The 144,179-nt window shown below is 42.8% G+C and overlaps 2 protein-coding genes across 5 annotated transcripts in view; one reads left to right on the top strand and one right to left on the bottom strand.

The window, feature by feature from the left end:
• Window positions 1–25,421: 25,421 nt before the first annotated feature.
• On the top strand, window positions 25,422–102,015 carry CHFR (checkpoint with forkhead and ring finger domains). Of its 4 annotated transcripts, none has more exons than XM_056532899.1 (18): window positions 25,422–25,618; window positions 43,990–44,122; window positions 50,922–51,021; window positions 57,726–57,835; window positions 59,242–59,301; window positions 59,980–60,147; window positions 60,356–60,487; window positions 64,739–64,889; window positions 68,515–68,669; window positions 68,764–68,926; window positions 70,750–70,889; window positions 71,144–71,263; window positions 71,486–71,569; window positions 73,369–73,439; window positions 80,977–81,064; window positions 84,070–84,177; window positions 97,596–97,668; window positions 101,160–102,015. In XM_056532899.1, exons 2-18 carry the CDS (start codon window positions 44,002–44,004, stop codon window positions 101,200–101,202), a joined length of 1,887 nt encoding a protein of 628 aa, XP_056388874.1. In that variant the 5' UTR covers window positions 25,422–25,618; window positions 43,990–44,001; the 3' UTR covers window positions 101,203–102,015. The 4 variants fall into 4 exon arrangements, with proteins under 4 accessions (XP_056388874.1, XP_056388883.1, XP_056388864.1 ...); XM_056532908.1 differs by having other exon boundaries at window positions 25,609–25,746; XM_056532889.1 differs by lacking the exon at window positions 25,422–25,618 and adding an exon at window positions 25,627–25,862.
• Window positions 102,016–123,733: 21,718 nt separating this feature from the next.
• The window catches only part of LOC130283407 (uncharacterized), a 151,220-nt gene continuing 130,774 nt past the window's right edge, over window positions 123,734–144,179 (bottom strand). Inside the window, exons 7-8 of the mRNA XM_056532854.1 lie at window positions 131,521–131,754; window positions 123,734–124,505 (exon numbers count right to left, since the gene is read on the bottom strand). Coding sequence (XP_056388829.1) covers window positions 123,813–124,505; window positions 131,521–131,754 — 927 coding nt within the window. The 3' untranslated portion in view covers window positions 123,734–123,812. The remainder of the gene's footprint in view (window positions 124,506–131,520; window positions 131,755–144,179) is intronic.

Below are 144,179 nucleotides of genomic sequence, written 5' to 3'. Positions count from 1 at the left end.
CAAGTAAGGAAATACCTCATATGGGGATGTAAAGTGTTCGGCGGGTGCAATAAAGGGCTCAGAAGGGAAGGAGCGACAATGGGATTTAGGAGAGTGAATTTTGCTGAAATGGTTTTTGGGGGGCATGTCACATTTAGGAAGCCCCTATGGTGTCAGAACAGCAGAGAACCCCCACATGGCATACCATTTTGGAAACTACACCCCTCAAGGCACGTAACAAGGGGTCCAGTGAGCCTTAACAACCCACAAGTGTTCAACGATTTTTCGTCAAAGTCGGATGTGTAAATGATAAAATGTTTTATTTCACTAAAGTGCAGATTTATCCCCAAATGTATCATTTTTACAAAGGGTAATGGGAGGAAATGCCCCCCAAAATTTGTAACCCCATCTCTTCTGAGTATATAAATACCCCATGTTAGGACGTAAAATGCTCTGCGAGCGAACTACAATGCTCAGAAGAGAAGGAGTCACATTTAGCTTTTGGAAAGCAAATTTTGCTGAAATGACGTTTGGGGGGCATGTCGCATTTAGGAAGCCCCTAGGGTGCCAGAACAGCAAAACAAAACACATGGCATACTATTTTGGAAACTACACCCATTAAGGAACGTAACAGGGGGTACAGGGAGCCATAAAACCTCACAGGTATTTCACGACTTTTTTTGAAAGTTGGATGTGTAAATGAAAAAAAAATTTTTTTCACTAAAATGCAGTTTTTTCTCCCAAATTTTACATTTTTACAAGAGGTAATAGGAGAATATGACCATCAAAATTTGTAACCCCATTTCTTTTGAGTATGGAAATACCCCATGTGTGGACGTCATGGGCTCTGCTGGCGAACTACAATGCTCAAAAGAGCGCCATTGAGCTTTTTGAAAGAGAATTTGTTTGGAATGGAAGTCGGGGGCCATGTGCGTTTACAAAGCCCCCCGTGGTGCCAGAACAGTGGACCCCCCCCCACATGTGATGCCATTTTGGAAACTACACCCCTCACAGAATTTAATAAGTGGTGCAGTGAGTATTTACACCCCACTGGCGTTTGACAGATCTTTGGAACATTGGGTTGTGCAAATTAAAAATAAAAATTTTCATTTTCACGGACCACTGTTCCAAAAATCTGTCAGACACCTGTGGGGCATAAATGCTTATTACATTACATGAGGGGTGTAGTTTCCAAAATGGGGTCACATGTTGGGGGGGGTCCATTGTTCTGGCGCTATGGGGGCTTTGAAAACACATGTGGCCTTCAATTCCGGACAAATTTTCTCTTCAAAATCCCAATGGCGCTCCTTCTCTTCTGAGCATTATAGTTCACCTGCAGAGCACTTTACATCCACATATGGGGTATTTATATACTCAGAAGAATTGGGGTTACAAATTTTGGGGGGCTTTTTTTCCTATTTTCCCTATTTTTTTTCCAACTTTAATGAAAATTTGTCAAACACCTGTGAGGAGTTAAGGCTCACTATACCCCTTGTTATGTTTCGTAAGGGGCGTAGTTTCCAAAATGGGGTTACATGTGGGTATTTATTTTTTGCGTTTATGTCAGAACCGCTGTAAAATCAGCCACCCCTGTGCAAATCACCTATTTAGACCTCAAATGTACATAGTGCGCTCTCACTCCTGAGCCTTGTTGTGCGTCCGCAGAGCATTTTATACCCACATATGGGGTATTTCCGTACTCAGGAGAAATTGTGTTACAAATTTGGAGGTCTTTTTTTGCTTTTACCACTTGTGAAAATAAAAAGTATGGGGCAACACCAGCGTGTTAGTGTAAAAAAGAAAAAAAAATTTACACTAACAGGCTGGTGTAGACCCCAACTTTTCCTTTTCATAAGGGGTAAAAGGAGAAAAAGCCCCCCATATTTGTAGTGCAATTTCTCCCGAGTACGGAAATACCCCATATGTGACCCTAAACTGTTTCCTTGAAATACGACAGGGCTCCACAGTGAGAGAGCACCATGCGCATTTGAGGACTTCATAGGGATTGAAAAGGGGTGGACATAGGGGTATTCTATGCCAGTGATTCCCAAACAGGGTGCCTCCAGCTGTTGCTAAACTCTCCCAGCATGCCTGGACAGTCAGTGGCCGTCTGGAAATGCTAGGAGTTGTTGTATTGCAACAGCTGGAGGCTCGATTTTGGAAACACTGCCGTACGATACATTTTTCATTTTTTATTGGGGGGAGGGGGGACAGTGTAAGGGGGTGTATATGTAGTGTTTTACCCTTTATTTTGTGTTAGTGTAGTGTAGTGTTTTTAGGGTACATTCGCACTGGCGGGTTACGGTGAGTTTACCGCTAGGAGTTTGTGCTGCGGCGAAAAATTTGCAGCAGCCCAAACTTGAAGCAGAAAACGAACTGTAAACCTGCCCATGTGAATGTACCCTGTACGTTCACCTTGGGCAGCAAACCTTCAGCTGTTTCAAAACTACAACTCCCAGCATGTACTGACAGACCGTGCATGCTGGGAGTTGTACTTTTGCAACAGCTGGAGGCACACTGGTTGGAAAACCTTCAGTTACCTAACTCAGTATTTTCCAACCAGTGTGCCTCCAGCTGTTGCATAACTTCAACTCCAAGCATGTGCTGATCACCGAAGGGCATGCTGGGAGATGTAGTTATGCAACAGCTGGAGGTATGCAACTACAACTCCCAGCATGCCGAGACAGCTGTTTGGGCATGCTGGGATTTGCAGTTTTGCAACATCTGGAGAGCTATAGTTTAGAGACCACTGCACATTGATCTCCAAACTGTGGTCCTCCAGATGTTGCAAAACTCCAAATCCCAGCATGCCCAGGCAGCAAACTGCTGTGTGGGCATGCTAGGAGTTGTAGTTTTGCAAGATCTGGAGTTCTACAGTATAGAGATCACTGTGCAGTGGTCTAAAACTTAAGCCCTCCAGCTGTTGCAAAACTACAAATCCCAGCATGCCTAAACAGCTTTCTGGGAATGCTGGGAGTTGTAGTTTTGCAACATCTGGAGGGCTACAGTTTAGAGACCACTATAGTGGTCTCAGACTGTAGCCCTCCAGATGTTGCTAAGTAACTCACTGGCTTCCGTAGGATCCAGGGAGCTGCATCGCTGTCCTCTTCTTCCACCTATCGTCCCCCCGCAGCCGCCGTCGATCGTCGCCCGCTGCCTTCGCCGATGGGTGAGTGGACTTCGCCCCCGGTCCTCCGTTGTTTCCCCATCCTGCCCCGCCTATTGTAGGTGGGCAGAACGGGGAAAGCGAAAGTAAAGCCCCCCCCGCCCCGATCTGCTATTGGTGGTCGCGTCTAGACCACCAATAGCAGGGATAGGAGGGGTGGCACCTCTGCCACCTCACCCCTATCCCTTCAGGGGGATCGTGGGTGTCATGGACAACCACGATCCCCTTCTATTCCGGGTCAAAGGGTCACCATAGACCCGTTTGACCCGGAATCGGCGCAAATCTAAAGTGTAAATTCACTTGCGATTTGCACCGCTCGCCAACGTGGGGGGGGGGGGGGGGTCTAATGACCCCCCTAGGCATTTGCACGGGGTGCCTGCTGATCGATACCAGGGACCGAAGGCGTACCTGTACGCCCTGGGTCCCTATGTGGTTAAAGGAGTATTCCCGGATTTTTTTTTTATTTTACTATGCTACAGGGGCTGTAAAGTTAGTGTAGTTCATAATATAGTGTCTTTACCTGTGTGTGATGGTTTTCTCACAATTCTTATGTGATTTTCTCCCCAATATTTATTTTTAACAGCATACAAAATGACTGCTGTTTCGGATTTTTCCCAGCTTGCAATGCGGTCAAGACCTGACTCACTAGTCAGCTGATGACAGGGAGCCTGTCTGCTTCAATGGGTGGAGAGAGCAATCTGCAAGTAATGCAACAGCTGAAGGCGCTCTGAGTGAAAACCACAGGTCTGCAGCTCATTTATGTTTCAAGGGGTGGGGTGGCTGATGTGTGGGAAGGAGGAAAATTGAATCATGGGATTTGTAGGCAAACAAGAAAACTGAAAACAGGAAATACAAGTTCACAAAAAGCTAGCCACAGTGTTATGGTAATCTCACAGCATAGCCATTTAGCCCAAGACAAGCGCAGATCCTTCCTAAGCATGTCCATTATTGTCTGCCAGGTACGTACTAAAATCACCTGTGCTGGATAACCCCTTTAATACATAACACATATAACACTATACATTAGATATATTACTATGGGGGAGACACTGCAGAAGGGCCCCTAGGACACAGAGGTACTCAACCTTACAGGGCCTAAGTACTGTACGGGACTATATCCCGTACTGGGACATCGCATCACCATATAGGCATTCTTCACAACACAAGTGTATACAATTCTTCACAACAGAGAAATAAATGCCCCAATTAGCGATACCATCCATTGGTGACAAAATAAAGATTTGAATGATGGCATAATGAAATATAAAAACAGTAAGTATAATCTGAGAACAATGATCCCAAAGGTCTTCATGAATATAATGGTGTCAAACATTTTAACAAGAGACGTAGTACAAGAATTTATGGTCCTATATAGACCACTAGATTCCATTCAAATTGAACAACCAGCATTAAACATCAACAAAAGGAGGGAGACTTGTGTTCAGGATGTGCCTAAAACTTAACTTTTACTAGATATAGCTAAAACACAAAAATAAAACTCGAGGTCAGATGCCTCTATCTCCCTGCTTCCCGTCAGTGAGCCGGCTATCTCCGGCTCCCTGCTCCATGCAGGTCTTACCTCCTGGACTCTTTGCCGACCTGCAGAACCGTGGATGTGAATATGACCGTCATCTGCATATTAAGTTGTGATCATTTGGGGTTGTGTCTTTCTCCCATAGGACTCAATCATTATGCAATCTGTGTCTTTCCTAGTCTATGTATCTATGGCTTAAGAGACAAAATTTGTTTGCAGGTCCTCATCGTCACACATACGTTATGCTACCATAATTGCGGCAAAAGGTCTTACCTTTATTGCTATGTGCCTCCCTGATGACGCCATCATAATATATGGTGGTAGAAACGCGTTGGTGGTACTTTTTGTGTGATTTAAGAGTCATAGACAACTTGACATTATTTGTTTGGCACCGCTAGGTTGGCTGGACCCTGCAGAACCCGGTTTGATTGCCATTATTGGCAAGACCTAAATTATACTCACCCATCACTGCAACACGAGTGTTATTTTTATTTTTTAGCTATATCTAGTAAAAGTTAAAGGGAACCAATCATCAGATTTTACCCTATATAATGCTTGGCAAAGCGTTAAATAGGGTAAAATTGTTGTCCTCACCATCCCCGGGGGACGCTCCTGCCCCCAGGGATGGTGAAGATATGAAGTTATAAACTAGTCACCGCCGCCGCCGTAAGTAGTCACCTGGGTGGGGAGCTTTTCTCACCTACTCCCGTTCTTCGGCCAGGAGCGACGCCCCCCTACGCTTGATTGATGGGCAGCGTCATCGCTCTGCTCCATCTGTTCAGTGAGCGGAACAATGACGCTGCCCATCAATCAAGCGGAGGGGGCGTCGCTGCCGGCCGAAGAACGGGAGTAGGTGAGAAGGGCTCCCCGCCCAGGTGACTACTTACGGCGGCGGCGGTGACTAGTTTATAACTTCATATCTTCACCATCCCTGGGTGCAGGAGCATCCCCGGGAATGGTGAAAATAAAGATTTTACCCTATATAACGCTTTGCCAAGCGTTATATCGGGTAAAATCTGATGATTGGTTCCCTTTAAGTTTTAGGCATATCGTGAGCACGTGTCTGCCTCCTTTTGTTTGTCATACATTTTACAATATAAACCAAGAGGACTACAGATTAATACACATATTCATATAGTTTTTATACGGTATACTGATGCAGTAATTTGTGCCTAAATCTAGGACACCATTGTCCAACAACTGCACAATCACTTGTAGTCCATCAGGATTATTATAATAGTTACATTTCATAACTGTGGTCCTTTACAATAGTGCTCAATAGCCTGATTGTATCTGTGGTCCTTTACAATAGTGCTCAATAGCCTGATTGTAGGTCAATACTCATGAATTAGAAAACTAACTCCTCAGTTCAGTCTCTGGGACTAAATACAATTCTCCACCATACAATTACTAGTAATATTGATCTGTTGTTACATATTTAGGTATGGAACTGGTAATACAACTCAGTTATATAAATGCTGTGTACGTAAACCCTTCATCTAACCCATGGGGGTTAGAGTTTTTAATTGAAAAATCAATTTCGACTCCTGCCTAAGGAGGATGCTATCCAAGTTGCCACCCCTTGAACTAAGTTTGATATGCCTCAAACCCCAGAATTTCAGATTGTTTAGGTCACCCCCATGCATTTCCCTTATATGTAGGGCAATTGGTGTATCTGCACCCATCCAGAAGCCACTCAGATGTTTGGGAATGCGTCGCCAAAATTCTTGCTGGGTTTTCCCTACATACAACTTCGGGCATGTGCATGCACAAGCATACACTATACCTGCACTCTTCCAATTGACAGTCATATAGTTTGTACACTCTACCAACTCTTTTCAGCGTGGTACAATTGGGTGGAAAAAAACATTGGCCACATGGCATGTGCCCACATTTGGATTCCTCAGCCAGGTGTCCCCTCTACTGGCTTTAAAATGACTATGGACTATCAGGTCTCTTTGATTAGGGCCTCTCCGATATGTGATATTGGGATACGTATGTAATACTGTTTTGACATCCTTATCAGCTCTCAGTATTGGCCAATATCTCCTCATCTTTTGATCTGATTTATTATCATAGTCATATCCCCTCCCGATCCTTTCTTGCAGTAGGTCAGTTCTAGATGTGTTCCTTGCCCTCTGAAGGGCTTTCTGGTGGCAGTTCTTCGGATAGCCTCTATCCTTGAACCGTTTCAATAATTTTTGTGACTCATGCTCAAAGGTACTATCCTGAGAGCAATTCTGCCTCGCCCTCAAGAACTGGCCTACTTGTATTCGCCGCTGTATCTTTGCAGAACATCGATGTTTGAATGCAGCCACCATAGTCTATCTTAATAGCTATATCTACAATGATTAACAAGAATGCTGCAGTGCTGAGTCTGTATTCTCTGCATAAAGTCTATATTGCTTATTAGACCGACCAATCACAGGCACTATTAAGATAGATGATAGCGGCTGCATTAAAACATTGATGTTCCGCAAAGATACAGCAGTAAATAGTCTTTTACAATGGAACAGCTGCCACCCGGCACCCCATAAGCGGGGAATACCAGTAGGCCAGTTCTTGAGGGCGAGGCAGAATTGCTCTCAGGATAGTACCTTTGAGCATGAGTCACGAAAATTATTGAAAAGGTTCAAGGAGAGAGCCTATCCGAAGAACTGTCGCCAGAAAGTAATTCAGAGGGCAAGGGACACATCTAGAACCGACCTACTGCAAGATAGGACAAGATCAGTAGGGGATACGATATGATAATAAATCAGATCGAGTGATGAGGAGATATTGGCCAATACTGAGAGCTGACAAGGATCTCAAAACATTATTACTAGTGATGTCTCGAATAGTTTGATGGCGAATAGTTCCCAGCGAACATAGCTTGTTCGCGTTCGCTGCGGCGGGCGAACATATGCAATGTTCGGTCCGCCCCCTATTCATCATCATTGAGTAAACTTTGACCCTGTTTTTCACAGTCAGCAGACACATTCCAGCCAATCAGCAGCAGACACTCCCTCCCAGACCCTCCCACCTCCTGGACAGCATCCATTTTAGATTCATTCTGAAGCTGCATTCTTAGTGAGAGGAGGGACAGTGTAGCTGCTGCTGATTTAATAGGGAAATCGATAGCTAGGCTAGTGTATTCAGTGTCCGCTACAGTCCTGAAGCACTCATCTGATCTCTGCTGTAAGGACAGCACCCCAAAAAGCCCTTTTTAGGGCTAGAACATCAGTCTGCTTTTTTTCTTCCCTGTGTAATCTACCGAATTTATTGGGGTATACCACGCACTGGCCTATAACACGCACCCTCATTTTACCAAGGATATTTGGGTAAAAAAAGTTTTTTACCCAAATATCCTTGCTAAAATGAGGGTGCGTGTGTGTGCATGTGTATACCCCGATACACTGTTTCTGACCCCACAGAAGCCCCCAGGAAAGGCAGGGGGAGAGAGGCCGTCACTGCCTCCGCTTCTCTCCCCCTGCTATCGGCCAGGGGGAGAGAAGGCGCCGCTGCCCCATTGCCTCCCCCATCCCTGGTTGTATAATTACCTGCTGCCGGGGTCGGGTCCGCGCTGCTTCAGGCCTCCGGTGTGCGTCCCCTGCATCGTTGCTATGCGCAGCGCAATGACGAGGGACGTCACTCGTCATTGCGTCTCGAGGGGAGAGAAGGGGCAGCGGTGCCGATAGCAGGGGGAGAGAAGCCGGCAGCGATGGCAGGTCTCTGCACCTGCAAAAGCCGCTGCAGTTCATTGATTTAAAGCGCCCGCTCCGTATAACACGCATATAGACATTAGGCTAAAAATTTTAGCCTAAAAAATGCGTGTTATACACCGATAAATACGGTAATTGCAGTTGCCTGCCTGCCAGCGTGTGTGTCAGGCTCACAGCGTATACTGTGCCCCTTTGCCCAGTGCCACCACTCATATCTGGTGTCACAATAGCTTGCATTAAAAAAATATATATATATACTTTTTTGACTGTAATATAATAGCAGTAAGTTTCCTTCATAGGTGTGTTTTGCAACAGCTGGAGGCACCCTGGTTGGGAACCACTGGTTTAAATGGTACTCTGGTGGAAAACTTTTTTTCTTTCAATCAACTATAGTATTCAGTATCCACTACAGACTACTTGACTTTAATATACTTGACTTTAATATAATAGCATATAATACCAGTCAGTTTCCTTCACATGTGTGCGTTTCAGGGCCTGCCAGGGTACAGTGTCACACCAGTGCAACTCATATCTGGTGTAACAGTACTGTACATTTAAAAAAAACAACACTTTTTTGACTGTGAAATAATAGCAGTCTGTTTCCTTCACACATGTGCGTTTCAGGGTCTTCCAGGGCACAGTGTCACACAAGTGCAACTCATATCTGGTGTAACAGCAGTGTACATAAAAAAAAAAACAAAAAACTTTTTTGACTGTGAAATAATAGCAGTCAGTTTCCTTCACACGTGTGCGTTTCAGGGCCTGCCAGGGCACAGTGCCACACCAGTGCAACTCATATCTGGTGTAACAGTAGTGTACATAAAAAAATTTTTTTTTGACTGTAATAGATTGAATAGCAGTTAGTTGTCTGCAAGCGTGTGTGTCAGGCCTACAGCGTCTACTCTGAAAACTTCTGCCAGTGCACAGTGCCACTCATATCTGTTGTCAAAGTAGCTTGCACCCATAGTACCACTAATCGAAAAAAAAATGATAGGCAGAGGCAGGCCACCGCGCAGGGGCCGTCGTGGTCATGGTGCTGTGATTCCCTTTGGCCCTAGAATAATGGCCAGTGTTCAGATGACACGTACCCTGAACTTGAAAAGTTCTGAGGACATAGTTGACTGGCTAACACAGGAAACCCAATCTTCTACAGCTTCCGCTCGGAACCTTGACGCACCATCCTCCTCCAGCTTCGGACACGTCTCAAGTTACCACTCGCCCACCTGCTGCTACCACCAACACTAGCACCACAGCCGCTTCACTTGATCTGTAAGAGGAGTTATTTACACATCAGTTGGAAGAAATGAGTGATGCGCAACCATTATTGCCAGAGGATGTAGATAACAGGGATATATCTCAGTCAGGCAGCATTACACACATGGACATACGGTGTGATGATGATGTTGGTGTAGCCGCTGCTGCTTCCTTTGCTGAGTTGTCAGATACAAGTGAAGCGGTTGGTGATGACGATGCGCCCGTGGATGTCACGTGGGTGCCCGCTAGAAGAGAAGAACAGGGGGAAAGTTCAAATGGGGAGACAGAGAGGAGGAGGAGACGAGGTGGAAGCAGGGGGAGGTCAACGCAAGGAGCTAGTGGCACAGTCAGAAAGCATGCATTGGCACCCGGGATCAGCCAGACAGCACGCCAATAAACGTATGCTGTTGCCACCACCAGAATGCCGTCATTGAAGAGCTCAGCAGTGTGGCATTTTTTTTGCGTGTCTGCCTCTGACAACAGCGATGCCATTTGCGACCTGTGCCAAAAGAAACTGAGTCGTCGGAAGTCCAACACCCACCTAGGTACAACTGCTTCGTGAAGGCACATGATCGCACATCACAAACGCCTATGGGATCAACACATGAGTACTAGCAGCACACAAACTCAAAGCCGCCATCCTCCTCCTGGTCCAGCATCTTCAGCCACGTCAACCACTGCTGTCCTCCTTGCCCGCTCTCAACCATCCGCCACTCCGTCTCTCGCCTTCAGCAGTTACTGCTCATCTGCCCAGAGTCTGGTGTCTGTCAAGGACATGTTTGAGCATAAGAAGCCAATGTCACAATGTCACCCCATTGCCCGGCATCTGACAGCTGGCTTGTCTGAACTCTTAGCCCGCCAGCTTTTACCATACAAGCTGGTGGAGTCTGAGGCGTTCAAAAAATTTGTAGCTATTGGGACACCGCAGTGGAAGGTACTCGGCCGAAATTTCTTTGCACAAAAGGCAATGCCCAACCTGTACTCAATTGTGCAAAAGGAAGTAATGGCATGTCTGGCACAAAGTGTTGGGGCAAGGGTCCATCTGACCACTGATACCTGGTCTGGAAAGCATGGTCAGGGCAGGTATATCACCTACACTGCGCATTGGGTAAACCTGCTGACGGCTGCCAAGAATGGAATGCGTGGCTCTGCAGAGACCTGCTGCCAACTCCTCTACTCCTCCTACTCCATCCTCTTCCATAACCTCCTCGGCTGAGTCCTCTTCTGCTGCTGCGTCTTGCTCCACATCAAAGGCACCCCCCCCCCAGGTATTATTCCATATCCGGGATACGGCAGTATCACGCTGTCTTGGGGTTGACTTGCCTGAAAGCAGAGAGTCACACCCCACCAGCACTCCTGTCCGCCCTGAATGCACAGGTGGATCAGTGGCTGACTGGAGATCGGCAAAGTGGTTTGTGACAACGTAAGAAATTTGTTGGCGGCATTGAATTTGGGCCAAGCTTTATTTTCCATTCAGTCATTACAAGTCATACGATAAATTACAATCACACAAAGCATGACAGTACAATACACAGCAAAGGTTCCCTAAGCTATACATAACACATCATGTTACTCTAACACTCCACTCAATCCTGTAATAGAAAAGCATATGAAATCAAAAAGCAAAACTATACAATCTGTGATCGGGGTAAGGGCGTAGGCTATGAGGCGGGGCTGGGGCGACTATGTGGGGGTAGGGAGGGGGCGGATCACAGGGCCAAACTGTTGGGCTGTATCTTCAAGGAGATGGGGGAAGGAGAGGGGTCTTCACTCCTTTTCTTCTTCGACGGCCGGGCTGTCCAAGATGGAATAGTCTTTGAGCAGGCTCCTGATGAACCTGCGGCAGTCCCAGATGGACATGTTCTCCCTGTTGATCTCGAGGCGGTTCCTGGCAAGCCACACAGCGTCATTAAAACAGTTCATAAGGCGCCAGGCCTCCTGGATGGCCTCCACGTCGTGGGTCCCAGGGAACAGACCGTAAAGCACCGAATGGTATGATAGGCAGTTCCTGGGTATAGAGTCTCTGAGTTCATGTTCCAGGGCGTCCAACAGACCCTGAGCAAAGGGGCACTGCCAAAACACATGCAAAGATGTTTCCTCCACATAGGGGCACCGGGGGCAGTACCGGGTTCTGCACAGGTCGCGGCCATGCATGAATGACCTGAGAGACAACCCTCCCTTGATGGCCATCCATGACAAGTCCTTATGTCCATTGGTAAGCTGCTTTGAGGCCACATTAGTCCAAACTGTCTCTGCAGTGGCTGCAGGGAGCCCCGGAACCAGCTCCATCAAGTCCTTAACTCGGATGAGCTTGTAGATAGTCTTTGGCTTCCACAGGTCGGGCTTCAGACCCTCAAGCTGATGCTTCCTCACAAACCGAACAACATCCCCATAGAACCAGGGAGTGTTCCAGTTGTAAGGGATGGAGCTGTCCCACTTGTCCCAGCCCAGCTGTCTCCAGAGGGGCATGAGAAACAAGCGAGACATGGACCTGCCCGCTGAGCCAGTCTTTTGAACAAGAGTTCACTGCACGCTGACACATGCAGGGCACGGGGGGCAGGGGTGGGACGGGACGGGCAGGGGGGGCAGGACGGAAAGGGAGGGGCAGGGCGGGATGGGGCAGGGGTGGTGGCTTTCGCCTTCTTGCCCTCCTTGGTCGGCTTGGCCTTCTGTGCTGCTGGTTACGGAGCTGGGGCTGGCTTCTGTGCGTTCGCTGCCACAGATGCCCATGTTCTCTCCCTCTGGGGGCAGTCCTTGTAGCTGTGGGCCTCCAGTCCACAGAGGTTGCAGGTCTTGCTCTTGGGGCAATCCTTGGTAGTGTGATCTGTCACTCGGCAAAACCTGCAGGCATCTTCCTTACAGTCCTTGCCCTCGTGGCCCATCTTGCTACATCTCCTGCAGGTCTGCGGCATGTCTGGGTAGAAGATAAGTCCTGTGGAGTTGCCCAAGGAGAATGTCAGTGGCAGGTGCTGTAGTCCATCTGGAGAGGCAGGGTTCTTGTTAAGTCTGATGACCACAGACCACTTGCAGGTCCAGTATCCAAGAGAGTTCAGGATATGGGTGGGTTCCCTCACCACAGTGCAGAAGCGCTTCAGGAATGTCGAGATGTCCTTGCCTGGGGTGTGTGGGTTATGCATTGAGACCGTCACCCGCCTCTCCTCTCTTTGAATAGGGCAGTTGCCCACAATGTGAGAGAAAGGGGATTCGGGACTCGCCGCTTTTACCGCCTCCCAGTATCTTCTACAGGTGCTGATGGTAGTGAAGGTAATGTAGAAAATCCCGGACATGAAGGTCTGAATGCCGAGGGTGTCCGCAGAGGAGAAGCCTTGATCTGCCAGCATCTTCTTGCAGAACACGTCGTGGGACATGTCCGGCACCCTTTCATCCACTGGCTTCAGCTTCAAAGCAACAGTCTGCTTCATCCAGGGCTCCAGAGTTGAAGCTTCTTGCTTGGTGGTTCTGCTGCCCTTCTGCCTTGCTGTGCTGGAGGTTGAAGGTTGCTGTGGTTGGGGCTGGACCTCCAGGCCTTGCCTTGCAGCTTCCTGGGTTGACTTGCTGGTTGAGGCCATGGCTTCTTCCAGCAGGCTCTCTCCTCTTCCTTTCCTGCTTATGGAGAGCCTTCGCAAAGTCTTCTTTCTCTGAGAAGATTCTGCACCACTTTCGTCTTCGCCGAAGTTCCGGAATTCACCACCGATTCCCTTCTTCCAAGTTCTTTGTCGGCTTCTTTCGGAGCTGCAGTCTTCAAGATCTTCTCCTTCCTCAGATGTTCCGAGGCAGTTTCAGGAGATGATCTTCAGGTGGTATGCTCTCGAGAATTGCGGTTCTAATAAGAATGAAGAGTACTGCAATCGTACTACACAAAATCTCTACCACAATGCTGGGAGTTCTTCAGACCTTGGTGATCATGGTATCTCCCCTGCCAGGTAAGTATCGCTTGCTGGACCTGCGGCAAAACTGGAAGAGGATTGTGAGGAAGAGGAGTCAGAGGAGGAATGTGGCTTAGAGGAAGACCAACCACAACAGGCATCCCAGGGTGCTCGTTGTCTCTTATCTGGTATCCATGGTGTTGTACATGGCTGGGGGGAAGAACATACCTTCAGTGAGGACGAGGAACGGGACATGAGTAGCTCGGCATCCAACCTTGTGCAAATGGGGTCTTTCATGCTGTCGTGCCTGTCGGGGGACCCTCGTATAAAAAGGCTGAAGGAGAATGACCTGTACTGGGTGTCCACGCCACTAGACCCCCGGTATAAGCAGAAAGTGCCTGAAATGTTACCGAATTACCGCAAGTCGGAAAGGATGCAGCAGTTCCTAAATAAATTAAAAACTATGCTTTACACAGCGTATAAGGGTGATGTCACAGCACAACGGGAATCTAACAGGGGAACAGGTGAAAGTAATCCTCCTACTCCCACAATGGCAAGGACAGGACGCTTTACAGACGTGTTGTTGATGGAGGACATGCAGAGCTTTTTAAGTCCTACACATTGCCACAGCCCTTCGGGATCCACCCTCAGAGAACGACTCGCCCGACAGGTAACAGACTACCTCGCCTTAACTGCAAATATCGACACTCTGAGGAGCGATGAACCCCTTGACTACTGGGTGTGTAGGCTTGACCTGTGGCCTGAGCTATCCCAATTTGCGATAGAACTTCTGGCCTGCCCCGCTTCAAGTGTCCTATCAGAAAGGACCTTCGGTGCAGAAGGAGGTATTGTCACTGAGAAGAGAAGTCACCTAGGTCAAAAAAGTCTAGATTACCTCACCTTTATTAAGATGAATGAGGGTTGGATCCCGAAGGGACTGACAGTGGGCAATACATTCGACTAAAAAAGGCCTGATGAGATGAGCTGCCTTGGGCTAAAAATGGTCCACATGCTGCTGTATTTTATCTCTGAATGCTGGATGACTTGCGTGACTTATCCGCCACCAACTACGGTTCAAGCCGCAATGTTTTAGGGCACTTTTTGCCTGGGAAACAAACATACATTTTTTTGGCCGCTGCTACAGCAGCGGCTGCAACAAAACCACATTTTTCTGGCATGTGTACATGCCTAATTTTTATGGCCTCTGGTGCTGCACTGTGGCTTCAAAAACCAAACCAAAAAAAAGGCACATAACAGGGATTAAACTGATTGGTGTGTTAAGTAGTACTATTCCTATCTGGTGGCACATTAGATTGCACACGCAGTGCCCCAAATTTGAAGTAGGAGGACCAACCAAGCATCTTTTTCCATCTCCTGGTTCCTAAAATTGATGCCATATACACGTCCCCTGATAGGGGACGTAACAGGGATTAAACTGATAAGAATAGTACTACTTAACACACTTTATAATAACGCAGAGAGAGGTGTCTGAAGAAGAGGAGCCAGAGAGGAAGGTGGCTTTGAGGAAGTGGAAGACCAGATACAGCAGGCGTCCCAGGGGGCTCGTTGTCACCTTTCGGGGACCCTTGGTGTTGTACGTGGCTGGGTGGAGGAAGAGACCTTCAATGACATTAGTGAGGACAAGGAATGGGACATGGCTAGCTTGGTATCCAACCTTGTGCAAATGGGGAGTTTGCGGTTGTGCAAATGGACTGTTTGCGGTTGTTTGCGGTGCGTTAAATGGGGAGTTTGGTCTTTCACTGCGAAGCGGCCGTAACCCTTACACTACCTGATCGATACAACATCATACCTGATGTTTTAAAGCACGTTATTCCAAACAATTTAGAAATGTTAAGTGATTTATGCCCTTTATGGATTAAAACCAGACTCTGCATCAACTATGTAAGTTTACATGGGAGTTTTGCCATGGATCCCCCTCCGGCATGCCACAGTCCAGGTGTTTGTCCCCTTGAAACCACTTTTCCATCACTATTGTGGCCAGAAAGAGTCCCTGTGGGTTTTAAAAGTCTATGGCGGTTCGCCCGTTCGCGAACATTTGCGGAAATTCGCCTTCGCCGTTCGCGAATGGAAGATTTTATGTTCGCGGCATCAATAATTATTACATACTTATCCCAATATCACATATCTGAGAGGCCCTAATCAAAGAGACCTGATAGTCCAAAGTAGAGGGGACACATGGATGTGGAATACAAATGTGGGCACATGCCGGTGTGGTCAATGTTCTTTTTGCCCATTTGTACCACACCGAAAAGAGTTCACTAATCCGGTGGATGGTCTAGTGTACAAACTATACGACTTTGTCAATTATAAGAGTGCAGGTATAGTGTATGCTTGTGCATGCACATGCCCGAAGTTGTATGTAGGGAAAACCCTGCAAGAATTTTGGTGACGCATTCCCAAACATCTGAGTGGCTTCTGGATGGGTGCACATACACAGAGTGCCCTACATATAAGGGAAATACATGGGGGTGACCTGAATAATCTGAAATTCTGGGGTTTGAGGCAGATCAAACTTGGTCCAAGAGGTGGCAACTAGGATAGCATCCTCCATAGGGAGGAGTCGAAATGGATTTTTCGATTATAAACTCTAAACCCCCATGGGTTAAATGAAGGGTTTATGTACAGAGCATTGATATAACTGAGTTGTATTACCAGTTCCATACCTAAATATATAACAGCAGATCAATATTACTAGTAATTTTATGGTACAGAATTTTTGTGTCAGTGTATTTAGTCCCAGAGATTGAACTGAGGAGCTAGTTTGCTAATTCATGAGTATTGACCTACAATCAGGCTATTGAGCACTATTGTAAAGGACCACAGTTATGAAATGAAACTAATTATTATATTAATTCTGATGGACTACAAGTGATTGTGCAGTTGTTAAACAATGGTGTCCTGGTTTTAGGCACAAACTACTGCATCAGTATACCGTATAAAAACTATATGAATATGTCTATTAATCTGTAGTCCTCTAGGTTTATATTGTAAAATGTATGACACCATTATATTCATCATCATGAAGACCTTTGGGATCATTGTCCTCAGATTATACTTACCGTTTTTATATTTCATTACGCCATCATGCAAATCTTTGTTTTGTCACCTATGGTTGGTATCGCTAATTGGGGCATATATTTCTCTGTTGTGAAGAATTGTATAGACTTGTGTTGTGAAGAGTGCCTATATGGTAATTAGTACCAAAATTATATGATGAGCGATTGCCAGAATAGATGTTTAAGGATTATGGGTTCATTAACAGCAAGTGATAAACAGGTTATATAGATTTAATAGCTCTGGAGAAGACACGGACACAGCACATGTGCAGTAAGACCCAAGACTCTGGTATTAGTAGTTCGCATTGTGCGCGTGCGCACAGCTACGCAGCCATTCAGCACTCTGCGCGAGCACACAGTGATTCAGCGCTCGGATGCGATCGTGGAGTAGAGAGTCATGTGAGCCAGACCCATCACATGATCCAGGCAGAGCATCTGACACGAGGTGAGTATAGTCAGTGCATGCCTGGTATGACGTCCACAGATGTTTACATCGTCCTAGCAGGGCATTGGCTTATGAATGGATAATTTATCTTTGCGGTGAGGTAAGGAGGATCGCCGTAGGCGGGTGACATCACTGTACATTACAATTATAGATTGGATTATAGAGGGAGGTCTATGGTTGGCTACGAACGGGTCGGTAATGAGGTGCAATTGGTTGTATACTGGATGGTCTTCTATTGATTTAGCCTGATGATGAGGTCACTGTAGTCTATATATATATATATACATGCTTGATAAAGGCTATTGTTGCCGAAACGTTGTATTTTTGGGGTAAATAAAGAAACCAGCTTATGAAGATCCTAGACCTATTGGTGCTGTGATTCCTGGACTTTGCATGCATATATATATATATATATATATATATATATATATATATATATATATAATATACTCGAGTATAAGCCGACCCGGATATGAGCCGAGGCCCCTAATTTTACTCCAAAAACCCAGGAAAAGTTATTGACTCGACTATAAGCCTAGGTTGGGAAATACATCATCCCCCCATGACCCCCCCCATCTTCCAGACCCCCGTCATCATCCAGACCCCCTTCATCATCACCCCGTCAATCCCTTCATCAGTGGTCATCAACCTGCGGACCTCCAGATGTTGCAAAACTACAACTCCCAGCATGCCATTGGCTGTCCGGGCTTGCTGGGAGCTGTAATTTTGCAACATCTGGAGGTCCACAAGTTGAAGACCACTGATGAAGGGATTGACAGACGGAGCTCACTCGAGTATAAGCAGAGGGGGGCATTTTCAGCACAAAAAACGTGCTGAAAATGCCCCCCTCGGCATTTGCTGAAAAACTTGGCTTATACTCAAGTATATACGGTATATAAAACTCAATGTGTGTGTGTGTGTATGTATGTTCCACAATCACGTCCAAACGGCTAATGGTCTTAACATGAAACTTGGCACACGTTATTTATATGTCAACAAGAAACATAAGATAGGTAATTTAACCCTCACTCACCCCCCATTTGTCAGGGTCTGGGTTTTTGTTTAAAGTCCCATACAAGTCTATGGGAAATATAGGTTACTGCATAAATTCCAAACGGCTGGAGATATTTCGATAATACTTGGTCACATGTTACTTATATGTCCACTTAAAATGTAGGATAGTTAATGTAACCCTTAACTACCCCAATTTGTGAGGGTCAGGGTTTTTGTTTAAAATCCCATGCAAATCAATGGGAAATGCATGTTCCAACATAACTTATGTACGGCTGGAGATATTTCAAAGTCGAGATATGAGGACGGGAAAGGAGAACGGGATAGGAGGTCGGGATAGGAGCTCGAGATAGGAGGACAGGATAAGAGGACGAGATAGGGGGTTGGGATAGGAGGTCGAGATAGGAGGACGGGATAGGAGGACGGGATAGGAGGACGGGATAGGAGGTTGGGATATGGGGTTGGGATATGACAACAATATATGAAGACGGGATATGAAGTCAAAAGCTTCCTCCTTTGTTTATTTTCTTCCCCAACAAGGATTAGGAAGGAAAAACCGGGCAACGCCAAGTACTCAGCTAGTTACATATAAAAGGGGATCATAAGTAACTGACACTCAATGGTGTCAGTCATTCTCCTTGATAAAGCCATGCTGAGTGGCAAAACATGTCGGGGTGTGACAGTTATATCTTTTAAATGGCTGTCCCATGGCATCTAAAATAATATAGTTTACACATTATGTGTCTCTAACAATTTTATGAAGGAATAAAGAAAAAAAGCGGAACCTTGTCTAGGCGCTGTTCACAGATCCAAGATATTGAAACGCAAATGTGTATGGAAAGAAAGTGCCCGGAGGCACTATGTTTATTAAAAGAACTTCCAATGACTGGTTTCGGAGGGTATTTCCTCCTTCCTCAGGTTGCCAATTTGAGGAAGGAGGAAATACCCTCCGAAACTCGTCATTGGAAGTTCTTTTAATAAACATAGTGCCTCCGGGCATTTTCTTTCCATACACATTTGTGTTTCATTATCTTGGATCTGTGAACAGCGCCTAGACAAGGTTCCGCTTTTTTTCTTTATTCCTTCTTGATTGTACGGGAGAAGATTTCGTCCTCTCCTGTTGGACTCTGGGCCATGCAGTTCGCTTCCACATGCTGAGTAACCTTGAGGGGTAATATGCTTGTTTCTACATATATCTGGTGAGCAGCCATTTTATAGATACGCTGCTCCCCTAGTCCCTGATTGGGACATTGATACCCTGGATAATACACGAGGCACAGCCCTCTCCCTTTTTTTCTTTTTCCATAGGTTTAACAATTTTATGGCGGGATAGCCATATGAATATTGGTCCATACCTGCGGTGCACAGAGGGGAGTGGCCATTCATAAGGGATACAGAGTTTAATACTGAATAGCCTAAGGGTCCTATCACTTAGCAGATTCATTTTCAGTAGTGGTCTGCAGATTCATCCAGATACTGCAGTATATACCCTGCCACTAGTGGTATGAATAAACAGATAGGTGAGCGAATAGCATTGAGGGTGAATGAATATCCCTAATATATTTGCCTCATTCAATATCCACTGTGGCAGTAATCGAGAAGTTATTATAACCATCTTCACGAAGTGTGTGTACATAAGCACACTACGGCCGTGCAACATAAGCACACTAGGGCCGAGTAATAACTGGCGGGGCAGGCGTTAGGGCGGGGCATACTAGGCAGTTGCCACTGAAAAGCTTTAGGGCATTACTAACAATACTCCATTTTGCGCAAAATCGCTGCGTTTTTTGCCGCGATTTTACCGCAAATTTGTGCAAAATTTAGTATTCAGGGCCCAAGGCACTAACACTCCTCCCCCTGTCCTGAGCATTCTGGAGGAGCCCTGCTTGCGCTCCACTTATCAGACGTCACCATGCTCGGAGAAACACGGCAGGCAGCGCTCCACTAGTAAATCCCCCTCACATCCTGCTTGCGCTCCACTGCTTGGGGGCCCGGGCGATCGCTGCCAGCACTTCTTTTTATTTTACTTCTACTATGTGCGGCCCTGCAGCCAACCCGATCTCCAGCAATCATCTCCTGGGGGTAAGGAGAGGCTTTGGCTTGGTGATGTGTATTGTATATGTATGTGTATGATTTTGTATGATGTGTGTATATGTATTATGTGTGCATGATAGATTTAGGTGTATGTATGATGTGTGTATGTGTGTTAGATATGTATCTATGATGTGTGTATGAGGTTTGTTACAGTGTGTCACCCCAGTAGCAAGGACATTACATGAGGAGGAGGTTTGTTACAGTGTGTCACCCCAGTAGTAAGGAGATTACATTAGGAGGAGGTTTGTTACAGTGTGTTACCCCAGTGGTAAGGAGATTACATGAGGGGGAGGTTTGATACAGTGTGTCACCCCAGTAGCTGGGAGATTACATGAGGAGGAGGTTTTTTACAGTGTGTCACCCCATTAGTATGCTAATTACATGTGAAGGGGGCTTGTTACAGTGTGTCACCACAGTAGTAAGGTGGGAGTGAAGGACGAAGCGAAGGGGTGGCAAAATTAGCTTTTGCCTGGGGTTGCAAAAAAGGGGGGGCAAAAAGAATTGCTTGCCCAGGGTCCAATCAAAATTAAAGATGTAAGTACAGTATCAGTGGCAGATCCCGGAGGGAGGGGGGAGAGGGGCCGCAACGGGGCCACAATTGCCCCCCCCCCCCAGATTAATTTCCCCCATCACTATTAAGGACATCCCTATGTCCCGAAAGATCTTTTCGGGACACAAGGTGGCTCTCATTAACTGTCTGCGGCCCTGCATTAACTTTAAAAAACGCAGGGGCTGCCGGGAGATAGCGCACACCGGGACGTCACTGACATCCCGTGCGTGCGCCCATAGGAACAGAGGCGAGGAGCATCGAGCAGGAGGACGCCCGCTGGCCAGCATGGAAAGTTACCAGCGGCACGTCATCTTCATCTTCACTCCGGAGGAGCAGTGGTCGGAGCACTGAAGCAGGGCAATACATAGACATACAGCCTCCAGCCATACACATGTATATGTATATATATGTATATGGTTGTAGGCTGTATGTCTGTGGGGGAATATACTGCCAGCCTAATGTGGGGGAACATACTGCCAGCCTAATGTGGGGGAACATACTGCCAGCCTAATGTGGGGGAACTATACTGCCTACCTAATCTGGTGAACATACTGCTAACCTAATGTGGGGGAACATACTGTCAGCCTAATTTGGGGGAACTATTCTGCCAACCTAATGTGGGGGGACTAAACTGCCAACCTAATGTGGGGGACTATACTGTCAACCTAATGTGGGGGAACATACTGCCAACCTAATGAAAGGGAACTATACTGCCAACCTAAGGTGGGGGAACTATACTGCCAACCTAATGTGGGGGGACTATACTGTCAACTTAATGTGGGGGAATATGCTGCCAAGCTAATGTGGGGGAACTATACTGCCAACCTAATGTGGGGGGAACTATACTGCCAAACCTAATGTGGGGGAACTATACTGCCAAACTAATGTGGGGGAACTATACTGCCAAACTAATGTGGGGGAAATATACTGCCAACCTAATGTAGGGGAACTATACTGCCAACCTAATGTGGGGGAACTATACTGCCAACCTTATGTAGGGGGAACTATACTGCCAAACTAATGTGGGGGGAACTATACTGCCAAACTAATGTGGGGGGAACTATGCTGCCAAACTAATGTGGGGGAACTATACTGCCAAACTAATGTGGGGGGGGGGGACTATACTGCCAAACTAATGTGGGGGGGAAACTATACTGCCAACCTAATGTGGGGGTGGGGGGACTGTGCTGCCAACTTAATATGGGGGGGAGGGGACTGTGCTGCGTACTTAAAGAGGTAGTCCACTGCCCCAGCGTTTGGAACATTTTCAGCAGGCCAGGGGTGGGTGAGGCAGGGGAAGGGGGGTGGCAACAGCTGGAGGCACAAAATGGGTCGGGTCACCGGCGGATCCACAGATGTTTCTGGCACGCAAATTCCATTTTCTGTGTCCGCACAGAATGCATGGCTGTCTATGAGACGCTGCATTCCTGTGCAGTCCTAGTGGCGGCATATTATGTTGGTGTCCTCCAGTTTGCGGAATATCTGCACAGAGATTCTCCATGTGGACATTCTGTCTGTGAACTTAGCCTTATAGTATATGTGGGCGCTATTACTGATAGGCAGCACTGAGAAGATCACTGTTTATCTGTGTGCAGCGACTATAACTGTATAAAGAACAAGGTTACAATATAAGGTTAGGGCTACATGGCAAAAATGGGTCACACAGTCAAAGATCGCCATTTTATTCTCCTTGAATGATGCTGGATCTCAACTAATGTAAGTAAATGTGGTCTCACGTAGAGAAATCCAGTGCATATCAGTTCTTGCTCTTTAGGTGGTTTATTAAAAACCACCTTAAACCTTAAAACAGCATCATAAAATGTATGGCTTTCTGTGACCCTGTGTTTTCCTGTGACCATACATTTTATGATGTCGTTTTGTGCTGGATTTCTCTACGTGTGTCCTTACAAGTTGCTATTGCTCCACAGGTGTCCGTGCACTTCCGACTTGCAAAGGGGGGAGCTGAGCTGATCTGCACTAAATGAGGTCACATTGCGACCCCCAAATTACCACAGCCACAAATTCATCCTGGATGAAATTATTACATTTCTCATGTTGTAGTCACAGCCATTTGTGGTTTGCAGCGCAGTCTCATTTACTTGCATTAGCCGAGATGCAGCACAATTCAGGGGACGCAACATAGTGATCTTTGGTCACGCAATCTACGGGCCCCATTTTTCATATTTGCCCAGGGCCACACTTAGTCTAAAACCGGCCCTGACTGGTTGACCAGTGTGTGAGCCTTGGTTACCTGAGAGTGATACTTCATAGTTGGTCACTACAGGGTGCAACTGGGATAGTGATTTTAATTGTGTGTTTTCTCACCTTTTATATAATTTGTAATAAAAGTTATATTTTTTTTTTACAGCACATGTTTATATAGAGTTTATTTTATTTTTTTTTTTACCCCTTGGGGTTATAGTGTTGGTTAAGTCAGGAGCCTGCCCCATAAACCTTGAGCTCTGCCGTGCTTGTCGGGGGCTTTCAGATCCGGCCCTGCTTACCCGATACATGGCTAAAGGCCTGAAAATTCACCTGCCCGGCACCCAGAACTATATGTCCCGGGTCAAAAAAACCTCTTTATAAACATGTGTTGTAATAAAATATAACTTTTATTACAAATTATATAAAAGGTGAGAAAACACACAATTAAAATCAGGATTTCCACATCCCTGCAGGAGCGACTGTCGCTGCGAGGCGCAGGAGCGATTGTCGCTGCAATAATAGCCGACCGCAGGACCTAAAGCCAGAGATTATATGTAGCTAGTTTGTTCCTAAAGGTAATCGGGACCACTACCTTGCATGACGGTCAGAGGGTCCCTACCTGCCTCCGTGCTGTCCGATATTCTCTGCGTTGCTCTAGCCTGCTTAGGCAGGCTAGGGAAACAGAGCGCAGCATTGAACAGTGTCAGGAATCGAAAGATGTGGACCTAAAAAGTTGTAAAAAATAATAAATGTTTTCCAATTTTACAAATAATATCATGTAAAATATAACTAAAGCAAACCAAAATAAATTATAATTGATGGTAAGGAAACTTATCGTGTAACTATATATGTGGCACAATACCCCTTCAAAATAATATAGATAATAACAAAAGGTAAAACCTAGACTTCCTCTACGCGTTTCCCCCCCATGTTAGATGTTATTTGGGTTCTTCAGGAGGGAGTGAAATAGATATAAAATTAGACACTATGAGAGAACATGATAGAAAAACTGATGTAACAAAATCTCTCCATAGTTGAGGTGCACATAGATGCCGTGCGTCCCTGAAGGGACGGGGGGAAACGCGTAGAGAAAGTCTAGGTTTTACCTTTTGTTATTATCTATATTATTTTGAGCACATTATTGCACTGTATTTTATCTTTAGTCTGTAAGTGGTGATGCATCATCATTAGGGATCCTATCATTGTATAGGGTTACTTAGGGCCATATAGCGGACAGTCAAAGGTTGAAGTGGGGGCTCATCCTCCACTGTCAGGTAGGGCAATTGTAGGATTGTATCCTAGGGATAGTAACTGTTATGTGGTTTATACCTTTATACCATCATTCCAACAGAATACACCCTTCAATCTTCGTAAGTGGACCAGTCTGTCCTGCTATCGTTGGCGGAAAACTGTAAGGGATTTTTCGACCATATATAGCTTTGCTGTATATATAACTATACATGACATTTATATATTATGGTACTCTTACGCAGGTCATAGGAATACTACGTATCATTCTATATAGGTTTCACATATTGATTTGGTACATCTTGACTTGTTTCAGTGATATATCTTGTATCTATTACCTATATGCCCTGATATGCACCATACAGACAAGATTAATGGTCTCATTTGGTCGTATTTTATTGTCTAAGGATTTAAATAAAAGTTACATTTTAAAGGGGTATTGTGCCTCATTTAAAATATAACTAACCCTAAAGTAAATACATATCAAAGTCCAGAATTGCGCATTTGTGGTAACATCATATAGCAGGAAAAACATTTTTTATAAAAAAAATTATCAAAGTCCAATGAAAAAAAAAAAAAGGACCAGTTAAAGACTACACATCGTGGCACAAAAAAATAGCCCTCATACAGCCCCATATCCGAAAAATATAAAAGTTATAGGAGTCAGAAGAGGACAATTTTAAGAATACTAGTTAAATGAAAATAAAAACCCAATATGAATATGAAAAAGATAACGTGTCATTTTACAGAAAAGTACACTGCGTAGAAACTAAAACCTCTAATATTTGTATTTCTTTTTCAATTTCACCCCAAAAATATTTTTTTTTTTGGGCTTCACCATACATTTCGTGGTAAAATGAGTCTTGTCATTTCAAAATAAAATTAGTCCCCTAAACATAAAGCCCTATAAATAGAAAATTGGAAGAGTTATAGCTTTTAAAAAGGCGAGGAGGAAAAAATGAAAACACAAAAAATGAGAAATTGCTGCGTCATTATGGGGTAAACATGAGAATATCCCTTCATGGCTGTTTTTGCCTTATAGCTCATCTGTTAAATGTACAAAACATGACAGAACAGAATAGTGCTAAAGCCCAGTATCCATTATAGAGGAGATATAAAAACGTTCGCTACTGACCCCAGGTCAGGCTCACAGCAAGTTTCTGAGGTAAGAGGAAAGCGAAAGCGCCACTGATAACAACCAATCACATGACAGCTTTCGTTTTACTACTGCTCGTATTACACAGTCGCTCATTGGCTGCCTTTGTATTTTGCCACTGTATTTTCGGTTATGAATCAGAGTTTTGCCCAAAATAAAAATGGCTGTTTTGGGTGCCACCCAGCCGCACCCATTCTGTTGTTGGGATAGGGGTGGCTTGTATAGCAGACGCCACGTTCCCTGCAGACTCCACCCTCTGATCAGCTGACGCTGCTGGCTTGTGTTGTGACAGGGAGGCGGCCGCGGATGAGACGGCGGAGACAGGAGACTCGGTAATCCTCCTGGGGACGGGGTGTGAGGGGCCACGGCCGGCTGGGGGGGCTCCGGCTGATCATGGCTGGCATGCTGCTATAAGAACTAATTGCAGAGCGAGAAGGGAAAGCGTTGGCAGGCCGGAACGGTGAGCACACCCTCCTATCACAGCACAGCCTGCAGCCATCCTAGTCCTCGGTGTGCCCTGCCTACAGGCAGCCTCATGTGTGCTGCACCTCACCTACTGGAATGGGGCGCTGCCAGGTAGGACATGGGCAGAGATGACCCGGCTCAGTACACAAAAATTACAGCTAAGACTATGTTCACATAGGGAATTACCATAGGGGGGCATGCTGGGACATGTAGTTTTGAAACAGCTGAGGGTCCACAGCACACAGTAAGGGAGAGTGGGGGCAGTTGCCCATAGCAACCAATCACATTGCTTTTTAACTGTGAACTGCAGTGTGCTTTGCCCAGTTTCTAAGCAGGTCATACACACCAAAAACCTGTGTAAACATAGCCTTATGGTAATTAGACTCCAGAGAAGGTTTGTTAACCCCTTAAGGACTCAGCCCATTTTGGCCTTAAGGACTCAGACAATTTTTAATTTTTACGTTTTCATTTTTTCCTCCTCGCCTTCTAAAAATCATAACTCTTTTATATTTTCATCCACAGACTAGTATGAGGGCTTGTTTTTTGTGCGACCAGTTGTCCTTTGTAATGACATAACTCATTATATCATAAAATGTATGGCGCAACCAAAAAACACTATTTTTGTGGGGAAATTAAAACGAAAAACGCAATTTTGCTAATTTTGGAAGGTTTTGTTTTCACGCCGTACAATTTATGGTAAAAGTGACATGTGTTCTTTATTCTGAGGGTCAATACGATTAAAATGATACCCATTATTATATACTTTTATATTATTGTTGCGCTTAAAAAAAATCACAAACTTTTTAACCAAATTAGTACGTTTATAATCCCTTTATTTTGATGACCTCTAACTTTTTTATTTTTTGGTATAAGCGGCGGTATGGGGGCTCATTTTTTGCGCCATGATCTGTACTTTTTTTTTATACCACATTTGCATATAAAAAACTTTTAATACATTTTTTATTTTTATTTTTTAATAAAATGTATTAAAAAAGTAGGAATTTTGGACTTTTTTTATTTTTTTTCGTTCACGCCGTTCACCGTACGGGATCATTAACATTTTATTTTAATGGTTCGGACATTTACGCACGCGGCGATACCAAATATGTCTATAAAAAATGTTTTTTACGCTTTTTGGGGGTAAAATAGGAAAAAACGGACGTTTTACTTTTTTATTGGGGGAGGGGATTTTTCACTTTTTTTTTACTTTTACTTTTACATTTTTTTACATTTTTTTTTACACTTGAATAGTCCCCATAGGGGACTATTCATAGCAATACCATGATTGCTAATACTGATCTGTTCTATGTATAGGACATAGAACAGATCAGTGTTTTCGGTCATCTTCTGCTCTGGTCTGCTCGATCACAGACCAGAGCAGGAGATGCCGGGAGCCGCACGGAGGAAGGAGAGGGGACCTCCGTGCGGCGTTATGAATGATCGGATCCCCGCAGCAGCGCTGCGGGCGATCCGATCGTTCATTTAAATCGCGAACCGCCGCAGATGCCGGGATCTGTATTGATCCCGGCAGCTGAGGGGTTAATGGCGGACGCCCGCGAGATCGCGGGCGTCGGCCATTGCCGGCGGGTCCCTGGCTGCGATTAGCTGCGATCGCTCCGATGCCCGCGGTTATGCTTAGGACGCAAATGTACGTCCTGGTGCGTTAAGTACCACCTCACCAGGACGTACATTTACGTCCTGCGTCCTTAAGGGGTTAAAGGGGTATTCCAGGCAAAACCTTATATATATATATATATATATATATATATATATATATATATATATATCTCAACTGGCTCCGGAAAGTTAAACAGATTTCTAAATTGCTTCTATTAAAAAATCTTAATCCTTCCAATAGTTATTAGCTTCTGAAGTTTTCTGTCTAACTGCTCAATGATGATGTCACGTCCCGGGAGCTGTGCATGATGGGAGAATATCCCCATAGGAACTGCACAGCTCCCGGGACGTGAGTCATCAGAGAGCAGTTAGACAGATGACAACAACTCAACTTCAGAAGCTAATAACTATTGGAAGGATTAAGATTTTTTAATAGAAGTAATTTACAAATCTGTTTAACTTTCCGGAGCGTCACTGGATTTTTAAAATGAAATTCTGCTAGGAAATTCTGTAGCAAAATAACTTTTTCCACTAAATATAGGAATTCCAGGAAAGCAATAGCGATAATGTATTCCATTGCCCAGTATCTTTATGTGATATCAGGTAATGTGTTTAGTGAGTTGGTTCCCAATTAGGGTGCCTCCAGCTGTTGCTAAACTACAACTACCAGCATGCAAAGGGTAATTGTTTCTTTCTGGAGTAAAATGCAACTCAAGGCGGCTATTCATTGGGTAAAAGAACAGCTATATCAATCGGGGCCAGAGGGAGGAAGCTGCTGGGTCCACCCTAATTACGAGATAGGGTAAACTCCTCAGTACAGGTCACCTGTCTAACCCAGGAAGAAGTACAGTGCCGCCTACAAAAAAATCAAAATAGACAAATCACCAGGTCCAGATGGCATTCACCCCCGTGTTCTAAAGGAATTCAGTAATGTAATAGACAGATCCCTATTTTTAATATTCAGGGACTCTATAGTAACAGGGACTGTTCCCCAGGACTGGCGCATGGCAAATGTGGTGCCAATATTTAAAAAAGGGGTCAAAAGGTGACCCCGGGAAATATAGGCCTGTTATAACCTCTGTTGTATGTAAATTGTTTGAGGGTTTTCTAAGGGATGCTATTTTGCAGTATCTTGATAAAAATAAATGTATGATCCCATATCAGCATGGCTTTATGAGGGATCGGTCCTGTCAAACTAACCTGATCAGCTTCTATGAGGAGGTGACCTTCAGACTGGACCAGGGGCAATCGCTGGATGTCGTATATCTGGATTTTTCCAAAGCATTTGATATGGTGCCACATAAAAGGTTGGTGCATAAAATGAGAAGGATGGGGCTGGGGGAGAATGTGTGCAAGTGGGTAAGTAACTGACACAGTGATAGGAAACAGAGGGTGGTTATTAATGGTACTTATTCTGATTGGGTGACTTTTACTAGTTGGGTACCACAGGGGTCAGTCTTGGATCCTATTCTATTTAATATATTTATTGATGACCTTGTAGAGGGGTTGAATAGTAAAGTAGCAATCTTTGCAGATGATACTAAACTCTGTAAAGCGGTTAACACAATAGAGGACAGTGCACTGTTACAAATGGATCTGGATAGGTTGGAGGTTTGGGCTGGGAAGTGGCAGATGAGGTTCAACACTAATAAATGTACGGTTATGCACATGGGGAAGAAAAATCCCGGCTTGGATTATGTATTATATGGGAGAACACTTGGGACGACTGACATGGAAAAGGACTTAGGAGTCTTAGTTAACAGTAAATTTAGCTGTAGTGACCAGTGTTGGGCAGCTGCTGCCAAGGCTAATAAAATCATGGGGTGCATCAATAGGGGCATAGATGCCCACGACAAGGAAATAATTCTACCACTGTACAAATCACTAGTCAGACCACACATGGAATACTGTGTACAGTACTGGGCACCAGTGTACAAGAAAGATATAGTGGAGCTGGAGAGGGTTCAAAGACGGGCAACCAGGGTAATACGGGGAATGGGAGGACTACAGTACCCAGAAAGATTATCAGAATTAGGGTTATTTAGTTTAGAAAAAAGAAGGCTTAGGGGAGACCTAATAACGATGTATAAATATGTCAGGGGACAGTACAGAGATCTCTCCTACGATCTATTTATACCCAGGAATGTATCTATAACAAGGGGGCATCCTCTACATCTTGCGGAAAGAAGGTTTCTACACCAGCACAAACAGGGATTCTTTACTGTAAGAGCAGTGAGACTGTGGAATTCTCAGCCTGAGGAGGTGGTCATGGTTAACTCGGTAAAATAATTTAAAAGGGGTCTGGATGCATTTTTGGAGAGTAATAACATTACAGGTTATGGATTCTAGATTTATAGGGACAGAAGGTTGATCCAGGGATTTATTCTGACTGCCATATTTGGAGTCGGAAAGGAATTTTTACCTCGAGTATGAGGTTTTTTTGTCTTCCTCTGGGTTAACTCAGTAGGGGCTTATTAGGCTAGGTTCTGCCTAGCTAGGTTCTGCGGAATCTCCGGGCAGAAAGTTTCCGCCCGGAGATTCCGAGTGCGGCCAGCGCCGACTGAATCAGTCGGCGCTAGGAGCGTGCGGACACTGCAGTCTCCAATAGACTGCAATGTGTTCCGCGAGTATTTCCGCCTGAAGAATGAGCAACACCATTCTTCAGGCTGAAATTTTCAAGCGGATTTTCCGGTCACAAATTCCGAAGTGTGAATTTGTGAACGGAAACCCATTCACTATACTATACATTTTAGTAGGCAGAATTTCTGCCTGCAATTTTAAAGCGGAATTGCAGGCGTAAATTCCATAGTGTGAACCTAGCCTTAGGGTTATAGGTTGAACTTGATGGACTCTGGCCTTTTTTCAACCTTATGAACTATGTTACTATGTCTAGGGTCAGAGTACCCCATTAACGTACAGGTGATAACTAGGGATGTCACAATATCTTTATTTATTTTTTTAAGACAGAGTGCGAGTGTCAATACTTTTTTTTATGTACTTGTCTATAACATTTACTAGGGATGTCCCAATACCATTTAAGACTGAGCACGAGTAACGATACTTTTATTCAAGTACTCACCGATGCCAATTACCGATACCTATTATAACAATATTAACCCTGTACTGTGACTAACAGTACAGGATTAACATGCAGTGACATCACAGTACAGGGTTAACATTAGGGCTGCAGCGATTAATCAACGTTATCGATAAAATTCGATAAAGGGATTAGTTGTCGACGAATCCAGTTATCGAATAATCGGCCGTTTCGTTGTCCGGGTTCCGTCTGTGATAGCACTGCTGCGGGCGCGTGGTCAGATGCTTGCCGCAGCCTCTGTTAAGTTAGTCTAGTCCCTGTCCCACCCTCCGCTACCCAATGCTCACCAATCATGTGTGCGGCTGCTTCTCTTAACTCCGCCCCTCCCCTGCCGCTTGTGGATGCTCTACACTTATGGAGCCTCAGCCTGCCGTGGAGGACTCCATACTGCTGCCGCCGATAGGACCGTTTCCTGCAGTTTAATGCGCCCTGCCCCTGTTACTGCCGCATTACTTATTAACACACACGTGGGGGGTATCTGCAGAGCATTGCACCCTAGTGTCATCTACAGACACTACTGATACTACTATACTCATGGAGGTATTGCACAAGGGTGCAACGCTCTGCATATACCCCTATGTGCATATCGGTAAGCAGTGCTCACAGCTTTACCCGTGGGGGTTTGTGCAGAGCATTCCACCCTTGTGTCTGTAGTACAGATTCAAGGGTGCAATGCCCGGCACATACCCCCATGGGTAAAACAATGTGTATGTAGTACATATACACTGCTATACACATGCCCCCCCACAGAGCAGAGCATTGCATCCTAGTTTCTGTACTACAGACATGGGTTGGGTGCAATGCTCTGCAGTTTGCTAATACCCCCATGTGTATAGGAGTGCTGTAGAAAAAGTGTAAAGTAAAAACGAATTAAATGTAAATAAACCACCCCCCAATAAAAATTTGCTACACCTTTTCCTATTGCTATACAAAAATCATAAAAAAAAAACAAAAAACAAAAAACAAAAAAAAAATATATATATATATATATATATATATATATATATATATATATATATATATATATATATATAATATATATATATTTTAATATAACTTATACTGCCGCATGGCTAATTGTCTGAACTATTAAAATTAAATTTTAGTAAATCATTAACCCCTTAAGGACCGGGGTTTTTTCCGTTTTTGCATTTTCGTTTTTTGCTCCTTGCCTTTAAAAAATCATAACTCTTTCAATTTTGCGCCTAAAAATCCATATGATGGCTTATTTTTTGCGCCACCAATTCTAATTTGTAATGACGTCAGTCATTTTGCCCAAAAATCTACGGTGAAATGGAAAAAAAAATCATTGTGCGACAAAATTGAAAAAAAAAAAGCAGTTTTGTAACTTTTGGGGGCTTCCGTTTCTACGTAGTACATTTTTCGGTAAAAATGGCACCTTATCTTTATTCTGTAGGTCCATACGATTAAAATGATACCCTACTTATATAGATTTGATTTTTTCGGACTTCTGGAAAAAATCATAACTACATGCAGGAAAATTAATACGTTTAAAATTGTCATCTTCTGACCCCTATAACTTTATTTTTCCGTGTATGGGGCGGTATGAGGGCTAATTTTTTGCGCCGTGATCTGAAGTTTTTAACGGTACAATTTTTGCATTGATAGGACTTATTGATCGCTTTTTATTCATTTTTAAATGATATAAAAAGTGACCAAAAATGCACTATTTTGGACTTTGGAATTTTTTTGCGCGCACGCCATTGACCGAGCGGTTTAATTAATGATATTTAATTAATGATATATTTTTATAATTCGGACATTTCCGCACGCGGTGATACCATATATGTTCATTTTTCTTTTTATTTACACTGTGTTTTTTTTTATTGGAAAAGGGGGGTGATTCAAACTTTTAATAGGGGAGGAGTTAAATGATCTTTATTCACTTTTTTTTTTCACTTTTTTTTTTGCAGTGTTATAGGTCCCATAGGGACCTATAACACTGCACACACTGATCTTCATTATTGATCACTGGTTTCTCATAAGAAACCAGTGATCAACGATTCTGCCGCATGACTGCTCAGGCCTGGATCTCAGGCACTGAGCAGTCATTCGGCGATCGGACAGCGAGGAGGCAGGTAGGGGCCCTCCCGCTGTCCTGTCAGCTGTTCGGGATGCCGCGATTAGCCGCGGCTATCCCGAACAGCCCGACTGAGCTAGCCGGCCACTTTCGGTTTCACTTTTAGCCGCGCGGCTCAGCTCTGAGCGCGCGGCTAAAGGGTTAATAGCGCGTGGTGCCGCGATCGGCACTGCGCGCTATTAGAGGCGGGTCCCGGCTTCACTATGACGCCGGGCCCGCCGTGATATGACGCGGGGTTACTGTGTAACCCCGCGTTATATCAGGAGAGCAGGTCCAAGGGCGTACCTGTACGCCCTTGGTCCTTAAGGGGTTAACATTTTATTTTAATATTTCAGACAGTTACCCATGCAGCAGTATCACATTTACGCTGGTTTCTGTACAGGATCATTAATAATGACCCTGTATAGCAACCGGCGTAAACTTAAAAAAATATTTTAAAAAAGTGAAAATTGCTGTTGTTTGGTCACATCACATGCTAGAATACTTTTAATATGGCCATTGTACATAATTCTTCAAGTAGAATCAGCTGGACCCCTTATTTTGGCATTATAAAGTTTTTTTTTCAGATTAATCGATAAAATCGACTACTAATCGATTATTAAAATAATCCTTAGCTGAAGCCCTAGTTAACATACACAGTGACATCACAGTACAGGGTTAACATGCACAGTGACATCACTGTACAGACTTAATACACAGTGATGTCATAGTCAGACATTACAGGGTTAAGCACACAGTGAGCATTGCAACAGTACAGAGTTGTGTTTTCACAGTATAGCATGATGGGGATGATCATGGCCCAAGGCATGGTCAGCGTTATCATATATGTTTTTGCGGCAGCGGCCCTTGATGTTCACTGGCTGGTTGCTGCTGCGTGGTGGTGGGGGGCACAGGCAGTCAGCCATGGACGTGATGCGGACCAGCGCTCCTTCTTTCTCCCCTGTGCTCTGGGGGGCGGGGACACTCCCAGCATCTGCTCTTTTAGGTTATGTTCACACGAGTTGATCCCCAGCGCGTATTACGCTGCGGATCCGACGCTGAAGGATTGCTGTATGCTGCATTTACTGGTGCCTGCTCGGAGCGGTAATCCGCCGCTACGAGCAGACACACTGCGATGTGCGAGTCGAGGCACGCATGCGCAGTATACTCTCACATTGCGGCTGCTCTCGGCCTAGCTCAGGGAGCAGGGGGAGTGACTGCGATGTGTGCGAGTACACCGTGCATGCGCGGCAACTCGCACATTGCAGCAGTGTGTCTGCTCGTAGCGGCGTATTGCCGCTCCGAGCAGGCACATCTAAAGGCACCCTGTAGGAGTCCTTCAGCGGCGGATCTGCAGTGTAAAATACACTGTGGACCTTCTGAACTTACCCTTAAAGAGGCAGAGAGGGGCGCAGAGTGGCCGCGGCTCTTCATTTGCATGAGAACTAGTACCCAAGAAAATGTCCTGTAGTGGTACCGATACTGGTATCGGGATATCCCTAACAATTACCATCACTGTCACCTTCCACCTTAAGCTCAAGGGCGATTGGTGCTGTCACCGGAGGCTGGCCTGGTCTGGCCTGGAATTGCCGTGATTCTCTGGTCAGAAATTACTGGACACTCACAGTGATCACGGGAAGGTGAGGTCACGATGGCTACAGCCATTTTGGCTTGATCACAGGGTGGTTAGAAGCGGTGATCGAAAACAGACAGGATGTTCAGGTGTGCAAAGTTCCAGGCGCCTAGGGCATACATGTTCGGCCATTGTCTTCTAGGGGTTAACACATAATTGGGATTGTTTTCTGTCTACTGCATGATACAGTCTGTCCATGAACCTGTTTATAATACTATCAGCCAATTGTACAGATGGAAGATCAACATGTTATATGTCCAGTCTCCAATGTATTATTTATTTTATTTTTATACATTTAATTTGATAAATGTATTCTATTTTTTTGCTTGAGCTGCTAAAATCATTTTAGAGATATGCTTTCTAGCAGCCACATGGTCCATAGGAACCTGTAGTTTTGAGATAACTCATTGACTTCTCTGGGAGAGATTCCTATGTATGTGCAGTATTCATTGTCCAGGGAAGATGAGGAGTGCTGTGAACAGGAAATGACAGCCACTTACTTGGCCAGAGTAAAACTGCATCATTTCAGACTCATTTTTAAATCTGTTTTCATTGAAGATTTTCAGGTTTTTAGCATTAAGCAAACATGAGCTGGGGGCAGTGAAGGGAAGATAGAGGTACATTTTGCATTAGATGAAGTTGTATATTTTGTATATAAGTTTGTTGTGAAGTAAATGTTAACATGAAATTAATCATAAAAACTAACGTGGACAATCCTTTCTAATATGAACAACTGGCATGCTGGCTGGTAGACACTGTAAGGCTACGTTCACTTGTCGGAATTTCTGTGTCGAATTCCGCTTTGGAATTTGGCACGCAGATTCCGCTGCAGCAAAGTCTAGGTAAATTCAATGGAATGCACACGGCGGAATTTCTGTGCCAGATGTTTCTGGCACGTGAATTCTGATTTCCGTGTCCGCAAAACGAATGAACATTTTCATTCTTTCTGTGGACTCCGCATTGAATGCATAGCAGTTTGTGAGACGGCGAATTCCTGTGCGGTCCTAGTGCCATCATATCATGCTGGCGCCGGCAGTTTGCGGAATGTCCGCACAGAGATTTTCCGTCCATACATTCCAACATGTGAACATAGCCTTATATATGCACTCACACACTTACAACAGATTTGTAAATTAATTATATTTAAAAATCTTAATCCTTCTACCACTTATCAGCTGCTGTATGTTCCAAAGAAAGTTATTTTCTGTCTGACCAAAGTGCTCTCTGCTGACACCTCTGTCCATGTCAGGAGCTGTCCAGAGCAGTAGAAGTTTGCTATGGGGATTTTCTCCTCCTCTGGACAGTACCTGAAATGGACAGAGGTGTCAGCAGAGAGCACTATGGTCAGACAGAAAAGAAATTCAAAAAGAAAAGAACTTCCTGTGGACCATACAGCAGCTGATAACTACTGAAAGGATTAAGATTTTTAAATAGAAGTAATTTACAAATCTAGATAAATAAAATAAATATGGATTCAGTCCTCAGCAAAACCCCTATAAAAATAGTATCTGGGTGGATGTCTGTTTACCCAAAGAAAAAACAGTTTGATAAATATGTGTTTATTCCACAATATAGAATATATTAAAATAAATTTATAAAAAACAGAGTGTTTCCCGCAGGGCCCTACGGTAGCGCGGTATAGTAATAAAATTCCAATATATAAGAACAATTCAGCACAACACGACAGAGCGATAATTCTCATGAGCATAACAGCTACTATAACTTATATACCAATTGTAACTAATAGTTGTTGCATAAATAGACACACTTATTAATAGTAATGGTGTGTCTAAAGATAACATAAAGAGGTTTTGATGTGTATCTTTATGTATCACCTGTAAAAGAAATATCCCTAAACATACAATACATATCCTGTAAAAAGGAAAAAAAGAAAGTGTCCTATATATAATAGTCTTGAGTTGGTTCGAATCCTGTGAAGTCGGTCCTGTAAAAAAATCTTACAAATGTCCTGAAAAAAATATCCTAGAGAAATAAATGGGAAGTCCTACGATATAGGTCCTACGATACAGTTTGTCTAGGCAATTTGAGTAATAATGGCACAAGGTCGCTAACACCGGTTGGTTCACTCCCCACTGAAAATACCTGTAAATAGAAATATAATGTTTGGCACTGCTGTGCCACTCACCGCACCGCTGAAGAGACAGATGGATGGCAGTCAGATACGTTCCAGCCGGGGCGGCGTGGCGTTTGCATGGTGTGCAGCCGCTCTTTGCCGGCGAGCTCGAACTTGGTGTCTGACGTCAAAGTCAGCTGGTGGCAAGTCAGCTGACCTGGTACGGGAGCCGGGTGAACGCTAGATAGCGTGATCCGCGCTGGATAGTGTAATATGCGCTGGATGCCGTAGGTACAGGTATTCAGTGACGTGCAGATAAAGTGGAACTCCAACTGTTTTAAACAATGTTCTTACAGAGGAGGATTGTATACCGGTTTAGCTGATAGGTAACGGTACAGGTCCATGGAATAAGTAGGTAGTGAAAAATATAGTCTCTCCAGATGCAACAATCCAATAAAACTCTTTATAGCTGCAACTGTGGTGTGAACTGACACTGACGTTCAAAGTCTCAGTCAGTCACCAGACGCGTTTCGGGGTGTCAGAGCACAATTAAAAACCCCTTCTTTAGACACACCAGGTCTAAGTTTAGGTCAGAGTTTTTAATTGTGCTCTGACACCCCGAAACGCGTCTGGTGACTGAATTTGGTATGTAAGTTATAGTAGCTGCTCTGTCGTGTTATGCTGAATTGTTCTTATATATTGGAATTTTATTACTATACCGCGCTACCGTAGGGGCCTGCGGGAAACACTCTGTTTTTTTAAATAAATTTAATATATTCTATATTGTGGAATAAACACTTATTTATCAGTTTTTTCTTTGGGTAAACAGACATCCACCCAGATACTATTTTTATAGGGGTTTTGCTGAGGACTGAATCCATATTTATTTTATTTATCTAGTATTTTCTTGTTCTCATAGGGTGAGAACATTCAGTTAACCTCGCACTCAGACACTGTGAGCTGCACAATATCTATACATATAATTTACAAATCTGTTTAACTTTCTGGCAGTAGTTGATAAAAAAAAAAAAAAACACTTTTTTCCACTGAAGTACCCCTTTAACCCCTTAAGGACCAAGCCCATTTTCACCTTAAGGACCAGAGCATTTTGTGCTCATCTGACCACTGTCACTTTTAGCAATAATAACTCTGGGATACTTTTACTTATGAATTTGATTCCGAGGTGTTTTTTTCGTGGTATATTCTACTTTAACATAGAGGTAAATTTTCGTCGATATTTGCATCATTCCTTTGAAAATTTTGCATTTTTCTAACTTTGAAGCTCTCTGCTTGTAAGGAAAATAAACATTCCAAATAAATTATATATTGATTCACATATACAATGGCTGACATTTATCATTGTCTTTAGACTGTTTTTGTGTCTATAAAAGGCGCAAAAAAGGCGCAAGCAGGGATTATTTGCACCTTTTTTGCGTCTTTTGGTTTACACATTTCTTCTGATTTTGAGTTGCAATCCACTGATTTTGGCAATACACATGATATGGAAGTGTTTTATGAACAGCCCCTTTTTGTGAAAAGGTGCAAAAAATGCACAGTCACTGAAAAGTCTCTAAAACTACACCAGCCCAGACTTAGCTTAGCTTTTTAGTGTATGTGAAGAGAGAAATTTCAGAAGATGTGCACCAACACAAAATTTATCAAATGCTCTGCGACCATTTAATAAATTTGGTGCTCCTACACATTACCAGCACACAACAAAAGGTGTAGAAAGATGCTTCACTTACATCTACAATGATAAATGCCAGCCAATATTACTTTTGGAAGACATCAGAGGGCTTCAAAGTTCAGCAGCAATTTTCACATTTTTCACGAAATTTTCAAAATCTGAATTTTTCAGGTACCAGTTCAGTTTTGGAGTGGATTTGAAGGGCCTTCATATTGGAAATACCCCATAAATGACCCCATTATAGAAACTGCACCCCTCAAAGTATTCTAAATGACATTCCGAAAGTTTGTTAACCCTTTAGGTGTTTCACAGGAATAGCAGCAAAGAGAATGAGAAAATTCAAAATCTTAATGTTTTTTACACTGGCATGTTTTTGTAGACCCAGTTTTTTAATTTTTACAAGGGATAAGAGGAGAAAAAGTCCCCCAAAATTTGTAACCCAATTTCTCTTGCGTAAGAAAATACCTCATGTGTATATAAAGTGTTTGGCGGGCTCAGAAGGGAAGGAGTGACAATGGGATTTTGGAGAGTGAATTTTGCTGAAATAGTTTTTGGGGGGCATGTCGCATTTAGGAAGCCCCTATGGTGCCAGAACAGCAAAAAACAAAACACATGGCATACTATTTTGGAAACTACACCCATCAAGGCACGTACAGTGAACCTTAACACCCCACAGGTGTTTGACAACTTTTCGTTAAAGTCGGATGTGTAAATGAATAATTTTTTTTTTTTACTAAAGTGCAGTCCCTCCCAAATTTACCATTTTCACAAAGGGTAATGGGAGAAAACGCCCCCCAAAATTTGTAACACCATCACTTCTGAGTATGGAAATACCTCATGTTAGGACTTAAAATGCTCTGCGGGCGAACTACAATGCTCAGAAGAGAAGGAGTCACATTTGGCTTTTGGAAGGCAAATTTAGCTGAAATTGTTTTTGAGGGACATATCGCATTTAGGAAGCCCCTATGGTGCCAGAACAGCAAATAAAAAACTCACATGGTATACTATTTTGGAAACTACACCCCTCAAGGAACGTAACAAGGGGTACAGTGAGCCTTAACACCCCACAGATGTTTGACGACTTTTTTGTTAGTCGGATGTGTAAATGGCAAAAAAAAAATTTTTGCACTAAAATGCTGTTTTTTCCCCAAATTTTTAATTTTTATAGGGGGTAATAGAAAAAAATACCCCTCCAAAATTTGTAACCCCATTTCTTCTGAGTATGGAAATACCCCATGTGTGGACATCAAGTGCTCTGCTGGCGCACTACAATGCTCAGAAGAGGAGGAGCGCCATTGAGCTTTTGGAGAGAGAATTTGGAATGGAAGTCAGGGGCCATGTACGTTTACAAAGCCCCACGTGGTGCCAGAACAGTGGACCCCCCACATGTGACCCCATTTTGGAAACTACACCCCTCACAGAATTTAATAAGTGGTGCAGTGAGCATTTACACCCCACTGGCGTTTGACAGATCTTTACATTTTTCATTTTCACGGACCACTGTTCCAAAAATCTGTCATACACCTGTGGGGCATAAATATTCACAGCATACCCTTATTACATTACGTGAGGGGTGTAGTTTCCAAAATAGGGTAACGTGGGGGGGGGGGCATTGTTCTGGCACTATGGGGGCTTTGTAAACACACATGGCCTTCAATTCTGGGCAAATTTTCTCTCCAAAATCTCAATGGCGCTCCTTCCCTTCTGAGCATTGTAGTGCGCCAGCAGAGCACTTTAAATCCACATATGGGGTATGTTCTTACTCAGAGGAAATAGGGTTACAAATTTTGGGGGGGCTTTTTCTTTCCTATTTTCCCTTGTGAAAATGAAAAATTTTGGGTAACACCATTTTAGTAAAAAAAAAAAAAATTTTTTTTTTTCATTTTCCCATCCAACTTTAAAGAAAATTCGTCAAATATCTGTGGGGTGTTAAGGCTCACTATACCCCTTGTTACGTTCTGTGAGGGGTGTAGTTTCCAAAATAGGGTTACACATGGGTATTTTTTGCGTTTGTCAGAACTGCTGTAAAATCAGCCACCCCTGTGCAAATCACCAATTTTGTCCTCAAATGTACATAGTGCACTCTCACTCCTGAGCCTTGTTGTGCGTCCGCAGAGCATTTCACACCCACATATGGAGTATTTCCGTAGTAAGGAGAAATTGCGTCACAAATTTTGGGGGTCTTTTTTTTTTTTCTCCCTTTTACCTCTTGTGAAAATAAAAAGTATGGGGCAACACCAGCATGTTAAAGGGTACCTTTCATCAAAAAAACTTTTGATATATTATAGATTAATGTATGCAGAATAACTTTCCAATAGCATGTTATTAAAAAATATGCTTCTTTCTATTTAATTTTCCACTTTGAAAAATGACCACTAGGGGTCTCCCTACCAGTCCTTTTTTATACATTTCAGACTCATGCAGGAGTCCTAAATCTCAAACTGCAGCCGGAACACAGATAAACTCAGCACTGCTCACTGCCAGACAAACTCTGCGCTGCTCACTTTAAAGGGTACATTTCATCAAAAAAACTTTTGATATATTATAGATTAATGTATGCAGAATAACCTTCCAATAGCATGTTATTAAAAAATATGCTTCTTTCTGTTTAATTTTCCACTTTGACAAAATGACCACTAGGGGTCTCCCTAGCAGTCCTTTTTTTATAGATTTCAGGCTTATACTGGAGTCCTAAATCTCAGACTACAGCCGGGACACAGACAAGCTCAGCACTGCTCCCTGCCAGGGAGTTTGTCTGTGTCCCGGCTGCAGTCTGAGATTTAGGACTCCAGCATGAGTCTGAAATCTATAAAAAAAAAGGACTGGTAGGGAGACCCCTAGTGGTCATATTTTCAAAGTGGAAAATTAAATAGAAAGAAGCATATTTTTTAATAACATGCAATTGGAAAGTTATTCTGCATACATTAATCTATAATATATCAAAAGTTTTTTTTGATGAAAGGTACCCTTTAATGTAACATTTTTCTTTCTTTTTTTTTTTTTTTTTTTTTTTACACTAACAGGCTGGTGTAGACCCCTACTTTTCTTTCTCATAAGGGGTAAAATGAGAAAGAGCCCCCCCCCCCCCAAAAAAAAATTTGTAGTGCAATTGCTCCCGAGTACGGAAATACCCGATATGTGGCCCTAAACTGTTTCCTTGAAATACAAGAGGGCTCCGAAGTGAGAGAGCGCCATGCTCATTTGAGGACTAAATTAGGGATTGCATAGGGGTATTCTACACCAGTGATTCCCAAACAGCGTGCCTCCAGCTGTTGCTAAACTCCCAGTATGCCGGGACAGTCAGTGGCTGTCTGGAAATGCTGGGAGTTGTTTTTTTGCAACAGCTGGAGGCTCTGTTTTGGATACACTGCCGTACGATACGTTCTTCATATTTATTGGGGGGAGGGGGACCGTGTAAGGGGTGTATATGTAGTGTTTTACCCTTTATGTGCTAGTGTAATGTAGTGTTTTTAGGGTACATTCACACTGGCGGGGGTTTACGCTGAGTTTCCCGCTAGGAGTTTGCGCTGCGGCGGAAAATTTGCCGCAGCTCAAACTTGAAGCATGCAACTCACTGTAAACCCGTTCCTGTGAATGTACCCTGTGCATTCACATGGGGAGGCAAACCTCCAGTTGTTTCAAAACTACAACTCCCAGCATGTACTGACAGACCGTGCATGCTGGGAGTTGTACTTTTGCAACAGCTGGAGGCATACTGGTTGGAAAACCTTCAGTTAGGTTCTGTTACCTAACTCAGTATTTTCCAACCAGTGTGCCTCCAGCTTTTGCAAAACTACAACTCCCAGCATGTACTGATTGCCGAAGGGCATGCTGTGGAGATGTAGTTGTGCAACAGCTGGAGGTACGCAACTACAACTTCCAGCATGGCGAGACAGCCGTTTGCTGTTCATGCATGCTGGGAGTTGTAGTTTTGCAAGATCTGAAGGGCCACAGTTTAGAGACCACTGCACAATGATCTTCAAACTGTGGCCCTCCAGATGTTGCAAAACTACAAATCCCAGCATGCCCAGACAGCAAACAGCTGTCTGGGCAGGCTAGGAGTTGTAGTTTTGCAACAGGGTGCCTGCTGAATGATTTCAGCAGGCATCCCGGTCCGGTCCCCACCCGGTGAGTGTCGGGGACCGGAATTCGCACAGGCGTACAGGTACGCCCTTGGTCCTGAAGTACCAGGGAGCCAGGGCGTACCTGTATGCCCTTGGTCCCTAAGTGGTTAAAGAGCGGGAGAGAAGCTGAGCCCTGCAGGGAACATGAGGGGGGAGGAGCTGAGGAGGAAGCTCTTGCACAGAGAGTGAGCAAATACTGCTTTGCAGCTCTGAGCAGTGAAGTTTCAGTGACAGCGGGACACATGGGACATACAGAATGTTTATGATACAGAAATTGGCTCCTGGGCGGACATCTGTAGGATTGACCAAGGGAATTCTGCAATATGATTGTGGGGGTCTCGATGTTTTCCATGGCAACAGGAAGCCAGCTGATGGCCCCCTGTTTGCTGAGTATGGAAGCCTGTGAGGTCCAGCAATAGGCTTGATCTCACAGACTGTCAGTTATACTGAGGGAGATTTATTAAAACCTGTCCAGAGGAAAAGCTACCCATAGCAACAAATGGGTAAAAGACCTGAAAAATGAAAGAAGCAATCTGATTGGTTGCTATGGGCAACTCGGCAACCGTTCCCCTGGACAGATTTTCTCCTCCACCATGCAGATTGTATTATCACAACCCCCACCCCAAAAAAAAAATTAAACCCATACATAATATGTATTGCCATGTTCGTAATAACTGCACTGTTTACATTGTAAAAAAAAAAAAAACTACATAAAGGTACAAGAATTGCTAATTTCAGTGGATTAAGAATGGTCAAAAGATGGTTTTAAAAATGCCAGAAATGTTCTATTTCCCCCCATATTATAGAGTTATTCACAAAAAAAACACGGAATGTATCAGCAAAAAATAATTTACCACTAATGTAAAGTAAAATATTTCACAAAAAACTATTTTAGAATAGCTTTACTCAGAAAAAGCATGCCAAAGGTATTGCCACTTAGAGACACAGGTCAGATTTATAAAATGGATCATGGTCATGAAGGTAAAAAAAAAAAAAATTTTTTTTAAGAAATACAATTTACATGATAGGTAATTTTCTGATTACATATTTCTTTACCTACTTTACTTTCACTACTTTTAGAACCTTGTTGTCCTATGTGTGGCCCTTTCCCACCCCCTCCTGATCAGTGGAGTGTAAAATACCACTCTAGTACTTGCTCTCTTTATCTGCCCCAGTTTTCTTCCAGCTCTCATTGCAGCAATAAGCAAACTTTATCTTTTTTGCGTTTCCCCCACACATAATGAAGTCTTCACAACAAATCCTGCACCTCCCACTGTAGACTGAAATTCCATGGCACCTCATCACCCAATCACACAACCGAATTCACAGACAGCTGCCTCCAACCCCCACTCCCCGGCTCTGGCAGTGCAACCTCCCAGAATAATACAACAGGCAATAATATCTTTCTCTATCTGCTCTGTAATGTATCCCTTATGTTACCAGGAATTCACTATGGATTGCGTGGAAATACTGTCTTATGCCTTCTATCTATTGGTTTACTATCTTGATTTTCCATATTTCGATTCCGAGACTGCATCTTTTGTCTGAGTGGGATTGTGTGCGCATTTGCTGGTGACATAGAGAACCAGATCTAGTTTCACACTGCTTTACCTTTTCTAGAACCAGATGACCATTTTAGAATATGAACTTTCATCCATTGAAGGGATTATTTTTCTTCCCATGCTAAGTTGTCTTTTGTTATATTGGGTCTGCATAGATATTACTGATGGTGAAAGGGTTAATGCCGTTCCTCCCATCTCCAATACCTTGAATGTTAGCTCCTGCCATAATAGCTTGTACTCCAGTCTGAGCTGCTGCTACTGTTGTGTCTGGTTGGTGGGGAGGGAACCTCTCCTGTCTCTCTGATGTATAAGTTTGGTTCTTCCCTGCCCCCAACTCATTGTGGTTTTCTCCTGATTGTTTCAGATGTGAATTGAGATGGAAGGCTTAGGGGAAAAGAAGCCCTGGGGAAAGCTGAGCAGACTGCTAGGAGCTGACACTGATGCTGCCTCTGAGCTTTTACTGTGCAAAAAGGAATGGACGATTGGAAGGAAGAAAGGTAATTCTCTCTATACATGGATTGTGCTGGTGCAGCCATACAAATTAAGGCTGGCTGCTTTCATTTCTATGCATTCCAGTTGTGTGCATTCCTGACTTCCTTAATGCACTGACCTCTCCTCACCTCTGAGAAGAGAGAGAGGCTGGACCTCTGTCGTCATGTGTGCTACTCAGCGAGCCACAAGCCTCCTTACTTGTCATCTTCCCACGTCAGAGCTTGACCTCAAACTTGTGCTCAATGGAGTTTTCATAGTTGTCTTATTAAGACACAGCCTGCTTTGCATTAACAATACTTGTATTTTTTATTTATAAGATATGTATATATACTGTAGCAAGGAACAAGGGGCTGTCATTGATGGTCGGTATGTGTCACCGAGGTTCCTGGCCTCGGTGAGTTAAAAGCAGTTTTTTTTTCTCAAGTGTCAGTGTTGCAGATTGCAGTCTGACACTTCAGTTGTTTAGTATGGCTGTAAAGCTGATCAGGGATGGCTTTTACTGGGAATAGTCAAAGTTCTGGGTGGGTGACTATTCCTCACTTTCCAGGCCGGGTCTTGGCAGGCTTATAAAGCAGTCAGCACTCTCAGGTGAGTGTTGTGTGTGATTGACCTCCATCTGACAGTGAAACTGTGGAGTTCTCTGAGCTGCGGGCTAAAGACTGCAAGCAGGCATGCAGGCTGCCCGGAAGCATGCCAGTGAACTTTTCTGTGGCTGACCGTTTAGCTGGGTGTGAACAGACACCTAGGATTCCAGGTGAACTTTGTTTTGCTGTGTATGAAAAAGCACCAAGACTGTTAAAGCTAAACTGACTAAATCCCCACAATTGGTGGAGGATGCCAGCAAATGCAGTGAGGCTAGCCTGAAAACCGAAAAGTTTTTTTTTTAATGTCCTATATCAAGCCAGCAAGGTTACAATCCGTGTCCTCTGACAACATGGAGGCTGTAGTAAAAGCCCTCGTGGAGGCTAACAAGCAGCAGCAGGAAACCAACCAGCTGCTATTACAGCATGTGATGGCGTTACAAGTAGGGATCGACCAATTATCGGTATGGCCGATATTATCGGCCGATAATCACGATTTTGGGCATTATCGGTATCGGCAATTACCTTGCTGATAAGCCAATAATGCGACCCCCATCCCCCCGACCCGCCGCATCTCGACCGCACCCCCCCCCCCCCCCCCCCGACCCACCGCGTCGCACCCCCCACCGTAGTGCTGGGCGGTATACCGGATTTTTGCCCATACCGCTATACCGGTCGGGCCCCTCCCCCACCCTCCAAATCAATAAAAAAATAATTAACTTACCCGTAATGGGTGTGGTCCGGGCCATCCATCCTTCCTGTAGTGTCCGGGGGCGTTCCGGGTGAAGGTTGAACCGGTCCGGGCTGTCCTTCTTCTCCGGCGGTCATCTTCTCCACTCCGGGCAGGCTCCGGCCTAGTAGCTGCATAGACGCCGTGACGTCAGGTGCGTCGCTGCGCACGGGCGTCACTGCGCAGCGGCGTCTATGCAGCGTACTAGGCCGGAGCCTGCCCGGAGTGGAGAAGATGACCGCCGGAGAAGGACAGCCCGGACCGGTTCACCCGGAACGCCCCCGGACACTACAGGAAAGATGGATGGCCCGGACCACCCTGACAGGTAGAGGGAGAGAAGCGGGTGGCGGCGGCGGCCTATGGCACCGCAAAAGCCACTGCAGTGCATTGATTTACTGCGGTGTCGCGGGGGGATAAATAGCCGATAACTTATACCGGAATATCGGTATAAGTTATCGGCCCTAACCTCCACCGATTATCGGTATCGGCCCTAAAAAAAACGATATCGGTCGATCCCTAGTTACAAGCCACAGGAGTGTCCTAGAACGTCCACGATGCCCAGAAAGCTGTTCGGTCGACGATCCCTAAGATTACCCCCTCGGATGACGTCGAGACCTACCTGGCAGTATTCGAAAAGGTGGCCATGAGGGAAAAGTTACCCTGAGACCAATAGGCTGAGGTCGTCGCTCCGTTCCTGGCGTCTGGACCCCAGCAGGTGGTGTTCGACTTACCACATAATCAAGCGGGTGACTACCCGACTGGGAGTGAATTTTTTGGTCTGGGAACAGCGGGTGCATCAGTGGAATTATAGCCCGGCTGAACCCACCAAACCGCAGTATTATGATCTGCTACATCGGTTGCAAAAATGGCTGCAGCCTGCCGTACTGAGTCCCACTGCTATGCTGGACCATCTGTTGGCCCGTGATTTGGAGGGTTTTGTCATACCCTCTCCAGCACTGGATCGTCCAGGTGTCTCCTGGTAATGCCCTAGAGATGGTCGACCTGGTGGAGCACTATGAGGCCACCAGAAATCCAGGGGGGTTCTTTTGGGAAAGGGCCACTTCAACCCCGGAAATCTCGACCAGTCAGCTAGTGCCACCAAAACCCGCTCGGGGTGTACTCCCTACAGACCCAAATCCGATGGTCTGTTGGTGGTGTCAAGAGCCTGGTCACATAAGGGCTGACTTTCCCCATCGGGGGGAACCTATGGACACTAACTATGGCTACCGCCCCTCAATGTGTGCCAGGAGACTGTGTGTAACTGGTATCCCCGAAACAGCGGACAATAGTCACCTGTGCGAGGTGAAAGTGGGAGATACCCTGGCGATGGCATTGCTGGACTCAGGGAGCCCGGTGACTTTGGTAAGAGCGTCCCTCATGCTGCCCACCAAGTATACTGGCTGAAAAGTCAGTGTCATGTGCATTCATGGAGACTTAAAGGACTATCCCACCGCTCTGTTTTCTCTATCCAAGGCTGCCGGCAGGTGGACTCATGAGGTGGCCGTCACCACAAATTTACATTATGAATTAATAATTGGGAGAGACTTCCCCGGTTTCCCGTCACTGTGGCCTAATGTGAGAGTCACCGATAGACATGGGACAGGAATAACCCCAATAGAATGCAGGGGAGGAACCGGAACCCTGGGAACCTGAGACTGAAGGGCCAGCAGTAGGGGTGGCCGCCACTTCGGTGGAAGGGGGTAGTCTACACCGCTGAATGTAATGGTGGGAGACGTATAGGATTTGCCACCGGGTCCGTAGGTGGCAGACCTCAACGTCTCTGGAGACCATTTCGGTACAGCACAGCATCAGGACCCAACTCTATCTCGGGCCTGGGAAAATGTGGTAGTAGTTGAGGGTGAACCACAACAACCGGGGGCTGAGTCTATGTTCCCCCATTTTGTGGTTCAACAGGGGATGCTGTACCGGGTAAATCAAGTACGGGGTGAGCATGTTGAACAGTTGGTGGTGCCCAAGGCTTATTGCAGGCTCATGTTGGAGTTAGCCCACCAGCATGTTCTTGGGGGACATCTGGGCCAGCAGAAAATGCAGGACCGGATTCTACAGCGGTTTTACTGGCCCAGTGTGTTCAAGGAGGTGGAAAAGTATTGTGGGTCTTGCCCAACCTGCCAGATAACCAGCCCCCAGCCACATTTCCGTAGTCTCCTGGTCCCTCTCCTGATTATTGAGGTTTCATTCGAGCGGATTGTTATGGATCTCATGGGCCCAGTACCAAATGTCCGAATTATAAAAATATATTGCTTTTTAAACCGCACGTTCAACGGCTTACATGCAAAAAAATTCCAAAGTCCAAAATAGCGCATTTTTGATCACTTTTTATACCAAGAAAAGTGATCAAAAAGTCTGATCAGAACAAAAATGGTACTGCTAAAAACTTCAGATGACGGGGCAAAAAATGAGCCCTCATAGCGCCCTGAACGCAGAAAAATAAAGTTATAGGGGTCAGAAGATGACCATTTTAAACGTATAAATTTTCCTGCATGTATTCATAATTTTTTTCTGAAGTGATACCCTACTTATATAGGTTTGATTTTGTATCATTTTAACCGTATGGACCTACAGAATAAAGATAAGGTATAATTTTTGCCGAAAAATGTACTGCGTAAAAGCGGAATCCCCCAAAACTTACAAAATAGTGTTTTTTCATCAATTTTGTCGCACATTTATTTTTTTCCCGTTTCACCATAGATTTTTGGGTAAAATGACTAATGTCATTACAAAGTAGAATTAGTGACGCAAAAAATAAGCCATCATATAGAATTTTAGGTGAAAATTTTAGAGTTATGATTTTTTAAATTTAAGGAGGAAAAATTGAAAATGAAAAAACGGAAAAAGCCCGGGTCCTTAAGGGGTTAAAGGAGTAGTCCAGTGCTGAAAAACGTATCCCTTATCTTAAGGATAGGGGATGAGTTTCAGATTGCGGGGTCCGACCGCTGGTGCCCCCAGCGATATCCTGTACGGGGCCCCGGCTCGCTGGCCAGATAGCGGGTGTCGACCACCGCACAAAGTGATGGCCGACGCGCCCCCTCAATACAGCGCTATGGCAGAGTCTGAGATTGCCGAAGCCAGCGCTCCAGCTCTGCCATAGAGTTGTATTAAGGGGGGGCGTGTCAGCCGCGGGAGATCCCGGGGGGACCCCAGCTGTCGGGCCCCCCACGATCTGAAACTTAGCGTTTGGATAAGTTACTCCTTTTTAATGGTAAAAATCACAAACCGTGGTCACACCATATTGTCTAACATAGAGGGCAGGGTTCAGAGTAATTTTCAGGCACTATTTCACACTATTTTGACTCCTACCTATCTATGACAGAACAGATGTCCCAAAGCTGCCTGTATTATAATGTCTAGTGGGCAATTCGTATATAGAAAATCATTTCTGGTGGATTACATTTTCAACCTATTGCAGTTAACCCCTTAAGGATTCATCCCATTTGGGCCTTAAAGGGGTATTCCGCCCCTAGACATCTTATCCCCTATCCAAAGGATAGGGAATAAGATGTCAGATCGCCGCGGTCCCGCTGCTGGGGACCCCTGGGATCCCCGCTGCGGCACCGCGCTATCATTACAGCACAGAGCGAGTTCGCTCTGCACGTAATGATGGGCGGTACAGGGGCCGGAGCATCGTTATGTCACGGCTCCGCCCCTTGTGATGACGCGGCCCGCCCCTTTCAATACAAGTCTATGGGAGGGGGCGTGGCGGTCGTCATGCCCCCTCCCATAGACTTGCATTAAGGGGACGGGCCGTGATGTAACGAGGGGCGGCGCCATGACGTCACGCTACTCCGTCCCCCGTATCGCCCGTCATTACGCACAGAGCGAACTCGCTCTGTGCTGTAATGATAGCGCGGTGCCGCAGCGGGGATCCCGGGGGTACCCAGCAGCGGGACCGCGGCGATCTGACATCTTATCCCCTATCCTTTGGATAGGGGATAAGATGTCTAGGGGCGGAATACCCCTTTAAGGACTTAAGGACTATTTTATTTTTAAGTTTTCATTTTTTCCTCCTCGCCTTCAAAAAATCATATCTCTTTTATATTTTCATCCACAGACTAGTATGAGGGCTTGTTTTTTGCACGACCAGTTGTCCGTTGTAATGCCATCACTGACTCCATAAAATGTATGGTGCAACCCAAAAAAATACTATTTGTGTGGGGAAAATAAAAAGAAAACCGCAATTTAGCAAATCTTGGAAGGTTTTGTTTTCGCGCCGTACAATTTACGGTAAAAATTACATGTCTTTGGGTCAATACGATTTAAAATGATACCCACGATAACATACTTTTCTATAACTGTTGCGCGTAAAAAAAAAAATCGCAACCTGTATAACCAAATTAGCACGTTTAAAATCCCCCATCTTGAAGACCTATAACTTTTTTTTTTTCATTTTTCCTTATAAGCGGCGGTATGAGGGCTCATTTTTTGCGCCATGATCTGTACTTTTTATTGATACCATATTTGCTTATATAAAACTTGCAGTACATTTTATTTTTTTACATTTTTTGGGGAATAAAATGTTATAAAAAAAAAAAAGCAGCAATTTTATTTGTTTACTTTCACCTTGACGTGCACGCGGTGATACCAAATATGTATATAAAAAATTTTTTTTACACTTTTTGGGGGTGAACTAGGGAAAATGGGACAATGAAAATTTTTATTGGGGTAGGGCATTTTACAAATTTTTTTAACTTTTTTTTTTTTATTACTTTTTCTACTTTTATTTTTACACTTTAATAGTCCCCATAGGGATGTCCGATCGCGGATGTCCGCCATTACCGGCGGGTCCCTGGATGCTATCGTCACTCTGATGCTCGCTGTTATGTATAGGACGTAAATGTACATCCTGGTGCGTTAAGTACCAGCACACCAGGGCATCGTTAAGGGGTTAAAGGGGTACTCCGGTGGAAAACTTTTTATTTATTTATTTATTTTTTTATCCACTGGTGCCAGAAAGTTAAACAGATTTGTAAATTACTTCTATTAAAAAAATCTAAATCCTTCCAGTACTTATTAGCTGCTGAATACTACATAGGAAATGTATTTTCTTTTTGGAATACAGAGCTCTCTGCTGACATCTCTGTCCATTTTAAGAACTGTCCAGAGTAGGAGAAAATTCCTACTGCTCTGGACAATTCCTAAAATGGACAGATGTCAGCAGAGAGCACTATGTTCCATAAAGAAAATAATTTCCTCTGTAGTATTCAGCAGCTAATAAGTACTGGAAGGATTAAGATTTTTTTTAATAGAAATAATTTATAAATCTGTTTAACTTTCTGGCACCAGTTGATTAAAAAAAATAATAAATAAAATAAATAGTATTCCACCGGAGTACCCCTTTAAGTCATCGGTCATTTGTAGGAACATGACCAACTAATGTTCAGCTGGTAAAACGGTCTGTTTTCTTAGCAAGGTTCTTTGTTTGGCACAGTAAAAAATCTTTTTTTTTTTTTTTTTTTTTTTTTTTTGTCTTCACAGGTTGTGACCTTTCATTTCCTGGTAACAAACTGGTGTCTGGAGAACACTGCAAAATATCAGTGGATGAAGCTTCTGGAGTTGTTTCCCTAGAAGACACCAGGTAGAAAAACAGTCTAACTAGCCTTTGCTTAGTAATATAGATGTTTACTACAATTAATATGTTATAAATTAATGATTTGTGTCTGTGCCCAAGGTAGAAAAGAATTTAAATTGACATTTAACCCCTTTAGGTTGAATGGCGTACAGGTATGCCCTTGCGTCCTGGTACTTGAAGGAGTAATCCAGTCCTGAAAAACTTATCCCCTATCTTATCCATAGTTTCAGATAGTGGGGGGTCCGACCTCGGGGACACCCAGCAATCTCCCGTACGAGGCCCCGGCAGCCGGCAGGAAGGGAGCGTGTCGACCACCGCACAAAACGGCTGCTGATACGCCCCTTCAATACAACTCTATGGCAGAACCGGAGTGCTGCAATCTTTGGCTCTGCCATAGCGCTGTATTGAGAGGGCATGTCGGCCGCCGCTTCGTGCGATGGTCGACAAACGCTATCAGGCCGGAGAGCCGTTGCCCCGTACTAGCAGTCGGACCCCCACCCCCCTGCTATCTGAAACTTATCCCCTATGCTAGTGCTGGGCGGTATACCGGTTCATACCGAATACCAGTATGTTTTTTTTCTGTATGATGTGAATTTTTCCTATACCGCAATCAGGCCCCTCCCCTACCCCCTCCGTCCTTGAATGAATGAACTATCAGCCGCAGATGAGTTGCGGCCGCTGCGCTTTAAATGAATGAGATGCGCAAAGAGGAAAATTTTAAAGGGGTACTCCATTGAAGAAATTTTTTTTAAAGGAGAACTGCAGCGCAAATATTTTCCCTTCCCCTGTGCCCGGGCTGCAAAAAATGAAAAAAAAAAAAAAAAACTCTCCTTCCTACGTTCCCCGTTGTGCCGATATTGGCATCCCTTTCCTCCGCTGCTGCGCTGCTTCCTGCTTCTTAGGCTCGGAACGTCACACTGCAACTAAGCATATCACCGGCCAAGGGGGTCATTGCTGCGGCCGGCGATACACTGACTGCAGTGTGACGTTCCGAGCCTAAGAAGCACAAAGCCGAGCAGCAGCGGAGGAATGGGACGCGGATATCTGCGCAACTTGGGAATGTAGGTAGGGGAGTTAGTTGTTTTTTTTTTTTTTTTTGTTTTTTTTTGCGGCACAGGGGAAGGGAAAATATTTGCACCTCAGTTCTCCTTTAAATCAACTGGTGCCAGAAAGTTTAAACAGATTTGTAAATGACTTCTATTTAAAACCTTCCAGTACTTACTAGCTGCTGTATACTACAGAGGAAGTTCTTTTCTGTCTGACCACAGTGCTCTCTGCTGACACCTCTAACTGTCTCAGGAACTGTCCAGAGCAGGATAGGTTTGCTATGGAGATTTGCGCCTGCTCTTGACAGTTGGTGAGACAGACAGAGGTGTCAGCAGAGAGTACTGTGGTCACACAGAAAAGAAGTTTAAAAAGAATAGAACTTCCTGTGGAGCATAAAGCAGCTATTAAGTACTGGAAGGGTTAAGATTTTTAAATAGCAGTAATTTACAAATCAGTTTGTTCTGGCACCAGTTGATTTAAAATATATTTATTTACCAAAAAGTATACTGCGTAGAAACGGAAGCCCCCAAAAGTTACAAAATTGTGTTGTTTCTCCTAATTTCACCCCACAAATATATTTTGTTTCACCGTAGATTTTGGTATGAAATAATTGATGTCATTACAAAGTAACATAGTTCATAAGGTTGAAAAAAGACCAGAGTCCATAAAGTTCAACCTATAACCCTAATAAGTCCTTATTGAGTTGAGTTGATCCAGAGGAAGGCAAAAAAAAACTCATACTCGAGGTAAAAATTCCTTCCCGACTCCAAATATGGCAGTCAGAATAAATCCCTGGATCAACCTTCTGTCCCTATAAATCTAGTGTACATAACCAGCAATGTTATTACTCTCCAAGAATGCATCCAGCCCCTTTTTGAACTCTATTACAGAGTTCACCATGACCACCTCCTCCGGGAGAGAATTCCACAGTCTCACTGCTCTTACAGTAAAGAACCCCCGTCTGTGCTGGTATAAATAGATCATGGGAGAGATCTCTGTACTGTCCCCTGATTTATTTATACATCGTTATTAGGTCTCCCCTAAGCCTTCTTTTTTCTAAACTAAATAACCCTAATTCTGATAATCTTTCTGGGTACTGTCGTCCTCCCATTCCCCGTATTACTCTGGTTGCCCTCTTTGAACTCTCTCCAGCTCCACTATATCTTTCTGGTGCGCTGGGTATATACTTTTTTTTATATACTTTTATACTGTACACAGTATTCTATGTGTGGTCTGACTAGTGATTTGTACTGCGGTAGAATTATTTCCTTGTCGTGGATATCTATGCCCCTATTGATGCACCCCATGATTTTATTTGCCTTGGCAGCAGCTGCCTGACACTGGTCATAGTTACATAGTTAGTACGGTCGAAAAAAGACATATGTCCATCAAGTTCAACCAGGGAATTAAGGGGTAGGGGTGTGGCGCGATATTGGGGAAGGGATGAGATTTTATATTTCTTCACAGATTTTACAGCTAAATTTACTGTTAACTAAGACTCCTAAGTGCTTTTCCATGTCAGTCGTCCCAAGTGTTCTCCCATTTAATACATAATCCCAGCCCGGATTTTTCTTCCCCATGTGCATTACCTTACATTTATCAGTGTTGAACCTCATCTGCCACTTCCCAGCCCAAACCTCCAACCTATCCAGATCCATTTGTAACAGTGCACTGTCCTCTATAGTGTTTACCGCTTTACAGAGTTTAGTGTCATCTGCAAAGATTGCTACTTTACAATTCAACCCCTCTGCAAGGACATTAATGAATATATTAAATAGGACAGGACCCAAGACGGACCCCTGTGGTACCCCACTAGTAACAGTCACCCAATCAGAATTAGTACCATTAATAACCACCCTCCATTTCCTATCATTGAGCCAGTTACTTACCCACTTGCGCACATTCTCCCCCAGCCCAAAACCTTCTCATTTTATGCACCAACCTTTTATGTGGAACCGTATCAAATGCTTTGGAAAAATCCAGATATATACGACATCCAGCGATTGCCCCTGGTCCAGTCTGGAGCTCACCTCCTCATAGAAGCTGATCAGGTTAGTTTGACAGGATCGATCCCTCATAAATCCATGCTGATGCGGGGTCATGCATTTATTTTTATCAAGATGTTCCAAAATAGCATCTCTTAGGAAACCCTCAAACAATTTACATACAACCGAGGTTAAACTAACAGGTCTATAATTCCCAGGGTCACCTTTTGACCCCTTCTTAAATATTGGAACCACATTTGCCATGTGCCAGTCCTGGGGAACAGTCCCTGTCACTATGGAGTCCCTGAATATTAAAAATAGGGGTCTGTCTATTACATTACTTAATTCCTTTAGAACACGGGGGTGAATGCCATCTGGACCTGGTAATTTGTCTATTTTGATTTTTTTGTAGGTGGCACTGTACTTCATCCTGGGTTAGACAGGTGACCTGTACTGGGGAGTTTACCTTATCACACTGTATTTCACCTGGCATTTCATTTTCCTCAGTGAACACAGTGGAGAAGAATTTGTTTAATATATTTTCTTTTTCCTGATCCCCGTTTATAATTTTTTAAAGGGCCAACACTTTCATTTTTGACCTTTTTGTTATTTATATACTTAAAGAACATTTTGGGGTTAGTTTTACTCTCTTTGGCAATGAGTCTTTCTGTCTCTATTTTTGCGGCTTTTATCTGTTTTTTACATATTTTACATTTTCTCTATAGCTTTTTAATGCTTATTCATTGCTGTCCTGTTAAGCCCCCTTAACATTTTTATTCATCCATATTGGTTTTCTTTTATTTCTGACCCTTTTATTCCCATAAAAGTATATACATCTTACAGTGAGAATTTAGTGTCAGTATCCCATTTTATATTAAGGGCTTCTCTGAGTTGATCGAACTTTGCCTTCCTAAAGTTCATTGTTTTTGTGGCCCCTCGAGAGATTTCCTTATTGAAGAACAAGTTATAATGTATTATATTATGATCACTATTTCCTAGGTGTCCATCTACTTGCACATGAATTACTCTGTCAGGTCTGTTGGTTAATATTAAGTCTAGTAGGGCGCCCCCTCTGGTCGGGTTCTGCACCATTTGGGACAGATAATTGTCTTTAGTTATAGTCAGAAACCTGTTTCCTTTATGAGATTGACAGGTCTCAGTCTCCCAGTTTATATCAGGATAGTTAAAGGGGTATTCCAGGCAAAACCTTTTTTTTTTTTTTATAAATATCAACTGGTTCTGGAAAGTTAAACAGATTTGTAAATTACTTCTATTAAAAAATCTTAATCCTTCCAATAGTTATTAGCTTCTGAAGTTTTCTGTCTAACTGCTCAATGATGATGTCATGTCCCGGGAGCTGTGCATGATGGGAGAATATCCCCATAGGAACTGCACAGCTCCCGGGACGTGAGTCATCAGAGAGCAGTTAGACAGAAAACTTCAGAAGCTAATCACTATTGGAAGGATTAAGATTTTTTAATAGAAGTAATTTACAAATCTGTTTAACTTTCCGGAGCCAGTTGATATATAAAAAAAAAGTTTTGGCCTGGAATACCCCTTTAAAGTCCCCCATTATTATCACATCATTTTGATTTGCTGCCTTGTTTATTTGCCTCAGTAATTGATCTTCGGCCTCTTCCATTATGTTTGGTGGCTTATAGCAAACCCCTACAATTGATTATGTAAAAACAAGCCCTTATATGGGTCTGTAGGTGCAAAATTTAAAGCGTTCTGATTTTTAGAAGGGGAGGAGGAAAAAAGGTGCAAAAATGAAAATTTGTCTGGTTCTTAAGATCAAAATGGGCTTGGTCCTTAAGGGGTTAAGAAATATAGGTTAAAGTTTATTTATTTGTTTTTTTCCTAATGGAAAATTTGCTCGGGGGGAGGAAGTAGAAAAAAAAAATGCACCCCTCTGTTCGCTCTTTGTCCAGCGGAGTGCTGAGTGTATGTCACTCTGGAGTGCTGAGTGACATGCAATTGCATGTGATCTTTGAGAATGAGAATTGGCTGCAGCATCCCGTGCACAGTGTAGGGCAACACTGTACTTGTGTTCCATAGGTAAGTGTGCTTAAAACAGCAGTTTTTCTGATGAGCTTGATTCTATGAGTAAGGACACATATACAGTCTGAAATTACATTAGTGCTAAAGGGTCATAAGTGTACTTTATTGTCTGTTTTTATATTGAATGGAAGAAGGATTTATCTGGCACCATCCAGTATAAAATATCACTTCTCCCTTGAAAAATAGCAGGCTGCTAAAACAATAGAATTAAAATATAATTAAAACACCTCTACTTACGCATTTCAAAAGTATTGTTCTTAGTCATAGAACATTAAGCTGTGTCCAAACTGGCAAAACATGTGGAAATTGCTGAGTGTCCCCTTAGAAAAACTCCCTTCTTTTGCCTTTAATGGGAGCCAGAGAAATGCGCCATAAAGAAAGTCTGTTTATTCATGAACTGAAATTCACAATATCCTTATGGTTCTGCTGATATGTATTCAGACACGGAACCATATTTCTGATGGTATATAGTATCTCTCATAAGTTAAAACATGTGACAACACTGAAGAAATTACATTCTGTTACAATGTAAACTAGTGAGTGCACAGACTGTACTCATATCGTCCTGACTAGAGATGAGTGAACTTACAGTAAATTCGATTCGTCATGAACTTCTCGGCTCGGCAGTTGATGATTTATCCTGCGTAAATGAGTTCAGCCTTCAGGTGCTCCCGTGGGCTGAAAAAGGTGGATACAGTCCTAGGAGACTCTTTCCTAGGAATGTATCCACCTTTTCCAGCCCACCGGAGCACCTGAAAGCTGAACTAATTTATGCAGGTTAAGCCATCAACTGCCGAGCCGAGAAGTTCGTGACGAATCGAATTTACTGTAAGTTCGCTCATCTCTAGTCCTGACCTTTATCAACATGGTATAACAAAGAGAAGAGTATAGTCACAAAAGAACAAACTAGTTTTAAGTACGGTAGTTCCAATGGCCATGTGTATTAAGCATGTTCTCTCTGTAGAACTGCATTGACTGGATTTTATGATCACTTCTTATTCCATTTTTTGTGGGATATGATATAAAAATATACGTCTCTCCCGTATCCCAGCCGGACCCGGCCCGTATGTAATGCATTTCAGTAAGCCGACCGGAGTCAAACGCTGACTCTGGTCGGCTCATTTTTGCCCCATATACGGTTCTCTAACCGGATCTAAAACAGTGGTATACCACGGTTTTATGTCCAGTCAGAAAACCATATACGGGGAAAAAATGAGCCGACCAGAGTCAGCGTTTGACTCTGGTCTGCTCATTGACATAAATGGGGTTCGGGCCGTATCTGGTTCTCGTACACTACAAACGTAGTGTGAACCCAGCTTTACATCAAACTATGATTTGCTCAGAAACACTGCAGCATTTGAGAAAAATCATAGTTTAAAAATCAGTCAGGAGTGTGGTGAATAGTCATCTGGATGGTCCCAGATGCCTTCTCCTCACCTTTATTAGGCTTGATTTATAGGTTTTCCTATACATAATCTATAAAATAGAATTATTTTTTTTACAAAATTTGCAATTTTTTTTTTATTTTTTTCAATAATTTAGCTGATCCTTTTCTCATCATGTTCATACTTGTATGTAACACTTGAAAATTACGTATTTTTACTTATTTATTTGCAGTACAAATGGCACTGTGATTAACCAACAGAAAGTAGTAAAGAAGCAGTCCTACACGTTAAAAAACGGCGATGTGATCTATGTTGTTTATAGAAAAAATGAGCCGGAACAAAGTAAGTTAGGAGTCTAGTTTGTACGTACTGCTTTGTTTTTGAAGAGATGGAAGAAGGATTGATTTTAATTAATTACTTGTAAACACAATTACACAAGGCCTGGGGTACAAAAACCTCTATAAACTGATGACTCCCCTAAAACTTAACTTTTATTGTTTCTGGATTAAAAGTAGACCAATTAGTAGAAAAACTGTTTAAACCCATTGACAATGTGACTTGTTAATATTCCTATACAGTGGATACACATCCACAACTTAATATTGTTAGTGCGGGCCTACAAAGCTCCTCCACCCACATTCTTGACTCACTTCTTCCTGTGGGGGGGGGGTGCTTTGTTTAGGATTTTAAACATAGCGTTGCATTGTGCTTGTTAAGTGTGGTGGATGGAGCTTTGTAGGCCTCTACTAACAATATTATAATAGAAATATCATGCCAAAAAACTTATGTCCTATCTAAAGGATAGGGGGTAAGTTTTAGATCGCTCTCCCTGGGCACACCACGCCCCCCACATAATGTCATATTACGCATCCTCCATTCATGTTGTTAAGTCATGTCTCCCGTTCTGAAAACTTCCGGTTTCCAAGCCTGGAGACAGGGAGATCGTGGGGGGGTCCCAGTGGCGCCCCCCCCACGATCAGACATCTTATCCCCTATACTTTGGATAGGGGATAAAATGTCTAAAGCCGGAATACCCCTTTAAGTTGTGAATGCATATCCACTGTATAGGCGTATCAAAAAGGCACAGTGTCACTGGTTTTTAAAGGGGTAGTCCAGTGGTGAAAAACATATGCCCTATCCTAAGGATAGGGGATAAGTTTCAGATCGCCGGGGGTCCATCCGCTGGGGCCCCCTGTGATCTCCTGTACGGGGCCCCGAGTCGTGGCCAGATAGCGGGTGTTGACCACCGCACGAATCGGTGGCCGACACCCCCCCTCAATACAACTCTATGGCAGAGCCGGAGATTGCTGGAGATTGCCGAGATCACCGGGGGCCCCAGCGGTGGAAACTTATCTCCTATCCTTAGGATAGGGGATAAGTTTTTCACCACTGGATATCTCCTTTAACAGTTTGTGTAATCACAGGTCTACTTTTACTCTAGAAACATTAAAAGATTTAGGGAAGTCCTCAGTTAACAGGGGTTTTTGTACCTCTGACCTTGTGCCCAATTACCCCAATTGTGTTTATTTTGAATTGGAATCCCAGATTTTCTTGGGGAATTTGTGTGTTAATTATGAAAAATAAACACTAATGACTGGTTTCCTCACCAATCATGAGAACAAGAGTCCCTTGTCTCCCTAGTTCAATAAAATAGCAGTGTGCATGTGCATGTCCAACATCAGCTCCATTCAAGTTTATACTTGTTTTTGAAGTTGTCCAAGCAAATATTTTTTTTTTCTATCTTGAAGATGTTGCTTATCTGTACCGATCATTGAATTCCGCACAAGACAATATGCAAGAGCCAGAAGGTGTGTTAAAGGTTTTTACTTGTCATTTAGGCCTTGTTTTCACATTGTTATTCTCAGATTATTGTTGCTGTTTGACAGTTAGAGTAGTGTAAAATGCTGTGCAAAATAGATTTATTAATATCTTATGGCTCCTGTGAAAATGATGCCAAAAGTATGAACAGAGCCTCATTGAAAAAATCATTATACAAAATAATAATTCATAGCAGCCAGTCTTCACTTTTGTAAGCTTTTACCAGCTGTAAGCAGCACTTTCTCTTCCATTATGTTATTATACAATTATATTAAGAACATTTCACATTATCAACAGGTTTTGTATTATTTATAGGGAACCTGTCAGCAGCTCTTTTTTGTTAAGTGAAGCTGCTTGCAGTGTAATGTAGGTCATTTAAGACCTATTCTATATTTGTGCATGATATGTGTGTCTGAGTAACATGTTTTTAGATATTAAATGGAACCTATTAAGATATTATGCTATAGAACTATTGGCAACATGTTTTATATATGGTAAAAAGTTGTCTCACCATTCCTGGATGCCCTGCATTGTGCCTGTGATAGTGCCGAAAATTACTTAAAAAAATGTTATGCACGGCATGAGTCCAAAGTAGTCCCATGGACGTGTAGCATCCTCAGGTTAGAATTGTTTTAGTTTAGCACTTAAGCTACCATGGATTTTTACAGATACCTCAGGTGAAGCAGATGCCACTCAGACATTGTCACCTTTTGAAGATACTTTGCTGACGTCAGAGGAACCTCAGCCTTCCACCTCCACATCTAACCTCTATAGCACACCCACTACCTCTTCCCAAGAGCCACTTTTTGCCATGCAGATTCAGCCATCCCCAGCAGGTTTGTAATGTTGACTATGCAAAAACATGGAATATAAAGCCTTCTGTTCTTTTTTGCATTTTTGTCCAAACCTCTTATATACACAAATGGTTTTTAACTGGAAACATGTTACTTGTACATAAAAGGATGACTCCTTTGCAACAAAACCTTTCTGAAATTTGTTTGTATATACACTATTTTGTTGTCTGTACCCGTTTTGTGTTTACAGATGTTAGTACTGCAAAAACACAAGAAGACAAGCATTCCAAGGTGGGCTATTGTGGACAGAGCTTCACAGATGTGAAAGATGACCCAGATAAAGAACAGGATAATCAACCTCCTAAAAAGAAGCTAAAAGTTGGTTAGTGCGTCTATTAATGCAAAGTGTTTTCCCACTCTTCTGTACATTCTTGTAAATTGTTGTTTCGCTTATCTAAAAGTATGGCTTTTTTAAACCCGCTAAGGACACCTTTTAACTTCAAGGAGAAGTATCATGCAAGAAAATACAATCTTTGGCTAAGTTTTGGATCGCGCTGGGACCCCCTGCAATCTCCTGAACGGGACCCCAGCTCTCCCCAGGAAGGAGGAGTGTCGCCCCTTCCCAAAGCAGCGGCCGACACAACCCCACCACATATCTGTATGGGAGAGCCAGAAATAGCCGAACGGGTCTCCAATAGAGATACATAGAGGGGGAGTGTCAGCCACCGCTTTGTGCGGGGGGCAACATGCACCCTTCCCGGGGAGAGTCGGGCCCCATCCAGGAGATCACCGGGGGGTCCCAGCATTCAATGACCAGGCCTAAATCTGGCATGTGTCTCTTTAAGTGGTAATAACTTTGACATGCTTTTACTTAGCAACGCAATTCTGAGTTTATTTCATTACATATTGTACTTTATATTAGTAGTAAATCTTTGTTGATACATGTAGCATTTTTTGTGGAAAACTCCAAAATATTGTCAAAATTACTGGCTTTCAACCCCTTAAAGACCATGCCAATTTTCATTGATGCACTTCCGTTTTTTTTTTTTTCTCCTCGCCCTTTAATAGCCTTAACTCTTATTTTTTCGTCTACAGACCCATATAAGGGCTTATTTTATGCAGGGACAACTGTACTTTGTAATGCCTTTATTTTTCCTTAACATATGCTCCAAAATGTAAAACAAAATATTTTAAGGTGAAATTTAAAAAATAAACAAATTTGGGTTATTTTCTTTTACGCGTTTCACATGTAAACTTGATACTTTAGATCGGAGCAATTAAAACAATACCCAATTTGTATAGTTTGCATTTTGTTTTACTAATTTTAAAAAAAAGCTACATTTTTTTTTGTTTTATTGCGATTTTCTGACCACTAACTTTCTTTTTTTTTTTTACTGGGCTCTATGAAGGCTAATTTTTGTGCCATGATTTGTAGTTTTTTTTATCGGTACCATTGTGGTAATGATCAGACTTTTTGATCGCTTTTTACAGTGGGGCAAAAAAGTGTTTAGTCAGCCACTAATTGTGCAAGTTCCCCCACTTAAAAAGAGAGAGAGGCCTGTAATTTTCATCATAGGTATACCTCAGACATAATGAGAAAAAAAATCCATAAAAATCACATTGTCTGATTTTCTAAGAATTTTTTGGCAAATTATGGTGGAAAATAAGTATTTGGTCAAGAACAATCTCAATACTTTATTCTATACCCTTTGTTGACAAATGTTTTCTGTAAGTCTTTACAAGGTTTCACACACTGTTGCTTGTATTTTGGCCCATTCCTCCACGCAGATCTCCTCTAGAGCAGTGATGTTTTGGGGCTGTGGCTGGGCAACACTGACTTTCAACTCCCTCCAAAGGTTTTCTATGGGGTTGAGATCTGGAGACTGACTAGGCCACTCCAGGACCTAGAAATGCTTCTTAAGAATCCACTCCTTCATTGCCTGGGCAGCGTGTTTAGGATCATTGTCATGCTGAAAGACCCAGCCATGTTTCATCTTTAATGCCCATGCTGATGAAAGGAGGTTTTCACTCAAAATCTCACGATACATGACACCATTCATTCTTTCCTTTACAGTAATCCTGGTCCCTTAGCAGAAAACAGACCCAAAGCATGAGGTTTCCACCCCCATGCTTCACAGGAGGTATGGTGTTCTTTGGATGCAATTCAGCATTCTTTCTCCTCCAAACACGACAAATTGAGTTTTTACCAAAAAGTTCTACTTTGGTTTCATCTGAACATATGACATTCTCCCAATACTTTTCTGGATCATCCAAATCCTCTCTAGAAAACTTCAGACTGGCCCAGACATGTACTGGCTTAAGCAGGGGGACACATATGGCACTGCATGATTTGAGTCCCTGGCGGTGTAGTGTGTTACTGATGGTAGCCTTTGTTACTTTGATCCTAGCTCTCTGCAGGTCATTCACTAGGTCCCCCCGTGTGGTTCTGGGATTTTTGCTCACCGTTCTTGTCATCATTTTGACACCACGGGGTGAGATCTTGTGTGGAGCCCCAGATCGAGGGAGATTATCAGTGGTCTTGTATGTCTTTCATTTTCTAATAATTGCTCCCACAGTTGATTTCTTCACACCAAGCTGCTTGCTTATTGCAGATTCAGTCTTACCAGCCTGGTGCATGTCTACAATTTTGTTTCTGGTGTCCTTTTGGTCTTGGCCATAGTGGAGTTTGGAGTGTGACTGTTTGAGGTTGTGGACAGGTACTGATAACAAGTTCAAACAGGTGCCATTAATACAGGTAACAAGTGGAGGACAGAGGAGACTCTTAAAGAAGAAGTTACAGGTCTGTGAGAGACAGAAATCCTGCTTGTTTGTTGGTGACCAAATACTTATTTCCCACCATAATTTGCTAATAAATTCTTTAAAAATCAGACAATGTGATTTTATGAATTTTTTTTCCTCATTATGTCTCTTATAGTTGAGGTATACCTATGATGAAAATTACAGGCCTCTCTCTCATCTTTTTAAGTGGGAATACTTCGTTTTTCTAGGGTATGATGTGATTAAAAAAAAAAAAAAACACGATTCTGGGGTTTGGTATTTTTTTTTATCGTTTAAGCCATTCACTGTACGGGATAAATAATGTTATATTTTATTTGTTTGGACAATTACGCACCTAGTGATACCAAATATTATTTTTAGTATGTTAACATATTTTTATATGGAATTTGGGAAAAGGGGAGTGACTTAATATGGAAGGGGTTAATGTAATGTATTTTTATAAAAAAAAGAAAACTTTTTTTTCACTTTATTGGTCCCTTAGGGGACTCTTAGGAGTAATCATTAGATTCCTCATACAGATCAATGTAGTTCCATGGAAGTAGACTTGTCCAACCAGGCTCTATCATTCACAGAGCCACAGACAACACAGGAGGGAGAAGTAAGACCTCCGGCTCCTCAGCAGTTTTTCATGTTCTTTTTTTGTGTTCTGTCATAATTCTGTCATATGTTCTGTCATAATTATTATATATTTTTTTTTTCAGCCAATGTCATTATATGAGGGCTTTTTTTTGGGTGGATGAGCTTTACTTTTAATTGGTACCATTCTTTGCAGTACATGCTACCTTTTTTGATCTTTTTTTTTTTATATATATTACAAGTAGTGGACCAAAATTAGCGATTCTTGCATTTTTTGTTGTTGTTTTATTTATGGTGTTTACCATGTGGGATAAATCATTTTATTGTACAAATCATTACAAAAGTGGCAATACTTATTATGTATAGGTTTGGGCGTTTTTGTTTTGTTTGTTTTTTGGGTGATAATACAGGACTTTATTGGGAAAGGGGCATTTATTTTATATTTTATTACACTTTATTTATTGAAAACCCTTTTATTTGGATACTTTTTCACTTTTTTCCTGTTATACTATGCTGCTGTACATCTATACTGCAGCACAGTATAACTGCCCGTATCACCTCCCAGACTGCCATACTAGGTGTACAAGAGGCCATCAGCTGGCTCCTACTGCCATCGCAACTAACGGAACCCCACGATCGCATCACAGGGTGGACATTGGTTAACAGGAGGAAGCCCCGTCCCCCCTCAATCACTTTTGATGCCGTGATCAGGACTGATCATGGCATTTATGAGGTTAATGCTTCCGAGATCAAGGCATGATCCTGGTTTCAGAAGCTGCAACAGGACGCCGGTTGTGATTGACAGCCAGGTCCTGCCACCGATCTCCTGCAGTGCATCATGCTGTTTAGCAGATCGCTAGCTTTTGTATTTTGGGGAAAAACTGCACTATGCAGAGGGTACCCACGGAAAGACAAAGAGAACAAGTATAGTAAGTACAGCATCTTGTGCTACAAAATATCTTTACCCCCACCCCTTCCACAGGAAGCAAATTAGGAGAATGGCCAACTTGATGACCGTCAAGTGAACAGTTGTTATTTTATTCAGTATTATTAAATATGACGGGAATTGCATAAAACTTAGCTTTTAATCATCATCAATAATATATAGTTTGCTGGAAGGTACCTATCATCCGTGATGGGTGGACACCATTATAAGTATCCACGTTCTGTTCTCCTTTTTAAATCCCCCACTTTTCTGGCAATCAATTAAGATAACTACTTTCTACTAATATTAGGTCTGTTATATCTTTTACTTTAGACATGGACTGTTCAGGTTCTCATTGTCCTACACCGCTCAGTGACTCAAAAGGAGCATCTGAAGATACAAAATCAGCTAGCATAAAGCCAGACAAAATGGAGGAGACTTTGACCTGCATTATCTGCCAGGAATTGCTGCATGATTGTGTTAGGTAAATTACTAGATATCTATATACTTGCTGCACTGAAATTGTAAAGACAACTACCTAGTTATCAATTAAAACAATGTTTATCACTGCTGAAAATTTGTTTATACACAAAAACAAACCCTTTTTACATGTAAATGGTCATCTTCTAACTTTTTCTATTGATAAATATTGCTAGTATGCTTGACTTTTCTTTTAATGGTATTGTCCACCAAAAGAAACAACCTGTGTATGGTGTAAAAAAAAATAAAAGTATAATAAAGCAGATTACTAGTATAATGTTATTGGCCATAGTACAGAGATCTTCAGTATTAGCTATGCTCTCTACCTTGTAAACTGTGACTTCATCTCGCAGTCTCTGAATGCAAGAGCTCCTGTCCCTCCTAATTCATCCACTCCCATCATCATCATGGGACGAGACAAGTGATGCTGACAGGAGGGGAGGAAGGACTGGAGCTCTGCATTCAGATCCTGTGATGTGATGTCACCGTTTACATTATGGCTAATAACATTATATTAGTAAGTAGCCTTAATATATTTTTTGACACCATACACAGATTGTTTCTTTTCACCAGATAGTATGTACATTACTTATAGTAAAGTATGTGTCTATATTATGCTCCTATTATATACATCTTACAGTAAATCTGTCAGCTTAACCCCTTAAGGACCAGGGTTTTTTCAGTTTTTGCACTTTCATTTTTTCCTCATTACCTTTAGAAAATCATAACTCTTAAAATTTTGCACCTAAAAATCCATATTATGGCTTATTGTTTGCACCACCAATTCTACTTTGTAATGACGTCAGTCATTTTACCCAAAAATCTACGGCAAAATGGAAAAAAAATCATTGTGCGACAAAATTGAAGAAAAAACAAACGTTTGTAACTTTTGGGGGCTTCCGTTTCTACGCAGTACATTTTTATTCTGTAGGTCAATACGATTAAAATGATACCCTACTTATATAGGTTTGATGTCGTACTTCTGGAAGAAATCATAACTACATGCAGGAAAATTTATACATTTAAAATTGTCATCTTCTGACCTAAGGGGACACTCCTCGTGTCCTACAGCTGTTCAGCATGCCGCAGTGAAATTTTCACCTTGGTTGTCCCGAACAGCCCCCTGAGCTAACTGGCATTAGTTTACTTTCACTTTAGACGCGGCGATCAACTTTGAACGTTGCGTCTAAGGGGTTAATAGCGTGCGGCACCGCGATCAGTGCCGCAAGCTATTAGCCACGGGCCGTGGCCCTGCGTTATAGAAAGGGAAAGGACCAGGACGTACAGGTATGACCTTGGTCCTTAACAGGTTAAGTACAGCATATTACAGCTACAGGTCTATACTAGTCAGCACAGAAAGTGTTGTTCTATTTAGCTCTGCAAATACACTGCTCAAAAAAATAAAGGGAACACTTAAACAACACAATGTAACTCCAAGTCAATCACACTTCTGTGAAATCACACTGTCCACTCAGGAAGTAACACCGATTAACAATCAATTTCACATGCTGTTGTGCAAATGGAACAGACAACAGGTGGAAATTATAGGCAATTAACAAGACTCCCCCAATAAAGGAGTGGTTCTGCAGGTGGTGACAACAGACCACTTCTCAGTTCCTATGCTTCCTGGCTGATGTTTTGGTCACTTTTGAATACAACCCACACATGTGGCTCAGGTAGTGCAGCTCATCCAGGATGGCACATCAATGCGAGCTGTGGCAAGAAGGTTTGCTGTATCTGTCAGTGTAGTGTCCAGAGCATGGAGGCGCTACCAGGAGACAGGCCAGTACATCAGAAGACATGGAGGTGGCCGTAGGAGGGCAACAACCCAGCAGCAGGACCTCTACCTCCGCCTTTGTGCAAGGAGGAGCAGGAGGAGTTCTGCCAGAGCCCTGCAAAAGGACCTCCAGCAGGCAACAAATGTGCATATGTCCACTCAAACGGTCAGAAACAGACTCCAAGAGGGTGGTATGAGGTCCAGATGTTCACAGAACGTTTGGCATTTGCCAGAGAAAACAAAGATTGGCAAATTCGCCACTGGCACCCTGTGCTCTTCACAGATGAAAGCAGGTTTACACTGAGCACATGTGCCAGACATGACAGAGTCTGGAGATGCCGTGGAGAACGTTCTACTGCCTGCAACATCCTCCAGCATGACCGGTTTGGCAGTGGGTCAGTAATGGTGTGGGATGGCATTTCTTTGGGGGGCCGCACAGCCCTCCATGTGCTTTCGAGAGGTAGCCTGACTACCATTAGGTACCGAGATGAGATCCTCCGACCCCTTGTGAAACCATATGCTGGTGCGGTTGGCCCTGGGCAAGACAATGCTAGACCTCATGTGGCTGTAGTGTGTCAGCAGTTCCTGCAAGAGGGAGGCATTGATGCTATGGACTGGCCCACCCCGACCTGAATCCGATTGAGCACATCTAGGACATCATGTCTCGCTCCATGCACCAAAGCCACCTTGCACCACAGACTGTCCAGACTGCCACCTCATCAGGAGCATGCCCAGTCGTTGTAGGGAGGTCATACGGGCACGTGGAGGCCACACACTACTGAGCCTCATTTAGACTTGTTTTAAGGACATTATATCAAAGTTGGATCAGCCTGTAGTGTGGTTTTCCACTTTGATTTTGAGTGTGACTCCATATCCAGACCTCCATGGGTTGATAAATTTGATTTCCATTGATAATTGTTGTGTGATTTTATTGTCAGCACATTCAACTGTGTAAAGACCAAAGTATTTCATACGATTAGTTCATTCATTCAGATCTAGGATGTGTTATCTTGGTATTCACTTTATTTTTTTGAGCAGTGTATATCCACCTATTGCCCAAGGCATTGCTGTCCTCCTAAACTATTAAACCACTCTTAGTAGCCACATTGCGCAACTTTTTTTTTTTTTTGTGTGCTGCTTTGGTTACTAGAAATATGGACTTACAAGGTTAACCAGGATAGAAATACTTAGCTGCCTTTTTTTTCCAAAACAGCACTACTCTTGTTCTCAGTTTGTGTGTGATATTGCATATCCGTTCCATTGAATTGTATTACCATACATAACTTGAGGACAGTTGTGGCACTGTGTTAGTAAGAAAGCAGCAATGTTTTTGTGTTTACAACAACACTAGAACAAAAATGAGCTGCATGGTCAAGTTTCCGTGAAGAAGCCTTTACTGTGCCAATTACACAAAAAAAAGTGTGGTTACAGTATTACACATTGACAAGTCTCTCAGCTTCTGGCACACTGTAATTTGGAGTGATAAACCATAACCACTGGAAGCATCCTTCCAGTGGTTATGGTTTATCACTGGTGGCTCAGTGATGTTCAAGTGAGGGGAGTATGCAGACTTTTGGGGATCAGGGGTAATTTCATTTTTTACTTGTTGCCATGTTTTGTTTTATAATTGTGCCATTCTTTAAAAATGGTACATATTTTACCAATTCTCCAAGGGTTTGCAAACTTTTGAGCACAATATTATATGTTGAGTACTCTTTTACTTACATTAATACTTACTAAAAATACTTCATACAACTTTATCAAAGATTTTAGATTTTTCTCAAGGTTAATGGTATTGCTAACGTTTGATTGTTTTGTTTTATTATGTGTAATGTTAACTTGCTTTCCATAGTTTGCAGCCATGTATGCACACATTCTGTGCTGCCTGTTACTCTGGTTGGATGGAGCGCTCATCGCTCTGCCCTACATGCAGATGTCCTGTTGAACGGATTTGTAAAAACCACATACTTAATAATCTTGTGGAAGCTTATCTGCTCCAGCACCCAGGCAAGTCCTTTTTACTTCGCTATTTGCGTATGATATAATTACCGTATCTAATATTTGATTATAAAGTCTTTTGCTTTTTCCCTAATAATTCCAGAGAAGTGTCGCAGTGAAGAAGACAGGCATAGCATGGATGCTCGAAATAAAATCACACAAGATATGCTGCAGCCCAAGGTGCGCAGATCGTTTTCTGATGAAGAAGGGAGTTCTGAAGATCTACTTGAATTATCGGATGTTGACAGTGAATCTTCTGACATTAGGTTTGTTACTGCCACTACTATAATTATGTATTACTCGTTTCTCTTTAGGGTGTGTTCACCTTGGGCAATTGAAGCTGAATCTCCACTAGCGGAATTCCAGGAGCAGAGATTCCATCTGACAACCGTCGCCCACTCGGCACTGCGCCACCACCATTAACGGCTATGCAGTGCTCGTGGACTTCCGCACAAAGAATGAACATGTTCTTTCTTTGCGCGGAACAGTTTAACTGACTGAAACGTCCTCTGCTGAAAATTCTCAGTGTGACCTCTAGCGGAAGACCCTTTCACACTGATGTTAACCCCTTAAGGACCAAGCGTTTTTCCACTTTCATTTTTTCCTCCTTGCCTTATAAATATTATAACCCTTTCAATTTTGTACGCAAAAATCCATATGATGGCTTATTTTTTGCGCCACCAATTCGACTTTGTAATGACATCAGTCATTTTACCCAAAAATCTACTTCAAAACAAAAAAAAATCATTGTGCGACAAAATTGACGAAAAAACTCAATTTTGTAACTTTTGGGGGTTTCCATTTCTACGCAGTAAATTTTTCAGTAAAAATGGCACCTTATCTTCTGTAGGTCCATATGATTAAAATGATACCCTACTTCTATGGATTTGATTTTGTCGTACTTCTGGAAAAAATCATAACTACATGCACGAAAATCAATATGTTTAAAATTGTCATCTTCTGACCCTATAACGTTTGTTTTACCATGTATGGGGCAAAATGAGGGCTCATTTTTTGCGTTGTGATCTGAAGTTTTTAGCGGTACCATTTTGTATTGATCGGACTTTTTGATTGCTTTTTATTCATTTTTTTCATGATATAAAAAGTGTCCAAAAATACGCTGTTTTGGACTTTGGAATTTTTTTGTGCGTACGCCATTGACCGTGCGGTTTAATCAACTATATATTTTTTTAGTTCCGACATTTCCGTACGTAGTGATACCACATATGTTTATTTTTATTTACACTGTTTATTTTTTTTTAAATGGTAATGGGGGGGGGGGATTCAAACTTTTATTAGGGGAGGGGTTAAATGATCTTTTATTTGCTTGTGTTTTTTGTTCCCTTTTTATTTTTTTTGCAGTGTTATAGCCCCCATAGGGGACTATAGCATGCATTACATTGATCCCTCATACTGTTCAATGCTATGGCATAGCATAACATTGATCAGTGTTTCTGCCGCTTGACTTCTCCTGCCTGGATCTCAGGCACGGAGCAGTCATTCGGCAATCAGACAGCAAGGACGCAGGTAGGGATCCTCCTTGCTTCCTGCATGCTGTTCGGGATGCCGTGATTTCACTGAGCTAAGCGGCAATGTTTACTTTCGTTTTAGACGCAGCGATCAAGTTTGATCTCCGCGTCTAAAGGGTTAATGCCGGACATCAGCCCGATCAGCGATGTCCGGAATTAGCCGTGGGTCCTGATTGCTTATAGCAACCGGGGCCTACCAGGTATGATGCGCGCTCACCTGCTGAGCGCGCGTCATACCTCGGGACCCGCAGATGGACTTTAATGAACGTCCATTGGCGGCAAAGGGTCAATGTTAAGTGCATGTAATTCAGCTCACGGAATTCCCCCGGAATTCCTCAGTGTGAACGCACCCTAAATCTTATCTTTGTTTGTTTAATTTTTTTTCTTTTCCATTAGAAGTTGATAGACAATATATTCTTGGCAAAAAACATACGCATGACAAAAAATCTTAATTTACATGATATCAATGGAGAAGTTATTATTTGTGATTATATATTGCCTTGAACTAACTTAAATGTTCTATGTAGTTTCTATTAATTTGCCTGTTTTTAATAATACAGCCAACCCTATACAGTGTGTCGACAATGCCCTGGGTTCGGTAGGCACATTATGCAGCCACATCCTTATCCACTTACCATGGAGACTGAAGCAATGCGAACATTAGGTGATGCCCCTTCTACCTCTACTAACTTTCCTGCAGGTGTGTATGCACATTTTTATGCCAAGATGGAGTATGTTGCAGTCACTAAATTATTGTAGTCCTTACATGCACAACTGTAATCCTACTATTCCTTTCTGTGCAGCCTTTATAACGAGGGTTAGACATAATGCATACTTAAAAAAGACTCCTTCTTCCAATCTCTAATTCCATTCTCTCATTACAAAATATGTGGGGGAGGGCACCTTATTTAACCAGTTGCCTTACAGCTGAGTTAAAAATGTTTTCCTTTGCAGCTGCCCAGGAATATGTATGTTCTTCCCAGGGAAGTCATGTGATATGTACATGTTGCTTCCAGCCAATGCCAGACAGGAGGAGTGAGCGAGAGCAAAACCCACATGTGGCACCACAGCAATGTAAGTACCAAGTTTCTGAGCATTTTATTTTTAGTTTGAGTTGATATACCAATGACTAAAAATGTATGTAATAGCTCTTACATACATAAATATCACATAATGTATTGCCAACAGCACAATATTTTTTTTTTTCATATTACCTCCCAGCCCATCTTATGTTTAATTTCTCCAGGTTTCATCAGATATGTGCATCTCCTTGATAATCTTCTTTTGCTTTCTCAGGCACTGTATGTTTGCAGTCTTTCTGTCACATGTATTGGGGATGCACCAGAATGGGCTGCTTAGGCTGTCTTGCTCCATTTTGTGGTAAGCTGCTTATGCCTGTGCCAGATTTGTCTTGTTGTTTAGTGCTTAATTTAGCACTTTTAGAACCGTAGTCTACAGCCAAAGGGATATTATCATGTCATTTGATCATCCTCTATCCATATGATTGGGGACTGGCAGGGGTCCAAGTGTAGAACTCAGCACTGTTCGGAAAGCCTATAGAGCATGAAAGGAGTGGTTTCCTTGCATGCCTGGCCGCCTCCATTCATTCGATGCTTTAATGTTACGGCATTGAGGGGGTTGAGTGGTCTGACCCCGAAATGATCCACAGGTTATTCTCTATTAAAATTATAATACCCCTTTCAAGGGGTTATGCAGGACTAGGAAAAACATAACTGGTTTCTTCCAGAAACAGCGCCACTATTTATTATTTAAGTAAATCAAGTTATGTTGTAATAACACACAACCTGAGGCCAGTGTTATTAATCCTTGATAACCCCTTTTAAGTGAACTAGTAACAATTTGCATCATACTGATAATGTCATTTGGAGTCCTTGCTCTAACCCTTTTAGACTTTATTGATAACTAGTAAGGCTGCAGAACAAGTAAAGTACCGTATTTATCGGCGTATAACACACACTTTTTAGGCTAAAATTTTTAGCCTAAAGTCTATGTGCGTGTTATACGCCGATACACCCCCAGGAAAGGCAGGGGGAGAGAGGCCGTCGCTGCCCGCTTCTCACCCCCTGCCTTTCCTGTGGTCTAGAGCGCTGCTGTCGGCCCTTTTCACCCCCTGGTTATCGGCGCCGCTGCCCGTTCTGTCCCCCTGACTATCGGTGCCGGCGCCGATTGCCAGGGAGAGAGAAGCGGCGCTGACAGCCAGGGGGAGACAAGGGGCAGCGGCACCCATTGCCGGCGCCGCTGCCCCGTTGCCTCCCTCCATCCCCGGTGGCATAATTACCTGCGTCCGGTCCGCGCTGCTCCGCTGCTCCGGGCCTCCGTCGTGCGTCCCTGGCGTCATTGCTATGCGCTGAACGGCGCGGCGCATGACGTCAGAGCGCCGCGCCGTGCATAGCAACGACGCTGGGGACGCACGGCGGAGGCCTGGAGCAGCGCGGACCGGACTCAGGTAATTATGCCACCGGGGATGGGGGGAGGCAACGGGGCAGCGGCGCCGGCAATGGGTGCCGCTGCCCCTTCTCTCCCCCTGGCTGTCGGCGACGCTTCTCTCCCCCTGGCTATCGGCGCCAGCACCGATAGTCAGGGGGACAGAACGGGCAGCGGCGCCGATAACCAGGGGGTGAGAAGGGCCGACAGCAGCGCTCTAGACCCCAGGAAAGGCAGGGGGAGAGAAGCGGGCAGCGACGGCCTCTCTCCCCCTGCCTTTCCTGGGGGTATATCGGGGTATACACGCGCACACGCACCCTCATTTTTTCATGGATATTTGGGTAAAAAACTTTTTACCCAAATATCCGTGGTAAAATGAGGGTGCGTGTTATAGGCCGGTGCGTGGTATACCCCGATAAATACGGTACTATGAATAAATGCATTTATTTGTATTTCTCAATAGATTTTTAGCATTCTGAACTGATTTCCTTGTAAATGTCAAACTGCACAAACAAGCTAAGGGTACTGCCCCACTGTAGGCTGATCTGCCCTCCCCCTATGAACAGATAATACTGACTACATGTGTGCAGATTGAATGCTTACAAGTTTTGTGATTTCTCTTCTGTCCCCCATTATTATTCTCAAACTCACTCTTTTGTATAAGGGACCAGATTATGGCTAAGGAACCTGCATCAAGCACTACAGTTAATTGCTTCTGTTATTTTCCCCCTCAGAGTTGAATCTTGGAGAAAAATGTTTAGACTCTGTGCTAAACAACAACAATTATGAGTCTGACGTTCTAAAGGTGAGAACATACCTCTGATGCGTAAAGTAACTGTAAAAAAGTCTGTGTATGAGATGGGGGAAAATGTGCTCTTGTTTTTTTTTTTTTAAGCACAAATAAAAGATAGAAAACTGAATTTTTTTAACAAAGTATAGTAGAAATATTTTTTATTTACCATAAGGAGTGCAAGAGCAAAAATTTGTTTTTATGAGCGTTACCCTTTAAAAACCCAGCACTATCACGTATTGAAATCCATCGTTGCTATACATTCTTGAACACACCTGCAGTATGTGTCAAGGGATCAGAAGTGTATTGTGCTGTTGTTAGCAAGTTCCCCCCCCCCTTCTAACATATTTCGTCCTCAGAGGTTATAGGACTATGTGTAGCTAAGACAGGATCAGGCCATTGACAGTAGGTGATGGTCACATCTACCCTCCTGCACAGTGGCTTCTACACAGGTCACAGAGCATGCTTAGAACACCCCAGGGAATTCAACAAGTCACCTTCATTGTATTGTTTCCTAGGTAAACCATCTTTCTAAATGCTGGTGACAAAATGCTCAGGCAAAATGGCTGGCCCCATAACCCCTTAATGACAATGGACGTACATTTACATCCATTGCCAGCTTCCGCTGTATGAAGTGCGCTAAGTAACTAAAAAAAGAGAAAACAATTTCCTCATTTTCAAATGACCGCAGGGTCAATGGCGTACATGTAAAAAAAGTCACTTCATATAGCCTAAAATTTGTTTATAAAAGCGATTAAAAAGGCCTATCCAAAAAAAAAACATGAAATACTACATGAAAAATAAAAAAGTTCAGAAGAGGATAATTTTACACCATGGATTTTGTGGTAACATTAGGGATGTTATTATAAAGTACTACAAAAAAACAAGTCTCATATGGGTCTGTAGGTGAAAATTGAAAGCATTATGGCTATTAGAAAGCAAGGAGGAAAAAATATTTAAAAAATCTTTGTCCTTAAGGGGCTAATAATGTAAAAAAAATAAGGTGAACAAAACTACAATTTGAGTATCGTGCTCTAAAAAAAAAAAAAATAACGATGTCCCATCTGGCACAGTGATAGGTAGAGCCACAGTGTGATGTATTGAGCCTTCTTCCTGGTGCCTGGACCTAATAATACGTCATGCTGACGCCCAGCCTACCACCAGCCAGAGTAGGACATCGCTGCGTCTAGCAATTAGCTGAGCTGCAGTGTGCCGTGTCGACCCCCAAAAGCAGCAGAGGACGGGATGGTGATACCAGTACAATCAACAGCAGGTAAGTCAAAGTTTTTATTTTAATTCCGTCAGCCCGGACATAATGAAAGAATAAAATATTTTGCCAAAGTACCCCTTTAAGCAGTCTGACATTGGAGTATGCCACTCACATCCACTAGATGGGGCTATACAATCATTATCTAAAAAGCATTTGACGTAATAACCAAAACATCAGTTTATGTAGCTCCTTGTTTGTTAGGAAACTTCCCCTTCTAAGTCTGGAGTGGCCTCTTCCCACAGATATCACAGGCACTATATGATCTCTTACTACTAGTAGACCTGTTTGGCTGTGGTGCTGAGCTGCTAGTTGTTGTTTTACATCTTTATGTCTCTTACTTACTGTTTTTATTTGTTTTAATTTTTTTGTTGCATTCTGTAACTTTGTGCGTACAATTCACAGCAACATGTTGCCATAAGTGTGATGGGTATATAATAAATATGGATGTTGCACTATATACATCAGAGACAATTGCTGTACTTCAGTAAACTGATCTCTTGACAGGAAATCAATACAGACTTATGTGTTTCACCCATATATTCATTTGCCAAAAACTGGAGTGAATCCCATTAGAGGATGATAGGGAAACTAATAGGTTCTTTCCCCCTGTTTTGCTAAAAAGTGTCCCCTTAGGGGTGCATGCGCACAGCTCACATGATCGAACGCAGGTAATGTGAGCTCAGTGCCGGTCTCGCTCTTCCTAGCTTCTCTCAGCGCCTAAACGGCTCCAGTAGAATTTACCTGATCGCTTCCTTATGATGTCTAGATCCGCCAGGAAGAAGAACAAGAAACTTACCTCAACTCTTTCGCAGTCCATCCCGGACTTTTTCAGGGCCTCCCCTGGGCCCAGTATGGCGGCCACTTCCCCACAACGCTCCAAGGTGGCATCTGACGAGGAGGACAGGGCGGGACAAGCACATATGTCCCCGGCTGATATGTTCCGCAACATCCAGCTGCTCTTTCGGGCAGAACTACAGAAAGCTATGGCGGACTTTACTACGCAGATACAGGAATTGGGCCAGCGAGTATCGGAGAACGAACCTAAGCTTGATGACCTCGCAGACGCTGCGGAGACAGACCCGCAGGGACATCAATTCACACTCTGCTAAACTTGAGGACCTGTAACTTAAGTTGGAGGACCTCGAGAACCGATCACGACGCACAAACATTCGCATCAGAGGCCTCCCGGAAAGTGAAACCAACTTCCGGGGTGTTGTCTTTTCCATGTTCCCGGCCCTTATGCCACTACTGGAACCAGAGTTTCTGCGCATGGCATACTTCCGGAGACAGACCCGCAAGGACATCAATTCACACTCTGCTAAACTTGAGGACTTGTAACTTAAGTTGGAGGACCTCGAGAACCGATCACGACGCACAAACATTCGCATCAGAGGCCTCCCGGAAGGTGAAACCAACTTCCAAGGTGTTGTCTATTCCATGTAACAAGGCCCTCATGCCACAACTGGAACCAGAGTTTCTGCGTATGAACCGGGTGCACAGGGCCTAGGCCCGTCCTCGCTCTCCTGACCTGCCGTGGGACATTGTTCTCAAGCTACATTATATTCAGAGGTTAGAGACCAGCTTCTTTTTGCTGCCTGCAATTTACCTGCTCTCCCAGGCATGCCACCCAAAGGGAGACTGTTTGCAGATCTCTCCTCTACCCTTGAACGGAGATGCAAGCTTCGCCCAGTCACCCTGGCTCTCATCCGGGACAATATTAAATACAGATGGGGTTTCCCCTTTTCCTTGGCCTTTCAGGTGAACGGCCACTCTTATACGGCCAGATCGCTCTCTGAAGCGCTGGAGGCCCTCTCCAAGGAGAACATTGCTTGCACCACTATGGGGAGACTCTCGCCCTACCCGTGCTTGGACCCGGGCCCCACTTCTCATCGCCACCTACATCCAGACAGGAAAGCACCCCAGGGGGACTGATAACTGACATTGCTATGTCCACTACTCTACACAGAAGCTGGGTGTGACCAGGTTATTGTGCCCCCTACCCAGGAATTGGGCCTGGAAGTATGCCAGAATGCCTTAATATCTGTTCTGGCTTTCCAGTTCCACTTTATTTGTTCCCTTGTTTTTTCCTTGTTGCTCTCTTTTTGTTTTTCTTTTTCCTAGTTTTCTTGTTTGTGGGCTGTCTTGTCTTCCCTATGTCTGTATTGTTTGTAAGTATTCCTCATGTATGCCGTCTTTGTTTTGTAAATGTGCAAGATCCTCTCACACAATGTTAGGGGATTTAATTCCCCGGCAAAAAGGAAGAAGGCCTTCAGGGACTATCTGAAACAATGTTCGGACCTCATCTGCCTCCAGGAATCCAACTTTACACCTTTTGTCCTTTCCCAAGTTTTTACATTCCTGGTATACTAGAGTGTATAAGTCTACTTTTCAGTCTAAATGTAGGGGGGTGGTCATTTGTATTAGTAACACTTTGCCATTGGAAGTTGACCACTCTCACATTGATACGGAAGGTCGTTATGTTATTTTATTAGGTTCCCTATATGGTCGCAAAATATGTCTTGTTAATTCATATGCCCCTAATACTACTGCTATACCTTTCTTCCATGATATGTGTCGGCGTATATCTTCCCTCACTTATGATGTATTAATATGGGCAGGTGACTTTAACTTTGTATTCAACACCACTCTAAATAGATCCTCCTCCATTCCATTGGGAAGGTCTTGTTCACTGCAACAGTCGATACATTCAGACTTTTCTAATTTACAGTTAGCTGATGTGTGGGGTGAACATAATGGGTCTGCACAGAGTTAAACATACATCTCCCCCTCACAGAACCATTATTCTCACATAGATTGGTTACTTGTTAACTCCTCTGCCCTTCCTTTGTTACTATATGCTCGTCACGCTTTGTCTGTATGGTCGGATCATGATATGGTGATAGCTGAGCTGGACCTTGTGGGCGGAGTCTTTATTGACTAACCCTGTAGTTAAGTCTACTGTCACTGATGACCTTCAGTCCTATTTTACCTATATTTTACCTCTTCTGACTCCATGTGGGTCTGGTCCGCACACAAGGCATACATCAGAGGCCACCTTATCTCAGTGGCTACCGGTCTTAAAAGGGACCGATACCGCCAGCAGGTCATGCTAGAACACAAACTGGCATGTCTCTCCATTGCTCATCAGTGGAACCCTTCTCTTTATCTGTCGAGGGCATTGCGGGATGCTAGGGTGCAGTTGGATGCCAGTGGAAAAGGCTATACGCTGTTCTAAGGCCACAAATTACCACTTTGCTAACAAACCGGATAGGCTTTTGGCCAACATGCTCAAGCAGAAACAGCGTTTGAATTATGTGCATAATATCTGGCTGCACGCTGGCTCTCGCACTTACCATCCTGACCGCATCTACGATGCCTTTAATTCCTTTTTCTCTTCTCTCTATTCTGCTCCGGACCAACCATTTCACTTCCCCTTTCGTCTCTCCTCCTTTCTACAGTCTGTTAATCTACCCTCTCTTACCACCACTGACAGAGTATTTCTTAATGCTCCCATTTCCTATGAGGAAGTCTCCCCTAACATTGCTGCCCTAAAGCTGGGGAAAGCACCTGGGCTGGACGGACTCTCAGCCCAATATTACAAAAAGTTCTGACATTCTCATTTCCCACCTAGTATCTCTCTTCAACCACATGTCCCATGCCTCTTCCCTTCCCCATGAATTTCTGGAGGCCCTTATTACTGTCATCCCCAAACCCCGTAATTACCGCCCAATCTCTCTCCTTAATTTGGATATTAAAATCCTCACCTCCATTTTGGCCCATAGATTGAATACACTTCTCCTGAGGTTGATCCATGCAGACCAGGTAGGGTTCATCCCTGGGCGACAGGCATCCGACAACATCAAAAGGGTCCTTAATGTTGGGCACTGGGCTAACTCTTCTTCCACACCCCTTATGTTATTGGCACTAGACATTATGTTATGGCACTGGACGTTATTGTCTCATGGTCGTTTCTTCACAGGGTTCTTCATAGATTTGGTTTCGGGGGTTCCTTTGTTCATCTCATTTACTTGCTGTACTCTTGCCCTTCCGATTACCTTAAATTACCTACCACTAATCCTCGCCCTATCCCGATTTCTAGGGGGACTCGCCAGAGGTGCCCACTGTCACCTGCTTGATTTGCTCTAGCTATGGAGCCCCTGGTGACTTCACCTGACATTTTCAGGGCTATGATTGGCTCCTCGAGCTATAAAGCAGGTTTATTTGCTGATAATATCCTTCTTTCTCTTACCCGCCCTTCAACCTTCCTTACTAACCTCTTCCGTCTACTTTCTGACTTCTCCCACTTTTCCGGATTGAAAGTCAATACCTCGAAATCAGAAACCCTTTTCTGTAACATCTCTCCACTCTCTCATAAGCTGATCTGTCTAAAGGTTGAATTCCCTGACCCTGCTCCCACTCTCTTCTACCTTGGCTTATCTCTTACTCCTTCTGTTCCCCAACTTTATTCTGCAAATTACCTGCCATTGTCTCGTTCTGTCCGCTCGGATATGCGTTCCTGGGATGTCCCCTGGCTGTCCTGGATCGGCAGGGTCGCTAGAGTAAAAATGGTTATCTACCGAAGCTCCTATACCTGTTTTGGACCCTGCCGATCCCATCGGCTGACCTCAGGAAACTGCAATCTGATGTTTCCTCCTTTATCTGGCGGCATCCAAGAATCTCTTCCACTGTTGTGCACTACCATAAAAGCCTAGGCGGTCTCTCTGTCCCTCACTTTCTCAAATACTACTATGCTGCCCGACTAAGTCAGCTAGCCTGGTTTTTAGCGCCATCTGAAGCCCCTATATGGGTCCACTTGGAATCTTCTCTGCTCCTACCATATTCTTTCCCTGCTCTTATTTGGTCCTTGCTCCCTATCACTCGCTACATTCCTTCGTCTGTTCTACTCACCTTGTATTCTCTTTCTCTGTGGTGGTTGGTTCATTTCCGCTTTCACTTGCACTCTCCCTCCTCACCTCTGACTCCTCTTTTGGGGAATCAGAGATTTTCTCCTGGTCTTAGCACCTGTAACTTCTCCTGGTGGATTTCTCAAAAATTTTACTTATTTCATGCTTTCCTTCTTAGGGGGCGCCTTCTGACGCTGGATGAGTTTCGATCCCGCTATCACCCTCCAGAGTCTGAATGCCTTAGGATCCACAAGGTCTTCTCTTTTCTTCGCTCTTTACCTACTCCGCAACCGTCCTCTACCCTCTCTAGATTTGAACGCTTAATGCTTTACTCTCCTATTAGTAATGGCTTACTCTATGTGATATATGGCCAGTTAAATGCGCCTTCTTCTGATGTTAAATTGCCATTTATATTACGCTAAGAAGCTGACTTCGGCACAATTCTACCGCTCACTGTGTGGCAGTCATGTTGTACCTCTCTCAGTAGAGGTAGTTGGCAGGTCTTTCTTACAGAGACCTCTCTCAAAACTCTACACAGAGCTTATTATGTTCCCACGAGTCTACACAGGATCTTTCCCACTTCCTCGCCACTGTGCTTTCGTGGTTGCTCCCACCTTGGTACTATGCATCATATCTGGTGGTCGTTTCCATTGATTAGGCGATTTTGGTCATCTGTAGTCTCTGTTCTTAGAGAGGTTACTAGATTCACATGCCCACTACATCCTACTTTTTGCCTCCTTAGCTCTTACTTCTTAGACTAACCGTATGCCCCATAAATTGTTCCGCTTAGCACAATTTATTCATATGGCTGCTAGAATCCACGTGGCTGGGAATTGGAAATCATCTTTCCTGTCTCTGGAAAAGGTAATTGATCATGTCAATTCTATCACGATGCGTGAGAAACTTAATGCAATGAGGGACGATGTAGTTGCTCATTTTGACAGTCTTTGGTCCCCCTGGATGTCTTCGTCCTATTGTCCTGATGTTAGGAATACCTTGACTCTGTATTAGATTCCTATGTACTGACAACATTGTCCTATTGCTTATACTCTTTATGTCTATGAGCCGACAGTATATGCTCACTGTTTTGTTAATTCGTTCTTTATTTTCTATTTATGATTCGGGTTGCATCCCGAACTGTTATATTCATTTGCAATCTTTTGATTCCATAATAAAATGTATACGTTTGATACTAAAAAGTGTCCCCTTAAAGAAGTAGTAATGCTGTGCCTAGACCCCCGTCTTCAGTAGGTAGTTAAATGTATCTGATCAGCACTTGGTAAAATATCCAGAATACAGTGCTTGCTGAATCTCTGTTGAGGTGAAGTAATGTTATTTTGGTATTGCTAACACATTTGTATGGGATTTATCTCCACAGAATTACCTGGCATCCAGGGGTTTAACATGGAAAGACTTATTGCATGAAAGTCTTGCAGCCGTTCAGCGAGGTGTTTTTAAGCTTCCTGGTAAGTAGACATTGAATAATGTTATTATCCTAAAGTGTTATTTATATTAGCCCTAATTTATCATTAATGCGTAGTTTCTTTTTCATTTCCATATTAAATTCCTTTTGAGTTTTTCCTCATATTCTTGACTGCGATTTTGCAAATATCAGGATCTTTTGGCACATTGGACATTCCACATAGCGTGCTCATAACCAAACGAAGAGGTTTTCATTTATTTGACCTTTTATTTAGACAAAAATAATAATACTTACAGGTGAAAAAGATACCTAAAACAGGACAAAAAATGTAGAAATGGCTTGTATTATGGATAAAAAGTTGAAAATTACTACTTTCTAAAAAAATAGGGAAACTTTGGCACGCAATGTTAATTAATTACCCATTGAAACATAAATGAGCTGCATCCATTCAAATCAGTGTGGTTTTCAGTCAGGGTGCCTACAGCTGTTGCAATTAGTTGCAGATTGATCCCTCCACCCATTGAAGCAGACAGGCTCCCTGTCACCAGCTGACTAGTGAGTCAGGTCTCGGCCGCATTGCAAGCTGGGAAAAATCTAAGACAACAGTCATTTTGTATGCTGGTAAAAATAAATATTGGAGTGAAAATCACAGAAGAATTGTGAGAAAGTCACACACAGGTACAGACACTGTATTATGAACTACACTAACTTCACAGCCTCTGTAGCATAGTCAAATAAAGAAAATTCCTCGAATACCCCTTTCAATGTCTGTGTGCAGAAAAAAACATACATATGTCTAACCTTTTTTGTTTATGAACCCAGCCATGAGTGATGAATTTCACTTGTAGGCTGAACAAATAATTTAATCAACTAATACATTTCTTGCCTCACAATTACTGGCTGGTTTTCAGAGAGACATATTTGGGTCTATATACTGTGCTTACATAGGGGCCCCTGGTATTTGTCTAGCCTTGCCAGTGGTCAGTCAAGTTGCAATATTTGTTCGAAGATATCCATTGCAAGGTGAAACTATTGTTATCTGACACCATGACAGTATAAAAAAAAATATATATATTGTGCATATTTCATGTGCAAGATTTGATGCACAGAATTTTATGCTGCAAATTTCAATGTAAACTAAATGACTGAACACAGCTGTCTATCAAGGTAACAGAACTGCCATCCTGTAGGAGAATGTGAAACCAGGCACCGACCTTATAGATCTTTGTGTTGTAATGCTATGATACCAACGATGGGAGTATTCGCTGTACACAACAGTTCAGACACAAAGGAATTTCTTGGAAGTTTTATTGGCATAGGCAATGCGTTTTGAAGGCCAATGCTGCCCTCTATATCGGGTCTGAATACAGACAGGTAATTTGTCATTTATATATGAAAAGATGAACACATTGGCCCAGATTTATCAAACTGTGTGAGAGAAAAAGGGGAGAGATTGTCCCACAGAAACCAATCACAGCTCAGCTTTCACTTTACCAGAGCTCGTTGGTTGAGCTGTGATTGGTTGCTGTGGGAAAATCACTCCACTTTACTCTCTCTCACAGTTTGATAAATCTGGCCCATTGACTCAGAGGACATGAAAACTGTACTTAAAACAAGATTATACAAAAGATTTATATTACATTAAGACTTTAGTAATTGATTACCTTTTGGTTTACATAAAAATTGGACATAATTTTGTGTTTTTAGAAGTTTTGCTTTTATTGTCTTTTGGGTCACTTGTCTTTTCATACACTGTAAAAGTGACACAATAACCTCATTCAGACCTGAGGGCAGAGGCCATGAAACGTGTTGTCCATGCCAATAAAACATAATTTTCTGTGTCTGGATTGTGGAGTCCAGTGAATACTCCTATCATTGTTATCCCAGGATCACAGCACACAGGTCTACGAGGTCAGCACCACGGACCATTTTTTACAGGATGGCAGTCCTGTTCCCTTAATGCATATCTCATGTATTTCCTTGGCAGACATCTGACAATAAAATTTTCCATTGCATGTGATTGTTGGGCTATGTTTATGTGGCAGAAATTCTACTATTCTGCTCAACTACCATTCTGCAAAGCTTTATGTGATTTTGCAGAATTACTGTGTGCTCAAATTAAGTTCAATGGGATTTTAATGTTTTTACAGAATCGGAAAAGTAGAATTTCTGCAGCAGAATCCCCATTCAATTTAATGTGCAGTAAATTTTGCAGAATTTTTCAGTGGAATTTCGCACGGAAATTCCACAGTGTGAACATAGCCTCTTTACATTCCTTTTAATGCAGACTGATTACAGATTTCAGTGTGAAATACACACCAAAATTTATATGAAAAAAGAAACCTGAACATACTCTAACCATGATAAATGAAGTTGCTTTGGGGGCTCTGATGTGATTTAAAAGTTGATGCATGTTTATTAAACTGGGCTGATATGTTGATTCTGACCACATGAAGTTATTTATAAGCATTTTCTAAAGTATTGTATGTGCTTTATATCCTTTAGGTTCTTTGGTTGACATACTACAACTGCTATTTAAAGAGGTTATCCAGGAAAAAACTTTTTTTTATATATCAACTGGCTCCAGAAAGTTAAACAGATTTGTAAATTACTTCTATTAAAAAATCTTAATCCTTTCAGTACTTATGAGCTTCTGAAGTTAAGGTTGTTCTTTTCTGTCTAAGTGCTCTCTGATGACACGTGTCTCGGGAACCGCCCGGTTTAGAAGAGGTTTGCTATGGGGATTTTCTTCTAAATTGGGCGGTTCCCGAGACACGTGTCATCAGAGAGCACTTAGACAGAAAAGAACAATCATAACTTCAGAAGCTCATAAGTATTGAAAGGATTAAGATTTTTTTATAGAAGTAATATACAAATCTGTTTAACTTTCTGGAGCCAGTTGATATTTAAAAAAAAATTTTTTTTTCCTGGATAACCCCTTTAAGCTCAAGCTATCTTTTTAAATTAAGAAATGTTACATGGCAGTCTGGTTTTGTTTTCTTCTTCCTTTTCACTGTTATATATTTTTTCTTTTAATATTTTGTTCAGATGGCAGAATTAACGGTAATACTGTGCTTTGCTACTTCTGTGGCCTACGCAACTTCAGAGATCTTACCTATCAGTACAGACAAAACATCCCACCTTCTGAATTACCAGGTACCCCTTTTTTTTGGCTTCCACTGTAGTGATAATATTACTAACTTTAGCTGGCTTTACACACTTGGACTAAGCAATATACAGTATCGCACATAAATCAGTACACCCCTCACATTTTTGTTAATATTTAATTATATCTTTTCATGTGGCAACACTGAAGAAATGACATTCTGCTGCAATGTATAGTAGTGGGTGCACAGCCTGTAAAACAATATTTATTGATGTTGTCCCCTCAAAATAACTCAACATATAGCCATTGATATCTAAACCTTGGCAACAAAAATAATTACACCCTTAAGTCTAAATGTCCAAATTGGGCCCAATTAGCCATATTCCCTCCCTGTAGACATGAGACTTGTTAGTGTTACAAGGTTTAGGCTAGGTTTCCACACAGGATTTTTCTGGTGTTTTTTGGAAAACTGCCTATGTATTTTTTGAGCCAAAGCCAGAAGTGTATTTAAAAGGAATGAAAAATATAAAGGAAGAATGAGTACAGTGCTGTGGCTCTCCCATAGAGATAAATAGAGGGTGCGTGCCGACCCCCACTCTGTGCACGAGGAGAGCCATGCTGGAGATCGTGGTGTAGTCCCAGTGGTCGAGCTCCCTGCAATCTGACACTTATCCCCTATCATTTGGATAAAGTGTCCTAAACTGGATAACTTCTTTAAATTTGGTGTTATCGCTCTCACACTCTCTAATACTGGTCACTCATGGCAACATGGCATCTCATTGCAAGGAACTCAAAGAAGATCTGGAAAAAAAAAAGAATTGTTAATCTATATAAAGATTACCAACGCTATAAGAAGATATATACAGCAGTTTAACAGAACAGGTTCCACACCGAACAGCCTTTGCCATGGTCGAACAAAGAAGTTGAGTAAACATGTTCAACATCATATCCAAAGGTTGTCTTCGGGAAATAATGTATGAGTTCTGCTAGTATTGCTGCAGATGTTAATGGGTGAGGGGGTCAACCTGCCAGTGCTCAGACTTACACCGCACTCTGCATCAAATTGGTCTACATGGCTGTCGTCCAAGAATGAAACCTCTTCTTAAGATGATACAAGAAAGCCTGCAAACAGTTTGCTGAAGACAAGCATACTAAGTACATTACATTTTTTAACCATGTTCTGTGGTCCCATGAGACCAAGATAAACTTATTAGCTTCAGATGATGTCACGTGTGTTTGGCTGCAACCAGTCGAGGCATACAAAAACAAGTGTATCTTGCCTACAGTCAAGCATGGTGGTGGAAGTGTTATGGACTAGACCTGCATGAGTGCTGCTGGCACTGGTTAGCTACAGTTCATTGAGGGAACCATGAATGCCAACATGTACTGTGACATACTGAAGCAGAGCATGATCCCCTCCATTCAGAGACATGGCTGCAGGGCAGTGTTCCAACAGGATAGTGACCCAGAAACACCTTCGAGATGACCATTGCCTTTCTAAAGAAGCTGATGGCATCCTCAAACGAAAGGTGGAGGAGAACAAGGTCTCTAACATGTACCAGCTCTGTGATGTCATCATGAAGGAGTGGAAGAGGGCTCCAGCGGCAACCTGTGAAGCTCTGGTAAACTCTATGCCCAAGGGGCTTGAGGCAGTGCTGGAAAATGATTGCAAAAATATAATCGATGCAATTCACATCTGAGCCATCTGTTTCTCAGGAATTTCTTGGAAGTTCTTTGGATGTCTGTTACGCTAGGAAGGTAGTTTTGCAATATAATAAATTAATAAGCAAGTATAATAAAAATATGCAGATTTATTTGTTCTAAGTAATAAACACAATGATATCTATAAATTAGTATTAATTAGAAAGGAGTATGTAAAGATTTTTTATTAAAGGAGTAGTGTGGCAAAACATTACTTATCCCCTATCCAAAGGATAGGGGATAAGTTATAGATCACTGGGGGTCCGAGCGCTGGGACCCCCCCGCGATCTCCGTTCAGACTATTTCCCCCCCCCCCCCCTCCCTCCCCTGCAGGAAGCCGCAGTTGACACACCCCCTCCATGTATCTCTATGGGATACATTGTAACGGGCGTGTCGGCCAGCACTCCATGCGGGGGTCGGCAGACCCCCTTCCAGAAAATGCCGGGGCCCCGTTCAGGAGAACCCCATAATCAGAATGGGCAACATCTAGTTTACAGATCTATAACATGTAAAAGATAAATAAAACACTCCGCCCACTTCTAACTATCCCTAAAGACACAGTACAGGATGTATGATCTACTGCACACTTAATTTGAAGGAAAGCTCAGAAGCTCCCTAATTTGTGGTAACGTCACTTATATCAATTAGATGGTGAAAGATAAACATAGGCTATGCTATATTCATTATATGAATGCATTAATATGCATAGAACATGCCCTGTTCTCTGCAGAAGAAAGAAAAACATGATCTATATGTTAACCTTTACAATCTCAACCTTAGGATTACAGCAAAAGATCTCTTCACCATATTAATAGCCACAATTTCTTTCACATGTAAAATTTGTCTTAATCAAATGAGAAGCCACTGGTATCTTACTTAGATCATGTGAGATATAACTTCTGCACACGGGATAGCTGGGTCCATCGCATTTTCAAAGGTAGCCATTGTCTTGTCACAGTGTGGACACCTCAGGTGGCACTCTGGTAAAAGTTATTAGGCTTGCTACCCATTTTACCCTTCAAAAGTTACTGGAAAGCAAAAGGTCCACATAACATGACAACAAATCCTCCCATCCTCAGCAGATGTCAAAAAGTACCTTTAGACATAGGCTAATTTTGGCCTAATGGTTCATCAAGGGCATTGCCTACTTATTATACACATTAAGAACCATTTGGCCCATCTAGTCTGCCCAATAATCTGAATCCTATCAATAGTCCCTGGCCCTATCTTATATGAAGGATAAGCCTTATGCTTGTCCCTATCTTATATGAAGGATAGCCTTCTGCTTATCCCATGCATGTTTAAACTCCTTCACTGTATTCACAGGGACCATCTCTACAGGAAGGTTATTCCGTGCATCCAATACTCTCTCAGTAAAGTAATACTTCCTGATATTACTTTTAAACCTTTGCCCCTCTACTTTTAATTGGTAAAACTAACAATTATGTGAACATCTGTTTCGATGATTACCAGCTCCCCTTTTCCTGTAATAGGAAAGAATGTGATTACGAACATAACAAAACTTTGGGATCTTGCCTCCATCTACATCCTACAGATGCAAGAATGGCTCACACATTTAATGAGTGAAGTGTTATGAAATATATATAGCATAACTATATGCACTACGTGGCTATATAAAATATATATGTTTTAATGTCACTGACAATCTTTAAATGTGTACATGATAATAGAAATGGAGGGGGGAGGTGAAGAAAGGACTGTCATTTGCCATTGTGAACTGTAGAGTCAGTACCTGAAAGGGATATCTGGGTCCGGTGTTTCCCGCGCGTGAGCACTCGCCCACTCCACCTTGTCAGTCCCCAGCAGTGACCCCTCTTTAGTACAGCGAGGAGGAACCAAAGGGCCGCCCTGTGTTACACAGAGGAAGATTTTGCCGACCGGACCAAAACCGGAAGATTCCTGGGCGCAGCCATATTGGAAGCTCCGGCTGCTGTGCTTGTCTCTGCTGTTATCTGTCAAGCACCCGCTGCAGCACAGACTCTGCAAACACCAACGATAGTCAGTCAGTATCAAGTCTCCGGTGCCCGTAGCCATCAGTATTAACCCGTTAGTGCCCACAAGTCTGGTTGGAAGACAATTCCCTACTGGGTGCCTGCAAAATTGAGGGGGAGCATATATTACAGTACCCCATTAGTGAATTCAAAGCCGCTACAATTAGCATCTTAAAGGAGAACGCACCTTATTTATCTTTCTAAATAAGACCTAGAAACAGTATCGAAGGCCTTTTCAATATCTATGCCTAGTAGTGTAAGGGGAGTATTGGTAGCTGATGCCCAGTGAACTATATTGAGGACTTAGCGAATATTGTCAGGCGATTGTCTGCCAGATATAAAGCCCACCTGGTCATTATGAATGAGGCCCGGCAATATAGCATTGAGGCGTTTGGCAAGAATGTAGGTGAAAATCTTGGGGCCCAAATTAATAAGGGAAATAGGACAATAATTTGAGGGGAGAAGGGGATCCTTGTTTGGCTTAGTGATAACAATAGATGCATGAAGGAATTCAGGGGGAATAGGGGAACCAGATAGCAACTGATTACAGTAGGAAATAATATAGGGTGTAAGGATCGGTTCAAACTTTTTGTAATAAAGGGCCGACGGGCAATCTGGGCCCGCCGCCATACCTAGTTTCAAATGAGCAATGGCATCAGCATCCTCCACAGCGGTGACAGGAGAATTAAGAGAGTCCCTGTCTGAAGAAGAGAGAGTAGGAAGTGAAATAGAACTTAAATAATCAAAAATAGAAGTCGAAGAAGGAGCTTTATACATAGAAGAGTGAAAGACCTCTTTAATCCTGGATGGGTCAGAGGTAGGCACACCTGGCTTAAGTTGTATTCTGTGTACTCTAAGTTTCTGCCTCTGCTTAAGCATAGAGGCAAGAAGATGGTTGGGCTTATTAGCCAATTTGTAATAGGTGGCTTGAATCCATCGCAGGGCCTTCTCAGTATGATGAGAGAACAGCATCAAGTTGCAGTTTCGTGGCCCTGAGAGCCTGGAGAAGGTACAGTGAGGGAGATGGCAGATGGGCAGTCGCCAACCATGCCATCTTATGTTCAAGAGCAGCCTGAGCCTTCGTCCGGTCTTTCTTTAATTTGCAGGCAAGAGCAATGAGTTTCCCTCTGACATAAGCCTTGTGTGCCATCCAGCGGAAGAAGTAGTTTTTATAGCAAAGTAGTCAGATAGGGTAGTATCACCTGGGAACAAAGATGGGGGCGCCACGTATATGGGGTGGAGCTAGTTCCCCCAAATTGGAAATGAGCCATAACTATATCATTATCAGACCAGGCACAGGAGATGTCTGGCATACAGAAGAGAGGTGAGCGAAATAGTATTAGTTAAAATCCAATCTATGCGAGGCCAAATTATGTTCCTGCCTTACATCAGCAGTGTCAAGATCAGCAAACTGTTTTAAAAGAAGTCATTGTTGTAACCCAGAGCACCTAAAACCAGCGGCGTGTGACCATGTTGAAATCGCCCTTCAAGAGCAAGATGTCATAGGTGAGAGATTGCAGCCTGGCCGCCAAGCGGACAAAAAAGGGAAGGGGATCATCATTTGGAGCATAAAGGATCAGAAAACTAGGACTGGAGCGTAAAAAAGGAAATCATTGTGTAAAAGGTTCATAACCCCTCTCGATTTGGTGGAATTGGAAGCCATAAAACATTGGGATTATTTTAGCATGCAGAAATTTGGGGAAGGAGGTAACCGTAAAATGGGTCTCCTGGAGACCAATAATATCAGGGCAGCATTTGAGGTAATCAAGGAAGAACTACAGCTCATTTAAATTGGAACTGCTCACCCTGGTGTGGGCCCTGACTGAAAAGTTCAAAGACTATTTGGCTGCCACGCCATTTACTGTCTACACGGATAATAACCAGTTGGCCAACCTGAACACTGCCAAGATGGGTGCCATTGAGCAGCAATGGTCTTCAAGACTGGCCAATTACACTTTCACAATCGAGTACAGAAGCGGCAAGTCAAACGTCAATGCCGATGTACTGTCTCGGATGACCCCCAGCGAAGAACCACCTGTCAAAGACGTAGAGATACCCCCTTTTATCAACTGTTTGTGAACCAGAATGTTGTGACCGCCCTGATGGATGGTGAACCCAGGTCCGAAAAGGTTAAAGAAGACCCATATACCTGGAAGACTCTTCAGGATAAAAGTTGAGTCATGGGAGATCTGTTGGACTACCTTCTGGCAGAAAAAGCTACCAACCCATCAATGTTGGGCCCAGTGTGATAAGTTGAAATATCTGTGGCGACAGAGGAAATGATTGTGTACAAAAGACTGTTGTTCCGAAATTCTTTGGATCCGGTCTCTGGTGATCGACTTCATCAGATTCTGGTTCGCCGAAGAGATGCGGCGATGGTCTTCAACGCATACCATGACCAGTTGGGTCACTTTGGAGTCCATAAGACCGAAGCTACTGTCAGGTGAAGATTCTATTGGATCGGAATGTGACTCACTGACATTGAGAAATGGTACAGTGAATGTGCAGTCTGTAACGTCACCAAGAATGTGCGTAAGGACGCAAGAGCACCCCTCCATTCCATCCAGAGTGAAAGGCCCAACCAGTTGGTCGTGCTAGACCATATCAAATTGTCTTCTACACGGTCCGGGTATACTTATGCTCTCACCATGGTGGATCATTACTCCAAATCAGTTGTCGTCGTACCAGTCAAAGATCTCACAGCCAAGACAGTGGCCCAGATGTTCTACTCCAATTGGGTGACAAGAAGAGTGGCCCCAACTGCTGCCCAAATTACTGGAGAGATATATATATATATATATATATATATATATATATATATATATTGTGACGATCCGTCTTGGGGATTAGCTCTGGGATCGTCCTTGACCACGCCACAGGATGCGTTTCTTCTCAATAAACCAGCAAACAAACGCTTATAATGCAAATCTGGCACCTTGCCAGTTTTATTAGACAGGTTGCAGGGTAAGAAATAAACAAAAAGCAGGAACAAAACAAAATCCTAGACCGTCTGGTCACTGACTAAACAGACCAGCTTGTCCTGACTAACAACCGCTGAGCTTCCCTCAGCCAGTTAAACATATGTCCCCTGCAACCTTCTACTCACACTTCATGGCAGTCTCTTTGAGCCTCTCATAGCTCGGGCTGTGTACTCCTCAGCAGGCTCTGTCTCTTCCCTACAGCCCACATGCTGTCTCCTAGGAAGAGCCTCCATTACACTGAGTCTCCATCTCATATACACACCTCCCTTCCCTCCTGCCTCATTACTTAAGAAGCAGGTGAGAGCTTCTGCAGGGTGAGCCAAGGAAATACACCCTTTCCTTGCCACACTGCCACATATCCCCCCCTTTGCTCAGACCACCGGGAAGGAGCACATGTATTTGAAAGGCAGAAACCATCTGCCTTTCCTTTCTCTTGGACAACTTTTGTCCCAGTCTCTGAAGTCCTTGACTTTTTTCTTCCGGACTTTTACCAGCCACCAATTGCAAGTCTCTCGGTCACACCTCTCCAGTACCAGGCAGGATTCTTGAAATTAAGGAGTGAGAGGACCGATGCTTCTAACCTTTGTCTTCTTCTTGCTTGCCGGACCTCTGCCTCTGCTTTAGAGAATCTTTCGGCCTCAGTGGCTTCACCAACCACTGTCTTGTTCTCTGTACTGTCAGAGGACCTCTGACACGGGTCCATCTCAGTTTCAACTTTAGAGGACTTCCCACCTGGTTTCACCTCAGTGTTGTCTTCAGTGGATTTCTCACATGGTTTCACCTCATCCCATCCAGCTTTCTCTTCTGGGGCACCAGCTTCCTCAGGTTTGGCTTCAGAGTCTTTGGCTCCTTCAGATTCTTGTGTAGAATCAGCTTCTACTACTGCAGCTTCTTCAGGCTTACTCTTCTCTTCACCTGTAGCTTCAGTTGTGCGATTCTCTTTACTCACAGCTTTTGAGGTTGACTTTGGCACCTCCTCTGGTTTAGCTTCTGCTTCAGAGGATTTCTCTGCCTCAGCATTACCTTCAGAATTTTTGGTCTGCTCAGGTTCAGAGGATTTCCCACCACTCTTCTTCTTAGATTTCCCACCAGGTTTCAGCTCAGTCCTAGCTTCAGGAGACTTCTTAGAGGACTTCACCTCAATCTTAACTTTAGAGGACTTTTTCGCAATCAGAGAAAGCATAACTGTATCCTGTAACTTCGGCCCCAGAAGCCTTTCTTGAGCGAATTCCGCCATATCTTGGTCTCTGCTCTCTTTTAGGACTTCCTGGTCCTCTTCCTTTTTCTCACATTTTCGCAGCTTACACTGGAGCTTAGCGGACTTCATCCTCTCACTGTCAAGTAACTCTGTCAAGTCCCTGACAGTATCTTCCGAAGACAGCAATTGTTTCCTCAATTGTTCATTGTCCGCCAGCACAGCCACCTGCTCATAGAGTTGCACTCCCAGCAAAACCAAGGCAGCTACGTGGGACCTTCTGCGCGTTTCGTTCTGCGCTTCCAGGCTCTCTTTTAAGATCTTCATGTCATCTTCCAGCTTTATATATCTCAGCTGCTCACTCTGAGTTGTGCGGAGATCACCTTCTCACTGTCCAGCAACTGTTTCTTGGACTTCACTAACTCATTGATAGATTTTCCACTCTCACCAATCTGTTGAGATAGATCTGAGATCTCCTGTTGCAAGTTCTTGTTTTCATGTTGCAGAGTCTCGACTTGTTCCAGGGCCTCCTCATACTGCTCACGGAGCAAGTCATTGTCATGACGAGCAGATTGAAGAGCATGTGCAAGGGCATTCTTCACCTTGACTTCCTCCTCAAGTTGTCGCTTAGCTTTAGAGACACTCTCCAGATTGCTGGCAAGAGCTTCAGCTTCCATCTTCATTTCATTCTTCTCTTTTTCTATTTTTTCCATGGCTACCAGGCTAGCCTTCTGATCACTCTGCAGAGCCTGATATGCACCATGTAGAAGACTCACTTCTTCTTCCTGGAATGACATCCGCTTGGCCAGACTCTGCACTTCACTCTCCTTGCTGGTCACAAGCCCCTGGGAGCGGGACAGTTCATCCTGCAGAGCCACAAACTCACTTCTGTGATGCTCCATGACTTTTTCCAGCTGAAGCCTCACTTCTTGCTCTTTTTTAAAGTCAGCAAGTAATTTGTCCCTCTCCTCTGTCAAGCGATGTACCTCTTTTTCTTTCTCCAACAACTTCACAGAAACCATCTGCAGGGTTTCTTCCAGATTCTGGATCTGCTCCAGTTTTTTCCCAAGGCCAGCTCGTCTTTTCCGAGACCTTTTACTGACACTGGTCTCCTCACTCTCGCTGTTAGACCTTGAGACATCCTCTGGTCCTCTGTCAGACACTCGACCCAGCTCTTCTCCATCTCTAGATGAAGTCTCCCCCTTTTCCGTGGTTGCGGACACTTGTGCCTCATTATTATCATTCACAACAGGTGCCACTGACACCTGGCACTCTTCCTCTCCCACCACGTTGGCAACTCTGGAGACTCTCCCTAAACACTCCCGTCGGACCGGCAATCCCTTGGCGGTAAGTTTGTTGCCCCTAGCAACAACTTCAATGGCTCTTGGCACCAGCGAGTCAGAGAGATTCCTGATCAGTTCCTCTGAACTGTCTCTCGGCTTCTTGTCAGACTTTTCTTTTGTCTTGTCACAGTCTCCTTCACTTAGGACTCTGTCTGTGACCGTAAGTGCAGCCCCCAGCTCCACTGGTACTCTTTTCTGGAGATTTGGTTTTTCCACAGCCATCTCTGGAGCTTCTATTCCAGTCACCACTTTAACTTGACTCGTGGACTGTTCTTCAGCTCCCCTAGTGGTCTGGCACACTCCCACCTGACATATACCTAGGGTCTGCTGACACTCCCCGGCCTCTGCTGAGTTACTGTCCCCTGCTATGTGGTGAAAACCAAGTGTTGTGAGCCTATCAGGTGTTCCTGCTCTAGTTACCTGACTATCTTCCCACAACTGCTGAAAAAACGGAAAATCCTTCCCCAGCACTACTTCATACTCTAAGGTGGGCTCTATTGCAACCTTGTGACTTATGGTACCATAGGGAGTAGAAATACACACATTAACTGTTTTATAACCCCAAATACCGGCTTGTATAGACACTATAGCGGGGTCTGGTTTTCTGCAGCTGGTCTTTACCAGACTTATTACACATTTTGGATCTAACAAAACCGTCATCTTTTTACCTTCTATTTCCAGTTCACACAGGTTTTCTTTTGTCCTGCGAGAGGTGGGAATAGAACTCTTTACATCAGAACACATTAACATAAGTGTTTCAAGAAAAACATTATCAGCCTGCATGGGTTTACAATATACAGCACCATTCACACAGTCCAGTAGAGACCCCCCAGTCCTCACTCCTTTCGGAACCTTTGTGTGCGAACTCTCAGGTGCACTCTCAGCATCCCACAGCTGCCAGAAATACGGAAAGTCTCTGCCCAGTACAATTTCCACTGTAAGTGCCGCACATACCTCCATCATATGGCTTACTGTCCCAAAACATGTATCAAAGGTAATTTGAACAGTCTTACCGGGCTCCGGGCGGGACTTCACAAAGGGAATTATTTCTGGCATAATCCGAGATACAGTCTGGCAACAATCCAAGTCCACCCACAGTGGGATTCCGCCCACCGACAACTCACAGGACCTCGGCTTTGTCTTGGCGACCACAGCTTGTGGCCCACGTCGGTTGCTCCCAGCAACAGCCTTTCGAGGTTGTCCCATTTTCTTGAAAAAAATTCTCGATCCGTTGCCCCTAGCAACGCTCCTCCACAGACACCAAACTGTGCTTGAACTCCTCTGCTGGGCTCCTCTGACTTTCAATCTTGCAGGGGGTTGCTCCTAGCAACAGCTTCTCTCCAACTCGCTTGTTGGTTGCCCTTCGCAACGGCGTGCCCGCATCCTCCACCAAAATGTGACGATCCGTCTTGGGGATTAGCTCTGGGATCGTCCTTGACCACACCACAGGATGCGTTTCTTCTCAATAAACCAGCAAACAAACGCTTATAATGCAAATCTGGCACCTTGCCAGTTTTATTAGACAGGTTGCAGGGTAAGAAATAAACAAAAAGCAGGAACAAAACTAAATCCTAGACCGTCTGGTCACTGACTAAACAGACCAGCTTGTCCTGACTAACAACCGCTGAGCTTCCCTCAGCCAGTTAAACATATGTCCCCTGCAACCTTCTACTCACACTTCATGGCAGTCTCTTTGAGCCTCTCATAGCTCGGGCTGTGTACTCCTCAGCAGGCTCTGTCTCTTCCCTACAGCCCACATGCTGTCTCCTAGGAAGAGCCTCCATTACACTGAGTCTCCATCTCATATACACACCTCCCTTCCCTCCTGCCTCATTACTTAAGAAGCAGGTGAGAGCTTCTGCAGGGTGAGCCAAGGAAATACACTCTTTCCTTGCCACACTGCCACAATATATATATATATATATATATATATATATATATATATATATATATATAATATATATATTATATAATATATATTATATGGAGGCAGGTTACACATGTTTTAAACTACAGCAGCATCCTCATTTAGTGGCCCTGTAGCACTGCAGGCACAGGGCTTTTTAGAATTATAAGTATGTGGAAATAACTGCTGGGCTTTTAAATCATTGTTTTTTCCCTCACAAGGTTGATAAAATAATTTTTAAAGCAAATCAATAAAAGTGAAGTTTTATAAGAGAGGGTGCACTATAAAAGGGGTCTTGCACCCCCACTTGGAATTTATTCCAGGTGTGGGGTTTGGTCTTTTTGTTTAATATTACCCCAGCACTATCTCCTGGGCATTGGTGTTAATTGTGTATAAACTAGCCCAGTATAATAGCTGGTATATTAGCAGTCCACAGTTGTTTAATGTACACATGTCTAATCATTTTTCCTGACCACGTGTACAGGGTGCTCTACTGGCCAGAGGGTTTCCCTGAGATATGAATAAGGCACATATAGTGACAGAGTTACTATATATAAAGGTAACAGTGGTATGTTGTATAGAGTTCTGGGGAGAAGTAGCTAGTGCCAATGGGCCCAGCAGCTAAGGTATTGGGTAAAGAGCCTCCGACAGCCCAATCTGCATCAATTGTGTTTAAATATGCTTATTTGTATTGAGCCTGCAGTTGCAAGGTTTATAACTTCCCATAGGTTTACAAATGTATTTACAAAGGAGCATGTATGGACATTTTCACAAACTGCTACATAGACTCGTCCCTTGTTTTTGTTACTCATATTAAGACCTGTGAAGGACTTTCTACAATAATGCCCCAGGAACTGTTGTCATCACCAGGCCCCAGTGGCCACTTCCCATTATCCGCCCTCCAGGACAGGGCGCCGAGGACGGATGTGTGGCCCAGTACAGGAGTTATACCCCTGTACCCTTGCTGCCCTGTCAGGCAGCCTCCCTGCAGTGTCCCCTGGGCCCCTGACACCTGTTCACTTATGTATATATATTTTCTGCCATGTGTTATACTGTAAAATATGAGTTATTGTTTTAAGAAATGTTAACATGTGATCATCAGTTGTCATGTGAGTGTAACCCCGTGAGGTATCAGTGACCTGGTGACCTATGGGACCCCTCCTACTCACCCCCATATAAGCCCTGGGTGGAGCTAGTGCTCTCTTTTCCTCTTGATTTCCAGTTAAGTCTTTGCTAAACTATAGTCTAGTCAAGTCCTAGAGTGTGTCTGGAGTCCATAGGAGGCCTCAAGTCCGTCCTGCAGCCACAAGCCTTCACATCCACAAGTAAGCTACAGTCACAGCTTAGTCAGTCTCAAGTCATCGGTCACACTCATCTATTGTTAAGTCAGAGTGGTCGGCACTAAAATTGTTCAAATCTACGGCAAGTCCCAGCAAGCTCTTAAGGTCTCTGAAGTCACTGGTCACCTCCATGGGCCTGGCTGAAGTGTATAGACTGTTCCATATGTCACTTAGTAAAGCTACCGTTGTCCGCAACTTGGCGTCGGAGTCATTATTGCCCCCATGCCTAGTCCAGGATCCAGCGGTATACCTTCGGGTGTTATTGAGGATAGACCAGGCCCTGGCATCACAAATACAAGGGGTAATTGCCATCTACCCCTAGGGTAAATCTATCTGCCCTGCATCACACACCCTCTACCACAGGAACATAAGACCTGTGACCCAGTCTCATAGTCATATATAGTTTGTCTCTCCTCAATGTTACTCACATTCTTACGTTTGTCCATATTACAACTTCAAAACTGCCTTTTAACTTGCTGCCTAATATATCCCACCACTTGTCTGGCACCAGATTATCCGTTACTTCACCTGTCAGTCAGTGATCTTTAAAGGGGTTATCCAGGAATCGAAAAAGACCTATTTTCTTTCAAAGACAGCTCCCCGTCTGTCTCCACTTTGGGGGTGGTATTCCAACTTGGCTCCATTCATTTCAATGGAACTGAGCTGCAAAACCACACCCAACCTGGAGACAGACAGGGACCGGTCTTTGAAATAAATAATCTCTGTTTTTTGATTCCTTTAATATTATGGCTGATCGCTTTTATATGTTCTAGTCTGGTTGTAAGTGGATCTGGTACTGTTTGGTATGGAGATGGTGAGATAGGTTAAACAATGTTATGACTTTCATTTGATACTCTTGTGTATTTTATCGCTGCTGTCTTTGTGTGGACACTTATTTTTTTTTCCTTTTTAAAAAAGGTTTTAGTTTTGCAAGTTTTACATTTTGTTAATCTTTGAAAGTAATGAACTATGTTGTTTCTATGTTTTCAGTGGTTGTGACATCAAGACCAAATTGTTACTGGGGCAGAAATTGCAGAACTCAGGTTAAAGCACACCATGCCATGTAAGTATTGCAGATCAGAGCAAATGTAACGTGTGCAGGACGCTTTCTTAGTTGTCAATCTGTGACCTGAAAGCATGACAATACTGTCAAACATACGTAAAACTAATAAGCTAACCAAAGAATATGTAATGAATATATTATTGAGGGGAACTTGACTGCTGAAATCCCTATAGATTACAAGAACAGAAATCCTTTGCCCACTAGGAGCAGCAGTCAAACATAAGCATATTGCTTTATTCACAAGGTACAGTGGGGATCAAAAGTTTGGGCACCCAGGTGAAAATTTGTATTAATGTGCACAATGAAGCCAAGGAAAGATGGAAAACTCTCCAAAAGGCATCAAATTACAGATTAGACATTCTTATAATATGTCAACAAAAGTTTGATTTTATTTCCATCATTTACACTTTCAAAATAACAGAAAGCAAAAAAATGGCATCTGCAAAAGTTTGGGCACCCTGCAGAATTTATAGCATGCACTGCCCCCTTTGCAAAGCTGAGACCTGCCAGTGTCATGGATTGTTCTCAATCATCTGGGAAGACCAGGTGATGTCAATCTCAAAGGTTTTAAATGCCCAGACTCATCTGACCTTGCCCCAACAATCAGCACCATGGGTTCTTCTAAGCAGTTGTCTAGAAATCTGAAACTGAAAATAGTTGACGCTCACAAAGCTGGAGAAGGCTATAAGATAGCAAAACGTTTTCAGATGTCAATATCCTCTGTTCAGAATGTAATTAAGAAATGGCAGTCATCAGGAACAGTGGAAGTTAAAGCAAAATCTGGAAGACCAAGAAAAATATCAGACAGAACAGCTAGCAGGATTGTGAGAAAAACAATTCAAAACCCACGTTTGACTGCACAATCCCTCTAGAAAGATCTGGCAGACACTGGAGTTGTGGTACACTATTCCACTATTTAAGAGATACTTGTACAAATATTGTCTTCATGGAAGAGTCATCAGAAGAAAACCACTTCTACGTCCTCACTGCAAAAATCAGCGTTTGAACTTTGTAAATGATCATATAGACAAGCCTGATGCATTTTGGAAACAAGTTCTGTGGACCGATGAGGTTAAAATTGAACTTTTTGGCCGGAATGAGCAAAGATATGTTTGGAGAAGAAGGGGAACAGAATTTAATGAAAATAACCTCTGTCCAACTGTTAAGCATGGGGTGGATAAATCATGCTTTGGGGTTGTGTTGCAGCCAGTGGCACAGGGAACATCTCACGAGTAGAAGGAAAAATTGATTCAATAAAATTTCAGCAAATTTTGGATGCTAACTTGATGCCGTCTGTGAAAAAGCTGAAGTTAAAGAGAGGATGGCTTCTACAAATGGATAATGATTAGAGATGAGCAAACTTACAGTAAATTCGATTCATCACGAACTTCTCGGCTCGGCAGTTGATGCCTTATCCTGCATAAATTAGTTCAGTTTTCAGATGCTCCCGTGGGCTGGAAAAGGTGGATACAGTCCTAGGAGAATCTTTCCTAGGACTGTATTCACCTTTTCCAGCCCACCGGAGCACCTGAAATCTGAACTAATTTATGCAGGATAAGTCATCAACTGCCGAGCCGAGAAGTTTGTGACTAATCGAATTTACTGTAAGTTCGCTCATCTCTAATAATGATCCTAAACACACCTCGAAATCCATGGGGGATTACATCAAGAGGCGTAAACTGAAGGTTTTGCCATGGCCCTCGGATAGACCTTAAAAGAGCAGTGCGTGACAGACAGCCCAGAAATCTCCAAGAACTGGAAGACTTTTGTAAGGAAGAATGGGCAAAGATACCTCAAACAAGAATTGAAAGACTCTTGGTTGGCTACTAGAGATGAGCGAACTTACAGTAAATTCGATTCGTCACAAACTTCTCGGCTCGGCAGTTGATGTCTTTAATCTGCATAAATTAGTTCAGCTTTCAGGTGCTCCGGTGGGCTGGAAAAGGTGGATACAGTCCTAAGAGACTCTTTCCTAGGACTGTATCCACCTTTTCCAGCCCACCGGAGCACCTGAAAGCTGAACTAATTTATGCAGGATAAGTGATTAACTGCCGAGCCGAGAAGTTCATGACGAATCGAATTTACTGTAAGTTCGCTCATCTCTACTGGCTACAAAAAGCATTTACAAGCTGTGATGCTTGCCAAAGGGGGCAGTACAAGATATTAACTCTGCAGGATGCCCAAACTTTTGCAGACGCCATTTTTTTTGTTTTCTGTTATATTGAAAGTGTAAATGACGAAAATAAAATCTAACTTTTGTTGACATATTATAAGAATCTCTAATCTGTAATTTGATGCCTTTTGGAGATTTTTCCATCTTTCCTTGGCTTCTTTATGCACATTAATACAAATTTTTACCTGGGGTGCCGAAACTTTTTAAACCCCCAATGTACTATCTGTGGGACTTCAAAATATAGTGAAGAGTTGTAGTTTGCTATAGTTTGAAATTCCATAGAGAGTAAATGGAGCGGGGACAGAGCCTGCTTGCTGTTGCTCTAGTCGACCAAAAAAATCAAAAGACCTCTGCTCTTGTGGTTGTAGAGAATCCAATGGTCAGATCAGCTACTTATCACATATTGTGTAGATAAATGGTAACATTTAATCTTGGAACAAACTCTTTAGCCTTATCATGTATCCACAGGATAAATAACTGATCGTGGGGGTCACAAGAACAGAGGTCCTTTGTCTTCCGGGTAAATGGACATCATGGGTGCCTTTTTAACTTTGTCCTCTCCTAGTGGGAGTCACTGGAGGCTGTACAGATGGGGGAAAACCATAACATGCTGTTATATAGTGTATATTTTTTTTTCCCTGATTCCATTTCCAGATCACTTTTCTTATAGACACAGAGTTAGTACAGAACCTGCAGCAAGGATTCGTCTAACTTACATCCTTAGCAGTGAAAAGACTAAGGCTAGGGCTACACTGCCACCATTGCACTTAATGTTGGTGAATGGTATCATATGCGACATACTGTGACAGTACAGTTGCTAAAATGTCATCTTTGATGGATTTCTGGTCATAAGTTGCATGTGACACTGCCACCATTGACCTCAATGCAAGCTGGATGCAACTGTAACTTCTGAGAGATTTTGGCCCAACTGTAATAAAGCTGCGCTACGACAAGTTACACAAAATATTATGGTGATGAGACTTGCTGTAATGTGACAAGTATTGCTGTGCTGCCTTAGCATAAAGGAGTTTATTAGTTTTGTTCAAATTACTGTATTAAAGTTTTACAACTTTACAATATTCTGTGTTTCAGATCATCATCATTTAGCTAAAATTGTTTCAGTAAACTAGATTAGTTACATTCCGAGTCTGAAAAGGTCCCAGCTGAGAGTTGGCTGCAAACGTGTATCCAGTTTAACAGTTTAAACATTAGACTGATGCATTGTAGCAAACAAAGATTTATAAACTAGTTATATATTTAAGAGGTTCCAATAATTGGGAAACAGCTGAGCTGAAGTGTTTTATCTTTCCCTTTCCAGGAAATTCAATCACATCTGTGAACAAACACGCTTCAAGAACTAAGCCTAGTATCATCTGGAAGGAATGCCACCTCTGTAACTTTACTTTGAAGTTCTCATAAGAGGAGGCGTGAGAGAGGACATGAAGATGCCTGTGACCTCATGGTGTGCAGCACCCTGTTTCTGGCTTGGGGAGGGCAGCCTGATGTGTTTGGCACATGATAGTTGCCAGTTTTAATTTCTGTTGGGTTTGTTTGACATGTTGAGCTATGGTTTGTGGATGGACAGTGGAAACTGCTATCATACAATGCAAAATGTCCAGTTAGAGAAATTGACTGGTTTAACATTTAAAACATCTGCCCAGTTACTGTGGGTTTAACAGCTTTTTGCTGCATATTGCTGTTATCGATGGACATTATAGTATAGAAAAAGACCTGTTTGGTTCATCAGTTAAAATTCTTTATTTAAAGATTCACACTGAATATATTGCAGGTTCCCCGCTATTCTAGTGCGCTTTCCATTCAGGGAAATTGGTTCAATTTACAGCCATTGATTTATTATGCACATGACTAGTCTGCTTATCTTTTCTGTATAAGGGCTAGAATCAAGCGAATAATTTTTCCTGACAACTAATTGAGTCCTGGAAAATCCTGCTCTGCACTGTGGTTCCTGTGAACGTGATTTGCATTGCTGAATATTTATGTTGCTCAAGGAATATGGCTGCAACACTGAATGTTCACTTCTGGAACAGCTATGTCTTGGTAACCTTCATCACTTTTGATACCATCATTTTTTTTAATGGACTATCAACAACAAACATACTGTATAGTACAGGGAAATATAAGCAATTGTTCTAGTAAATGTTTATACCTCAAAAGTTGGATTCTTTGTCTTTTACACAATTTTGCTTATCTACTGTAGTCAGTGCAAAGCATAAAACATGTATTATACTTTTTTTGTAAACTTTAATTTGCATACACCTCCGTAGTGGTGGCATTTTTTTGCTATAATTATTTATTTGGGTCAATGGGCTGGTACCTTTTGCTCCTAGTAATGGTCTTAAGTAACTTGAAGAATGTCCAATGGATTCAACAGAATGTGATGTTATTTGCTGCCAGCTGTAATCCTTTGCCAAGTGGAACTGGTACTATATAAGATTTTCAGTGTCATCCAGCTACAGCACTTATGCTAAGATTCTTAAATAAGTTGGCATACACAACGGAAACAATAGCTGGAGAAGCTTCTGTAATACATGCTGTAGGAAAATAAAGAATTAGCTAATGGAAAAAGTAAACAATGAATAGGAAGATTAGCATGGCAATATAAGCAGGTAAAAGTTGCCCCTGCCATTTATGTTGGTGCTCAAACAGGATGATATACTCACAGGAAATCCGTCTTGAGTTTTGTTACTGTTCACCTAAAAGGGTCCATGGAAAATCTGTGATATTGACAAACTTGCAGATTGCTGGTGGCCCCTTTGAAGTAAATGGTAGTGAAACCTGCTGTGAGTTATCAATGTGCGAACATGTAAATTACTTCTATTAAAAATCTTAATCCTTCCAGTACTTATTAGCTGCTGAATACTACAGAGGAAATTCTTTTCTGTTTGGAACACAGTTCTCTCTGCTGAATTGAGCACAGTGCTCTCAGTTGATAGCTCTGTCCATTTTAGGAACTATCCAGAGCAGCATATGTTTGCTATGGGGATTTTCTTCTACTCTGGACAGTTCTTAAAATGGACAGAGATGTCAGCAGAGAGCACTGTGCTCGTGATATCAGCAGAGAGCTCTGTGTTCCAAAAACAAAAGAATTTTCTCTGTAGTATTCAGCAGCTAATAAGTACTGGAAGGATTAAGATTTTTTAATAGAAGTAATTTACAAATCTGTTTAACTTTCTGGCACCAGAAAAAAAAAATTCACCTTAGTACCCCTTTAAGTTGTAACTATTTATGCAGCATAGTGAGATATAGGAGAATGTTGACTTAAAGGAGTATTCCAGGCAAAAACTTTGTTTTATATATCAACTGGCTCCGGAAAGTTAAACAGATTTGTAAATTACTTCTATTAAAAAATCTTTATCCTTCCAATAGTTATTAGCTTCTGAAGTTTTCTGTCTAAGGGTGCATTCACACCACGTTTTGCAATACAGTTCCCGTATACGTTTTCTATGTGAAAATCGTACGGAACCGTATTGGAAAACGTATGCATTGACTCTCCATTGAAAACAGTATGCCAAAAGATGCATCAGGTTGTGTCCGTTTTGCACCCTGTACGGTTTTGTCAGGTTTTTTTCCTGTACCCAAAACCGTAGTCTACCACGGTTTTAGGTCCGGTTGAAAAACTGCATTAAACCGTATACGTTTTGTTAAAACATGGGAGTCAATGGGAACCGTACAGAACTGTATGTGCATACAGTTCCATCCGGTTTCCACGATACGGTTTTAGACTTTGCACAGTTTTTTTTCCTGGAATTTCAATCAAACAAGTAAAACTTTATTCAAAATGGAGTGAAAAGTTAAAATCGTATACGTTTTTTCTTAAAAACCGTATACGGTTGGAAAACTGACATCCGGTTGCATGCGTTTTTTAACTGTATACGGGTTAAAACTTGTACACATGTTTTGATACAGTTTAGTCAGGTTTTGAGGAATCCGTTTTTCCTCAAAAACCTGATACGGGAACTGTATTGCAAAAACATTGTGTGAATGCAGCCTAACTGCTCAATGATGATGTCACGTCCCGGGAGCTGTGCATGATGGGAGAATATCCCTTGCATGATGGGAAAATATCCCCATAGGAGCTGGACAGCTCCCGGGACGTGAGTCATCAGAAAGCAGTTAGACAGAAAACAGCAACTCAACTTCAGAAGCTAATAACTATTGGAAGGATTAAGATTTTTTTAATAGAAGTAATTTACAAATCTGTTTAACTTTTCCGAAGCCAGTTGATATATAAAAAAAAAAGATTTTGCCTGGAATACCCCTTTAACCCCTTAACGACATCAGACGTAAATGTACGTCATGGTGCGGTCCTACTTAATGCACCATGACGTACATTTACTTCATGAACATCACCGTGAGGACCGGTGGTCACTTCATGCTATTAGCAGCCGGGGACCTGCCAGTAATGGCTGACATCAGCAATCACACCGATGTCCTCCATTAACCCCTCATGCCGTGATCAATACAGATCACGGCATCTGCGGCAGTGGGGCACTTAATATGGATGATCGGATCGCCTGCAGCGCTGCCGCGGGGATTCCATTATCTGTAATGGCGGCCAGAGGTCCCCTCACCTGCCTCCGGCCATCTCCTTTGGTCTTCTGGTCTGAGATCAAGCATACCAGATCAGAAGATCACCAATAATACTGATCAGTGCTATCAGTACCCTATGCTAGGTAAAAAAAAATGTTTAAAAAATGTAAATTTTTCCCATTTACCCCCAAAAAGCGTAAAAAAAAATTAAACATGTTTGGTATTGCTGCGTGCGTAAATGTCCGAACTATTAAAATATAATGTTATAGTATGGTAAACGGCGTAAACTTAAGAAAATGACCAAAATTGCTTCTTTTTTGTCACATCATATTCCAAAAGAATGTATAAAAAGTTTATATGCAAATCTGGTATCAATAAAAACTACAGTCCAAGGTGCAAAAAATGAGCCCTCATACCGCCGCTTAAATGAAAGATTGAAAAAGTTATAGGTTATCAAAAGAGATATTTTAAACATACTAATTTGGTTAAAAATATTTTTTTAAGCTGTACAATAATAGAAAAGTATCTAAACATGGATATAATTTTAATCGTATTGACCCACAGAATAAAGAAAATGTCATTTTACTGTAAAAATTGAACAGCGTGAAAACAAAACCTTCCAAAAATGTTTTGGTTGCGCCATATATATATTATGGTAAAATGAGTGATGTCATTACAAAGGACAACTGGTCGCACAAAAGACATATTCGTCTGTAGATGAAAATATAAAAGAGTTATGATTTTTAGAAGGTGAGGAGGTAAAAACTAAAATGCAAAAATAAAATTGGTCTGGTCCTTAAGGCCAAAATGTGCTTGGTCCTTAAGGGTTAAAGGTATTCCGCCCCTAAAGGTATGCCACCCCTAGACATTTTCTATCTAGAGAATCGGGGATTAGATGTCTGATCCCCAGGGTCCTGCCGTTGGGAACCCCCGCAACCTCCTGCATGCCACCCCGCCATTCTGAACTTTTCTTTCCGGGCTGTGGTCATGGCTTCACTCCACGCCCCCCTCCATTCGTGTCTATGGGAGGGGGCGTCGCTGGGCTCCCCTGCGATCGGACATCTTATCCCCTATCCTTTGGATAGGGGATAAGATGCCTAGGGGTGGCGTACGCTTTTAAATTCTTTAAAAGAAAGTTAAAAAGTCCCCATTTATTACAGTATGCACAGATGTGCAGGATGGTTAAGCATGTAACTTAAAATGTGTACGAGAAGATATTACATTTCCCAGTATACTTTCTCTTCTTGGTCACTTGACACATACCTTTTTAGACATTTTCACCCTCCCCGGTGTCATGTGACTTGTTAGTATTACAAGGTCTCATGTGCAGGTGTCTTTGGTGTTATTGCTCTTACACACTCTAATACTGGTCACTAAGGGTGAGATTTATCAAAACCTGTTCAGAGGAAAAGTTGCCCATAGCAACCAATCAGATCGCTTCTTTCATTTTGCAGAGGCCTTGTTAAAAATAAAAGAAGGGAGCTGTTTGGTTGCTATAGGCAACGTTTCCTCTGGACAGGTTTTGATAAATCTCCCCCCAAAAGTTAAACATGACACTTCATGGCAAAGAACTCTCTGAAGATCTGGAAAAAAAAATTAAAAGATTTGTTGCTCTACATAAAGATTGCCTATACTGTAAGAAGATTGCCAAGACCAGGAAATTGAGCTTCAGCACAGTGGGCAAGACCATAAGCTTGTTTCACAGGACAGGTTCCACTTAAAACAGGCCTCTCCATGGTCTACCAAAGCATTTGCGTGAACATGCTCAGCGTCCTGTCTAGAGGTTGCCTTTGGGGGGTTGCAGCCTGTCAGTGCTCAGAAGGAAGCATTTTCAAAAGATGATGCACAAGAAAGCCTGCAAACAGTTTGCTGAAGGCAAGCAGACTGAGGACATTGTTTACTGGTAATATATCCCATGGTCCATTGAGAACAAAACAAACTTATTTGGTTCAGATGATGTGAAGCATGTGTGGTGGCAACCAGATGAGTACAAAGACAAATGTTTCTTGCCTACAGTCAAGCATGGTGGTGGTAGTGTCATAGTCTGGAGCTGCATTAGTAATGCTGACACTGGGGAACTACAGTTTATAGAGGGAACAATGAATGCCAACATATACTGTGACATACCAAAGCAGAGCATGATCTCCTCCCTTCGGATTCTGGGCATTATTCCAATATAACCCCACACTCCCCTCCAAGACGACCACTGCCTTGCTAAAGAAGCTGCTAGACTGACCAAGCAGGTTTTCAGACCCCAAACCCTCATGACGATCCTCAAATGGAATGTGGGGAATCACAAGGTCATCCACCAGCTTTGTGATGATGTCATAGAGGAGAGGAAGAGGATTCCAGCGGCAACATGTGAAGCACTGGTGAACTCCATACCCAAGAGGCTTAACCCCTTAAGGACACAGCCCATTTTCACCTCTAGGACGCAGCCCTTTTTTGCACATCTGACCACTGTCACTTTAAACATTAATAACTCTAATGCTTTTACTTATCAATCTGATTCCGAGATTGTTTTTTCGTGACATATTCTACTTTAACATAGTGGAAAATGTTTGTGGTAACTTGCATCCTTTCTTGGTGAAAAATCCCCAAATTTGGTGAGAAAATTAAAAATGTTGCATTTTTCTAACTTTGAAGCTCTCTGCTTGACAGGAAAATGGATATTCCAAATATTTTTTTTTTTGGATTCACATATACAATATGTCTACTTTATGATTGCATCATAAAATTTACATGTTTTTACTTTTGGAAGACATCAGAGGGCTTCAAAGTTCAGCAGCAATTTTAAAATTTTTCCCAAAATTTTCAAACTCGCTATTTTTCATGGACCAGTTCAGGTTTGAAGTGGATTTGAAGGGTCTTCATATTAGACCCCCCCCCCCCCCCCAAGTATTCAAAATGACATTCAGTAAGTGTTTTAACCCTTTAGGTGTTTCACAGGTAAAGCAGCAAAGTGAAGGAGAAAATTCTAAATCTTCATTTTTTTACACTTGCATGTTCTTGTAGACCCAATTTTAGAATTTTTACAAGGGGTAAAAGAATAAAATTTATACTTGAATTTGTAGCCCAATTTCTCTCGAGTAAGCACATACCTCATATGTCTATGTAAATTGTTCGCCGGGCGCAGTAGAGGGCTCAGAAGCGAAGGAGCGACAAGGGGATTTTGGAGAGTACGTTTTTTTCTGAAATGGTTTTTGGGGGGCATGTTACATTTAGGAAGCCCCTATGGTGCCAAAACAGCAAAAAAAAAAAAAAAAAACACATGGCATACCATTTTGGAAACTAGACCCCTTGAGGAACGTAACAAGGAATTAAGTGAGCCTTAATACCCCACAGGTGTTTCACGACTTTTGCATATGTAAAAAAAATGCTTGTTTCCCCCAAATTTTACATTTTTACAAGGGATAATAGCAGAAAATACCCCCCAAAATTTGTAACCCCATCTCTTCTGAGTATGGAAGTACCCCATAAGTGGAAGTGAAGTGCACTGGGGGTGAACTACAATGCTCAGAAGAGAAGGAGCATCATTGAGCTTTTGGAGAGAGAATTTGGCCATGTGCATTTACAAAGCCCCCCATGGTGCCAGAACAGTGGACCCCCCCACATGTGACCCCATTTTTAAAACTACACCCCTCACGGAATGTAATAAGGGGTGCAGTGAGAATTTACACCCCACTGGCATTTGACGGATCTTTGGAACAGTGGGCTGTGCAAATTAAAAATTTTATTTTTCATTTTCACAGACCCGTTTCAAAGATCTGTCAGACATCTGTGGGGTGTAAATGCTCACTATACCCCTTGTTACATTCCGTGAGGGGTGTAGTTTCCAAAATGGGGTCACATGGTTATTTTTTGTTTTGCGCTTATGTCAGAACCGCTGTAAAATCAGCCACCCCTGTGCAAATCACCAATTTAGACCTCAAATGTACATGGTGCACTCTCCCTTCTGAGCCTTGTTGTGCAAGGCTCATACGTCCATTTGCGCGAACGTGTAGTTCGCCTGCACGTATGCATACGTCCAATAGCGGGAAGGGGTTAAAGGGGTTCTCCAAAGGAAAGGGCATAACATATCTGTTCATGGGGGTCCCACCGCTGGGGACCCCAGCAATCGCCAGGCCGGTAGTGGCTATGTTTAGAACAAGGAAGCTTAGAGCTTCCGTGTTTGTGACATCATGCCACGCCCCCTCTATTCATGTCTATGGGAGGGGGCTTGACTGCAACTAGTAGCCATCACGCCTCCTTCCATAGACATGAATGGAGGGGGTGTGGCGGCTGTAGTTGCCACATTCATCTCGCACAGGCGGAGTTAGCTCTGTGTACCTGATGACTGGGATACCGCAGCAAAGATCGCAGGGGTCCATCGTGGCAGGACCCCCGCAATTAGATAGCTTTTCCCCCATCCTTTGATTAGGGGGATTAGATGTTTTCTGGCGGAGTACCCCTTTAAGGCTGGGTCCACACTACGTTTTGTCCCATACGGGAGCGCATACGGCAGGAGGGAGCTAAAAGCTCGCGCTCCCGTATGTGACCGTATGCGTTCCCGTATGCCATTCACTTCAATGAGCCGACCGGAGTGAAACGTTCGGTCCGGTCGGCTCATTTTTGCGCCGTATGCGCTTTTACAACCGGACCTAAAACCGTGGTTGACCACAGTTTTAGGTCCGGTTTAAAAGCGCATACGGCGCAAAAATGAGCCGACCGGACCGAACGTTTCACTCCGGTCGGCTCATTGAAGTGAATGACATACGGGAACGCATACGGTCACATACGGGAGCGCGAGCTTTTAGCTCCCCCCTGCCGTATGCGCTCCCGTATGGGACAAAACGTAGTGTGGACCCAGCCTAAGGCAGTGCTGGAAAATTATGGTGACCACACAAAATATTGACACTTAAGGCCCAATTTGGAGATTTCTACTTAGAGGTGTACTCACTTTTGTTGTCAAGGTTTAGACATTACTGGCTGGATGTGGAGTTAATTTGAGGGAGCAACAAGAATAAACACTGTTCTACAGTCTGTGCATTCACTATTTTACATAGTAGCAGTGTGTTTCTTATTTCAGTGTTATCACATGAAAATATATAATAAAATATTTACAAAAATGGGATGTACGTACTTATGTGAGTTAGTGTAACAACTCCAATGAGCCAAGCCCATATGTGGACATTATGGGTCCATGGTATTTTAATTTACTGGAAGTAAACACTGCCCATAGCAAGCAGATTGCTTCATTTATTTTTAACAAGGCTTCTGCAAAATGAAAGAAGTGATCTGATTGTTATGGGCAACGTTTCCTTTGCACTGGTTTTGATAAATCTTCCCCACACAGCTGTGTAGCTATAGGCACATACTTAGTCGGTGTCTGCAAGCTTTTTATGCCCTCCTACATGCATAAGTAGACAGTGTGTTTGGCCTCCTGTACACAGCCGCCTTAGTACAAAACCACAGGGACTCAGTCTCCTGTCTACATTACAGAGTTATCTATAGTTATATAATATGGCATCTAAGCATTCCTGTGAATAAAACAGGATTAAAAAAACCTTTGTATAACTAGTTAAAATTGGAGCTTATAAAATTACATTACACCCTTCAGTGCTCTATGGGTAGTTCAGCTCTGCCCAGTTGAGATGTTATATGAAGTAATAATATAGCCATGCACATGGGGCATCTAATCTAATACAAATATTAGACTTGTGGAAGCTGACATGGCCAACAGGAAATAGTTTGTGTGAGGACTAAAGAACAAATGGTGATACTTATAGTTGATTCTTTTCTAGAACATGCCACCCATGGCAACAATTATGAACTTAACAACAATTAGTTGTTATACTATATATAGTAGATACACAAAATCGCACATATGTCACAATAAACGACTGTTTAAAACATGAACATTCTGACTTCATGAACCATACCTCGAACAAAAACATTTAATTGCAAGTGGTTTTTTTCTTCTTCAGATCAAGTAAAGGAAATAAAATATGGAATTACTAAATATGTTGAAAAAACTAATTATGGAATCACCTTGTAATTTGCATTTCCAAAACAAATACCGTAAGAGTTAAAAATGCTATTTTGTTTTTAGTTCAAAGGAATTGTACTTACTGAGCTGTGAATGTGGCTAATTGAAAGAAAACATGGCCCAACGGGAGCTGTCAGCTGCAACAATGAAAAGGATTATAAAACTTCTTTAAGACGGAGATGTAACGTGGAGTATGGCAGACGGTTTATTGTGTTGTCAGCTGTGTGTGGATTGGTTATAAACAAAGCATGAGGGTAATAAAAGGAAAACATTGGGTAGACCAAGGAAGACTACAAAGCTTAAGGATCAAAAACTCACAGCAATACGACAAAACAAGTAGATGAAAACAGAAGTTAAGGTTTGTGAGAGAACTGTAAGAGTATGTTCACACGGGGGAATTTCCACAAAAAGTTCATTCAGCAAGGCTTCTCAGAACGCAGGATTTTATCAAAATTCAAGCCCCCATTGACTTAAATGGGATTCTACCATGGATTTCCAAAAAATATAAGACTGATCTTATATTTCTGCGGAATGCAAAAGCGGAATCCCATTGAAAGTAATGGGCAGTATATTCAGGCGGAATTCTTCTGTAGAATTTCACAGATATTCTGCTGTATAAACATACCCTAAGAAAGAAACTGAGTAAAATGGGATTTGCATGTGCAAAACCCAAACAGGTATTAAACATTGTTGTGTGTCATATCTGTGATTTGTGTATTTACTATGAAGTTAAAATATGGATAAACATAGCTTAAACCTGGTGATTACATCATTTTTGCAAGGGGTTGTAAAACTCTGTGCACTTTATAAATACACAGAAGTAACAATATAGTTGATGAATATACACAGTTATACCTTTATCCCACAGATACAGACATAGTTTAAAGTGTACCTCAAATGATGGTGCCAGTGGCAGGATATCTGAATATGTTATCCGTATTTTTTTTTATTTTTTTTTTTTTTTATTAGAGCCAAATACAATATGTTTTTTTTTTTCTAATCTGGTTCTTTTTTCAGATTTTTTTTTTTCTTGTGCATTATTATGGAGCAGGACTAATGGACCATAAGACAACAATACACAGCTGCTGTACCATGCAGGTAAACTTTTAGCCACTACTGGACATTCTCTGTGACTGTTCAAGGTCATTCTACAGGGAGGGGGATGCTGATTTTGCTGTGAAGAGAGGGGAATCCAGTATTAGCTCTATGCTAGTGTCACCTTTCACTGTACTCCTGTCTGTGCTGTGAAGAAGTCATTATTGGGAAATGATCTGTAGAGAACAGGATGTTTCAGCTTAGTTTTAGATGGAGTAGTCATAATGGAAACTGCAAGACTTTAGGATTATTATAAAATCTAGATAGTAAAATGAAAAAAATAATAATTCGTAAAGTATGGTTAACTTTAAACCTGATTTAAACCATTCGTCTTTTTCTGATGACACAAATTTACGGCAACTTCAGTGCCAAGACTATCGCGATCAGGAGACATATTTCCCAGAGTGCAAGTCTTGGGGCTTCTAGGAAATACATCTCCTGACCAGTAGTCTTTGGGCAAGTCTCCGGCTCTAAAGTCACAGCTAAATATAAACAGATATGCTGCTGCCAAGACTATCATTGGAGGTAAGCTTTAATTACCTTAAGGTATTCTTAAAAAATCTCCAATCTTGGCAACAGCGGTATAAATACTAGGATTGCAATATCAACGATCTAAGCCTCTAAGAGCTTCCTTCCTGTGCACAACTATTCTTCCTTTCAGAAAGAGGGACCAGAGCTGAGCTATTTGCCAGTAGTACACAGACACCTTTCTTTTCCTTGTATGGCCTTTCCCAGCAGAATTAATGAAGCAGCACAGCAAGGAAGGTGTTATAGGAACTTTCACTCCATTCACACTATATATTGCTCCGTTTTAAAGACCCATTACAATGTCCCATTAAGAAAAGCCTTAAAAACGTCCGTTAACGGCCGTTATAAAATCCCATTCAAGTCTATGGTATTTTTTGATTATCCGTTATCACCAGTTATAGCCGTTATGAATAACGGACGTTATTTTCGACGGGAGAAAAATTAGTGCATGTAATGTTTTTTCTCCCGTCACAAATAAAGTCCGTGATTCAATACATGTGATAACTGAAAAAAAAAACAAACCCGAGACTTGAATGGGATTTTGTAACGGCCGTTTTTAAGAGGGTTTTCTTAACGGGGCACTGTAACGGGTCTTTAAAACGGAGCAAAATATAATGTGAAAGGAGCCAAAGTGCTGAACTGCGAACTGAGATGAGAGAGAAGCCTTGATTTAACTTTCAGGGATAGGATCCTCTGAAGGATGGAAACAGGCTCACAGCAAGTAAACAGCCCAGGCTTGCTCTCTCGCTCGATCCTGCACATTGCACTAGCTAAGTCCATTCATGTGTTCTGTTCTAGCTTGTCTGTTTTCAAATATGGACTTCCGGCCTAACAACAGACAGTGAACAGCAGGAAAATAGGGCACCCTTTGGCCAAGACTATAGGGCTTTTTTCTGGGGTAAGCAGTATTTTTTGGTAAATGAATGGATTTACAAATAGCAGATCAAATGGGGCAAAGTTGTTTGAAATTACAGTAATCATTTAACCCCTTAACAACCACAGACGTAAATGTATTTCGTGCACCAGGATGTACATTTACGTACATGACAGCAAGCATCAGAGCGGTGTGTGGAGTGTCATGCACTGCAGGTAACCCGCCGGCAATGACAGACATCAGCGATCGTGCTGATGTCTGCCATTAACCCCTCAGGTCCCGGAGGTCCCCTCACCTACCTCTAGCCATCTCCAGGGGTATTCTGCTCTGGTCTGAGATCGAGCAGATCGCCAATAATACTGATCAGTGCTATGCCTATGCATAGCACTGAACAGTATTATCAATCAAATGATTGCTACAGATAGTCCCCTATGGGGACATAAATAATGTAAAAAAAAAAAAAAAAAAGTGAAAAATCCCATCCCCCCCAATAAAAATTTTTATTGTCCCCTTTTCCCATTTTACCCCCAAAAAGCATAAAAACATAATAAACATATTTGGTATCGCCGCGTGCATAAATGTCCGAACTATCAAAATATAATGTTAATGATCCCGTATGGTGAACGGCATAAATTAAAAAAATAAAAATCCAAAATTGCTGCTTTTTTTATCACATTTTATTTAAAAAAAGGATTAAAAATTGATTTAAAGGTTTCATATACTCACATGTGGTATTGATAAAAAGTACAGATCACGGCACAAAAAATTTGCCCTCATACAGCCACAGAAAGAAAAAGTTATAGGTGGTAAAAATAGGGCGATTTTAAACAAACTTTAAATTTTATTTTTTTTTACAAAATCAGTATGATATTTTTTAAAAGCTGTATAGTAATAGAAAAGTATGTAAAGATGGGTATCATTATAATCGTATTGACCCATAGAATAAAGAAAACGTAATTTTTACCGTAAAGTGTGCAGTGTGAAAACGAAATCCTCCAAAATTGCAAAATTTTTTCTTTAAAATTTTCCCACTAAAAAAATAATTTTTTGGGTTCACCGTACATTTTATGGTAAAATGAGGTGTCATTACAAGGTACAATTGGTCGCGCAAAAAACAAGCCCTCATATGGATCTGTGGATGGAAATATAAAAGAGTTATGGATTTTAGAATGCAAGAAGGAAAAAACGAAAACACAAAAATTAAATTGCCTGGTAAGATTGCGTGGCCCCGTGGCTAATAGCACGCGGCACTGATCGCGGTGCCGCATGCTATTATTAACCCTTTAGATGCGGAAGCCCCCAAAAGTTACAAAATGGTGTTTTTTCTTCAATTTTGACGCACTATGATTTTGTTTTCTGTTTCGCCGTAGATTTTTGGGTACAATGACTGATGTCATTACAAAATAGAATTTGTGGCGCAAAAAATAAGCCATCATATGGATTTTTAGGTGCAAAATTGAAAGGGTTATGATTTTTAAAAGGTTAGGAGAAAAAAACAAAATTGGAAAAACGCTCAGTCCTTAAGGGGTTAAGGTCAAAATGGGCTGTGTCCTTAATGGGTTAAATACGCTGTTCAAAAAAATAAAGGGAATACTAACATAACACATCCTAGATCTGAATGAATGAACTAATCGTATGAAATACTTTCGTCTTTACATAGTTGAATGTGCTGACAGCAAAATCACACAAAAATTATCAATGGAACCCATGGAAGTCTGGATATGGAGTCACATTCAAAATCAAAGTGGAAAACCACACTACAGGCTGATCAAACTTTGATGTAATGCCCTTAAAACAAGTCAGAATGAGGCTCAGTAGTACCCATAAGATCTCTCTACAATGCCTGGGTATGCTCCTGATGAGGGATGTCCTCCAGACCTGGACTAAAGCATCTGCCAACTCCTAGACAGTCTGTGGTGCAACGTGGCGTTGGTGGATGGAGCGAGACATGATGTCCCAGATGTGCTCAATCAGATTCAGGTCTGGGGAACGGGCATGCCAGTCCATAGCATCAATGCCTTCCTCTTGCACAAACTGCTGACACACTCCAGCCACATGAGGTCTAGCATTGTCTTGCATTAGGAGGAACTCAGGGCCAACCGCACCATCATATGGTCTAAGGGGTTGGAGGATCTCATCTCAGTATCTTACGACAGTCAGACTACCTCTGGCAAGCACATGGAGGGCTGTGTGGCCCCTCAAAGAAATGCCATCCCACGCCATTACTGACCCACCGCCAAACCGGTCATGCTGGAGGATGTTGCAGGCAGCAGAACGTTCTCCACGGCATCTCCAGACTCTGTCATGTCCGTCACATGTGCTCAATGTGAACCTGCTTTAATCTGTGAAGAGCACAGGGCGCCAGTGGCGAATTTGCCAATCTTTGTGTTCTCTGGCAAATACCAAGTGTTCTGCACAGTGTTTAGCTGTAAACACAACCCCCACCGGTGGAGGTCGGGCCCTCATAGAATCTGTTTCTGACCGTTTGCGTGGACACATGCACATTTGTGGCCTGCTGGAGGTCATTTAGTAGGGCTCTGGTAGTGCTCCTACTGCATCTCCTTGCACAAAGGTGGAGGAAGCGGTCCTGCTGCTGGGTTGTTGGCCTCCTTCACGTCTCCTGATGTACTGGCCTGTCTCCTGGTAGTGCCTCAATGCTCTGTGAAAACTACGCTGACAGACACAGCAAACCTTCTTTCCACAGCTCGCATTGATGTGCCATCCTGGATTAGCTGCACTACCTGAGCCACTTGTGTGGGTTGTAGACTCCGTCTCATGCTACCACTAAAGTGAAAGCACTGCCAGCATTCAAAAGTGACCAAAACATCAGCCAGGAAGCATAGGAACTGAGAAGTGGTCTGTGGTCACCACCTGCAGAACCACTGCTTTATTAGGGGTGTCTTGCTAATTGCCTATAATTTCCACCTGTTGTCTGTTCCATTTGAACAGCAGCATGTGAAATTGATGGTCAATCAGTGTTGCTTCCTGAGTGGACAGTGTGATTTCACAGAAGTGTGATTGACTATTGTGTTATTGTGTTGTTTAAGTGTTCCCTTTAGTTTTTTTGAGCAGTGTACAATAACCATGATCACAATGCCAAAAAAACTGCAACAAAGACCATGTACAAGGGTACTTGTATCTGTAACAAAAACCTCTGACAAAACCTTGCAAATAGAAAAATTACAACAGCACACTGCTAACTCTAAGCTTTCATTTTATGCAAATACATATATCTTAAACTATCCTAGGCTAGCGCTAAGCCTACAAATTTATGGGCTTGTAGGACCGAGCTATTTCATGCTTAACCCCTTAAGGACCAAGGACGTACCGGTACGTCCTTGGTCCTGCTCTTCTGATATAACGCGGGGTTACACAGTAACCCCGCGTCATATCATGGAGGGCCCGGCGTCATAGTGAAGCCGGGACCCGCCTCTAATAGCGCGCAGCGCCGATCGCGGCGCCGCGCGCTATTAACCCTTTAGCCGCGCGCTCAAAGCTGAGCCGCGCGACTAAAAGTGAAAGTGAAAGTTCCCGGCTAGCTCAGTCGGGCTGTTCGGGATAGCCGCGGCTAATCGCGGCATCCCGAACAGCTGACAGGACAGCGGGAGGGCCCCTTCCTGCCTCCTCGCTGTCCGATCGCCGAATGACTGCTCAGTGCCTGAGATCCAGGCATGAGCAGTCATGCGGCAGAATCGTTGATCACTGGTTTCTTATGAGAAACCAGTGATCAACATAGAAGATCAGTGTGTGCAGTGTTATAGGTCCCTATGGGACCTATAACACTGCAAAAAAAAAGTGAAAAAAAAAAGTGAATAAAGATCATTTAACTCCTCCCCTATTAAAAGTTTGAATCACCCCCCTTTTCCAATAAAAAAAAACACAGTGTAAATAAAAATAAAAATAAACATATGTGGTATCACCGCGTGCGGAAATGTCCGAATTATAAAAATATATCATTAATTAAACCGCTCGGTCAATGGCGTGCGCGCAAAAAAATTCCAAAGTCCAAAATAGTGCATTTTTGGTCACTTTTTATATCATTTAAAAATGAATAAAAAGTGATCAATAAGTCCTATCAATGCAAAAATGGTACCGTTAAAAACTTCAGATCACGGCGCAAAAAATGAATCCTCATACCGCCCCATACACGGAAAAATAAAAAAGTTATAGGGGTCAGAAGATGAACGTATTAATTTTCCTGCATGTAGTTATGATTTTTTCCAGAAGTCCGACAAAATCAAACCTATATAAGTAGGGTATCATTTTAATCGTATGGACCTACAGAATACATATCAGGTGTCATTTTTACCGAAAAATGTACTACGTAGAAACGGAAGCCCCCAAAAGTTACAAAACAGCGTTTTTTTTTCAATTTTGTCGCACAATTTTTTTTCCCGCTTCACCATAGATTTTTGGGCAAAATGACTGACGTCATTACAAAGTAGAATTGGTGGCGCAAAAAAAAGCCATCATATGGATTTTTAGGTGTAAATTTGAAAGAGTTATGATTTTTTAAAGGCAAGGAGCAAAAAACGAAAATGCAAAAACTGAAAAACCTCCGGTCCTTAAGGGGTTAAAGCCACCCAGGGGGATAAGAAGAGTGTAAAACCAAGATGGAAGCAGCTACTCCCCTCCTCATACAAAAGAAAATTGGTTAGTACATAAAAGGTGCACGCTGATGTGGCTGAAATACAGATGAAAATTGAAAAATTCTGGCAGCACACTGCTAGTGCTAAGATATATGTATATGCATAAAATAAATTGTTTTAAATTGGAATACTGCTTTGGAGAGAAGTATAAAGAAAAGAATAAAGAACATTTCATAGAAACATCAGAAGTTTTGATCGGTGGGAATTTGGGCACAAAGACCCCAATAATCACTAATGTTAACGGACAGCAGTGTTTGAACAGAGTGATGTGCTTGTTGGTTTTTAATAGTTTATACAGGCAAAGTTTTGGTCTATGTGCACAAGCCCTTCATGTGATGACCTCAGCTATTTGGTCACCATGGAGCACAGTCCTAATTAATAATTTAAATACAATTTGACTTACAAATACTGATGTAAAATACGGACCAAAATAGGGCTGTGTGAATGTTGCCAAACCTACACAGAAAATGCTCACCGCATTCATGTTTTGGGCTCACTTTTGGCTTTGGTTTACAAATCTTGACTAAAATATTGCAGTGAAAAAATAACCTTGGCGGCGTGGGGGAGTTCACTGGATTTTGTAAGGCCCTCTCTTTTGCGCAGACCAACAAACAACAACATTGAAAAGCTGTGTGTTCTGCCAAATAACAGGGGTTTGCTTTTTCGACAGCTGATCACTACCCCTATTTCACAGGGTGATTAGTGACCTATTCAGCCTATAATCACCTTGTGTAATAGAGTGTCTCCACTTCTCCTTTTTGCTGGATCTCCCGTTGGCCATAAAAACTGCCAATAAAAAAAACTGTGTGAAACCTTTAATTTAGTAGCAGTCTGAGCTTTTTTTGTTCAGCAATAACGTTCAAAGCGGATTGATAAAATATTTACGCTTTATAGGGAAATAACCATATGGTCTCTTTAATCATTAGACACACTTGCATATATTGCATTGCATGAACATTAAATTAACAACTACAGACCAGATATCTACACATGACAATAACTAGGAAAATAAACATAGTATAAGTAGTTTACAGCACACTGACTGAATTTATACATTCTGCCATTCCTTATGCAACTGAGTAAAGAGGTGTTCAAATTCATGAAGGAATTATTATTCTTGCAAGTGTTATGTATGCTCACAATAATATATTCTAGAGTACAATTTCTCAAAAGAAAATCAAGTTAGGTAGCTGGATAATCTCATTTGCCTCAGTTTGTGTTTGATCAGGATCTGTCACGACTGAATTAAAGGGGAACTCCGGTACATTACATTATATCGCCTAGTCACAGGATTGCACAAAGCAGTCACAACATGCCTCCTCCATGTATCTCTTTGCGAGAGCCAGAGATACACGAGAGCTGGGGGGGGGGTTCAGGGTCCCAGTGGTCAGACACTTACGGCCTATACTGTGGATAAAAATTTAATCAACTGATGCCAGAGAATTATACAGATTTGTAAGTTAAGTTTATTTAAAAAATCTTAAAGCTTCTATTACTTATCAGCTGCTGTTTGCTACAGAGGAAGTTGTGTAGTTCTTTCCAGCCTCACCACAGTGCTATCTGCTGACACCTCTGTCAGTGTCAAGAACTGTCCAGACAGGAAGAAATCTCCATAGCAAACCTCTCGTGTTCTGAACAGTTTCTGACATGGACAGAGGTATCAGCAGAGAGTGCTCTGGTCACACTGGAAAGAACTACACAACTTCCTCTGAAGCATACAACAGCTGATAAGTACTGGAAGACTTAAATGGGCACTGTCACCAAACTTTTTTTTAAATATATTGTAGTACTTATGTACTACAACATCTCTCTAATATAAATCTATTACAATTTTTTTTCATTAAAATTGTTTATTTTAATGTTGAAAACCGGCCACTAGGGGTCTCCCTCTTAGTGGCCGGCTGCAGGCTGGCGTGACGCAAGAATTCGGACCGATGCTGGTCGGGCATCGGTCCTAATTGATTTAGCCTGCGCTCGCTCCCTGCCAGTCAAATCAGGCAGGTGGGAGCGAGCACTGAGAGCGGATTGGCTCCATGGCTTCACACGCCAGCCCCACCTCCCGGCATCTACACGCCACCGCCGCTGCTGCTCTGCACTTGGGTATGGCTGGGGGGGGGGGGGGAGGGGAGCGGGGTTCGGGGTAGCACTGTGGCAACTTTCAATTTCAACGGGGGGGGGGGGGGAGGAGCGCCGCGGTGCTGCTGACAATGCTATTGTTTTCAACACAGGGTACCTCCAGCTGTTTCACCACTACAACTCCCAGCATGCTGTGACAGCCAGTAGATGTCAGGGCAAGCTGGTAGTTGTAGTGGTGAAACAGCTGGAGGCACCCTGTATAGTGAACTAAGGGCGGAAGTGTCGGCCCCAGCAGGCATCAGTGACGTCATGCCTGCTGGGGAAGTCTGCCTGGTAGTGAGCAAACTGCCATGCAGACAAAAAAGCATTTTTAATATAGTAAAAAATAAAATGTAAAGGCAGGGAGGGGGTTAGGGATAGATGGGCAATAGGCAGGGACAGAAAAAAAAATGGTTGGTGGTAGCTACCCTTTAACATTTTTAAATAGAAGTAATTTAAATATCTGTATAACTTTCTGGTACCAATTGAATAGAAAACTTCTCTTTTCCCTATTGGTACTCCTTTAATGAAAAGTGTAGCATATTTTTCTCATGGTAACAATGAATACTGTAGTGAAACTCGACAGACCCCATTACAAAGTTATTTTGGCCAAACAAGGTTTATTAAAAGGGCACAACTGGTGCGAGAAAGTTAAACAGATTTGTAAATTACTTCTATTAAAAAATCTTAATCCTTCCAGTACTTTTTAGGTGCTATATACAAAAGAGGAAATGCTTTACTTTTTAGATTTCTCTAATGTCATGACCACAGTGCTCTCTGCTGACCTCTGCTGTCCATTTTAGGAACTGTCCAGAGCAGTATATGTTTGCTATGGGGATATTCTTCTGCTCTGGACAGTTCCTAAAATGGACAGCAGAGGTAAGCAGAGAGCACTGTGGTTATGACATCAGAGAAATCTAAAAAGTAAAGTATTTCCTCTGTAGTATATAGCCCCTAAAAAGTACTGGAAGGATTAAGATTTTTTAATAGAAGTAATTTACAAATCTGTTTAACTTTCTGGCACCAGTTGATAAAAAAAAAAAAAAAAAAAAAAAAGTTTTCCACGGGAGTACCCCTTTAAATAGATTTCACATATTTAGGCCACATACTAATTCTGTTGTTTTTAAAATCATTGACGTTTTGTATTCTGATGACATGATGACACAGAGCTCAGAATACAAAACGTTGCCGTTTTCCTCCAGTGCTTGGAACTCTGAAACATCACAGGTCAGGTCAGGTTTCCTTCCCCGTCATAAAGTAGAGGACAGAGATGAGTCCGAAGAGGGAGGAATAAAAGGGAATCATGGGGCCTGTACTAGTGAGCACTTAGACTGGTGCCGTTCTGTTTATGAATGCAGATCAGTTAAACAAGGGCACCATGAGGGAGTGGGGCAATTTAATATTTTACAAAATGATACACAGAAACAGACACTGGAGATACATGTGAGCATGTGCTCATAATTTGTTTGTTTGTTTTTGTGAAATTGGATAAAAATCTGTAAGTCTTTGAGCCTTACAGCACTAGATGTAAGGGGGTGTTCACATGGCTACAAAATGCACCCATAAAGCACTGCAGCTCTGAGCCAAGGACATTGCGATGGGACCCGGGATTAAGGCAATGATGCCACACCACTTTGGACATGGAAATCAGTGTGTTTTCTGCATCCAAAACAGCTATAGTACATGTGAACCTACCTTAAGTCCAGGTTCACATGGCCCACAACAGGCAGACCCCTGCAGTTTTACTGAACCATAGATCACCACAGAAGCCTATAGCAACCATACTGCAAATGAGGTAGAGCAATGTGATAATGCAGTTGTGGTTTCCCATTAAAGCAGTAGTGTTTCATTGAATTTTTACTGAAATAGATAACATTATTATTAGAGATGAGCGAACTTACAGTAAATTCGATTCGTCACGAACTTCTCGGCTTGGCAGTTCATGACTTTTCCTGCGTAAATTAGTACAGCCTTCGGGTGCTCTGGTGGGCTGGAAAAGGTGGATACATTCCTAGGAAAGATCGTAAAGATAAATGGGGGTGACTGGTTCTCAAGTTTGACTTGAGAACCAGTCACCCCCATTTATCTTTACGAATTTTCTGCTTAATCAGGGTATACAGGAGATTATACCCAGACTGAAGTTCTCGGTCACCACACCAGATTGAGTACATCTCACACTTCCTTAATCGTTTTCAATTCCTAGGAAAGAGTCTCCTAGGACTGTATCCACCTTTTCCAGCCCACGGGGGCACCTGAAAGCTGAACTAATTTATGCAGGAAAAGTCATCAACTGCCGAGCCGAGAAGTTCGTGACGAATCAAATTTAATGTAAGTTCTCTCATCTCTAATTATTATTATTATTATTATTTTTTAAATATAAAAATATGCACGTGCTATAGTGGTGCAATTTTCTTTTACATTAATGTAACTGTCCAATGAACAAGTCAACTATCCAAAAAGGTTACCATGAGGGCAGCTCACAGTAGGGCCATGTTCACACGAGCATACATTCTGCACCTTCAATCTGAAAGAATCTGCTGACATTCCTTGGCTAATGCAAGTGAATAGGGCATTTTACATTATATTCTCACGCAGCTGAAAAATGTGCACAGAATAATGCATCTGCAGCAGATGTTAAACCCACAGTATGTTCATTATTGCCATAGATGCCACACAAAACAACTGGAGATTATCTTGATGAATAAATATGTGGCTGATCGTCGTGTGGACCGCTAGAATATCTGCAAGAGGAATCAGCATTTCAACCCCTGGATTTCTGCTGTGGATTATTTGTTAAATCCATGGCCCAATTACCTTTCTTCAATGATCCGGTGTTCTTGCACATCATTAAAAGGAAATGGGTGTCCAGACAGTGAGTAGATCCATACATCTTAAATATTTCAGCATTTACATAGCCTGTTCTTAAGATAGTGATTATACATTAAGACACATGCAGATGAGAAAATACAGGTAAACTGCATTAGTGGATGGGTGACTAGTTCTCTAAGAAGGGGTGCAGTGATGAAATAAGGTCCTATGTAACTGTGGCTACGGGAGTGTGTAAGAAATGGCTTCATTGTGCGTAAATGAGTAGTCTCTGCTGTGCCTTACGACTTGTTAGAAAAGAAAATTATAGAAAAAGTTGTGCGCAGTGAAGTGTACACTCTACACCTAGATGATTTGCACAGGTCATTTAAATTCCATATCCCAATAAATATAAAACAATTTAGGTGTATCCCAAAGTCCGACTTAAGATAAAGAGGAGACAGGACTGGTACGGTGGACAGGATGTAAAGCAATCCCTGTGTATTAAATCCTGACTTGGTTCGATCTGTGTCCTATTTGGACAAAATAAAATTGTGAAACGTCTCAGTGGACTTATAATGTGAATGTGAATTACTATATGGGTGATTTGTGTCAGTCATTATAAAGTGGTAACTTGTAACTGCAGTAACAGACATGGTGCTAATAGTCTAAAAAATAGCACGCACCGAATACTCTTGTTTAGCAGTAACTATTAATTGGATTAATTGGAGTGTTAAAGGGGTACTCCGCCCCTAGACATCTTATCCCCTATCCAAAGGATAGGGGATAAGATGTCAGATCACCGCGGTGCGGCTGCTGGGGATCCCCGGGATCCCCGCTGCAGAACTGCGCTATCATTACAGCACAGAGAGAGTTCGCTCTGTGCGTAATGACGGGCGATAAAGGGGACGGAGCCGCGTGATGTCATGGCTCCGCCCCTCGTGACATCACGGCCCATCCCCTTAATGCAAGTCTATGGCAGGGGGCGTGACGACCACCGCACCCCCTCCCATAGACGTGTATTGAAAGGGGCGGGCCGTGACATCACGAGGGGCGGAGCCGTGACGCAACGATGCTCCGGCCCCTGTATTGCGCGTCATTACATGCAGAGCGAACTTGCTCTGTGCTGTAATGATAGCGCAGTGCCGCAGCGGGGATCCCCGGGCTCCCCAGCAGCGGCACCGTGGCGATCTGACATCTTATACCCTTTCCTTTGGATAGGGGATAAGATGGCTAGGGGCGGAGTACCCCTTTATATGGAATAATTAGAAGGCCACCATTTTAAGTACTGGTACAATAACTCCTGGTAAGTGTCACTAACTGCAGTCATTCTGTAACTAATCCTACTGGTGGGGACTGGAAATCTTTACTTCCTTGATAGTCAGGTCTACCCACAGTTGTGGTGCAGTGAGAGTTGAGACTCCCGAGTGAACCTAAAGACAGATTCTTTTGTATACACTGATAAATGGAAGCATCTGAAGACTTCATCCAAGGGCTTAAATGAGTACAGGACCTTTTGGGCACAAGCGTGCAGTTATTATCTATGCACCCTATATCAGCACTATGTGATTCACAATCTGTGGGGGAACTCAGCTGATCATCAAATACCAAAGGCTGCTGATCATCTGCCTCTTCACAGATCACAAAAACTGTGTTTGGCTTTTCAAAGTCCATTGGGAGCTCCTTGGCTCGCATTCCATTGGTTGAGATAATTTTGAATGAGTTCGGAGATCCTATGGAAGGCTTTTGGCAAAGACTGTTCTCCTTTGTAAAGGCAGATGTTTGGTCACAGCGGACACAGTCAGAGGAATCACTTAGCAATCCAAAGCATGGTTGTGTCCTCCTGAGGTTACCTGATGGGAGATTTCTATGGAGGTGTGCAGAGTGTGTAAGGGGATAGGATGCATTACTGTCTGAAGATTCAGAATATAAACGAATAACATTTTCCCCAATTTGTGCAGCAGACCCCGCTCTCCTGGGGATATTGGGGCTTAAATTCTTCACAGGTGCTGCAGAACCCTAAAAAAAAAAAGCAAGAGTGTGTGTTACTGGCATCACATATGGAACTGGAACCCGGGAATAATGTAAATGATGGCATTACAGTGCTGTGTAGTATATTGCCACTATATAAGCAGTAATATATAACTGTGAAAAACAACCAGATGGCATTTTGCATGAGCAACAAACAGAAATCAGCATCAATTTTTTCCCTTTGGGTGAAACTACTGACCTCCTGCGTGTTCTACATAACCCCCACTGTCTATGGAAAGGTTTTAAAGCTGCTTTAGGTCACCACACAGTTTTTCAGGCTATAGATGGCTTACAAAAGTGGGAACCTTTCCACGCAGTACACTTTTTGGCAAAAATGATGTATCTTTAATCTTGTAGTTTCATACCATTACAATGATAGCCAATTTCTACAGGCTTTATTTTGTTTTACTACTTTTAAAAAATTAGGCAAAAATTGGTATGTTAAAAATTGTCCTCTTCTGACCTCTATAACATATTTTTCTGTATGTGGGGCTGCATGAGGGCTCATTTTTGTGCCATGATCTGTAGTGTTTTTTCTTTGGATCTGGAGTTTTTGATCACTTTTTATTATTTTTTTTCTGAAGTGAAGTGACCAAAAATATGCAATTCTGATCTTCAGTATTTTTTTTTTTTTAACGTTTACACCATTGACTGTGCGGTTTAATTAACATTTTTTTTTTCAAACATATTTTGTTTCGCTTTTGAAGACAATATTTATGTGACATACATGTTGGTTCCACGCAGGGAAGTCTAGTAGTGCAAAACAACGTCAGAACAAAAATAAACAAAAAATAAACATGCTCTTATGATGCAGTACAGTTTTCTTACAAATTCAAATTCACTCCTGGGACTCCAACATAGCTACTGCTAATAATAGGGATAGGTCTAGAAGCTATGACAATATGTAGTTAGACCCTCAGGTGGGTAATCGTAAGGCCCCTAGGGTATCCCCCAATGCTCCCAAACAGTGTCGCGGAAAGGTTGTACAATATCTATCATCTCTGCTTCTGTAAAATGTGATACAATAAAAGTGTTCCATTTGTCAAAGAATTTGGCTGTCCGTGTGGTTTTATGTCTCTCAGTGTCCAGTCTGTCAATTCTGAAATAACTCTTCATTTGTGATATGATCATTGCTAAAGTTGGAGCAGAAGAATCTAGCCATGACGCAAACAGGCAGCGGAGGGATATATGTAAAATGATATGGACCATGGGAGGTACCCTAGGTCCCATTGGCGTCGGATCGTCCGGTGGTCTGAATTGGTGAAAGAGTAGTGCCCTTGGTGTCTTAGGTAAATCAAGATTCCATGTGGTGTTGATGTGTGATAGAATCATCGACCAGTATGCCTGTGTGTGAATACAAGTCCACACCCCATGCCAAAGATCAGTGAGGGGGATGAAGCATTTAGGGCATGAAGTTATCCTGTCAGGGAAATTTGGTGAGGGAAGAATATTAAAACCATATATCGCTTTATGAGCTAGTTTGTAATACGATTCCCTCCACCTTTCATATATAATGTGACGTCTCACTATGTGCCAACCCCTTAGAATACAAATCGGATATGTCATCACCTGGTATCCAAGAGGACCAAGATTAAAAAACAGTGGTGTTAATTAGTGCTTGTCTCAGTACCGGGTAAATGTCTGAAATAGATATTTTGCGGGGCCCCGTTCCTATCAATCTGTCAAGTGCATGGTCTGCGGCTTCCGAGTCTAATAATCGAAGTCTGGAGGAGAAAAAAAGAGTACATTTGGTTCAAGGGGAGAATGTGTGATGGAGGCAAGTTGAACCGAGTCCTCAATTCAGTTGGTGGTATCCAGCGTTTACTAATCTTGTCCATGAAGTCACCCGCTGTCAACAGTCCCCTATCCGTCCATATGGAGCGTACTACTCGGGAAATCTGTTGTGGCGTTTCCGGGTGGCCTGACAAGGGGTGGTGTTTTGAAATCAAGAAGGGAAAATGGAATAACTTTCTGGTCTCCTTCCATGCCATTATCGTGTCCCTCAGGAGGACCGAACTTTTTACTAAGGGAGGGAGCCGTGCGTATGAGGTATGGAGCAAAGCGTTGAGGCTAGATCCGCCTCCATACGATAAGTGGCATGGTAGGAGGAGCCATGAATCCAGTCTACTAGGAATCAGAATAAGCAGGCTAGATTATGGTCTTGTATATTAGAGAAATTTAAGCCCCCCCCCCCTCCTGTTTGCTCAACATCAATTTGCGTAGGGCTATTCTAGGTCGTTTACCCGCCCAAATAAATTTTGTGAATCCAGAGTTTAACTGTTTTATGTCTTTGTGGCAGAGGAGGATGGGTAACGTCTGTAGTGGGTATAATAAGCGCGCAAAGCTTATCATCTTTACCAGATGACAACGACCCATAAAGTTTAAAGGTATGGACCTCCATCTGTTTAATTATGCTTGAATTTTGGTGAGTAAGGGTGGGAAATTAAGAGTATATAACTTATCTGGTGTACCTCCCACTCTTATCCCCAGGTAAGTGACATAGGTGTAGGTGATCCGTATGCCCGAGTCTGGAATGTCCCTCATCCATCGTTGGGGTGTAGGCCCCAGCGGTAATAATATTGATTTGGATACATTAATACGGAATCCTGATATGTCCTCAAACAATTTTAGGTGTGCTAGGATTCCGGTAACAAAGTTCCTGGATCATTTATGAAGAGCAATAGATCATCTGCAAACATCGTCAATTTGACACTGGATTCCTTTATTTTGATGCCCTCATAAATGTCCGAGGAAATCAGTGATCGAGCCAGAGGTTCAATCGCTAGATTGAACAAGAGTGGGGACAGAGGGAATCCCTGACGCATGCCCTTATATAAAGGAATGGGGGAAGACAAGATCCCCGGGGTGTAAACCCTTGCAACCGGTGCCCTATACATTCCTGACAAATAGGTATGGAATGCCCCTTGTAGACTGATCTTATCCAGCACCATCCCCAGCCAGTCCCAGTGGACATTATCAAACACCTTTTCAGTGTCAAGAGTTAGCAGTGCCGGTCGTTCCCCTAGCTGGCAATGGTGTTGGATCCTATCCAGGACAGCCATAACTGTCCTTATATTAGTGGTAGCCGATCTGTTCCTTATGAATCCTACTTGGTGGTGACCTATAAGAGAGGGCATAAATTGTGCCAGTCGATCTGCTAAAATTTTTGATATTAGCTTGATGTCCTGATTCAACAAGGAGATTGGACGGTATGACCCAGGGTCTGTCAAGTCCTTATTAGGTTTCGGGAGCACCTTTATATAAGCTAAAGAGGCTTCCGTGGACAGTTGACCTGTGGAAAGATACTCATTATAAACACCCCCTAATGACGGGGTAACCTAGAGCTTTGTAAAATTCTCTGGGATATCCATCCTGAGCCGGAGCTTTGCAATTATGTAAGTGTTTAATCGCATATGATACCTCCGTCTCCGTTATCGGGGCGTTGAGAGTGTCTCGTTGGTCCTCTGTCAGAGTTGGCATTGCTATTTGTTCTAGCATGCGAGCACTAGCGGAGGGATCCGATTGAGGACTACTATATAAATTTCTATAAAAAAGTGTTCTAGGATGTCGTTTATGCGATGTGGATTATTGTGCGTTCTACCTGTGGAGTCCCTAAAGGCCGTGATATGTTGGGGTGCCTGTTTAGCTTTAGCTAAGTGTGCCATTAGGCGGCCTGTCTTATTGCCATAACGAAAGAGGTCAACTTCCATCTGTGATCGTTTAAGGTGTTCCTTGCGGTCCAGCCATAACTCATAATGAGCTCTTGCCTCCATCCACATTCTCTTATTATCTGCAGTCGGGGAAGAAAGAAATGTCGCATACGTCAGTCGTAATTGGTCACTGGCCGTAGTAAAATTGGCCTGGGCCGTTTTCTTTAGGTGAGACATATGCGCTATTAGTTTGCCCCTTAGTACCGGTCTCCCAAAACAGAAGAGGGTCAGATTTGTGTTAGGCATTAAAGGAGCCAAATTCCGTCCACCACCCCCTTAATAGTTCTAGGAACGTTTCGTCCTTAGTCAGAAGTGAGGGGAATCTCTAAAGGATGTCTGAGCCCCTTGGAAAAGATGGTAGCAGGGATACCATTATAGGTGTGTGATCTGAGAGTGCCAAGTCCCCGATGTCTGCTGATTGAACACGATTACTCAGTTCAGTATTTAGGAAAATGTAATCTATTCTTGACCATGAATTGTGCGCATTGGAGTAGTGTGTGAATTTGCGATCATCGGGGTGGCTAGAGCACCACGCGTCTTGTAAGCCTAGTTGTGTTATAAAGGTCAGCAAAACTAGATCCCTGGGCCTAACTTGTATAGGTAGAGGGGACAAAGATTTTCTGTCCACTACCGGGTCCATAACCGAATTAAAATCACCCCCATAGATCCTTGCTTTATTTGAACCCGTTTGGGTCTTATCAATTAAGTCTCTGAAAAAGTCAGAATTTGTCCCGTTAGGTGCATATATGTTATATATACTCATTTGCTCACCGTGGTGATCTATGGAGAGATGGGAGAATCGTCCCTCAGAGTCATGAGTATGGGAGAGAAAGGTGAATGAGAATGATTTATTGATCAATGTTAGAACCCCCGTCCTACCCTCATGTGCCGGTGAACCATATATGTGACCTACACACTGTTGTCTCATTCTAAAAAAGTCTCGGTCATCTAAGTGTGTCTCTTGCAGCAGGACTACATCTGGGTGTAGTCTTTTGATATGGTGTAAGAGCATCCTTCTCTTATGCGGAGACCGGAGACCTTTTACATTCCAAGATATCAGGTTTACCATGGTGTCAACGTAGTCATAAATATGCGTGGCAAATACAGGGTCTCGTCATGTAATTTGCATGGTATGCTAGAAAGTGTCCCTACCAGTACGTCAAAAGTCAGGAGCATAGAAGGTCCAGGAGTGTAGAGCATAAGACCAAGAGTCATGAGCATTACAAACATTACATAAACAAAAACTTAACCGAAAGAATCCCAGGTGGACGACCCCACCCAGAATGAAATGTGAAGTAAAACCATAGATAACCCTGGACGTGACAGGGAAATATCCCTGTCCTACAATAGGCTAAAGGACCCCCTTTTTTCAGGCAATCCAGGCCACCGAGGAGGAAGTCTTTATGTACGCAACAAACGGGGGACATGCCCCCCCCCATACCCGGCATGTCACCTGGAGCGCCCTCATTTTGTTGCAGGGAAGATGGAAGACTGTCCGCACTTAGGCCAGTGTATGAGAAAGTCCCACAGTCCCAGGATATCTCAACAGTAGAAACAGCAAACAGTCCCTCTATATCCCATGACAATCAGTAGGGTCAAAAAGACAAAACCGTAAGTGAAAAAGAAAAACATACGACCTGAGATGATCATTAGCAGTTCAGTCGTCAGCGAGCATAGTATCAGTTCTGAACCTGAATGACCGGAAGAGAATGTTCATGGCAAACAAGTATTCTCCAATTATCAGTCCGGGGAGGGATTGCGGCGGTCACGGGGCTCCGGAGAATAAGCCGATGTCCTGGTGGAAGATCTTGAGCGACGAGGTCCTCTCTGTGAACGGGATCTCCTCTGTGATCTCCTAGCAGAACGCAGTGCTGAATGCCTCTGTAGGTTGCCCAGAGCTTTTGAGGCTTCCTCCGGTGTTTTATAGACCGAAATGCTCCCATCTGGGTGAAATACTCTCAATAGTGCCGGGTGCTGAAGTTGAAACCGGTAATTGGCCTTGAATAGGGAAGTGCATGCATTGCTGAAGGCTCTGCGTTTCCTGGACACTTTCACTGAATAGTCCTCAAATAAAAGAAGGTGCATGCCCAACAGTTCAAATGGTTGAGTCAAACGCCTATACGCCCGAAGTACCTCCACCTTATCATTGAAGTCCAGGAAGCGGAGTATCAATTGCATTTTGTCGGCTATCAGTTGGTAATCAATTAGTCCCTCCATGGTCTCTGTAGCAGGTGAGGTCTGTGACTGTGAGTTAAGTGGCTGGGAGGCTGCATCAGCACAGCTATCAGCAGCGTGTCTGGTAGTTTCAGGTAAGGACACTTCCATGTCTGAATCCCTCTGTGTTACTGGAGGGTAAGGGGGAGGTGTAGCTGGGCTTTCAGGGCAATCTTGTGAGCCTCCCATATTGTGTGGGGATGCTTGTGGCTGTGCTGTGTCCGCAGGCATTTTGATTTGCAGTGTGCTGCGTGGTGAAGGGGCCTCTGCTGATAGCACGGGCGCCATCTTGGCAGCATTGCGTTGTGGCGCTGTAAGCTCCGGTACCTGTGGAGCCGGCGCCGCGCTTCGCTGAACGAAGCGATCCATCCCGGTGTGAGGCGGGGAGCAGCTGTGGGATGAGCGGGCTCTCCGGGCGGCGATACGGGCAGTTACAGAGCTGTTTCGGCTGGGTTATGCGGGAGCGCACGTCCTCTGCTTCCTACATTGCCCGCGCCGGAACCGGAAGTCTAATTAACATTAAATTTTAATAGTTCAGACATTTATGCACATGGGAACATGCCCTCAGACCCCACAATCAACCTTGATCTCAGTGTTTAAAGGGTTTATGCCAGACCTCACTTTGATCGCTTCATAGTTCTGGAGCGGGCGCAGGGCATATATTTGAGTCCTTAAAAGGGTTACTCCCCCCCAGACAATGTATCCCTTATCCAAAGGATAGGGGATAAGATGTCTGATCGCTGTGGTCCCACTGCTGGGACCCCCCCCCCCCCCCGCAATCGCCGTGCTGCACCTGTGCCGCACCCAGCATTCTAAACAGGATGTAGAACACTGGGTTTAGACAGCCGCAGATGTGACGTCACACTACGCCCCCTGCATTCATGCATACTGCGTGAAGGTTGCGAGGGGTCCCAGCGGCGGGATCCCCGTGATCAGACAGCTTATCTGCTATGCCTTGAATAGGGAATAAGATGTCTGTGGGAGGAGTAACCTTTTAAGGTGTGAACTAAAAGAGTAATATTGGAGTAATATATATAACTAAAAGAGTAATATATATATTTAAATGTATATATACTCACGCTGTCTACTAGTTTTGTGAAGGAACCACTTGAGGTACGGCTGCGCCATTTCATCTGTAGTTGAGGCAACAGGCTGTTAAAAGTGCGCATACTCCAGGCTCTCTGTCTGACTGGATCTACTTCATCACCTTTATTTGCTTTGTCCTCTACTGTTAGGTCCACACTTGTGTAATCTGACGTGAGCCAATCAGATACGGAGGCAGGGCTGGTTACACTTCTCTTTAGGTTTCCTACCTAAAATGAGAGTCCACAATGAAACCAAAACATTAATGCAGTAGTGTGTATGGCTGCCTGCTGAACTAATATCACCAAGCCTTGACGTGGCTGCACGTCCTGAGCTGCAGGGAAAATACAGTGGTTTGCATTTTGAAAATAAAAGTGATAAAAAGCATTAAGAGTCATTTTAGAAATCATTCGATAAGAACACATCAACACGGCTCATATAAGCCTACAGTGAGGCATTGTTGAAATCTGCTTCTGGAATTTCTGCGGAATCAGTATATAAAGGGAATTACTTTTTATGCATCACTGTTTTTTCTGATATGTTCACAAAATGTTGATCTATAAATGTACACAATGGGGGGTATTTATCAAAGGATTTATGTGTTTTTTTTCACATAACTTTGGCGCAATACTTTGGCGCAGTGTCTTTTTGCGCCAAAGTTTGGCGCATCTTCTCCACTGTCATTTTTACAACTTTCTCAAAATCACACGGTCCTGTGTGTGATTTTAACTTCAGTCAGTAATTCATAATTTGCGCCAATCGATCATTGGCGCAATTTTGCACCTTTAGGGTATTTTTTGGTGCAAATCACCGCTAAGAAATTTTGCACATGGAAAACACACTTAGCAATGTCAGAAAATGTAAAGGCGTCAAAATACATTAAAAAGGGCTGCTCAATACTATCCTGCGACATAGTTGTCTCTGAGGGACCTTCACCCTCCGTTGAGCCAGCATTGGACATGGCCACACAGGTTCAGGAAAGGTAAGCACTAAAGCAGTGGTCTCCAACCTGCGGACCTCCAGATGTTGCAAAACTACAACTCCCAGCATGCCCGGACAGCCAATGGCTGTCCGGGCATGCTGGGAATTTTAGTTTTGCAACATCTGGAGGTCTGCAGGTTGAAGACCACTGCACTAAAGTAACCAAAAAAAAAACTACTCAAGTTGAAAATAAAATCAATTTCACATGGTGGCTATAAACCCCACAAAAGAAAATAACTCATCATGTCGCTTGCTGATATACTGCAGGAGGGACTCCGAAATGGCTGCTCTACAGGGTAAAATATGCTGTCCTCTGTGGTGGTAAGTTCTGTGTAAAAGGCGCTGTGAACAGCTGATTTCAACATTTGAGCTAAAATTACTAACAACTTGCACCAAATGATAAATTTGGTGCATGTCCACGAAAACCAAAGTGAAAAAAAAAAAGGGTAAGAAGAAACTGTCAACAGGCAAAATTGATAAATACCCCCAAATGTGCTTTTAAACATTGAAACTGTATTTGGCTATTATTTACGTCAGAATTTCTGTGCTGAATTCCAGTGGGGAATACGCCTAGTACAATTCCAATGTTTAAAAACACATTGGGCCTCATTTACAAAGCCAAACAGACAGTTTTTATTGGGTTTTTGGAGGACAAAAAATAGTCTACATTCTCACAAATCACTGGGAGAGTTTGAAAAAACCCTACATTTGGGCCTGGCTAATCAAAAAATAGGTGTAACATTTTTCAAAAATGTCCAAAACCCGATGAAAAAGTGGAGAAGAGTGAATTTAAAAACCTGAATGCCAGAGGCTGGTGCAAAAACAGGTAAAATGGTTGGTTTTTCCCCCACCATGGTTCTTATGGGCAATATGCATAAACTAGGTAAGCCAAAATTGAAAAGACTGGTTCACTTAACTCTAATTTCATCAGAATTTATATTCCTGACTTGATAGGATATATGGACAAAAATGATTTTTTATACCTTAAATGTGTGGAAATTTTACTGTTTACTTTGTTTGCATTATTATATGGTAGTACTTTCTAACTTTATCTGTGATTTATTCAATATTTATTGCACAACTTTATTTGTAGGATTGCTAACATAATCCACTTTCAGCCTTTTCTTCTATCTGGTCTGTAGAATATTGTCGCTATGGCTCGCAGCCTCAGTGTCAAAATGCATGCTCAAATGTAATTCCCAAATTGTGAAAGTGTTATGTCTTAAATAAAATCGTTATGGTTCACAGAGCAGATTTTACACCCAACTAAATTTCTCAGGAATTCTGCAAATGCTTTGGTAATCTCATTCTTTTGCATGGATGGTTGTTGGGGTGGTGTCTCTTGCCTCAGATTTTCACAGACCTGAAGAGCCACTGTTTATTCCCCCTTTTTTTTTTTTTACCTTCCGGTGTGGAAAAAAAACAAAAATCTTTTGCGCCCAAAAAGGGCATCTTCGTATATAACACACGAAGAAGAAGAGGACAAAAAAAAAAAAAAAAAGAGCAGACAAAAACCTTACACTCTTAGTAAATCAGGACCATTGTGTACATTTATAGATTGACCTTTTGTAAGCATATCAGAAAATACAGTGATGCATAAAAAGTAATTCCCTTATTACAATGCAGCAGTAAAGACAGTTATCCGTAACTTGACGTTGGTGTGTTCCTTTACTCCCCGTGTCTGGCCCAGGAGAAGCTGTCTCCAACCCATGACCGTGTATAGGATAACGATGCCCTGGCGTCACAAAGTGATAAGGTATTTCCCTGTACCACACATCAGTTTGTGCACATTTTTTTGGAGGAGTGGGAGCAGATGTTACTGTCAGTTCCAGCTTAAACATGTTCAACAGGGTTACAGTGAGTTTGGGGAATTACCCATTGTGGTGAATTTCCTCTAACTACTGGCTAGTGATTGGAGTTCAATGACACAGAGCATTCCCTTTTTAAAAGATGGCACTCTGGGTAGACCTCTACAAGATATGGGAGCAGACTGTCAGATAGAAAGTTCCTAGGACATAAACCATCCAAGGATTGTGGTCTGATGAATAACCATCATAGGGCATGCCCAGTAAAAACACTTCCCAGACCAGGACACGGTGATCCCTGGCCTGTTAAATCCCAAAAGTGCACCCATAGGATACAGCTGTATGCTATCTATGCCAAATGTGGAAAAACTGAAATGACTGAAAGGGAACCTCTAAAACATAGCTTTTAATGTGCACATCTAAAAATGTACAAATATAACAAGTATCAAAAAGTAGAAAAGTAGACAAAATAGAAAAAATATATATTATAGGACCGCCATCAGTGTCCTACCATATAGGTGTATCTAAGCAAAGCGCATCGTCTCTCCAGTTATGAGGCTCAGTTACTGTTGCGTAACCACTGACACCTCACCATATATATTCACATGAGGGACAGCCCGCTATGCAGATAACACACACAAAGCATTGTTCACGAACAATAACCAATCCTGAATATTGCTATTGCACAATGTAAGCTATTAAACCAATAAATGTATTCACATCTCCTGTATGCCCACAACCCCACTGCAGTTGTATAGGGGTGTGAGCAGGCAGGACATATCAATACTAATGCGCATTAATCAGTGCTGCTATATAGCTGCTGAGGGTAGTATCCTAGTTAGGAATCCAATGCTCTGTCCAAAAATGAATCAACCACAATGTACAGTCCACCAATGTATGCGAACTTGTAGTATATCAGTGAGGACTATGGATATCAAGTCCACTGTTCACACTTTAGCGCAGCCGCGCCTCCAGTCAGGTAACTCTCTGTCAGCTATAGTACACAGCAGTACTGCTTACATAGATTCATAGTAATGGCAATCCACTAGATCATGCACTTCAAGATATCAAGCTCAATGCGTTATTAGGTTGTCCTCACAGGAATAATGGTTATTGTCACAGACGTTTAGCCAGCATACAGTTGTTGATGTATATTAGCACAGCATTCAAATAGTGTATATGCACAATATTATCAGTTAGATATAGTATAGAGATTCTTGGATGTCCCCAACAGATGAATTGAGTAGCCAGTTCACACTGTGCGGTTTGAACTTATATTCAGCATATCTTAGTATAAATACTGCAGTTACTCCAGATAGGACCAATATTGTCCACATTAACAAAGGCAATTTACAGCACACAAGCCTGATCTCCTAGTGTGCCAATATACAGTCCATAAAGATCTTTGATGGTAGTTCACACTATGCGATATAATCACTCACAGATTGCACACTTGGGCATATATTGCCGTCCATCAGTAGCTCCAAAAAATAGCACTGTGAGTATATACTAGTGTGGTAATTTTATGTTGCTGAATTAATGAATACAAGTTGCAATGTGTTCCACCAGTAGCGAGGTACAGCGATGGGGAGCCCATGCGCCCCCAGTTACACTAACCTGTACCACAGCTGGTGGGAGGACCAATTTTTATTTTGTGAGGACAGGTCATCTTGGACGGGCCATATTTTACTATGGCTCCGTTATATAGATGACGTGTTTATGATTTGGAACTCGAGTGAAGATGAATTCCACAGTTTTGTCAAACAGATTAATCAGAATGACCTGGGGCTTGTATTCACTAGCACAATTCACAAATTTCAACTTGAGTTTTTGGATCTGAAAATTCAGGTACTGTTGGATGGTTCTATTCACACTACAGTGCATAGGAAAGAGACAGCCACAAATACCCTGCTTCGGTGGGATAGTTTTCATCCTCTCCCACTGAAGCAGGGTATACCAACGGGGCAATACCTTCGAATGCGTAGGAATTGCTCTACGATTGAGGAATTTCAGAAGAAGGCAGATGAGCTACGTATTAGATTACAAGCAAGAGGATATCCAAATAAAGTCCTCAAGAGAGCTTATAAACGAGCCCTTAGTTCCCAAAGGACACAATTACTAACTCCCAAAGATAGGAATACAGAAGAAAAACTAAGTAGAGTTATTGGGACCTTCGATGAAAAGGCTGTAGAAGTTAGAAATATTGTTAGCACCTACTGGACTATTCTAACTACAGATAAGCAGTTAAAAGATCTGATCCCCAATACACCTCTAATTACCTATAGAAGAGGACAGAACTTAAAAGAGAGACTGACCATCCAGATAGGTGGCTCATGTCAAATAAACCACTTGGAACTTTTCCATGTGGGAAATGTAACATCTGCCCCCACATTACTAAGAGTACAATATTTATGAGCATCACTACACAACAAACATCCATGAATAGGCATTTTGCGAACTGTGAGACGAGGGGAGTGATATATCTTCTGACCTGTGGGTGTCCTCTGAATTATGTGGGGAAGACGTTTAGGCCCCTGAAAAACGCCTTCAGGAACACCTAGGGGATATAAGGCACTTAAGAGATACCCCAGTGGACAAACATTTTGCAGAATGTCATTCCAGCAACGGTGAGAGCTTGAGAGTACAAGTCATTGAGGTCATACCACCCCCCAGGAGAGGAGGGTGTTGGGATAAGATTCTGCTTCAACGTGAAGCAGAATGGACATTCAGGCTTGAATGTGTTAAACCTTATGGCCTCAATGACTTTATATCCTATGCATGTTTCATTGACTAGAATTGTGGCTATATATACTTTAAATCCTTAGGTTACCCATATAAGCTGGTAACATCGTGCTGGTACAATTGACGAGACTTCTTAACCTATTACATTTTTCTTTCTTTTTTTTCTGTGTTTTGTGAAAATTGATATAGAATATCTATCACGCCTGTTGTCCATCTCCTCTGCCCGACACATATAGTCAGTATTAGGTTCTTAGTTACCTTCTGACTGATAGCGCACCTAGTTCCCCCGGATCTTGGCAGATCGTATCAGCGGTGTGCATAGCTAGCCACTCCCAGTGACGTGGCACACCTCTGATTGGAGCCTTAGACCGCGGGAACAGGTGAATGCAGGTATATTAGTTTGTAGCGCGTGTTAGTTTAGCACGGCCGCCATCAGAGCAGCATGCGAGGTGCGAAAATTGCACTGTAAGACAGTAAGGAGACCAAGCTTATGAAAGGTCCCTGAGGATATTGAGCGATTGAAACGCGTTGGACCCTTTATGGATACGATATGATACTAAGGAGCCACCAGTCGTCATGTACCAGTATGCAGACGCTCGGACGTGAATCAAGCACCTACGGACACAGCTAAGTGTTTTTGCAAGCACATCCTTATCAGTATATCTACATTACTATCTGGGGACATTGGAAACTACCTAGTGTGGGAACTATTTAAATGTACTCCAGAGAATCTACCTGGAGATATAGCTGTATACACATTGCAACTTGTATTCATTAATTCAGCAACATAAAATTACCACACTAGTATATACTCACAGTGCTAATTTTTGGAGCTACTGATGGACGGCAATATATGCCCAAGTGTGCAATCTGTGAGTGATTATATCGCATAGTGTGAACTACCATCAAAGATCTTTATGGACTGTATATTGGCACACTAGGAGATCAGGCTTGTGTGCTGTAAATTGCCTTTGTTAATGTGGACAATATTAGTTCTATCTGGAGTAACTGCAGTATTTATACTAAGATATGCTGAATATAAGTTCAAACCGCACAGTGTGAACTGGCTTCTCAATTCATCTGATGGGGACATCTAAGAATCTCTATACTATATCTAACTGATAATATTGGGCATATACACTATTTGAATGCTGTGCTAATATACATCAACAACTGTATGCTGGCTAAACGTCCGTGACAATAACCATTATTCCTGTGAGGACAACCTAATAACGCATTGAGCTTGATATCTTGAAGTGCATGATCTAGTGGACTGCCATTACTATGACTCTATGTCAGCAGTACTGCTGTGTACTATAGCTGACAGAGAGTTACCTGACTGGAGGCGCGGCTGCTCTAAAGTGTGAACAGTGGACTTGATATCCATAGTCCTCACTGATATACTACAAGTGGACTGTACATCGTGGTTCATTCATTTTTGGACAGAGCATTGGATTCCTAACTAGGATACTACCCTCAGTAGCTATATAGCAGCACTTCAAGCGGTTCAATATGCATATTATTCCCATACAATATGTCTGATTAATGCGCATTAGTATTGATATGTCCTGCCTGCTCACACCCCTATACAACTGCAGCGGGGTTGTGGGTTTACAGGAGATGTGAATACATTTATTGGTTTAATAGCTTACATTGTGCAATAGCAATATTCAGGATTGGTTATTGTTCGTGAACAATGCTTTGTGTGTGTTATCTGCATAGTGGGCTGTCCCTCATGTGAATATATATGGTGAGGTGTCAGTGGTTACCCAACAGTAACTGAGCCTCATAACTGAAGAGACGATGCGCTTTGCTTAGATACACCTATATGGTAGGACACTGATGGCGGTCCTATAATATATATATTTTTCTATTTTGTCTACTTTTCTACTTTTTGATACTTGTTATATTTGTACATTTTTAGATGTGCACATTAAAAGCTATGTTTTAGAGGTTCCCTTTCAGTCATTTCCGTTTTTTGTAATATTGGGAGACCTAACCTATTTATCCTAATATCAGTGTTTAATATGCCAAATGTGGACCCAGCCATCCATAAGGTTCAATAGTAAACGAGACATCACTCCAGATGAACTTCTGCCATTTGTCCAAGATCCATTGACATCTTTCCATGTGAGACATTGTCTGAGATGAAGTAAGGTCGTTAGAGGACCACTTATCAGTCTTCATATGTTAATCCCCATCCAACATAAGATATACCACATGGTTATAGTGAAAATGTATCTCAATTGCTTGCTATTGGTCTGTTGGGTCAGTTGGGCCTCTATGGTTTATTGTTGCTGAGATACCAAACATGTAACCTGACTATAACCTTTTGGCTAAAAACATATGGCCTGCCACTGAGTAATCATCTGTCCGATATCTGCCACTAGTTCACCTAGTCTACTAATGCCATTGTTCGGAATAGTCAACAAGTGTGTCTGTTCCAGAAATACTCTCACCATACCTCAGGGGCCAAAAAATCTGCCTGTGGTCAAAGACAGTCAGGTCACCATGTTCACCTATGACTTTCAAATGTTGCAGAGGAGAGGTCAACACATAACCTGAAGCCAATCAGGGCACAGCCACCACATAATAGTGTGTTATTGGGCACTAGATTTTTCTAAGGCAGTAATCATTCAGTGTATAAAAAGATTACTAGAAAAGTTACCTTTAGCTGTTAACAGATTGCAGGCTGCCTTACGACAGGAATAAGTCTACAATTAGAATTACTGCCAAAATTACATGGAAGCAGCTCTTCTGTATCCCATCTAATCACCTCATCTGCACTACTTGTCTTCTACACCCTTTACTTATGGAGACAGGTACATTTTCGCTTCAACCTGTCCCCTCTTCTCCCGTCCCTCTCCTCTGCAATCCTTCCTTCTCCCCGGCCTCCAACCCTCAGACTTTTCTTGGTGGGTGGCCCAACGCCTGACCGAGTTGTCTGACTTTCTGGTTAATAAGCAACTTATAGCTTTGGATACCTTTATGGATCACTATCAAGCTCCCCACCAAATCTTTTCATTTCTTCATTCCTTAGCTCCAGGCCCATTGAAGGTTTCCTCCACTATTTTTAAATCTGTTGCGAAATATTCTGCTCTACAGAAGGGGCTACTGTCGATCTTATATTCAGAAAAGGCAATTTATGCTACCATGGGAGGAGGACTTCAGATTAACTATGTCCCTGCCACATTGGCAGGCCTGTTGTGAGGTTGTCAGCAAGGAAAGCTCTCAGGTCTTCCTTATGAACACTTTCTTGAAAATATTACACTGTGCTTATCATTTCCCTTCTCATTTGCATTCTATGTTCCCCTCCATCCTAACCCTTTTGTTCCCGTGGCTGTACCCAAATTGGTAATATGCATCATCCTTTGTAGAGTTGCCCGATGGTTCATAGTTTTTGGGGTAGGGTCATTGACCTTCTACGTGAACTTACAAATTTCTCCTGCCCCTTTACCCCATCATTTTGTCTCCTGATGGACAAACCTCCCTGAATGCTATTCTGATTCTTTCAGCTGTCTAATTTTGTGCTGCTGGCACAGCGAATGCATACTGCCATTAAATGGAAACAGCCAGACCTTTCATATAATCGCACGGGTTAAATAGCATTTTGATCTCCGAAAAGCTGTCTGCTATGAGGGAAGATGGGTTCAACAGGTTTCATAAGGGGACGGGAACCCTGGTTAACTTCTCGTTACTGTCCAGACCTCAGATATAAATGTGGCAATGTTATTTTTCTTTTACTCTATTGTATTCATAGACATGATTGCTTTGTTCTTTTTTTTTTATTTATCCTGTATATCTCTCTACCTGGGCAATTTCAGCAGAGAGAATGTCAGCAGAGAGCACTGTGCTCGTGATTCAGCAGAGAGCTCTGTGTGTTCCAAAAAGAAAATAATTTCCTCTGTAGTATTCAGCAGCTAATAAGTACTGGAAGGATTAAGATTTTTTAATAGAAGTAATTTACAAATCTGTTTAACTTTCTGGCACTAGTTGACTTAAAAAAATTTTTTTTTCCACTGGAGTACCCCTTTTAACCCCTTGGGGATCAACCCCTTGGGGATCAAGTACTAGATCATTTTTTGCAATTCTGACCACTTTCACTTTAAGCATTAATAACTCTGGGATGCTTGTACTTATGAATTTGATTCAGAGACTGATTTTTCGTGACATATTCTACTTTATGTTAGTGGTAGTGGTTTTTGTTGATACTTGCATCATTTGTTGGTGAAAAATTCCAAAATTTCATGAAAAAATTGAACATTTTGCATTTTTATAATTTTGAAGCTCTCTGCTTGTAAGGAAAATAGAAATTCCAAATAAATTATATATTGATTCACATATACAATATGTCTTCATTATGTTGACATCATAAAGTTGACGTGTTTTTACTTTTTGAAGACATCAGAGGGCTTCAAAGTTCTGCAGCAATTTTCAAATTTTTCAAGTAAATTTCAAAATCTGAATTTTACAGGGACCAGTTCAGTTTTGAAGTGAATTTGAGGGTCTTTATGTTAGAAATACCCCATAATGGACCCCATTATGAAAACTGCACCCCTCAACGTATTCAAAATTACATTCAGTAAGTTTGTTAACCCTTTAGGTGTTTCACAGGAATAGCAGCAAAGTGGAGGCGAAAATTCTAAATCAATTTTTTTTTTACTAACATGTTCTTGTAGACCCATATTTTTTATATTTACAAGGGGTAAAAGGAGAAAAAGCCCCCCCAAAACATGTAACCCAATTTCTCTCGAGTAAGGAAATACCTCATATGTGGATGTCAAGTGCTCTGTGGGCACACTAGAGGGCTCAGAAGAGAAGGAGCGACAATGGGATTTTGGAGAGTGAATTTTGCTAAAAATGAAGCCCCTATTGTACCAGAACAGCAAAAAAAAAACACCCCACATGGTATACTATTTGGGAAACGACACCTGTCAGGCCCAAGGCCTGATTATTAAAATTCTATATGTGTATTATAAATTATAACTGTGTGTGATGTATTATCCAAGACATGGGTAAGAGGTCATTCAGACGGTGTATCCTTTTGTGTATTGCATTTTATTGGGTTCTGGCTGTTTGTTTACATCTCCTTTGAAGTCAAAGGCTCTTTTGAAGCAGCAGGATGTAAGGGGCACTCTGGTCCCATCATATAATCACACAGATAAGGGGGCCAGGAAGAGAGAAGACCCCCTGGTGGGATCAGATTTTTATTTGGGGGGGGGGGGGGGGGGGGCGACAATGTAAGGGTTTAGTGTATATGTAGTGTTTTACTCTTTATTTAGGGTTAGTGTAGTGTAGTGTTTCTAGGGTACATACACACGGGCCGGGGTTTACAGTGAGTTATGTGACAGCTGGAGGCACACTGGTTGGGATTGGGAAACATTGAGTTAGGTAACAGACTACCGCAGTGTTTCCGCACCACTGTCTGTTTCCTAACTCAGTGTTTCCCAACCCATGTGCCTCCACCTGTTGCAAAACTACAACTCCCAGCATGCATGGTCTGTCAGTGCATGCTGGGAGTTATAGTTTTGCAACAGCAGGAGGCACACAGGTTGGAAAACACTGAGTTAGGAAACAGACAATACTACTTCTCCCAGCATGCCTAGACAGCCGAAGGGCATGTTGGGAGTTGTAGTTATGCAACAACTGGAGGAGAGCAATTTGAAGACCACTGTGTAGTGGTCTCAAAACTGTAGCCCTCCTGCAAGACTTCAACTCCAAGCATGCCCAGACTGCCTAGGCATGCTGGGAGTTGTAGTTTGGCAACATCTGAAGGGCCAGATGTTGCTGAACTACAACTCCCAGCATGCCTGGACAGTCTCGGCATGCTTTGAATGGACATCTGGAGCGCTACAGTTTGGACACCACTGTATAGTGGTCTCCAAACAGTGCCCTTCCAGATGTTGCAAATCTACAACTCCCATCATGCTGAGACTGTCCAAGCATTCTGGGAGTTGTAGTTCTGCAACATCTGAAGGGCCAGAGGTTACAGAACTACAACTCCCAGCATGCCTGGACAGTCTGGGCATGCTGAGAGTTGTAGTTTTGCAACATCTGGAAGGACAGTGGTCTCCAAACTGTGGCCCTCCAGATGCTGGGAGATGTAGTTTTGAAACTCCTAGATACAGCAGTGAAGATCACTTTACGGCAATCTTCACTGCTGCATCTGGGAAACCGCCGCCGCTGCCTCCACTTGCCTGGCGCCTCCTGTCAGCCGTCGGTCCATGGTCCCTGGTCCCCGTGTGAAGCCAGGTAACCGGCGCATCCACAAGCCCCCCGCACATCCTGCCATCTTCCCCCGCTCTGCCCCTACATCCAGGGGCGGGCAGAGCGGGGGAGATGAACTTTCACCCCCCACCCATGTCCTGCGATTCGCCAATCAGTCCTGATTGACCAATCGCAGGGGATAGGAGGAGGTGGCCACCCTTGCCACCTCGCTCCTATTCTTATGGATGATCGGGGCTCCGATCATCCCTATTTTTCGGGCTATCGGGTCATCAGAGACCTGATCAGCCCGGAATCGCCATGAATCTCCGATCTGAATTGATCTCCGAAATGGGGGGGGGGGGGTTGTCTGAGGACCTCCACAGGCATTTGCATGGAATGCCTGATGAATGATTTCAGCAGGCATCTTGTTCCGATCCCCGTCCGGCTAGCAGCGGGGATCGAAATTCCCACGGGTGTACAGGTACTCCCTTGGTCCTTAAGTACCAGGACGCAAGGGCGTATCCATATGCCTGTGGTCCCCAACAGGCTAAGTAGTAAAATAAAACCTACATAAATTGGGTATTCATGTAACCGTATGGACCTACAGAGTAAATATAAGGTGTAATTTTTACCAGAAAGTGCACTGCATAGGAACAGAAGCCCCGAAAAGTTACAAAATGGCGCTTTTTTTTCATTCCAAAAATAATTTTTCTCTGTTTCGACGCAGATTATGTTATAAAATAAGTGATGCCATTACACAGTACAATTGGTGATGCAAAAAACAAGCCCTTTTATTTTGGTCTGTAGGTGCAAAATTTAAATAGTTATGAGTTTTAGAAGGGGAGGAGGAAAAAAGGAAGGTGCAAAAATGAAAATTGACCTGGTCCTTAAGGCCAAAATGTTCTGAGCCCTTAAGGGGT

The sequence above is a fragment of the Hyla sarda genome, chromosome 1 (assembly GCF_029499605.1).
Source record: "Hyla sarda isolate aHylSar1 chromosome 1, aHylSar1.hap1, whole genome shotgun sequence".
Classification (NCBI taxonomy): Eukaryota; Metazoa; Chordata; class Amphibia; order Anura; family Hylidae; genus Hyla; species Hyla sarda.
The sequence above is the reverse complement of the archived record's forward strand: the minus strand, read 5'-3'. Positions and strand labels throughout refer to the sequence as shown.

Excerpts from the sequence above, each read along its gene's own strand:
- CHFR (XM_056532899.1), top strand. The coding sequence starts at position 44,002 with ATGGAAGGCTTAGGGGAAAAGAAGCCCTGGGGAAAGCTGAGCAGACTG. Across the intron at positions 51,022-57,725 it reads GTTTCCCTAGAAGACACCAG|TACAAATGGCACTGTGATTA; the intron begins GTAGAAAAACAG and ends ATTTATTTGCAG. Across the intron at positions 60,148-60,355 it reads GATTCAGCCATCCCCAGCAG|ATGTTAGTACTGCAAAAACA; the intron begins GTTTGTAATGTT and ends TTGTGTTTACAG.